This window comes from Salvelinus fontinalis, chromosome 15 (genome assembly GCF_029448725.1).
Source record: "Salvelinus fontinalis isolate EN_2023a chromosome 15, ASM2944872v1, whole genome shotgun sequence".
Taxonomy (NCBI): Eukaryota; Metazoa; Chordata; class Actinopteri; order Salmoniformes; family Salmonidae; genus Salvelinus; species Salvelinus fontinalis.
Window position 1 is genome coordinate 9,139,949 of NC_074679.1, and position 114,736 is coordinate 9,254,684.

Sequence of the window (114,736 nt, forward strand, 5' to 3'; positions counted from 1 at the left end):
AGAAACCGAAAGGTTGCAAGATCAAATCCCTGAGCTGAAAACTTAAAAGTCTGTCGTTCTGCCCCTGAACAAGGCTGTTAACCCACTGTTCCTAGGCCATCATTGAAAATAACAATTTGTTCTTAACTGATTTGCCTAATAAAATAAAATCAGTATTCATTTTCTTTAAAATACTTTGAGCCATTGACTTACCCTGGCTGGACTACCAGATGGGCGGAGTTTGCACTTATGAGACGATTCCATTGGCTCCGTTGCGCCACGCTAGCCTCAGGATCCTTTCGTGTATTTGAAAGAAAACTACAAATACTATTTGAACCCAGGTATGTTCCTTAATTGTAGTGTCTTTTGTTTGTTTCGGTCCAAGGCTCTCCTCGTCAAGTCTGTGAAATCTCTCTGGGAAATACTTCCCCTCCCACTACCAGTTTGGTCTTGTCAATATGATTTGATGTGCCTTAATACAGTATGTTATGTCTGAATGTTTGTCAATACACTATTTTATGTCTGAATGTTTGTTAATACACTATGTTATGTCTGAATGTTTGTCAATACACTATTTTATGTCTGAATGTTTGTTAATACACTATTTTATGTCTGAATGTTTGTTAATACAGTATGTTATGTCTGAATGTGTTCTAATACAGTATGTTATGTCTGAATGTTTGTTAATACAGTATGTTATGTCTGAATGTTTGTTATTACAGTATGTTATGTCTGAATGTGTTCTAATACAGTATGTTATGTCTGAATGTTTGTTATAACAGTATGTTATGTCTGAATGTTTGTTATTACAGTATGTTATGTCTGAATGTGTTCTAATACAGTATTTTATGTCTGAATGTTTGTTAATACACTATTTTATGTCTGAATGTTTGTTAATACAGTATGTTATGTCTGAATGTTTGTCAATACACTATTTTATGTCTGAATGTTTGTTAATACACTATTTTATGTCTGAATGTTTGTTAATACAGTATGTTATGTCTGAATGTTTGTTAATACACTATGTTATGTCTGAATATTTGTTAATACACTATTTTATGTCTGAATGTTTGTTAATACAGTATGTTATGTCTGAATGTTTGTTATTACAGTATGTTATGTCTGAATGTTTGTTATTACAGTATGTTATGTCTGAATGTTTGTTATTACAGTATGTTATGTCTGAAGGTTTGTTATTACAGTATGTTATGTCTGAATGTGTTCTAAAACAGTATGTTAACTTATCTCTGAACTAACTGTATCCTCCAGGCAGAGTGTGTTAGCCGTCATGCCTGCTGGGAGGAGCGACCCTGTGTGTGTGTGTGTCTGTGTGTCTGTGTGTCTCTGTGCCTGTGTGAGTGTGTGTGTGTGTGTGTGTCTGTGTGCCTGTGTCTGTGTGTGTGTGTGTCTGTGTGACTGTGTGTCTCTGTGCCTGTGTGTGTGTGTGTGTGTGTGTGCATGCTTGCGCGCGTGTGTGTGAGTGCTGGGAGGGGTAGTGACCCTGTTAGAGGAGGAGGGAGGGATTGTGGGATGTGTGGGGATCTGGTGAATGTCTCCTGCCTGCCGCAGTGAGAGAATTACCCTCACTTCTCTCTATTTCTCCCGGGAGTGACGTCGTTAGGCAGCACTTAGTGGCGGAGGAGCGGTGGTTTTGCCTGGGGGCCTCGACTATGATCAGATCAGATGAGCCCCTCTGAATCCTGTTGCACTCTGGCTTAGAGAAGACAGTGGAGAGAAGAAGAGGGAGTCAGAGTTCCATGTGGTAAGCTGACTAGATAAGCACGCTTATTCTGCGAGAGAGAAAGAGAGAGAAAATTTAAAAGTCATGCGAAAACTAATGCATGTATAGCTGTTATTTGGAGTGTGTGTGTGTGTGTGTGTGTGTGTGTGTGTGTCCTCTCTGTCTGTCTGTGTGTCCTGTCTGTCTGTGTCCTGTCTGTCTGTATGTCTGTCTGTGTGTCCTGTCTGTCTGTCTGTGTGTCTGTATGTCCTGTCTGTATGTCTGTCTGTCTGTGTGTCCTGTCTGTCTGTGTGTGTGTCCTGTCTGTCTTTCTGTGTGTCTGTGTGTCCTGTCTGTCTGTCTGTCTGAGTGTTTATGTGTGTTTTTGTATTTGATATGTGACAATAGGGATCCTCTGTCTCCATGTATTAAGGACCTGCTGCCATTAGGACTTTAGAGTTTTGCTGTTGTAATTGGCCGTTACGAAAAGTTGAACTGGAGAAAGTCAAAAACCGATTCAGGGACTATCAACTGCATTCCTTTTGGGAATGACGTGTTTTGCTGTTTTTTATATATATATGACATGGTTGGTAAGATTTCTGTTCGCTATACGGTAGTTTGAGCTGTGGACAAATTAATTTACCTGTACTAACACATTTGGAAATTAATTTACCTGTACTAACACATTTGGAAATTAATTTACCTGTACTAACACATTTGGAAATTAATTTACCTGTACTAACACATTTGGAAATTAATTTACCTGTACTAACACATTTGGAACTTAATTTACCTGTACTAACACATTTGGAAATTAATTTGGAACTGACGAAGCAAAAATCATCAGTCCTGCTTTTTCACAAAATTCTGCTTTAGAACATTTGCTGCTTTGATTAAATCAGTACGTCACCTGACTTGTCTGATAGTGAAATCCTTAAAAAAAATTCACGCATTAATTTAATACAAATATAATGGTGCTTCAAGCCAGGGACTTGCGTTTAAACGGACAGTGAGCTAGAAACTTAAAGCAAATTATTATAGGAAGAGGAGGAAGGGAAGCGCACTAAGGTACACAATAGTACATTTTGGTAGATAGAAGGTGCTCTTTGGTAAAAGGGGTCAATTGGTCATCAAAAAGAAAGGAGGACCAAGGTACTCTTCATATAATTCATTAAAATGCCTGATTTGTATGGCATGTTCAATAGAAACAAGGTTTTAAAAACCCGACGTGTTTCTGCAGGGAGTACTCCCTGACGAAGGCCATGCAGCCGAAACGCGTCGGATTTTTAAAACCTTGTTTCTATTGAACATGCCATACAAATAAAGGCATTTTAATTAATTATATGAAGAGTGCCTTGGTACTCCTTTCTTTTTGATGGCAAATTATTATAGATTCCACACAACACACGAGAAGCCTGAAAGTGCCAGAGGAATGAACTGAGCCCAGAGCTAAAGGGATAATCTCTCTCTCTGTGTGAAAACATTGGGGTTGATTGGATTCCCTGAAACGTGCTTCACTGAGGTGGATTGTAGTTCAACGTGCCAAGATGGCCCCTCAGGCAATCTGTTATTGTGTCAACTCCTTATTGTTTCTTTAACGTTGCAAAGGGTAAATACTATGAACTGTCTCGATCACTGGAGTCTAGCGGTGTCCTGAATTTATTGAGCAATTTGTGGTTAGCCCACTTTCGAAAAGGTTAGAGCTGCCCTAAACATCATGACTGTCACTGATAACGACTGAGGAACTGGCATCGTGTCCTATGATTGACAGCTTTAGAACATCACGCTCAACTGGAGGGTCTCTGTCGGTCTCCGTGTATCAACTAAAAACAGAGGTGAATTTTAAAAGGAGGGACGAGTGCAGGTAGACGTGTTACAGTAAGTCATTAGCAACATGGAGACATACAGAACGTATCCCTAAGATAGGGGAGAGGTACGGTGGGGAATTCCGTTTCCTAACATCGTGTTTTCACAGGAAATCTCTCTTCCTTCCCGTCCTGGGGAGCGTTCAGCAGGACACAACCTTTTGGAACGTTCAGGTAAGAATATGCTATGTGGAATAAACATGCCTGACATGTATGCACATCAAAGCATCCCGTTGGCTGTTTGTGGCATTTCTATCTGCAATGTTCGATAACGTTTGGCTACTGAATGTAGACCTGTGTCCTAATAGTGTTGCTTTAAAGGTCCAATACGGCCGTTTTTATCTCAATATCAAATCCTTTCTGGGTGACAATTAGGCACCTTACTGTTGTCATTTTCAATTAAAATAGTCAAAAAGACACAAAAATAGCTTCTTAGAAAAGGGCAATTTCTCACTCAAGAATTTAGCTAGGATTGTCTGGGAGTGGTCTGAGTGGGGAGGGGGAAAACTGAAAAGTATCTGTTATTGGCAGAGGGGTTTGGAACTTTCATTCTTATTGGTCTATTAAAGATGCACTCTAAACCCTTATTTTTATTTTTTGTTTCGTTTTTTTACCCCTTTTGTCTCCCCAATTTCGTGGTATCCAATTGGTAGTTACAGTCTTGTCTCATCGCTGCAACTCCCGTACGGACTCGGGAGAGGCGAAGGTCGAGAGCCACGCGTCCTCCGAAACACAACCCAACCAAGCCGCACTGCTTCTTGACACAATGCCCACTTAACCCGGAAGCCAGCCGCACCAATGTGTCAGAGGAAACACCGTGCACCTGGCAACTGTGTCAGCGTGCACTGTACCCGGCCTGCCACAGGAGTCGCTAGTGCGCGATGGGACAAGGACATCCCTGTCAGCCCAATCCTACCCTAACCCGGACAAGGCTGGGCTAATTGTGCGCCGCCCCATGGGTCTCCCGGTCACGGGACAGAGCCTTGATCCGAACCCAGAATCTCTAGTCGCACATTTAGCACTGCGATGCAGTTCCTTAGACCACTGCACCACTCAGAAGGCCTACACTCTTAAACTTTTGTGTAATTTCAGCCAGTGGTTTTGAAAGTGGCCAAAAGTAGTCCATGTTTTTTGTGTGTACTACGTCACGAATCCAATTCGTACTATATGTTACGAATTTATTGAGGTTGAGATCCTGGAGTGCATCTTTAACTAATTTTCTACCTGGTGATGTCATCACACAGGCCAAAACTCCATCCCACCAAAACAGGCTGAAATTTCAGGTAGGTCTTTTCAAACAGCTCTTTCACTAAAATGACATTATCACCATTTCACAGTATTATTCCAACATCATAGTGTGGAAATATAACACAAGAAAATCACACTTTTGTCTGCACTGGGCTTTTAAGAGTGTGCAGTGTCACCTCATTTCATGTGTGGTGCACCCTGTGAGAAGGCATACCCCTTTAGACAGAAACAGAAGGTGAGAGAAAGAAATTAAGGAAGTTATTTATACAAAATACTTAATGTTGTGAGACACAGGACACAGATTTTACATTTCAATCAACGTGCTACAGTGATAAAAATAGTGTGTGTGTGCGTGTTAGTGTGTACGCGTGTTAATGTGTGTGCGTGTGTGTGTGTGTGTGTGTGTGTGTGTGTGTGTGTGTGTGTGTGTGTGTGTGTGAGTGTGTGTGTATCCAGGCTGGGCATGCTCTCCAAGCCTATTGTCATCCACAATGACTTCCTTCCCTCGATGAACGGAGGCGATGGCCAAAACCCCACACCAGGAAGTGGTGTGTTACCCAGCAGCCCACAGGATATTTTGGGTCTGCTCGATTTTCCACTTCCTGTTTTTCTTATTCCTTGTTGTTGTCCCACCCCCTAAATGTTTCTTATTATGATGATTGGATGATTTATTTTTTTGAATCATTTCCAGAAGGTTTAAAATGATGGATCATACAATACTAAAGTCTCACCCTGTCCAGATAAGTCACACTCCTTTCAGACTTAGTTTTTGTCAGCCAGTTTGAATGATTAGACTAAGGCACTCCCCTCCTATCTTTAATCACAACATGTATTTGTTTTAGTTACAACTCAACTCATCATTCAAACGAGGCTCCAGTGTTATGATGCTTCATAACAGATTTCCAGATAGAAACTGTGATGTGAAAAATGTTATATCAATAGGACCCTGGATCCATCACTGACCCCTATTGTAATGCTGAATCCATTCCAAGCCAATCACTGACCCCTATTGTAATGCTGAATCCATTCCAAGCCAATCACTGACCCCTATTGTAATGCTGAATCCATTCCAAGCCAATCACTGACCCCTATTGTAATGCTGAATCCATTCCAAGCCAATCACTGACCCCTATTGTAATGCTGAATCCATTCCAAGCCAATCACTGACCCCTATTGTAATGCTGAATCCATTCCAAGCCAATCACTGACCCCTATTGTAATGCTGAATCCATTCCAAGCCCATCACTGACCCCTATTGTAATGCTGAATCCATTCCAAGCCCATCACTGACCCCTATTGTAATGCTGAATCCATTCCAAGCCAATCACTGACCCCTATTGTAATGCTGAATCCATTCCAAGCCAATCACTGACCCCTATTGTAATGCTGAATCCATTCCAAGCCCATCACTGACCCCTATTGTAATGCTGAATCCATTCCAAGCCAATCACTGACCCCTATCCTAATGGCCTCCCATTGACTCCTCCTTTGCAGATCTGAAATTGCTGCAAAGGAGGGTGCGTGCGTGCGTGTGCGCATGTGTTTGTGTATCCCAGGAAGTTAGAGATTGGTATCTTGTTCTCTTTCCTTATTCTTCCTTCCTGGTTATTAGATAGGAGGGAATGAGCAATAAGAGGGAATCCCCATGGAAGCCCATATTGCTGATATTAGTCTCATCCTTTCAGATCCTGAAAAGAAATGTCAAGGAATCAGTCTGGAGTCATTTAGTGTGTGTGTGTGTGTGTGTGTGTGTGTGTGTGTGTGTGTGTGTGTGTGTGTGTGTGTGTGTGTGTGTGTGTGTGTGTGTGTGCGTGCGTGCGTGCGTGCGTGCGTGCGTGCGTGCGTGCGTGCGTGCGTGCGTGCGTATCCCAGGAAGTTAGAGATTGGTATCTAGTTCTCCTTCTTTATTCTTCCTTCCTGGTTATTAGAGAAGAGTAGAGCAGGCACTCAGTAAAGGAGGGAATCGGGATTAGAGGAGGGGAAGGAAGAAAGCATTGCTAAATTGAATGTAATGTCATAAAGCATTACGAATAGTGAATGTAATGTCATAACGCATTATTATTAGTGAATGTAATGTCATAAAACATTACTAATAGTGAATGTAATGTCATAAAGCATTATTATTAGTGAATGTAATGTCATAAAGCATTACTAAATTGAATGAATGTCATAAAGCATTATTATTAGTGAATGTAATGTCAAAAAGCATTACGAATAGTGAATGTAATGTCATAACGCATTATTATTAGTGAATGTAATGTCATAAAACATTACTAATAGTGAATGTAATGTCATAAAGCATTATTATTAGTGAATGTAATGTCATAAAGCATTACTAAATTGAATGTAATGTCATAAAGCATTATTATTCGTGAATGTAATGTCAAAAAGCATTACGAATAGTGAATGTAATGTCATAACGCATTATTATTAGTGAATGTAATGTCCTAAAACATTACTAATAGTGAATGTAATGTCATAAAGCATTATTATTAGTGAATGTAATGTCATAAAGCATTACTAAATTGAATGTAATGTCATAAAGCATTGCTAAATTGAATGTAATGTCATAAAGCATTACAAATAGTGAATGTAATGTCATAGCGCATTATTATTAGTGAATGTAATGTCCTAAAACATTACTAATAGTGAATGTAATGTCATAAAGCATTATTATTAGTGAATGTAATGTCATAAAGCATTATTATTACTGAATGTCATGTCATAAAGCATTATTATTACTGAATGTCATGTCATAAAGCATTATTATTAGTGAATGTAATGTCATAAAGCATTTTTAATAGTGAATGCAATGTCAAAGTAATATAATTAGTCAATGTAATATAAAGTTATACAATTGTCAGGTTGAAGGTAAATCAGGAAGTAAATAATGTATACAACTTTTTCTGACAGGAACACAATCATTGAGCTAACCCTCGGTCACTGCAGATGTGGCCAGAGCATTGAGCTAACACTCGGTCACTGCAGATGTGGCCAGAGCATTGAGCAATGTGACTTTAAACGTCACAGTTTGAGTTGTATTTGGATTTATTATGGTTCCCCATTAACTGCTGCCAAGGCATCAGCTACTCTTCCTGGGGTGCAGCAAAATGAAGGCAGTTAGAATTTTTAAAAAACATTACAAGACATTCACAAGAGATTTCACAACATATTCAGTGTGTGCCCTCAGGCCTCTACTCTACTACCACATATTCACAACACTGTGTATAGTGCGTATGTTATCATGTTTGTGTATGCATGTGTCTGTGCCTATGTTTGTGTTGCTTTACAGTCCCCGCTGTTCCATAAGGCGTATTTGTATCTGTTTTTTAAATCAAATTTTACTGCTTGCATGAGTTACTTGATGTGGAATAGAGTTCCATGTATTCATGGCTCTATGTAGTACTGTGCGCCTCCCATAGTCTGTTCTGGACTTGGGGACTGTGAAGAGATCTCTTGTGGCATGTCTTGTGGGGTGTCCATGGGTGTCCGAGCTGTGTGCCAGTAGTTTAAACAGACAGCTCGGTGCTTTCAACATGTCAATACCTCTCACAAATAAAAGTAGTGATGAAGTCAATCTGTCCTCCACTCTGAGCCAGGAGAGATTAACATGCATATTATTAATGTTAGCTCTCTGTGTACATCCAAGGGCCAGCTATGCTGCCAATTGCAATTTTCCTAAGTCCCTCTTTGTGGTACCTGACCACACAACTGAACAGAAGTCGAGGTGTGACAAGACTAGGGCCTTTAGGACCTGCCTTGCTGATAGTGCTGTTAAGAATGCAGAGCAGCGCTTTATTTTGGACTTCTCCCCGTCCTAGCTACTGTCGTATCAATATGTTTTGACCATGACAGTTTACAATCCAGGTTACTCCAAACAGTTTAGTCTCCTCAACTTGCTCAATTACCACATTATTCATTACATGATTTAGTTAAGGTTTAGAATTTTGTGAATGATTTGTCCCAAATGCAATGCTTTTAGTTTTTGAAATATTTAGGACTAATTTATCCCTTGCCACCCATTCTGAAACTAATTGCAACTCTTTGTTAAGTGTTGCAGTCATTTCAGTTGCTGTGGTAGCTGTCGTAGTGTTGAGTCATCCGCATACAGAGACACACTGGCTTTACTCAGTGTGCCCCTGTGGCATGTCGTTAGTAAAGATTGCAAAAAGGTAAAAGGCCTAGACAGCTGCCCTGGGGAATTCCTGATTCTACCTAGATTATGTTAGAGGCTCCATTACAGGACACCCTCTGTGTTCTATTAGACAGATAACTCTTTATCCACAGTATAGCAGGGGGTGTAAAGCCATAACACATGTTTTTCCAGCAACAGACTATGATCGATTATGTCAAAAGCCGCACTAAAGTATAACTAAACAACCCTCACAATCTTTTTATCATCAATTTCTCTCATCCAATCATCAGTAATTTGTGTAAGTGCTCTGCTTGTTGAATGTCCTTCCCTGTACGTGTGCTGATAGTCTGTTGTCAATTTGTTTTCTGTAAAATTGCATTGTATCTGGTCAAACACAATTTTTTCAAAAAGTTTACAAAGGGCTGGTAACAGGCTGATTGGTTGGCTATTTGAGCCAGTTAAGGGGGCTTTACTATCCTTAGGTAGGGGGAAAACTTTTGCTTCCCTCCAGGCCTGAGGGAACACACTTTCTAGTAGGTTTAAATTGAAGATGTGGCAAATAGGAGTGGCAATATAATCTGATATTATCCTCAGTCATTTTCCATCCAAGTTGTCAGACACCGGTGCCATGTCGGTATTAATAGACAACAATCTTTTTTTCAACTCTTCCACACTTACTTTACGGGATTCAAAATTACAATGCTGGTCTTTCATAATTTGGTCAGATATGCTTGGATGTGTAGTGAAAACGTTTGTTGCTGGCATGTCATGCCTTAGTTTGCTAATCTTGCCAATGAAAAAAAATCATTAAAATAGTTGTCAATATCTGTGGATTTTGTGATGAATTTGATTAAATTAATGATGGAGCAGAGTTTGCCTTTTTGGCCAAAATTTCATTTAAGTTGCTCAAAGACTTTTTTCTATAATTTTTTTGTGTCATGTATCTTTGGGGCAGCAGGTAGCCTAGTGGTTAGAGCATTGGGCCAGTAACCGAAAGGTTGCTGGATCAAATCCCTGAGCTGACAAGGTCTTTCATTCTGCCCCTGAATAAGGCAGTTAACCCACTGTCCCCCGGTAGGCCATCCTTGTAAATAAGAATTTGTTCCTAACTGACTTGCCTAGTTAAATTAAAAACTATATATATATTGGTTTCATTGTGTAGTTTCTTCTTATTTTTATTCAGTTTAGTCACATGATTTCTCAATTTGCAGTACGTTTGCCAATCGGTTGTAAAGTCAGACCTATTTGCCATTTATTTTTTCTCATCCCTCTCAACCATACAGTTTTTCAATTCCTCATCAATACACAGGGATTTAACAATGTTTACAGTAATTTTCATAATGGATTCATACATATTAGTAACTGGGGTAAGCAATTTCATAAATGTGTCAAGTGCAGCGTCTGGTTGCTCCTCATTACACACCACTGACCAACAACATATGAACCGCTTCAAAACATCTTGTATGACCTCTTATACACTATATTAGGCCCAGCCTTAGGATATGGATCTGTGGTTTTCCTAGATACGGTTACTATATTGTGATCAATACATCCAATTGATTCGGATACTGCTTTCAAACAAATGTCTGCAGGGCCCGTAAAGATTTGATGAATACATGTTGGTTGATTTCATTCCTGTGCTGTTTGTAAATACCCTGATAGGCTGATTGTTAACCTGTACCAGGTTGCAGGCACTAGTTACAGTTGGTAGATGTATCTTGAGTGGGCAGCCTGATGATAGCCAGTCAATATTTAAATCTCCCAGAACATATACTTCTCTGTTGATATCACATACATTATCAAGCATTTCACACATGTTATCCAGATACTGACTGTTAGCACTTGGTGGTCTATAGCAGCTTCCCACCAGAATGGGCTTTAGGTGAGGCTGATGATATGTGATCCTGTAGCCATATTACTTCAACAGTATTTAACATTAGATCCTCTCTAAGCTTTACAGGAATGTGGTTCTGAATACAAACAGCCACATCTCCACCTTTGGCATTTCTGTCTTTTCTGTAGTTCTTATAACCATGTATTGCTACCGCTGTATCACGACTCAGGATATGACACAGATGAAGACTCAGGAGGCAGATTGTACAGTTCTCAGATTAAATTATTGTAAACACGGGCAGGCAAAGGGCAGTTCGAATACAGGCAGGGGTTTGTGATCAGGTCAGAGTCACGCAGCTACAGGACGGCAGGCGGGCTCGGGGTCAGGGCAGGCAGAATAGTCAGAACCGGGAAAAACTAGTAAATAGAACTTGATTTTAAAAAAGGAAGACGGAAAAGCATGCTGGTAAGACCTGACCAGACAAGATGACTGGCAACAGACAAACAAAGAACACAGGTATAAATACACAGGATAATGGGAAGATGGGCGACACCTGGAGGAGGGTGGAGACAAGCACAAAGACAGGTGAAACAGATCAGGGTGTGACAGCATCATCAAAGGTATTATCTAAGTGAGTTTCAGAGATAGTCAGAATATGAATGTTATCTGTTACAAGCAAGTTATTGACTTCATGAACCTTGTTTCTTAAGCTACATATGTTAACGTGGGCTAATTTTAAACCCTTTTCTAGGACTCTTGATAGTTTTACTTGCTTTACTGGGAAGCTTAGCAGAGGTAGACATGCTTGGGTTATTTATGTTAGTGCAGGGTGAGCTGCACACAGTGGACTTCCTGCTAGGGCACACCGCCTCAGTGCTAACAGTATAACTGGTTCATAGGAATATGATTGCTGCATACAAAAGCTGTAGGATCAGCAGAGCCATTCAGGGCAGTAAGAGGGACATAAATTAGGTTACTTACATTGTCTTCCAACGCCCCTGGGATAATGTACATTTGCTTAAGTATTATGCCAACTCAGTGACACAATGGTAGGGATTAGCTGAGCTGGGCTTCGGTCATTGATAAGTCATTGTCTCAACGCAGCCGTATAATGCTGTGAAAGGATCCAGGATCCCAAATAATTTGGGTGGATCCCATCCTCATTATAATTCCAGCATTGTTTCCAGATGGTATCAAAATTGTCAAATGTTACACCCACAGAGCTGCAATAGTCACGTAGCCAGTTATGGAGGGCTACAAGTCTAATGAAACGTTCAATGCCATGATTTAGGGAGGGCAGATATTATGTGGCGTTTGTTGGTGTCAAGTAGTGACCCAATCAGTTCTTTAAAATCCATCTTCAGCTGTTCTGGGCTGCCTTTCATAATGCCATTCGACCCCACATGAACCATGACAGTATCAGTCCCTGACACACAGCCTCGGGAAGCAACCTGGTGATATCCTGAACTTTTTCCCCAGGAAAACACAAAGTCTTTGCCCCAGGTTCGATGGTGAGGCATATATCTGTACCTATCACAATAGCCGGAATGATCTGGCATCTGCCGTGTCTCAAAGCAGATTGTGAGGCCAGAGCCAAAAAACTCACCTGAGAAGAGGGCTGTGTGCAGGCCTCAACAGCCAAAGGGACAGAGCTCTGATCCAGAGAGCACTGGCAGCGGTGGTCCAGGCTGTGCCCAGGCAATTTATTGACTAGGACAGGGAGAAGTAGCTGGAGGGACATCCACAGCCATGGAGGGAACAGCCAAGCCCCCGGCAGAAGACAGCTGCCACAGCCATGGAGGGAACATGGCTGTGGCATGTGATGGCTGTGGCCTGGGACTTAGATGCTCTCTCCATGGCCGCGGACACCCCCACCAGCGCCTCGCACAACTGTGTTGTTGTCTGTCTCGCATTGAATGTGAAGAGCGAGAGAGATGCACAGGGGGGCGGGTGATGGCTGGGTCAGTTGTCAGTTGCAGGTCGCTGGCTGTTTCTTGCTGGCACCGCTGCGTGTTAGCGTTTGTTGTAGCCTCTCAGAGCTTAGTCGGGCGTGTCTCCAGTGTCTGTAGTCGTGGGGGATACAAAACATACAGTTACAGCATGTACTGGCCAACAGTTGGAGTCACCCTCACACGCTGGAAATAAAGACTTTCCTCAGTAGGTAGCCTGGCTCGGTTGTTGGTATCCAAGTACTAAAGCTTGCTGGGTTGAAAGTTGAATGAAGAAAGTTGAGCGAGAAAAAAAACGAAGATGTTTTTAAATGTGTTAAATGCAGAGTTTTGGTTAAACGGTTATAAAAAATAAAAAAAAGTTTGTCAGGTAGCCAAGTCGCAACAAACAGCAACACGACAATGTTATGAAGAGAATATTTCAGAAACGTTACAATAGTGTGTTAACTTTGGTGTCCTCAATAAACCTGCACTTTCGAAAAGCACATTTCCCTGCATGGAGAAAAATACACTCAACAAAAATGTAAAACGCAACATATAAAGTGTTGGTCCCATGTTTCATGAGCTGAAATAAAAGATCCCCTACCTTTTCCATATGCACAAAAATATTATTAGCTCAAATTGTGTGCAGAAATGTGTTTCCATCCCTGTTAGTGAGCATTTCTTCTTTGCAAGATAATCCACCTGACAGGTGTGCTATATCAAGAAGCTGATTAAGCAGCATGGTCATTACATAGGTGCATCTTATGCTGGGGACAATAAAAGGCCACTCTAAAATATGCAACACAATGCCATAGATGTCTCAAGTTTTGAGGGAGTGTACAATTGGCATGCTGACTGCAGGAATGTCCAACAGAGCTGTTGCCAGAGAATGTAATGTTAATTTCTCTACCATAAGCCGCCTCCAATGTCGTCTTAGAGAATTTGCAGGACATGAAACCGTCCTCACAAACGGAGACCACATGTAGCCACGCCAGCCTAGGACCTCCAAATCCGGTTTCTTCACCTGCGGGATCGTCTGATACCAACCACCGAGACAGCTGATGAATCTGTGGGTTTGTACAACTGAAGAACTTCTGCACAAGCTGTCAGAAAGCGTCTTAGGGAAGCTCATCTGCGTGTTCGTCGTCCTCACCAGGGTCTTGACCTGACTGCAGTATGGCATCGTAACTGACTTCAGTGGGCAAATACTCACCTTCAATGGCCACTGGCACGCTGGAGAAGTTTGCTCTTCACGGATAAATCCCGGTTTCAATTGTACCAGGCAGATGGCAGACAGAGTGTACGGCGTCATGTGTGCAAGCGGTTTACTGATGTCAACATTGTGAACAGAGTGCCTCATGGTGGCGGTGAGGCTATGGTATGTGCAGGCATAAGCTACAGACAATGAACACATTTAATTTTATCGATGGCAATTTGAATGCACAGAAATACCGTGAGGAGATCTTGAGGCCAATTGTCATGCCTATAATCCGCCGCCATCACCTCGTGTTTCAGCATCATAATGCATGGCCCCATGATGCAAGGGTCTGTACACAATTCCTGGAGGCTGAAAATGTCCCAGTTCTTTCATGGTCTCCATACTCGCCAGACATGTTACCCATTGAGCATGTTTGGGATGCTCTGGATCGACGTGTACGACAGCATGTTCCAGTTCCCACCAATATCCAGCAACTTCGCACAGCCAACTCTATGCGAAGGAGATGAGGCAAATGGTGGTCACTCCAGATACTGACTGGGTTTCTGATCCACGCCCCTACCTTTTTTTAAGGCGTCTGAGACCAACCAATGCATATCTGTGTTCCCAGTCATGTGAAATCCATAGATTAGGGCCTTGTTTATTTATTTCAATTGATTGATGTCCTTTTATGAACTCAGTAAACATCTTTGAAATTGTTGCATGTTGCGTTTATATTTTTGTTCAGTGTACGTGCATACATATGAAATGCATAACAGTTGATCTGTCCCAAACCAGTTAGCTTAGTCCCAGTTATATGATCTGAAGCAAGTCTTCTCAAGGTGCAGACAGGAACATTGTTTTTTTTTGTGCAGTTTTGATTGAACTACTAAAACCTAGCCCTGGTTGAACAGACTGAACCCTGCGCTCACTATTGTTGTGAGGTGAAACAATACCTCTTCAGTTCAACATCTACTTTGATTTACATTTGATTGAGTTGTCAGCTAAAAATAATTCTACATGAAATCAACAAATAATTTAACCATGTCATTGGATTTAAAAAATAATAATTAAAAGGACACATTTCCCAAATTCCTTTTGATGACTTTTTGCAAATCCAATCAGTTTTCCACAACGTCATTGCATTTTTCTGTTGAAATGATGTGGAAACACATTGATTCAACCAGTTTGTGAATATGGGGTAGTGAGTGAAGCAGTCCTTAGAAAACCACCCAGGGAAGTCCCAGAAGGCCCAAAAGCAGATGCCCTGGCTTCCTGGCTCTGAGGGCATAGTGCCAGCTGTCGGACCATCACACAAAGGGCTCACTGGGACCCGAGCCAGGGGTGCCAAGCACCTGCCAACACAATACACAGCCAAGCCAGGGGGTGCCAAGCCAGGGGGTGCCAAGCACCTGCCAACACAATACACCTGCCAACACAATACACAGCCAAGCCAGGGGGTGCCAAGCACCTGCCAACACAATACACAGCCAAGCCTGGGGGTGCCAAGCACCTGCCAACACAATACACAACCAAGCCAGGGGGTGCCAAGCACCTGCCAACACAATACACAACCAAGCCAGGGGGTGCCAAGCACCTGCCAACACAATACACAACCAAGCCAGGGGGTGCCAAGCACCTGCCAACACAATACATAGCCAAGCCAGGGGGTGCCAAGCCAGGGGGTGACAAGCCAGGGGGTGCCAAGCCAGGGGGTGACAAGCCAGGGGGTGACAAGCCAGGGGGTAAGGAGGGAGCACATATTGTTGCACTATATTCGCATGGCAAATAGAATGATTGATTGATTGATTGATTGATTGATTGATTGATTGATTGAGTGGGGAGATCAGGGCTGATCAGGGCCTAGATTTGAAAAGTTAGAACAGGGCTGTTCAATGTCGGTCTTGGAGGGCAGAATCCCTTCTGGTTTACATCCTCGCCTTCTAATAAGGGACTGATTCAGACCTGGGACACTAGATGAGTGCAATTGTCTACCAGGTAGAAACAAAACGTTTTTCAACCCTTCAGAACCGTAATTGAACAGCCCTGGCTTGGAACAAGCAGCCCCAGGAGAGGGCATATTTTGGGCAGACAGGATGGATAACTGCCATAATGACAGTCACCCATAATGACAGTCACCCATAATGACAGTCACCCATAATGACAGTCACCCATAATGACAGACCCCCATAATGACAGTCACCCATAACGACAGACCCCCATAATGACAGTCATCCATAATGACAGTCACCCATAATGACAGTCACCCATAACGACAGTCACCCATAATGACAGTCATCCATAATGACAGTCATCCATAACGACAGTCATCCGACAGTCACCCATAATGACAGTCACCCATAATGACAGTCATCCATAATGACAGTCATCCATAATGACAGTCACCCATAACGGCAGTCACCCATAATGACAGTCATCCATAATGACAGTCATCCATAATGACAGTCACCCATAACGACAGTCACCCATAATGACAGTCACCTATAATGACAGACCCATAATGACAGTCACCCATAATGACAGTCATCCATAACAGCATTCCACATGACAAACATTTTTGGGGTTCAAATCAAAAGGGCTGCAGTCAATTGCATTCACATATAACAACACAGGGGACATATGTGGTCATCTGTGGCTCAGTTGATAAAGGAAGGCACTTGCTACTCCAGGGTTGTGGGTTCGATTCCTGCTGGGGCCACCCTTATGGAAAATGTATGCACACATGATTGAAAGATGCTTTCAAATAAAAGTGTCAGCTAATTGGCACAACAGCCTTCAAATAATCACATGTTGTTTCTATCTAACAACTGTGTGTCTGAGCTGACTAAAAAAGCAGCAGAAAATATGTTGTACTGTAGTCCTAGTAAGCAGTTTAGATTGGAATTGACTTGAGTGTCTGCTATAAAGATCTTTGAATTGACTAGCAGACCGAAGCATTCGACCCCTCCTATAGTCAATGACCATCCAGCACCACTTGGTGTGTGTGTGGCAGGGCTCTAATTGCCCTGATATGAGATTTCCACAGAGAACTACTGCAGTTTAACACATTCTACATGCTCCATCTACTCATATCAGGGCATTAGAGCCCCGGCGGGTCTCTCACACAGACACACGCGTGCACACACACACACCAAGGTTATTATAGTTTTGTGTTTATATCATACATGTATTTTGAATTCAGTTTAGTTTCTGTTAGTTTTTTAGACCTGATTTGCTATTTTTTGTTTAGTTGAAGTTGTATACAGATATTTCTATTTTGTTTTCATATTATTTAAGGCTCTATTCAATCCGTAGTCTGAAGATCCGCTTTATAGCACGATTGGCAATTAAATGTGGAGACTGCATTCACGTTAAACACTGCATATGTAGGCTCAATCGGAAATGACCTTTATATTTTAATGCGGATCTTCCACGATACTTCTGCGACACGGATTGAATCCAGACCCTTAGTTTCAGTTTTAGGCCGCTTTCACATATCCCCTTATGATTTGGATAATGGAGCGTTTGGATGTGTGTCCAAGATCCATGAGTAGTGGTTCAAAGATCCATGAGTAGTGGGTCAAAGATCCAGGCCCAGATTACCGGGTATTGTGACTCGGCGGTGCGAGTCGCGTGGAATTTTTTGTGCCCGTTGTAAACAATCTCACGAACGTCATGTAGAATGTGCGCCTTGCTATTCGCACCCTGAAACGGTTTATTCTGTAGGAATTCAGAATAAACAGTTCTGTAGAATTCTGTAGAATTCTCACAAACACTCCAGGAACTGAACCAGGGTAGTGAATTTCATATGTGAAAACGCCCTTAGTTTTAGTGTTAGGTTCAGAAGACATGTGTGGGACGCTAGGAGCCTTTTGTGTTGTATATTGATTTGATTCCCACCGGGGGACCAGTGTGGAAAAAAAGTCTGAAAATGTATGCACCCACTACTGTAAGTCGTTCTGAATAAGGGCGTCTGCTAAATTACTCAAATGTCAATGTAAAATGTATATGTTTTTGGGATGTCACTTTTTGCAACAGGGGGTTAGGAATACATAAGGAGATGGGTCAGGCCATAGGTTAGCCCTTATTATGACTCTATGCAAGTTGACGTTTATTGTCACAACTCTTGTCCTGGAGGCAGAACTGACCGATTTCCCCTTAGATAGGCCAGCTGCAAAGTTAAAACTGGCTAAATTGTAAAAAAAAGAAAAAGAAGTTTTGTTCCTAATTTAAGGTTAGGGTTAGGCATTAGGGTTAGCAATGTGATTAAGGTTAGGTTGAAAATCAGATTCACTCTGCAGAGCTGCCACCAGAACAAGACCCATGATGAAAAACTCTAACTTGCTCATTCCACATCCCTGTTGGTTAAAAATGCATCCTTGATTGAGATACGGTTTTGCAAACCTTGAACGCTAAACTCAAAAGTGATATCCCAAGTATAAAAACAGTATAGTAAACGCACTAAAGGGGAAAAAAAACAAACATGTTTAGACACAACTGCAAACTGGAAGGAGTAGGGCTTTCAATGAGTTGATCTGATGTGATGTCATCGGCCTCCATCTTGCTTGAAGAACAATAGAGAAGCAATAGAGGTCAAAAGAGAAAAGAACCCTCACACAGGAAAAATAGATATTGTGTAATAACACAATGCAGGTTTGCAGTTCATCATGTATTCTATAGTACCTTCCATCCTCCTGTAGTTCATCATGTCCTCTATGGTACTGTACCTTCCATCCTCCTGTAGTTCATCATGTCCTCTATAGTACTGTACCTTCCATCCTCCTGTAGTTCATCATGTCCTCTATGGTACTGTACCTTCCATCCTCCTGTAGTTCATCATGTCCTCTATGGTACTGTACCTTCCATCCTCCTGTAGTTCATCATGTCCTCTATGGTACTGTACCTTCCATACTCCTGTAGTTCATCATGTCCTCTATGGTACTGTACCTTCCATCCTCCTGTAGTTCATCATGTCCTCTATGGTACTGTACCTTCCATCCTCCTGTAGTTCATCATGTCCTCTATGGTACTGTACCTTCCATCCTCCTGTACTTCATCATGTCCTGTATAGTACCTTCCATCCTCCTGTAGTTCATCATGTCCTCTATGGTACCTTCCATCCTCCTGTAGTTCATCATGTCCTCTAAGGTACTGTACCTTCCATCCTCCTGTACTTCATCATGTCCTGTATAGTACCTTCCATCCTCCTGTATTTCATCATGTCCTCCATAGTACTGTACCTTCCATCCTCCTGTAGTTCATCATGTCCTCTATAGTACTGTACCTTCCATCCTCCTGTAGTTCACCATGTCCTCTATGGTACTGTACCTTCCATACTCCTGTAGTTCATCATGTCCTCTATGGTACTGTACCTTCCATCCTCCTGTAGTTCATCATGTCCTCTATGGTACTGTACCTTCCATCCTCCTGTACTTCATCATGTCCTGTATAGTACCTTCCATCCTCCTGTAGTTCATCATGTCCTCTATGGTACCTTCCATCCTCCTGTAGTTCATCATGTCCTCTAAGGTACTGTACCTTCCATCCTCCTGTACTTCATCATGTCCTGTATAGTACCTTCCATCCTCCTGTACTTCATCATGTATTCTATAGTACCTTCCATCCTCCTGTAGTTCATCATGTCCTCTAAGGTACTGTACCTTCCATCCTCCTGTAGTTCATCATGTCCTCTATGGTACTGTACCTTCCATCCTCCTGTACTTCATCATGTCCTGTATAGTACCTTCCATCCTCCTGTAGTTCATCATGTCCTCTATGGTACCTTCCATCCTCCTGTAGTTCATCATATCCTCTATGGTACCTTCCATCCTCCTGTAGTTCACCATGTCCTCTATGGTACTGTACCTTCCATCCTCCTGTATTTCATCATGTCCTCTATGGTACTGTACCTTCCATCCTCCTGTAGTTCATCATGTCCTCTATGGTACCTTCCATCCTCCTGTAGTTCATCATGTCCTCTATAGTACTGTACCTTCCATCCTCCTGTAGTTCATCATGTCCTCTATAGTACTGTACCTTCCATCCTCCTGTAGTTCATCATGTCCTCTATAGTACTGTACCTTCCATCCTCCTGTAGTTCATCATGTCCTCTATAGTACTGTACCTTCCATCCTCCTGTATTTCATCATGTCCTCTATGGTACTGTACCTTCCATCCTCCTGTAGTTCATCATGTCCTCTATGGTACCTTCCATCCTCCTGTAGTTCATAATGTCCTCTATGGTACCTTCCATCCTCCTGTAGTTCATCATGTCCTCTATGGTACCTTCCATCCTCCTGTAGTTCATCATGTCCTCTATGGTACCTTCCATCCTCCTGTAGTTCATAATGTCCTCTATGGTACCTTCCATCCTCCTGTAGTTCACCATGTCCTCTATGGTACTGTACCTTCCATCCTCCTGTAGTTCATCATGTCCTCTATGGTACTGTACCTTCCATCCTCCTGTAGTTCATCATGTCCTCTATGGTACTGTACCTTCCATCCTCCTGTAGTTCATCATGTCCTCTATGGTACTGTACCTTCCATCCTCCTGTAGTTCATCATGTCCTCTATAGTACTGTACCTTCCATCCTCCTGTAGTTCATCATGTCCTCTATGGTACTGTACCTTCCATCCTCCTGTAGTTCATCATGTCCTCTATGGTACTGTACCTTCCATCCTCCTGTAGTTCATCATGTCCTCTATGGTACTGTACCTTCCATCCTCCTGTAGTTCATCATGTCCTCTATGGTACTGTACCTTCCATCCTCCTGTAGTTCATCATGTCCTCTATAGTACTGTACCTTCCATCCTCCTGTAGTTCATCATGTCCTCTATGGTACTGTACCTTCCATCCTCCTGTAGTTCATCATGTCCTCTATGGTACTGTACCTTCCATCCTCCTGTAGTTCATCATGTCCTGTATAGTACCTTCCATCCTCCTGTAGTTCATCATGTCCTCTATGGTACTTTACCTTCCATCCTCCTGTAGTTCATCATGTCCTCTATGGTACCTTCCATCCTCCTGTAGTTCATCATGTCCTCTATAGTACTGTACCTTCCATCCTCCTGTAGTTCATCATGTCCTCCATAGTACTGTACCTTCCATCCTCCTGTAGTTCATCATGTCCTCTATGGTACTGTACCTTCCATCCTCCTGTAGTTCACCATGTCCTCTATGGTACTGTAACTTCCATCCTCCTGTAGTTCATCATGTCCTCTATGGTACTGTACCTTCCATCCTCCTGTAGTTCATCATGTCCTCCATAGTACTGTACCTTCCATCCTCCTGTAGTTCATCATGTCTTCTATGGTACCTTCCATCCTCCTGTAGTTCATCATGTCCTCCATAGTACTGTACCTTCCATCCTCCTGTAGTTCATCATGTCCTCCATAGTACTGTACCTTCCATCCTCCTGTAGTTCATCATGTCCTCTATAGTACTGTACCTTCCATCCTCCTGTAGTTCATCATGTCCTGTATAGTACCTTCCATCCTCCTGTAGTTCATCATGTCCTCTATAGTACTGTACCTTCCATCCTCCTGTAGTTCATCATGTCCTCTATGGTACCTTCCATCCTCCTGTAGTTCATCATGTCCTCTATGGTACCTTCCATCCTCCTGTAGTTCATCATGTCCTCTATAGTACTGTACCTTCCATCCTCCTGTAGTTCATCATGTCCTCTATAGTACTGTACCTTCCATCCTCCTGTAGTTCATCATGTCCTCTATGGTACTGTACCTTCCATCCTCCTGTAGTTCATCATGTCCTCTATGGTACTGTACCTTCCATCCTCCTGTAGTTCATCATGTCCTCTATGGTACTGTACCTTCCATCCTCCTGTAGTTCATAATGTCCTCTATGGTACTGTACCTTCCATCCTCCTGTACTTCATCATGTCCTCTAAGGTACTGTACCTTCCATCCTCCTGTAGTTCATCATGTCCTCTATGGTACCTTCCATCCTCCTGTAGTTCATCATGTCCTCTATGGTACCTTCCATCCTCCTGTATTTCATCTGAAACTAGCGTTTGTTCTCTAGCAGATGGTAATTGTTTCTTATTAATCGTAATGCAGTCTATATTTATTAATTGATTATCAGACACTGAAAAATAAAGGCATACACACGACTAATACACTCAGTGTGCATAGCTAAACTCACGACAATGGAAAATCACACATGTATTTGAAAAACCATTTAGACATAATTGTAAAACATTCTGATGATGTATACATTTTTCTTTAAGGTCAATAATGATGGCTAATGAATATGCGCTGCATGTTAAGTTTTCATCTCCTAATAGACAAATTAATTGGCACATTAGTCAGGATTTACCAGCTAATTTATATATTGTAGGTTTTCCATCAGATGCATAAAGCGATTTATCTAAAAAAATTCATTACGGACAGCTGGAGTTTCATATTTTGAGCTGCTCGTTGCCTTAGTACCCTCTTGTTTGTTTCATTTGAGAATGAGTACACTATGTTAAAGGGATAGTTCACTCAAAACTATATTTGTAAAAAAAAAAAATCATTAGTCCGTTGTTAATACAATCCCCCAAAAAGTGTGCAGTATGTCAGCAGTGAAGTTTTCAAGATATAAATCGACTCATTTCAGATTATACCATTATTGAAGACTGCAGTTTTTCTGTTTGGTTTTCATTGATTGAGAACTAGAATGAGTAATGGCTTTTGGCAGGGCTGTTGATCAATTAGACATGTATGACATTATAATTCATTCCTGCAGAGTTGGCCAGATGTTGTCATGCAGATGCAACCTCAGAGTTGGCCAGATGTTGTCTTGGGTTCTTTCTAAACAAACTGGATCCTAGCCTTCTTAAGGATAAAAAAAATATACCTAGTGTACATACCCCTATTACCAGGTTCTCTCTGTCTGTCCTCTCAATAGGCTATCTTCCATCAACCCCCCCTGCCTATTCCCCTCCAGGAAAAAGGAGTCAGTTGCAGAGTGGAGGAAAACACAAGACTGTGAAAGAAAACAAGAAAACGTCAAAAGACTCATCTTGAAGGAGGGAGAGAAACACCAAGTGGGCGAGAGGAGGGGCTGCCTCAGCCATGGGCAAACAGAACAGCAAGTTACGGCCGGAGGTGTTGAATGACCTGCGTGAGAACACAGAGTTCACTGACCACGAGCTCCAGGAGTGGTACAGAGGCTTCCTAAAAGACTGCCCCACGGGCCACCTGACTGTGGATGAGTTCAAGAAGATCTATGCCAACTTCTTCCCGTACGGGGACGCCTCCAAATTTTCCGAGCATGTCTTCCGCACGTTCGACACCAACGCAGACGGGACGATAGACTTCAGGGAGTTCATCATCGCGCTGAGCGTAACGTCACGAGGCAAGCTGGAGCAGAAGCTCAAGTGGGCCTTCAGCATGTACGACCTGGATGGGAACGGCTACATCAGCCGCGCGGAGATGCTGGAGATCGTACAGGTCAGTCTCAATCCCCTATCTTCCACCGGTGTATTGTAACATCCGGTCGTGATTGGGAGTCCCATAGGGCGGCGCACAATTGGCCCAGCGTCGTCCGGGTTTGGTCTGGGGTAGGCCGTCATTGTAAATACTAATTTAAAATTCGTTATAAAATCAATGGACCAATGGATTATAGAAATTAGTAAAGTTTGTGGAAGCTAATAGACTGAAGCGTCAAAACACATGCACATTTGTGGCTTGCTGGAGGTCATTTTGCAGGGCGCTGGCAGTGCACCTCCTTGCACAAAGGCGGAGGTAGCGGTCCTGCTGCTGGGTTGTTGCCCTCCTACGGCCTCCTCCACGTCTCCTGATGTACTGGCCTGTCTCCTGGTAGCGCCTCCATGCTCTGGACACTACGCTGACAGACACAGCAAACCTTTTTGCCACAGCTCGCATTGATGTGCCATCCTGGATGAACTGCACTACCTGAGCCACTTGTGTGGGTTGTAGACTCCGTCTCATGCTACCACTAGAGTGAGAGCACCGCCAGCATTCAAAAGTGACCAAAACATCAGCCAGGAAGCATAGGAACTGAGAAGTGGTCTGTGGTCACCACCTGCAGAATCACTCCTTTTTTGGGGGTGTCTTGCTAATTGCCTATAATTTCCACCTTTTGTCTATTCCATTTGCACAACAGCATGTGAAATTTATTGTCAATCAGTGTTGCTTCCTAAGTGGATAGTTTGATTTCACAGAAGTGTGATTGACTTGGAGTTACATTGTGTTGTTTAAGTGTTCCCTTTATTTTTTTGAGCAGTGTATATATATATTTTTTAATTAAGATTAGCAGAGCTACGCCTCACCCGGTTTAGGCAATCCCCCCACCAAATACACAGGCACAACCAGACGTGGATTGATTGGACAAAGCTTGTGTCAGTTACAGAACATTTCCTAGAATCTTCTGCCTGCAGCAACAGTAGTGGATAATGCTAGAAATACCGGTAAAAGCACAGTGCCTCAAAAAGTGCATCATAAACCACGGCTCCTACTCATGAGCTTAGTTCAACTGTCGTACCCCATCAGAACCCAAAATAGAATCTTGTTTTACTACCATGTTTGTAAACGATATAAATGTAAACAAACACTGTATAGCTTATAAAACATGGTTAAAACTATAGTTTTCGGTCAGTCCTGGCATCCGTAGCTCTATGAATTTTAGGGGTAATATGTATACATTCCTCAGCTTTTTAACAAAACAGAGGCGGGGTGGCTGCGTTGTTATTGTTTCAATTAAGGATTATAGCTTTAACTCTCTACTCCTATGGTCCTCTCTCTATTCATCTATGTGCCATCTCCCTAGGCCATCTACAAAATGGTGTCCTCTGTCATGAAGATGCCAGAAGACGAGTCCACACCTGAGAAGAGGACAGACAAGATCTTCAGACAGATGGACTCAAACAATGATGGTGAGGAACCCTGCTGGGGATTCGTCCCAAATGGCACCATATTCCACAAATACAGGGAATAGGGTGCCATTTCAGACTATAAATGGGGAATAGGGTGCCATTTCAGACTATAAATGGGGAATAGGGTGCCATTTCAGACTATATGGGGAATAGGGAGCCATTTGGGACTATATGGGGAATAGGGAGCCATTTCAGACTATAAATGGGGAATAGGGAGCCATTTGGGACTATATGGGGAATAGGGAGCCGTTTGGGACTATATAGGGAATAGGGAGCCGTTTGGGACTATATAGGGAATAGGGAGCCGTTTGGGACTATATGGGGAATAGGGAGCCGTTTGGGACTATATGGGGAATAGGGAGCCATTTGGGACTATTGGGGAATAGGGTGCCATTTGGGACTATATGGGGAATAGGGAGCCATTTGGGACATATCCAACCCAGGACTTTTTAGTGCAGGCCGTCACTATTAAGTGGTTTCTTCTGTAGGGCTATTCAACTACCGGCCCATAAAGGGGTTAGGATAATAAAAATAAAAAAACTTACTGCTGGTTTTCTTTTCTCCCTGATAATTTGATAGTTTGATAGCTTGATAGTCTGAAAGTTTTATAGTTCGATAGTCTGATAGTTCAACAGTTTGATAGCAATGATTGAAAGAGAGAATCAAAACCACAAGTGTTTCTGCACATAATTTAATGGCCTGCTTTATTAGGTGAATCTCAAGTCTAAAAGTGGATAAGTGGCGCCCTCTATCTTTATGTGAAGGCATAAGAAACATGGACTCCCGACAATAGCGACCTTAACCCAACATCTAGCGACCCTGTCAAAGGGTTCGGATCTCTTGGCGTAACAGCCATGTTGGGTTGATAGTCATTGGACTGTAATTTGAGTATGTGTGATCCCTGAGGGAATTGAACCCATGACCTTCCAACTGAGCCACACAGGCTAAGTGATAGCATCCAACTGAGCCACACAGGCTAAGTGATAGCATCCAACTGAGCCACACAGGTAGCATAGTGGTTAGAGCGTTGGGCCCGTAACTGTAAGTGTTGCTGGATCAAATCCCTGAGCTGACAAGGTAAAAAAAATCTGCCATTCTGCACCTGAGCAAGGCAGTTAACCCACTGTTCCCTGGGTGCCAAAGATGTGGATGTTGATTATGGCAGCCCCCTGTACCTCTCTGAATCAGAGGGGTTGGGTTAAATGCAGAAGATGCATTCAGTTGTACAACTGACTAGGTCTCCCCCTTCTCTTTCCCCACAGGCTAAGTGATAGCTTTGAACTGAGCCACACAATAGTCCAGTTGTCTGCAGTAGTTATAACATTTTTTTTTTTTTTTAAACCTTTACTTAACTAGGCAAGTCAGTTAAGAACAAATTCTTATTTTCAATGACAGCCTAGGAACAGTGGGTTAACTGCCTGTTCAGGGGCAGAACTACAGATTTGTACCTTGTCAGCTCGGGATTCAAACTTGCAACCTTTTGGTTTCTAGTCCAACGCTCTAACCACTAGGCTACGCTGCCGCCCCAGCAGTGCAGAAGAGGGAAATCAGTGTATGAGAGGTAGCCACTTTAGACTACTGGGATGCAACCCTTTCTCTGCCTCCACCCCATTAGCTCTTACTTTAACCTTTGATGAATAATGAAGTTCCTCATCCAATCCCGTGGCTTATTATTGCAGGTAGGCTGTCCCTGGAGGAATTCATCAAAGGTGCCAAGAGTGACCCGTCAATAGTCCGCCTGTTACAGTGTGACCCCAGCAGTGCCAATCAGTTCTGAACACACACACTACTTTTAAGCCCACTGTCACATGACTATGGAAATTATATAAATATTGTAATTATCATCACTGTTGTTTTGAAGATCGTTTGATTTGTACTGTTACAGTTTCATTTCAATCCATAGGAGGATAATGTTTATAAAATGTAATCATTTTCATATTGTATTTTACTGTAAATGTAATATGTGTCCATAAGTATGTTTTAGTATTCTGATAGTGTTTGTTGTGCAACAATGACATCCGGAATGAACTGAAGTATTGCATATACAGTATCAAGCCCCTGAGAAAGAACCAAGGCCCAATGAGAAAGAACCAAGGCCCAATGAGAAAGAACCAAGGCCCAATGAGAAAGAACCAAGGCCCAATGAGAAAGAACCAAGGCCCAATGAGAAAGAACCAAGGCCCAATGAGAAAGAACCAAGGCCCAATGAGAAAGACACAAGTGAGAAAGAACCAAGGCCCCTGAGAAAGACACAAGGCCCCTGAGAAAGACACAAGGCCCCTGAGAAAGACACAAGGCCCCTGAGAAAGACACAAGGCCCCTGAGAAAGACACAAGGCCCCTGAGAAAGACACAAGGCCCCTGAGAAAGACACAAGGCCCCTGAGAAAGACACAAGGCCCCTGAGAAAGACACAAGGCCCCTGAGAAAGACACAAGGCCCCTGAGAAAGACACAAGGCCCCTGAGAAAGACACAAGGCCCCTGAGAAAGACACAAGGCCCCTGAGAAAGACACAAGGCCCCTGAGAAAGACACAAGGCCCCTGAGAAAGACACAAGGCCCCTGAGAAAGACACAAGGCCCCTGAGAAAGACACAAGGCCCCTGAGAAAGACACAAGGCCCCTGAGAAAAAGACACAAGGCCCCTGAGAAAAAGACACAAGGCCCCTGAGAAAAAGACACAAGGCCCCTGAGAAAGAACCAAGGCCCCTGAGAAAGAACCAAGGCCCCTGAGAAAGAACCAAGGCCCCTGAGAAAGAACCAAGGCCCCTGAGAAAGAACCAAGGCCCAATGAGAAAGAACCAAGGCCCAATGAGAAAGAACCAAGGCCCAATGAGAAAGAACCAAGGCCCAATGAGAAAGAACCAAGGCCCCTGAGAAAGACTTACAAGACTCTTTGTTGCCAGATAACGACAAATGTTATATTTATTCTGTTTTATTGCAAGAACATTTTGTTAAAATCACCATAAGTTAGGTTTTATGCCCTGTGCCTTTGAATGTGTGGCTAACTGATCCAACCCACTTCCGCTAGCATTGCTAGAATTAAAAAAAATGCTAGCCAGGAGAATCTGGACATTGCTTAATAAACAGCTAACAATGGTTGGGAGGAAACAACAATAGGGAAAGATGAGAATAAAACTTCTAAATAATTACTTTAACCTCCAAAACACAGGGGTTTGGCTTGAACTGTGTCTGTAAAAACTAATAGTACCTCTAATGCTGTTTTGCTGAGTGTTGAGTTTTGTGACGTGACAAAACGTTCCTATACCTACTGCCAAGTTTGTGTTTGTAGAATTTTAAATAAAGTATACTGTTATGTCAAAAACCCTCCATCTACAGTGCACGTTATTCTTCACTCTTTCTTTGTCACTATTTCGTCATATCCGTGGACACCACACTTCCTGCCTGCCACCTGGCAACCGAACGTGAGAGCTTCCTGTACTCCTCCTCCTACCAGGGGAGAGGGAGACAATAGATGTTTGTTTGCATTCTGGGTGTAGAAAATACAAATATCACCTTACCATTTGACTATGTGTAAAAAAAAAATAACTAATATAATCTCACCATTTGACAGGGTGTAGATCACTGAAGCATTGAAAGTGTCGCCTGCTCCGAGCGTGTCCACAACGGCCTCCGGTGGAAAGGCATCTGAGTGGACCACTATGCCATCAGGACCCATCGCATCGGCCCCTTTCTCTGCCCAGGCACATATGAGGACAGCCCTGGAACACAGGAAGCCTACTTTCAGGTGTTGAGACTACAATGGAAAACTGGATCAGAATATGAAGAGTTAACAGTGGCATAAAGTTTTAGACTGTACCTCCCCCCACATCCTCGCCCTTTTTCCCCAATCCGTCTGTCTGTCAGTCAGTCACTCTTTCCAGCCATCTTTCCGTCCATCTGTCTCTCTACCTACCTACCTGCATGTCCCTCGCTCTCTTCCTTCATCTGTGTGTCCACTCACCCTTTCTTCACTCTGTGGTAGAGGCCCTTCAGAGCACTGGCAGCAGAGTGGAAGCCAAAGTGCATGGCCACATCCTTACTGACAAACACCTGGAGAGGAAACGTTGTTTCAGGTCAGGTATGACAGTGTTATGACCAGGTTTTGGTAATGCCCTCTTTAATGCCAGCAATGACATAATCAGGATAAATAGTAAACTATCATTCTATAAATATTATATAAATCATATGATGCATGCACTGTTATTGCTTACATAGTACCTCAGTGAAACCACTCCACTTTTAAAATGCAAACTATGAATCGTGTCTTATAAGGCCATGTGGACTGGGCATCCTTATAAGGCCATGTGGACTGGGCATCCTTATAAGGCCATGTGGACCGGGCATCCTTATAAGGCCCTGTGGACTGGGCATCCTTATAAGGCCCTGTGGACTGGGCATCCTTATAAGGCCATGTGGGCTGGGCATCCTTATAAGGCCCTGTGGACTGGGCATCCATATAAGGCCATGTGGGCTGGGCATCCTTATAAGGCCATGTGGACTGGGCATCCTTATAAGGCCATGTGGACTGGGCATCCTTATAAGGCCCTGTGGACTGGGCATCCTTATAAGGCCATGTGGACTGGGCATCCTGAAGACGCAAGACACTCTCATAATAAAAATGTGTCAAAATCTATCTCCAAACCTGTAGAGAACGCTGAACATGTTTTTGATACAACATTCCTAAAGAGCATTGTCTGTCTAGATGTTGTCGGGGGGCATTGTTCCAGAGTGTTATGGGTGATACTCATGCTATCAGTGAGGGCGTCGTACCACATCGCCATGGTGGAAGAGCTGGTACAGAGGCTCCCTGGTCTTCTCTATCTCCACGGATACGGTGATCCTGTGTTGCTGTGGCAACTTGTTGTTAGACAGCTCCACCTGCTGGATCATCTTCACCTGCTCCTCAGCATTACGGCCCTGTCATGTGTCAAACATGTGTCAAACATGTGTCAAACATGTGTCAAACATGTGTCAAACATGTGTCAAACATGTGTCAAACATGTGTCAAACATGACCAGAACGTTTCACTCTTGGTCATGTTTATAACATGTTTGTATTTTAAGTGTTATAAACAGTACATGATACAAAAATGGTTGAATCGTGATTAAATATAGAGCTCTATGAAATAAATGTTAAAGGGGCAATCTACAGTTCAAATAACAGCAAAAGTGGACACCCAAGACACCTTTTTAGGTAAACAGTTTAGGGATGGGTCTGGAGAAATGTAACCACTCACAAATTCAGAGACAGGGCTATGGGTGAAAAGGACTGATCATCCATGACATTAAAATGATTGTTTTAACCATGTGTTTTACAGTTACATTGTTCACAAACAATGGCGTAAAACAAGCTTATACTTTGGGTTATGGGGTTACGCAGCTGAACGAAGCTTATGAGGCATATATAAGTTATGTTCTTTAATGATATATAGCCATTGATTATTGATTTCAAAGTCCAAGCAATCGATTGCCCCTTTAGCCTCTGAGTAGAGTATCCGGATGACTGTGTGATCACGCTCTCCGTACCCGATGTGAGCAAGACCTTTAAACAGGTCAACATTCACAAAGCCGCGGGGCCAGACGGATTACCAAGGACGTGTACTCAGAGCATGCGCTGACCAACTGCCAAGAGTCTTCACTGACATTTTTAAACTCTCCCTGACCAAGTCTGTAATACCTACATGTTTTAAGTAGACCACCATAGTCCCTGTTCCCAAGAAAGCGAAAGTAACCTGCCAAATGACTACCGCCCCGTAGCACACACGTCAGTAGCCATTAAGTGCATTGAAAGGCTGGTCATGGCTAACAACAGCATCATCCCGGAAACCCTAGACCCACTCCAATTCGCATAACGCACCAACAGACCCACAGATGAGAATGCTGTTCCTTGACAACAGCTCAGCGTTCAACATCATAGTGCCCACAAAGCTCATCCCTAAGCTCAGGACCCTGGGACTAAACACCTCCCTCTGCAACTGGATCCTGGACTTCCTGACAGGCCACCCCCAGGTGGTAAGGGTAGGCAGCAACACATCTGCCACGCTGATCCTCAACACAGGGGCCCCTCAGGGGAGCGTGCTTAGTCCCCTCCTGTACTCCCTGTTCACCCACGATTGCGTGGCCAAGCACGACTTCAACACCATCATTAAGTTCGCTGACGACACAACAGTGGTAGGCCTGATCACCGACAACGATGAGACAGCCTATAGGGAGGAGGTCAGAGACCTGGCAGTGTGGTGCCAGGACAACAACCACAACGTGAGCAAAACAAACGAGATGATCGTGGACTACAGGAAAAGGAGGCCTGAACACGCCCCCATTAACATCACTAGGGCTGTAGTGGAGCGGGTCGAGAGTTTCAAGTTCCTTGGTGTCCACATCACCAACAAACTATCATGGTCCAAACACACCAAAAAAGTTGTGAATAGGGCACGACAATGCCCTTTTCCCCCTCAGGAGACTGAAAAGATTTGGCATGGGTCCTCAGATCCTCAAAAAAGTTATACAGCTGCACCATCGAGAGCATCCTGACTGGTTGCATCACCACCTGGTCTGGCAACTGCTCGGCATAAGGCGCTACAGAGAGTAGTGCATGCAGCCCAGTATATCACTGGGGCCAAGCTTCCTGCCCTCCAGAACCTATATACTAGGCGGTGTCAGATGAAGGCCCAATACATTGTCAAAGACTCCAGTCACCCAAGTAATAGGCGGTTATCTCTGCTACCGCACGGCAAGCGGTACCAGAATGCCAAGTCTAGGACCAAAAGGCTCCTTAACAGCTTCTACCTCCAAGCCATAAGACTGCTGAACAATTAATCAAATGGCCACCGGACTATTTACATGGATCCACCCCTTTGTTTTTACACTGCTGCAACTCGCTGTTTATTATCAATTCATAGTCACTTTACCCCGACCAACATGTACAAATTACCTCGACTAACCTGTACCCCCACACATCGACTCGGTACCAGTACCCTCTGTATAAAGCCTCATTATTGTGATTTTATTAATTATTATTTTCTTAAAACTGCATTGTTGGTTAAGGTCTTGTAAGCAAGTATTTCACTGTAAGGTCTACACATGTTGTATTTGGTGAATGTGACAAATGACATTTGATTTGATCAATAAGGTCAAAGTTGAACCTAAATCTAGAGTAGAGTGTTCTATAACCTCTGTGAGCTCACCTCCCAGTGGATCCATTTGTACTGACTGAGATCTACCTCAGAGAAGTCTGCTGCTGACACATCAGGCAGGTTTCTGAGAGAGAGGGGGGGGGGGGGGAAAGAGAGGGAGAGGGGGAAGAGGGGAAAGAGAAGGGGGAAGAGAGGAAGATGGGGGAGAAAGAGAGGGAGAAGAGGGGAAAGAGAGGGAGAGGGGGGAAGAGAGAGGGGAGAGTTGGAGAGAGGGAGAAGAGAGGGAGAGGGGAGAGTTGGAGAGAGGGAGAGGGGTTGGAGAGAGGGGGAAGAGAGAGAAAGAGAGGGGATAAGAGAGGGGGAAGAGACAGGGGGTGGAGGGGGAAAGAGATAATCAAAGATTTCCTTTTGTAAACAAAATTATTATTAACCTTATTGGATAAGCAACCTGGACTCAGGAGTAGATGTAACATAGTAAATGTTATTCCGGGACATAATTAGTATGATTAGTATGCCAGGTCACAGTTGTAAATGAGAACTTGTTCTCAACTGGCCTACCAGATTAAATAATGGTGAAATAAAAATGATATATGTTTCGTATGGTATGTATAAATTTGTGGATGTCCATTATCCATTTCGTATGATATGTTATGAACTGCAATTTGTACAATATGCTACGAATTTGCAAAATGTATAATATGTTACGAATTCCAATTTGTTGTAGCTAACATTAGCTAGGTTGCTAATGTTTCCTAGGCTATGGGTTAGGGTTGAGGAGTCATGTTAAAAGGGTTAAGATTAGTGGAAGGTTTAGCTAAGTAGTTACAAAGTAGCAAGTAGCGGCAAAGTAGCTAGTTAGCAAAAATGTTACATTTGTCCATGATGAAATTCTAACACGCAACCTTTGGGTTGCTAGACATTTGCTTTATATGCCTGCTCATCCAACCACCCTACTTTAGTTTTTGCCTTAAGTAGCCTTCTGTCTTTCGTAAACATACCAAACGTAACATATCATATGAATTTGAGTGTCCCCGGATTTACATTTATATGTTACGTCTAGTCTATGAGACCAGGCTGGGATAGGAAATCAAGCCAGCTTAATAGATATAGAATAGATTAGGCTACTGAGTTCATAATCAAAAACTGGGAGGAGGAGGGCGTCAATCTCAAATCCGATTGGTTGTCATGTTAAACCATAGAGCCCTAGAAATGCACCCTACCAAGTTTGACAGAAAACTCATCTTGAAACGAGGGAACGTTCATACTCCCACCCTACTAGCTGATTGGCTGCTTTTTAGGCAATTGAGAAATAAATGGACCGGAAGAATAAAAAAGGAAAAATCTAGGTATTTTCTTGATGCTATGACAGAGTCTGCTAGTGATCCCTCTAAATTCTGGAAAACTGTTAACTCACTTAAACGAGGAAACTCATTGACTTTCCCTGCCAAAGCAAATTACATCGGAATCTAGGATCGTCAGTGACCAAACTTAAATTTGTGATGTTTTTAATAAGCACTTCATTTCTGCTGGTTTTCTTTTTGAAAGAAAAAAAATTGCCAATATCATCCTGACAGGTCTATTGTTTCAGCCCCTCGGCCCCCAGCTGATGTGGAAAACAGTAAGCCGGTTTTTAATTTCCAAAAAATCACAGAAGATGAGGTCTTATCTGCACTATCTGCTATAGATTCTAAGAAATCGTTAGGCGCTGACAATCTGGATCCATATTTACTCAGGTGTGCGGCACCTATTATTGTTAGTGCAGTGACGCATATCTTTAATCAAACATTAGTGATAGGAAAGATTCCTAAAGCTTGGAAAACAGCTTTTGTTTTAACACTCCTCAAGGGAGGTGATGGTAGTGAATTGGTTAATTATCGGACCATCTCTAAGCTCTCCTGTTTGGCAAAAATTCTAGAGTAATTCTTGAATAGGCAAGTACAATCATTTTTAACAATACTATTTCTAGCAATCAATCTGGCTTCAGACCTAAACACAGTGTTGTAAATTATATTACTAATGCCCTAGATAATAGAAAGTACTGTGCCGCCTTGTTCATAGTTTTGTCTAAAGCTTTTGACACTGTAGACCATGCAATACCTTTGGGTAAGCTGTCGTTAATAGGACTAAGGATAGAAGTCAGGCTGTTAGAGTTGACGGCATCCAGTCGGAGCCATTGGAGTTGGTTAAAGGGGTCCCACAAGGTTCTATACTTGGTCCATTACTGTTCACGCTCTACATAAACAATATCGGTGATGAGGTAAAAAAAAAAGTGTAAAATTCATCTATATGCTGATGACACTCATGTACTCTATTGCTACAACGGTTGACCAAGCATTATCGCAGCTGGAGACAGATTTTAAGATATTACATGGGTCTTTTTTACAGTTAAAACTTGTTTTAAATGCAAAGGAAAAAAAACAACATTTTGCGATATTTAATAGGTTCAAAAAATTGGTTGAAAATACACTTGCACTTACGAGCTCAGATGGCTCTCGAATTAATCAGGTCTCTGCATATAAATACTTAGTGATATGGTTGGATGATAAACTGCTTTTTAAAATGCATGTTGACGAACTTTGTAAACCGCAAAAAATCAAGCTAGGCTTCCTCTATAGAAACAGGACATTTTTGTCCTCTACAAATAGAAGACACATTGTGCAAGCTACTTTTATGTGTTATAGATTATGGGGATATTATTTACATGCATGCTACGGCATCAACACTTAAATCACTGGGTGCTACTTATCATTGCACACTTAGGTTTATTATGGAATCAGAGCTTTTCCGGGATTTTCATGTGCTGGAATCTCTTCAATACCCCTATGCACGTGTCACATGTCTATGCGTAATAGGCTACGTAAAACTCAAATGAATGTATTAGTGATATATAGTTGTTACAGGTGCTAGCTACAGAACTCACCACTGTGTTTTATATCAAAATGTGGGTTGGACTTCGCTGTCCGTGAGACGAGAACAACATGCTCTCGTGTTTGTCTATAAAGCACTTCTGAATAAACTACCTTCTTATTTATCATCACTCATCAACATTAGAATTATAATTCCTTAAACCAGGTCTCAACATGGATTACACTTGAGGCCCATGTGATTTCCACAGAGTTGGGTATGGCTGCCTTTTCCTGTTACGCTCCTTGCCTATGGAATAGCCTGCAGACTAAACTTAAACTTGAGACACTTGTCCCCCTTGCCCATTTTAAACATTTTTTGCAGGATTTTTATATTGCTTGTAACTGCTTCAGGTAATGCAGGTTCTTGTGCTGTTAGGGGGATAACCTGTGTGTAAATGTAACAATCTGCCGCTGTATTTTTTTGTTATCTGTGATCGTTTTGTTTGTCTTGTGTAGTTTCTTAATCATTGTACCTAAACTGTATGTGTAAACATGTATACGCAGGGCCCAGCTGTAAAAGAGACCTTGGTCTCAGTCTGTGTTCCTTGTTGAAATAAAAGGTAGAATACTACTTCTCTATGGAAATCACATCGCATGATAGTGTTATCAATGGATGAAATGGCATTGTAACAAGACATTTAGCATGCAGTGATCGAATTGGTAGAATTAGAGACGATCCCCAGAATTAACCCACGCAGCGCCACTGCAGTCTAGCCCTACGTTTACAGGACATACTGCTACAAACTGTAAAGCTGATGATACATTGGCAATATTGCCACAAAAATTTGCTAGTGTATCATGGCCTTAACTGACTTGGCTTCTGAGTAACATCCATCTATACTGTAATGAATATCTCACTCACTAATTATTAACTCACTGACAAATGATTAACTCACTCACTTGGCTCAAGAAGTTTGACTAAGAATGACAATCTTACAACACCCTTTGAGCTGATATTGTGAGGCAGTTATCTGGCTACAGCGTTGTGTGACGCTCCATTCTGACTCTATTCTGACTCTATTCTGACTCTATTCTGACTCTATTCTGACTCTATTCTGACTCTATTCTGACTCTATTCTGACTCTATTCTGACTCTATTCTGACTCTATTCTGACTCTATTCTACTGCAGTGGAGCAGCATATCCCGTATTAGACCCAAACACAGCATTACAGGATCCAGCGCCGGATCGTCCGCCACGTGCGTGTCTTACGTGTCGAAGAGCACGACCGTGCGCGAGCCGCTGGGGGGACACACCACGCAACACGCACATGGGGTCTCCCCCTCCCGCTGCCAGGCAACGGACGAAATGTCCACCCCACGGCGAGAGAAATCGCCCACGATGAAGCTGACAGAGCAGGGAGACAGACAGACACACACAAACACGCAACCCTCAATGAACCCAATGATAATGATACTCCATACATCGTTGTTATATCATGACATCATTATTGTAATAAATAATGATGATAATAATAACACGTGTTTCCTCTGGCCTGAAGGGACGGAGCGGGGGGGGGGGAACATTGGCTGCAGACTGGGAGACGAGGGCATAACCTATGACCTCTGAGAAGCATACCTGGGACATGGGGTAGAGCAGGGGGTTAGTGGGGGCAGGTTTCCACCTAGTGGTAGAGACAGGGATAGCAGCACAGGAGAGCCCAAGTGGAGAAGTGAGCAAGTGAGTGTGAGTGAGGAATTTTGGGAGAGGATCTGAATTGAACGTACACACACACACCTACCTAAACACAGACACACACCTAAACACAGACACACACAAACCTGTTCATGTGTAGGATGGTGCGAGTGCCCGTGGTCACATTGCTTATGATCATAGAGGTAGGGAAGGAGCTGTGAGGGTGTTCTGATAGGAGAGAGATGTCAATCTGGTACTTCTGAAAGTCATCTAGTACGAAGCTGTGGGATATAGTCACTGTATAAGAAAGAGAGACGTCTAGACAGACAGTTATTGTTGTTGAGATCCATAACTGTTCTCGATCACAGCACCACCACCTCAGGAAAAACTGGAATAAATGATGGCAGATTTGGAAGATGTCTTTGTAACACCAAAAGGACATGAAATAAACAAAAAACAGCCTGTCTTAAGTGATTCTAAACACATGAAATAAATCCCCAAAAGTAGACCTAAGAATTGATTCTACCAAAACACATTAAATAAATCCCCCAAAGTAGACCTAAGAATTGATTCTACCAAAACATATGAAATAAATCCCCCAAAGTAGACCTAAGAATTGATTCTACCAAAACATATTAAATAAATCCCCCAAAGTAGACCTAAGAATTGATTCTACCAAAACACATGAAATAAATCCCCAAAAGTAGACCTAAGATGAGAGAATAAAATACATGTTATTATTTTTATAATAATCCATGAGTTTGTCAGATGTAAAATCTTTATAAACTGGGTGGTTTGAGCCCTGAATGCTGATTGGCTGACAGCCATGGTATAACAGACCGTATACCACGGGTTATGACAAAATATTTATTTTTACTGCTCTAATTGCGTTGGCAACCAGTTTATAATAGCAATAGGGCACCTCGGGGAATTGTGATATATGGCCAATATACCACGGCTAAGGGCTGTGTCCAGGCACACCGCGATCCGCGATGCGTCGGGCTTAAGAACAGCCCTTAGCCGTTGTATATTTGCTATATACCACACCTCCTCGGGCCTTATTGCTTTAAATTGACAACAGGCTACTTACTCTGCAACATGCCCAGGAGCTAGGGACCCCATGAACGCACAGGGAGCGCCAAGGAGTGACAGCACAGTGCACGAGTTGGACGCGTTCCCACCACGCTGCCATCGTTGAGACAAACACCTGTGCGCACATGCAGAGGCATGGGTGAATAACAGACAGCTGTAATATCTTGTTTTGGTGGTAACCATGACTGCCCTCCTTCAAGTCATTCATTTGCTGTTGTGAATTTACTGACTAGTGTAGCAATATTGAAACAACGGCTTTCATGTTTCTTTTCGGGCTAGTCTAGTGCAAGTAGGATATATCTTAGTAGGTCTAGGCGTGAGAACGTGAGATCGAAGTTAACGTAAAACTCATTTCATTACGATTTTTGCAAGCTAGTGGTACAGCGAAGTGTGTAGTTCGTTTACAAGTGGATCTGTCACAGCCCCTAGCCATAACATTTACGCCTACCCTTACTCTAACCTTAACCAACCCTAACCCTTAACCATTTTAAATGTCAACTTCAAATGGGGTAGGGACGTACCAGGGATCCCGCATCGCAATGAGCTAAGTAGCAGAGTATTGCGCAGGCGCAGAGCTTTATTCGCTCCGCTCCGTAATCATAAAAAGGGTGTGAGTGTTTTTAGGACTGTAGCTATGTAATTGAAACGGTAAATGCACCAGAGATGATGAGTGCATTCAGTATGAAACATCACTTACCTGGTGTCAGTGTCCTCTTCCGGGTATTTGTCCACCACATTGATAATATCCAGACATACCAGCCCGATGCACAGTATCTTTTTGTCACCCATGTTCCCCGCGTGAAATAACGGGACTTTGAACTTCGGATACAATGTTGCTCATATCACACTTGTGTGGTCTTTGAACCCCAGATAGGTGACCACCAATAGGGCGAGACGAGCACGGTCTGGCTCTGCTTTGCTGAGCGTGTGCGCCTGCGCCGCTTATCCTTCATCTTTACAGAAACATGTTTCTTCCCTGAAAGTTCCCGAGTGTAACCGAAAGATGGTGCTGTTTAAAACTCATACAGTATGCTACAGGTATTCTATTCTACCTGGTAGTTAATTGCGTTCACCTGATAGTTCATTGGATTCATCTGGTGTCCCAGCTCTAAATCAGTCCCTGATTTGAGTGATATAATTAAAACCAGCAGTACTCGGGTCTCCAGGCTCGGAGTTGAGAACCACTGAGCTAGCGTATCAGAAATGATTTGGTTATGGCTTGAATAAAGTGTTGGAAAGTTTCAAGTGATTATTTATTTGCGCACATTTTCTAAATGTATAAATAGGTCAGAGTGACTTGACATGAAAGCCTACTTACATATACCATTTACATTGAAATAAAGTTTTACAATAGTAACATGATATTCCTGGCCTGCGGCGTTTAGAATGCAGACCCGTTCTACCAGCTCAGAATGTGATCTCACAGTGCGCGGTTGCTCCGGCGACCAGAGAAATCCCAGACGGAGAAGTTCTGCTTCCGAACAATATGTCCTGTCACTAGTGATTTGTTACGAGTTAGGTACAGTGGTCCACAGCGCAGTGTCACCATGTTGCTGAATAGAATGGTGGTATTTGGACTCTTTTGTCTGGGGATACTGTAGAGAGGCAGTGATTCGAAGGCACTGAATTTGACAGGGTAAGTTATGGGGCCTGAAATATGCTATCGGGTAGCCCGAGAATATTGTTGGTATCTCAGATTGTTCTGGCAAGTCTCACATAGAAACCTCATTGGGAGGAAGGATGTTTGAAACGCTTTTTACATTTGTATCCAAAACAATGTTTTAGAATATTACGAAAGTGTCCATTTGATGCTCTTTGTAGACCTATACATAGCATGTCTAGTTCTAAAAAGACCCTATGATGCAGACATATTATGATACAGACATCTTGTTGTCATTATACTCCTCATAGTGTGCTCTAACATATGCAGTGTCTTGATGAAATGTTTTTTAAAAATCACATTCATTTATTATTTAACAAAACAAAATTGTAATATCTAAAAAAAGTACTATTTTTTATTTATTTTTTAGAAATAATGTTGGAACATTATATTCTTCAAATACATCACATTTCCAGAGTGGGCTACCTGGTACTTTTGAAGATATGACATTATTGACGTTATAGGTAATTAACCAATCACAGCAGTCCTTTACAATTGCATATTCAGTAAATCACCAGCAGAGGGAGTTCTTTTTTAATGCATTTTCCCATTCACTGTGTTGGAGGTGCTCATTAAATGTATCATCCATTAAAAATGAGCAGAGCCAACTCTGGAAATATGATCTATTTGTAGAGCGGTGGTCATCAACCCGGGCGATCGACTGGTCGATCTCCAAGGAATTCCTAGTCGATCACCAAACATTTCTGTTTAAAAAAACAAAAACAATGATAAAGCCTATTTTTTGGGGGGTGGTTGTGCTGTTGGTGGTAGGTGCACTTGATTCAGCAGCCCTAGCGCCGGGAAGGCAAAGTATTTCCTTTTTGAACAATTTCCTGTGTCTGAAGTAGAACTCTGCCTACCCGGCAGGCCCAGAGAGCAAATCAAGTACACCTATAGGCCTACCGCAGGCCAATCAGATAGCTCAGATCACCATGTCTGCACTGTTTCCTCGAGCCATAGACAGTTAAAAAAAGCCTCAAACATACAGACAAGTCAATACTGTGAGATTTCTAAAATGTTAGAACCATAGAGACTCAATGAATACAGCAAAGAGCTGCTGTTTTTATGAGTGAGTTCATGTTTAAGTTGTTATTCAGCATTGTCAACACTTTGTTCAACACTTTCATGAGCCATAAAATGTGTGTTCTCTCTACTTCCACTCAGGCTACAACCAGCACTGCAGCCGCACTGAAGGAGTATAGCAAAGTGTTCTCATAAGATTGCGTTGTTATATTAGTGTCTTGTGTCTTTTTTAATATCGAGGAATATTTCACTTTCTCTGGTTATAGGAGTAACAACATGAATTGGTGCATGAGGCCTTACAGGAGGCATGTGAAGGTCTATAAAGATGCCTTACAGGAGGCATGTGAAGGTCTATAAAGAGGCCTTACAGGAGGCATGTGAAGATCTATAAAGAGGCCTTATAGGAGGCATGTGAAGGTCTATAAAGAGGCCTTACAGGAGGCATGTGAAGGTCTATAAAGAGGCCTTACAGGAGGCATGTGAAGGTCTATAAAGAGGCCTTACAGGAGGCATGTGAAGGTCTATAAAGAGGCCTTACAGGAGGCATGTGAAGGTCTATAAAGAGGCCTTACAGGAGGCATGTGAAGGTCTATAAAGAGGCCTTACAGGAGGCATGTGAAGGTCTATAAAGATGCCTTACAGGAGGCATGTGAAGGTCTATAAAGAGGCCTTACAGGAGGCATGTGAAGGTCTATAAAGAGGCCTTACAGGAGGCATTTGAAGGTCTATAAAGAGCCTAAAATGTCCACATATGATTTTCATTGAAATAGTTTGTGGTAAAAATGTAAAAAGCATTTCAAACATCCTTCCTCCCAAAGAAGTTTCAATGTGAGAATTGGCAGAACAATCTGAGATTCCCAAAATATTTTCTGGCTTTTTTCCCAGCGTGGAATCGTCCAGATAAATACAGTAAGCGTTATTAGTAGTATTGGTAGAAAATACAATTTGAGAAAAATCTAATGTAACCCTTGCCTATACCTCCTCCCCTACTCACCCTATATACACCCACTCTCTTCTCCCCTCCTCTCTCGTATCTACACTCACTCTCTTCTTCTCTCCCCTGCCCATCGTCTCTCCATCTCCTCTCCCTCCCCAGGCTGCAAACATGACCCAGAGTGGAGATGTGAACGTACACAGCGCGGTGGCCGAGGATCGTCTGGAGGTGCTGCAGGTGTACCGTCTGCTGCAGTGCGTACGCGAGGGAGACACGCCCGCGATAGAGAAGATGGTGCGCCTGGGCGTGCCCAACCTCATCAACCTGACAGAGCCCAGCGAGGGAAACGCCGCCATGCACCTGGCCTGCGTGGCCAACGACACCGACATGGTGCGCTTCCTGATCTCACAGGTAGGCCCGGTGTCCAGTCTACCAATCACCATTTAGCGTTATCAGGCCCAGTGTCCAGTCTACCAATCACCATTTAGCGCTATCAGGCCCATTGTCCAGTCTACCAATCACCATTTAGCGCTATCAGGCCCATTGTCCAGTCTACCAATCCCCATTTAGCGCTATCAGGCCCGGTGTCCAGTCTACCAATCATCATTTAGCGTTATCAGGCCCGGTGTCCAGTCTACCAATCATCATTTAGCGTTATCAGGCCCGGTGTCCAGTCTACCAATCATCATTTAGCGTTATCAGGCCCGGTGTCCAGTCTACCAATCATCATTTAGCGTTATCAGGCCCGGTGTCCAGTCTACCAATCATCATTTAGCGTTATCAGGCCCGGTGTCCAGTCTACCAATCATCATTTAGCGTTGTCAGGCCCGGTGTCCAGTCTACCAATCATCATTTAGCGTTATCAGGCCCATTGTCCAGTCTACCAATCATCATTTAGCGTTATCAGGCCCGGTGTCCAGTCTACCAATCATCATTTAGCGTTATCAGGCCCGGTGTCCAGTCTACCAATCATCATTTAGCGCTATCAGGCCCGGTGTCCAGTCTACCAATCATCATTTAGCGCCATCAGGCCCGGTGTCCAGTCTACCAATCATCATTTAGCGTTATCAGGCCCATTGTCCAGTCTACCAATCATCATTTAGCGTTATCAGGCCCGGTGTCCAGTCTACCAATCATCATTTAGCGTTATCAGGCCCGGTGTCCAGTCTACCAATCATCATTTGGCGCTATCGGGCCCGGTGTCCAGTCTACCAATCATCATTTAGCGTTATCAGGCCCGGTGTCCAGTCTACCAATCATCATTTAGCGCTATCAGGCCCGGTGTCCAGTCTACCAATCATCATTTAGCGCTATCAGGCCCGGTGTCCAGTCTACCAATCATCATTTATCGCTATCAGGCCCGGTGTTCAGTCTACCAATCATCATTTAGCGCTATCAGGCCCGGTGTCCAGTCTACCAATCATCATTTAGCGTTATCAGGCCCGGTGTCCAGTCTACCAATCATCATTTAGCGTTATCAGGCCCGGTGTCCAGTCTACCAATCATCATTTAGCGCTATCAGGCCCGGTGTCCAGTCTACCAATCATCATTTAGCGTTATCAGGCCCGGTGTCCAGTCTACCAATCATCATTTAGCGTTATCAGGCCCGGTGTCCAGTCTACCAATCATCATTTAGCGCTATCAGGCCCGGTGTCCAGTCTACCAATCATTATTTAGCGTTATCAGGCCCGGTATCCAGTCTACCAATCATCATTTAGCGTTATCAAAACCGTCGCCTTCATCCTAAACAGGGTTCGCTGTCACTTTAAATCCTGATACTAGTGTAGGTCCCCTATTTGTGATTACAGTACAACATCTACCAAGAGGTCTGGACCTTTGTGCCGTAGGTGGGAGTGCAGCCATACAGTCTCTGGTTCAATCCCTGTTCTAGCTCATTCCCTGAACCGTTACAGTATCCATCGTCATATTTCCTGCTTGTTCTTTGGGCGGTTTAGACCAGGTTTTACTGTTAAGCACTTTTTCACAAATGTATTTGATAAAACCTTTAGCTCTATTGATGTTCCCCACTGTTTCCTCCCAGGGTGCACACCCTAACATCCAGGACAAGAAGGGGCGTACGCCCGTCATCCTGGCCGCTCAGCTGGGCCATGACAACATGGTCGCCCTGCTGGCCAAGAATCACGCCAACATGGACGTGGTCGACACCGAGGGAAAAGGTAGGTAGGGAGAGGTTCTCTACCCTGCTCCCAGATGTGTTTGCACTGTCTTGCCGACTCCTATGGTCGTTGTCTGTGGCAGTGACTCCTATGGTCGTTGTCTGTGACAGTGACTCCTATGGTCGTTGTCTGTGACAGTGACTCCTATGGTCGTTGTCTGTGACAGTGACTCCTATGGTTGTTGTCTGTGACAGTGACTCCTATGGTCGTTGTCTGTGATAGTGACTCCTATGGTTGTTGTCTGTGACAGTGACTCCTATGGTTGTTGTCTGTGACAGTGACTCCTATGGTTGTTGTCTGTGATAGTGACTCCTATGGTCGTTGTCTGTGACAGTGACTCCTATGGTTGTTGTCTGTGACAGTGACTCCTATGGTCGTTGTCTGTGACAGTGACTCCTATGGTCGTTGTCTGTGACAGTGACTCCTATGGTTGTGGTCTGTGATAGTGACTCCTATGGTCGTTGTCTGTGGCAGTGACTCCTATGGTCGTTGTCTGTGACAGTGACTCCTATGGTCGTTGTCTGTGACAGTGACTCCTATGGTCGTTGTCTGTGACAGTGACTCCTATGGTCGTTGTCTGTGACAGTGACTCCTATGGTTGTTGTCTGTGACAGTGACTCCTATGGTCGTTGTCTGTGACAGTGACTCCTATGGTCGTTGTCTGTGATAGTGACTCCTATGGTTGTTGTCTGTGGCAGTGACTCCTATGGTCGTTGTCTGTGATAGTGACTCCTATGGTTGTTGTCTGTGGCAGTGACTCCTATGGTCGTTGTCTGTGGCAGTGACTCCTATGGTCGTTGTCTATGACAGTGACTCCTATGGTCGTTGTCTATGACAGTGACTCCTATGGTCGTTGTCTGTGACAGTGACTCCTATGGTCGTTGTCTGTGATAGTGACTCCTATGGTCGTTGTCTGTGACAGTGACTCCTATGGTCGTTGTCTGTGACAGTGACTCCTATGGTCGTTGTCTGTGGCAGTGACTCCTATGGTCGTTGTCTGTGACAGTGACTCCTATGGTCAAGCCAGAACAAACAGATGTGGGAGCAGGCTAAGGGACGTTGAAAATGATGGGCCAAACATCACCAGAGCCATATACTTTAGAGAGTTGGGACAACTTTTAGGTTGTAAAATATCGTTCTAATTCTAGACATTCAGTGACATGGCGTTGTTTAAATATTCCGCATGTCATGTTAATGGGGAGATAACATGGCTGCCATAGAATGTTGTAGTGTCATGTAAATGCATCATAATGCAGAAACCTCAATGTCCCATCTCTCTAAATACATGGCTCTGAACAACACCAACTGTAACCCTAACCCTAACCTTAACCCTAACCTAACCCTAACCCTAACCTTAACCCCCCAACCCTAACCCACCTAACCCTAACCACCTAACCTTAACCTCCCAACCCTAACCCCCTAACCCTAACCACCTAACCCTAACCACCTAACCTTAACCCCCCAACCCTAAACACCTAACCTTAACCCCCCAACCCTAACCCCCTACCCCCTAACCCTAACCTTAACCCCCCAACCCTAACCCACCTAACCCTAACCACCTAACCTTAACCCCCCAACCCTAACCCCCTACCCCCTAACCCTAACCTTAACCCCCAACCCTAACCCACCTAACCCTAACCACCTAACCTTAACTCCCCAACCCTAACCACCTAACCCTAACCACCTACCCCCTAACCCTAACCTCTTAACCCTAACAGACAAGACGTTTCTCTCCAGGCACACTGTTCTACTGCATCTCTCCCACCAAGCGTCACATGCGCTGCCTGCAGGTGGCGCTCAACAGCAAGGCCAACGTCAACAACGTGTCCACAGCCGGGACGCCCGTCTTTCTGCTGGCCTGCGAGCGCGCCTACGACTGTGAGAACATGTGCATCAGCATCCTGGAGAGAGGGGCTGACCCCAACGCCACCAACGAGGTAATCACAAGACAACCTTGCCGAAAAGGACGCAGTTGGCTATGACATCATCAGACATCAAATCACATGTTATTTATGTGATTTGTGCCAAATACTCTGTAAATGAGGCGTTTGGTCTTGATAAAATGAAGAGTTTGCTTTCTGTACTTTACTTCAATCCTTTCTTGTATGATTTCAAATAGTGACAACCGAGATCTCCGCTCTCTTCCTACTACTCCGCCCTTCATTGCCTTCATCTCCTTTACTTTGTCATTACCGTATTAACGTTAGCCTGTTGCTGGCTCTCCTGTTCCCCCTCCAGGCGTCTGGTCGTTCGGCCCTGATGGCGGCAGCCAGGGCGGGAGCTGTAGAACTGGTCAGGGCCATTCTCCAGAAAGGGGGAAACCCCAACGCTGTGGACAAGAAGAGGATAAACGCTGCCCACCTCGCTGCAGAGGGGGGCTTCTTTGAGGTACTACAGAGGTGCTGGTTAACAAAAGGATACCTTAGTAATCAGGTTTAAAACCAGGTTCTTCAACATACAGTGCATTCGGAAAGTATTCAGACCCCTTGTTATGTTAGAGCCTTATTCTAAAATGGATTACATCGTTTTTCCTCCCTCGTCAATCTACACACAATACCCCATAATGACAAAGCAAAAAAGTTTTCAGACCCTTTACTCAGTACTCTGTTGACGCACCTTTGGCAGCGATTACAGCCTTGACTCTTCTTGGCATTGACGCTACAAGCTTAGCACACCTGTATTTGGGGAGTTTCTCCCATTCTTCTCTGTAGATCCTCTCAAGCTCTGTCAGGTTGGATGGGGAGTGTCCCTGCACAGCTATTTTCAGGTCTCTCCAGAGATATTAGATCGGATTCAAGTCTAGGCTCTGGCTGGGCCACTCAAGGACCTTCAGAGACTTGTCCCGAACCTACTCCTGCGTGTGCTTAGGGTCATTGTTCTGTTGGAAGGTGAACCTTCGCCCCAGTCTGTGGTCCTGAGCAGGTTTTCATCAAGGATCTCTCTGTACTTTGCTCCGTTCATCTTTCCCTCGATGCTGACTAGTCTCCCAGTCCCTGCCGCTGAAAACCATCCCCACAGCATGATGCTGCCACCACCATGCTTCATCGTAGGGATGGTGCCAAGTTTTCTCCAGACATGACGCTTGGCATTCAGGCCAAAGAGTTCAATCTTGGTTTCATCAGACCAGAGAATCTTGTTTCTCATGGTCTGAGAGTTCTTTAGGTGCCTTTTTATGATTTAAAAAAAATGAATTTTGGTTACTACATAATTCTATATGTGTTATTTAATAGTTTTAATGTGTTCACTATTATTCTACAATGTAGAAAATAGTAAAAATAAAGAAAAACCTTTGAATGAGTAGGTTTGTCCAAACTTTTGACTGGTACTGTATACAAAAATGAATGCTATATAGGGATATATATGTTTTTAAGTTATTCAAGTTTAAATTACCAACGTTAGCATACATTGCCATAGATTACCTGTTAATTACCGTAACTTTGGTAAATTACTGCTAGCTTTGCAACCCTAAAAATAAATCAAATCAAATTTATATATTAGGTCTAATTCTCTTTTCCCTTCCAGGTGATAGTCGTGCTGTCTGCTTACTCTGCAGACTTGAGTGTGACTGCCATGGACGGGAACACCCCCTTGCACTTGGCTGCAGCTGGAGGCTTCACTGAGTGCTGCAGGTTCCTGGCTCAGAGAGGTGGGGAACCTGATTGACTGGGCAGAGAGCCCACCGGTTGTGCAGGCTTTGGTTCCAGCCCAGCACTGCTAGCACATTGAATTCAATAAATCAGTCAACTTCTCATGAAGACATTGATTGGCAGAATCGGGTGTTTTAGTGATGGGACGGAACAAAAAGCCTGCACACCCTGTATCTCTCTAGGACCACGGGTGTTGACCTCCGATGTTGACCTCTCTTTCATCCACAGAAGATTAGAAAGTCTAACCCCAGCACCATATATACTGTAGCTAAAGCTAATCAACTCTAACCCCAGCACCATATATACTGTAGCTAAAGCCAGCCAACTCTTACCTGTAGATTACATCTTAAAATTCAATATGCCTCCTGTGTCAACCCCAGGCTGCAACGCCAAGCTGAAGAACACCGAGGGTTTGATCCCCAGTCAGATTGCCAAGAACAACAACCAGAAGCCAGCCATGAAGGAGCTGAAGAAGGCAGAGCGTCTGGAGGTGAAGTTCTCCAAACCGGGCGCCGTCAATCCCAATGAGTTGTGGGCGCTCACCCTGCACGACTGGTCCTGCGAGCACGAGGCGTCGCTTCGCACCGCCATGGAGATCGCTGAGGAGGCTGTGGGTCCCGTGGAGACGGTTACCCGGGAGACGTTTGTGGCGGTGCTGCAGGATCACCGGGCCCCAGTGGATGACGAGAACCTCCAAAAGGTCATTCTAGAACTGATAGTCATTCTGGAATGTATAGAGCTGATGTTTAACTGTATGTGTTTGATATCTGATCTGTGGGACGTTGGGTTGTGTTCTTGTTTATGGCTTTATTGGACAACCCTCATGGGCAATGCAGTACATTTTCGACACAGTAACTCTGGTCTACAGTAGTTCATTAGAAAGGCGAATAGGGTGTCATTTGAGAAGCAGACTTTTTGTATAGTGTTTAACATTGTGCTCTTATTCTGCTGTATGTCCTGAACTATAGCCCCATGAGTGCCAGAAGAAAAACACTTGAATTAAAATGAATTGCTGTGATTATTTCTATCCAGGTGATTCTGGAGCACGACAAGAAGCGCGAGGGACTGATCAACGTGACTGATTTCTTCAAAGGGGTGCGCTACCTCCAAAAAGCCTTTACCCTTCCCTCCTACGAGCCCAAGAAGAAGAAAGCCGGGAAAGGGGGGAAGGGGAAAAAGAAAGGTAAGTTCGTCCTCCCCATGCCCATTTGCATTGTCCCTCCGGAGCTCATCTTCCGACGCGAGGATGGCGGGCCGCCACACTTCATGGTGGAGAGCTACCAGCAGTTCACCGACACCAAGCGGTTCGACCGCGACCACCCGCCGGGCCACCCCATCGAAGACGACTCGGCGTGGTACGTGGACGAGCCGGAAAAAATCTACATCAACATCAACTACTGTGTGAAGACGGGGGACCTGGAGTCTCTGAGCCTGGCCTTCAGTCAGGGGGTCCCTGTGGATGTGAAGGACTGCTACTATAAGACTCCCCTGATGACCGCCTGCGGGAGCGGGAACTACGAGGTGGCCAAGTTCCTCATCAGCCTGGGGTGAGCAATGAGCGTTATACCAGGGTTGTGGTCAATTCAATTTCAATTCCAGTCAATTCAGAAAGTTAACCAAATACCAATTCCAAATGTCACTAATTGAAAAGCATGAAAAAAATATTGGGGAATTGCAATTTGAATTGAAAATGGAATTGACCTCAATCCTGGTGAGCAATGAGCATTATACAGCCCTGTAGTATTGCTGTTCCTCATTTTCAGTGCTGATGCTGGTTTATTCAGTAGTGATCAGGTCTCAGCGCTGATGCTGGTTTATTCAGTAGTGATCAGGTCTCGTTGCTGATGCTGGTTTATTCAGTAGTGATCAGATCTCAGTGCTGATGCTGGTTTATTCAGTAGTGATCAGGTCTCAGTGCTGATGCTGGTTTATTCAGTAGTGATCAGGTCTCAGTGCTGATGCTGGTTTATTCAGTAGTGATCAGGTCTCGTTGCTGATGCTGGTTTATTCAGTAGTGATCAGGTCTCAGTGCTGTTGCTGGTTAATTCAGTAGTGATCAGGTCTCCGTGCTGATGCTGGTTTATTCAGTAGTGACCAGGTTTTTTATTGATCATTAGTCAATGAGCCATCTCTGGACCACAAGGGGCTTTCACTAATCAAGTCTATTGATTCCTTATTTTGAGTGAATCTTATTCGATACCTGCCGATACATCTTACTGCTTTGGCGGGTGGTTAATAGGTCAGTGATCAGGTTATTGGCCATTAATCAGGTGTATGGATCTGCTACAGTGCTGATGTGACCGCGTGCGACCAGTTCAGTTGGACACCGCTGCACCACGCCTCCCATGCAGGCCAGGTGGACATCGTGGACCTCCTGGTGCATTCTGGGTCAGTGGTGGACGCCGTGGCCATGAATGGGGCCACGCCCCTCATGAGGGCAATCGAGAGCTGCAGACCGTGCTGTGTGGACTACCTCATCAAGGCCGGGGCCCAGGTGCAGGCAGAGAACAAGAAAGGTACTACTACTCATACTCTGTACACAAAAAAAAAAAACGGATGACTCTTTTAAACGCTCGGTAAGACTGGTAGTCAAAAGGTAGTAGACAAAACATTAAGAACATCTGCTCTTTCCATGACATAGACTGACCAGGTGAATCCAGGTGAAAGCTATGATCCCTTATTGATGTCACTTGTTAAATCCTCTTCAATCAGTGTAGATGAAGGGGAGGAGACTGGTTAAAGAAGGATTTTAATAGCCCTTTTGAGACCATGGAGACATGGATTGTGTATATGTGCCATTCAGAGGGTGAATGGGCAAGACAAAATATTTAAGTGCCTTTGAACGGGGTCTGGTAGTAGGTGCCAGGCGCACCGGTTTGAGTGTGTCAAGAACTGCAACGCTGCTGGGTTTTTCATGATCAACAGTTTCCTGTTTGCATCAAGAATGGTCCAGCACCCAAAGGACATCCAGCCAATTTGACATAACTGTGGGAATCATTGGAGTCAACATGGACCAGCATCCATGTGGAACGCTTTTGACACCTTGTAGTCCATGACCCGACGAATTGAGGCTGTTCTGAGGGCAAAAGGGGGGTGCAACTCAATATTCGAAAGGTGTTCCTAATGTTTTGTACATTCAGTGTATCGGGAATAGGGTGCCATGTTCATGTTATCAATAGTCCAGCAGATGTCCCTGTTTCCCTTGATGTGATGTATTCCTCCAACCCCCTCCTCCCCCCACCCCCCTCCAGCCCTTCCACCCCCCCCCCCACCCCCTCTAGCCCTTCCACCCCTTCCACCTCCTCCCCCCCAACCTCCTCCAGCCCAGCTCACAGTCTCTGGCTCCTCACTCATGCGTGAAATTAAAACGTGATACGATAACAGGTCTATCATCCCCAAATCCCTGTAGCAACTGTGGACAGGTGGAAAGGTGCAGGGTAGAGGACTACTGTTATGTATGAAAGGTGCAGGGTAGAGGACTACTGTTATGTATGAAAGGTGCAGGGTAGAGGACTACTGTTATGTATGAAAGGTGCAGGGTAGAGGACTACTGTTATGTATGAAAGGTGCAGGGTAGAGGACTACTGTTATTATGAAAGGTGCAGGGTAGAGGACTACTGTTATGTATGAAAGGTGCAGGGTAGAGGACTACTGTTATTATGAAAGGTGCAGGGTAGAGGACTACTGTTATGTATGAAAGGTGCAGGGTAGAGGACTACTGTTATTATGAAAGGTGCAGGGTAGAGAACTACTGTTATGTATGAAAGGTGCAGGGTAGAGGACTACTGTTATGTATGAAAGGTGCAGGGTAGAGAACTACTGTTATGTATGAAAGGTGCAGGGTAGAGGACTACTGTTATGTATGAAAGGTGCAGGGTAGAGAACTACTGTTATGTATGAAAGGTGCAGGGTAGAGAACTACTGTTATGTATGAAAGGTGCAGGGTAGAGAACTACTGTTATGTATGCTATTTCTTGTCCCCATTTAGATTTCCAAATATTTCCTCGATGTGTATCTGCGTATCAGTGTTTACTCCTCAGTATTTAATTTACGCTACCGTTCAAAAGTTTGGGGTCACTTTGAAAAGTCCTTGTTTTTGAAAGAAAAACACTTTTTTGTCCATTAAAATAACATCAAATTGATCAGAAATACAGTGTAGACATTGTTAATGTTGTAAATAACTATTGTAACTGGAAACAGCTGATTTTTTATGGAATATCTACATAGGCGCACAGAGGCCCATTATCAGCAACCATCACTCCTGTGTTCCAATGGCACGTTGTGTTAGCTAATACAAGTTTATCATTTTAAAAGGCTAATTGATCATTAGGTAACTCTTTTGCAATTATGTTAGCACAGCTGAAAACTGTTCTGATATAAAGAATCAATAAAACTGGCCTTTAGACTAGTTGAGTATGCGAAGCATCAGCATTTGTGGGTTCGATTACAGGCTCAAAATGACCAGAAACAAAGGACTTTCTTCTGAAACTTGTCAGTCTATTCTTGTTCTGAGAAATGAAGGCTACTCCATGCGAGAAATTGCCAAGGAACTGTGTACTACGCTGTGTATTACTCCCTTCACAGAACAGTGCAAAATGGCTCTAACCAGATTATCATTTGCCAAGATTATCCATCCACCTGATAGGTGTGGCTTATCAATAAACTAATTAAACAGCATGATCATTACACAGGTGCACCTTGTGCTAGGGACAATAAAAGGCTGCTCTAAAATGTGCAGTTTTGTTACCCAACACAATGACTGAGCGTGCAATTGGCATGCTGACTGCAGGAATGTCCACCAGAGCTGTTGCCAGTGATACGTTGTGAATGTTCATTTCTCTACCATAAGCCACCTCCAACATTGTTTTAAAGAATTTGGCAGTACGTCCAACCGGACTCACAGCCTCAGGCCACGTGTAGCCACGCCAGCCAAGGACCTCCACATCCGGCTTCTTTATCTGCGGGATTGTCTGAGACCAGCCACCCGGACAGCTGAAGAAACTGAGGAGTATTTCTGTCTCTAAAAAGGCCCTTTTCTGGAGAAAAACTCAGTCTGATTGGCTGGGCCAGGCTCTCAAGTGGGTAGGCCTATGCCCGCCCAGACCCACCCATGGCTGCGGCCCTGCCCAGTCATGTGAAATAGATTAGGGCCTAATGAATGTATTTCAATTGAACGAACTGTAACTTTGCAAAATCTTATAAATTGTTGCATGTTACATTCATATCTTTGTTCAATATAATAATATAGGCCATTTAGCCGATGCTTTTATCATAATTGACTTCGTCATGTGGGAATAAACATTTTTATTTTACGCATGGGTGGTCCCGGGAATTGAACTCACTGTCCTGGCGTTGCAAGCGCCACTCTCTGTCAAATGAGCTACGTAAGACCACTGTGTACCTACAGTATGTATAACAGCTTTAGCTATTGTTATGTACAGAATATGGTTCCAATTAAAACGCTATGGTCTCATTTCAGAGCAGAATTGCCTGGACATTGCCAGAGCATATGGAGACATCAGGATAACTGATCTGATCCAGGCTAAGTTTGACAGCCTCCCCAAGTCCAAGGAGGGGAAGGGGAAGGGAGGAGGCAAACCTGCGGCCAAGCCAGCCAGTCTAACTGCTCCTAAGGTAAATAACTACCTGCTTGTGGGATTACGTTATTTCCTTATTATGGTTAGAAACGTACACATACTGCAGACTAGTTTTATGTGTCTTGTAAATACACTGAGTGGACAAAACATTAAAAACATCTGCTCTTTCAATGACATAGACTGACCAGGTGAATCCAGGTGAAAGCTATGATCCCTTATTGATGTCACTTGTTAAATCCACTGCAGTCAGTGTAGATGAAGGGGAGGAGACAGGTTCAAGCAGGATTTTTGAGCCTTGACACAATTGAGACATGAATTGTGTATGTGTGCCATTCAGAGGGTGAATGGGCAAGACAAGAGATTTATGTGCTTTCGAATGAGGTACGGTAGTAGGTGCCAGGCGCACCGGTTTGAGTGTGTCAAGAACTGCAACGCTGCTGGGTTTTTCATGCTCAACAGTTTCCCCGTGTGTATCAATGATGGTCCAGCACCCAAAGGACATCCAGCCAACTGGACACAACTGTGGGGAAAGATTGGAGTCAACATGGACCAGCATCCCTGTGGAACGCTTTTAGACATCTTGTGGAGTCCATGCCCCCGATGACTTGAGGCTGTTCTGAGGAAAGGGAGGGGGGGCGGGGTGCATGCAACTCAATATTAGGATGATGTTCCTTATGTTTGGTATACTCAGTGTGTTTTATAAAATGTATGACATATGCTTCAATATGTATGTTATTAATGATGTGTAGTGTTTGATGTGATGTGTGGATCTGCCTGTGCACGTGTGTCTTTGTGTGTAACGTTTGTGTGTGTGTATGCGGGTGTCCTTCTATCCGTCTCCATCCAGTCTGACTCTGTGTCGGCGACCTCCTCTGAGACGGCGATGAGGAAGGTTTCTCTGAAGGACAACATCATCTTACTCAACACCCAGATCACCAGCGGAGCCACCAACAGACTCGACATCAGCTTTGTGCCAAAAACAGTAGGTTCCCACTTCTCCGCTTCCTCCGTGACAGAAGGCACCTGATCCAGCCAATGACCTCATCCTCTGATTAGCCTGTTGTTTTGTTCTCAACTTGTTAGGTGGCTATTACATAACGTCAATTTCTTTCTTCCTCCTCACCATTGTCTCGCTCTGCTGCCCCTCCTCCCCATTGTCTCACTCTGCTGCCCCTCTCCCCCTCTTTGTCTCGCTCTGCTGTCCCTCTCCCCCTCTTTGTCTCGCTCTGCTGCCCCTCTCCTCCCCTCTTTGTCTCGCTCTGCTGTCCCTCTCCCCCCCTCTTTGTCTCGCTCTGCTGTCCCTCTCCCCCCCTCTTTGTTTCGCTCTGCTGTCCCTCTCCCCCCCTCTTTGTCTCGCTCTGCTGCCCCTCTCCCCCCCTCTTTGTCTCGCTCTGCTGTCCCTCTCCCCCCCTCTTTGTCTCGCTCTGCTGTCCCTCTCCCCCCCTCTTTGTCTCGCTCTGCTGTCCCCCCCCCCCCGTTGTCTCGCTCTGCTGTCCCTCTCCCCCCTTCTTTGTCTCGCTCTGCTGTCCCTCTCCCACCCTCCCTTCTTTGTCTCGCTCTGCTGTCCCTCTCCCCCTCTTTGTTTCGCTCTGCTGTCCCTCTCCCACCCTCCCTTCTTTGTCTCGCTCTGCTGTCCCTCTCCCCCTCTTTGTTTCGCTCTGCTGTCCCTCTCCCCCTCTTTGTCTCGCTCTGCTGCCCCTCTCCCCCCCTCTTTGTCTCGCTCTGCTGCCCCTCTCCCCCCCTCTTTGTCTCGCTCTGCTGCCCCTCTCCCCCCCTCTTTGTCTCGCTCTGCTGCCCCTCCCCCCTCTTTGGCTCGCTCTGCTGCCCCTCCCCCCTCTTTGGCTCGCTCTGCTGCCCCTCCCCCCTCTTTGTCTCACTCTGCTGCCCCTCCCCCCTCTTTGTCTCGCTCTGCTGCCCCTCTCCCCCTCTGTCTCCCTCGCTCTGCTGCCCCTCCCCACCTCTGTCTCCCTCGCTCTGCCGCCCCTCCCCCCTCTTTGTCTCGCTCTGCTGTCCCTCTCCCCCTCTTTGTCTCGCCCTGCTGTCCCTCTCCCCCTCTTTGTCTCGCTCGCTCTCCCCTTCTCTAATTCTCTCTCGCTCTCTCTTTCCCTCCTCTCCACCTTGTCATCTTTCCTCTCTTTCTCCCCTTCTCTAATTCTCTCTCTCTCGCTCTCTCTTTCCCTCCTCTCCACCTTGTCATCTTTCCTTCTCTCTTTCTCCCCTTCTCTAATTCTCTCTCTCTCTCTCTCTTTCCCTCCTCTCCACCTTCTCATCTTTCCTTCTTTCTTTCTCCCCTTCTCTAATTCTCTCTCGCTCGCTCTCTCTTTCCCTCCTCTCCACCTTCTCATCTTTCCTCTCTTTCTCCCCTTCTCTAATTCTCTCTCTCTCGCTCTCTCTTTCCCTCCTCTCCACCTTGTCAGGTGTGGGGTAAGCAGCTGACCAGCAGCCAGCTGATTGAGAGGAAGGAGGAGAGGAGGGACCGTCTGTCCTACGAGGTGGACTTTGAGGACTTCATGATGCCTTTCAACCAGAACATCAGGCAGAAGGCCCAGGAATTGGGAGGCCTCGACAACTGACACAGACAGAGGGAGTGTCCCAAATGGAACCCTTTTCCTATTATATAGTGCACTACTTTTGACCAGGGCCCATAGGGCACAAACATAGTGCAGTAAATGGGGAATAGGGTGCCATTTCAGATGCACACAAAAAGAGACAAAAATAAACCATATGTCCAGTCAGTTTTGATTCAACTAGCAGTTTTTGTAATGCCAGCATGCTATCATATTGTTACTGATGTAACGGATGTGAAATGGCTAGCTAGTTAGCGGTGGTGCGAGCTAGCAGCCTTTCAGTCGGTAACGTCACTTGCTCTGAGACATTGAAGTAGTGGTTCCCCTTGCACTGCAAGGGCCGCGGCTTTTGTGGAGCGATGGGTAACGACGCTTCGTGGGTGATTGTTGTTGATGTGTGCAGAGGGTCCCTGCTTCGCGCGAGGGGACGGACTAAAGTTATACTGTTACACTGACATACAGGTCACATATGCCATATTGTAGCATTGTAACATAACGATAGACACCATAGTTCTCAGTACATCACAGGAGGTTGGTGGCACCTTCATTGGGGAGGACGGGCTTGTGGTAATGACTGGAGCGGAATCAAGTGGAATGAATGGTGTAGTGGCTTCCTTTCCTCTTTACCATAGCCACTGCCCAAGCCTGAAGCGGGGTTGTTTCGGACGCATACAGTCCACACTCAACGTTTCCAAACGGCCAAACATTCAATGAGATCCAGGGATATGGTGCAACAAAAAATGTTTATTCTTCTTATCTAACAAAAAGGTATTCTCCAATCAACTAAAAGCAGAGATTACTTGAAATGCAAATACATAATATAATATGACCTGTCTGTCTTTCTGTATGTATGTCTATATGTCTGTATGTCTGTATGGTCAAAAAACTATACCGCTCCCGCATCTAGCAAGGACTCCTCCCCCCGAAGGCCCAACTTCCTGCCTTTATACTCACACAATTAACACAGTACAATGAATGGGCAAGAGGGGGGGACAAAAACTGAGTTACACTAATAACAAATGAATATATCTCAATAAGATAAATAAATCATAAAGGTACGTACCTAATATTTCATCATATACATTAATATTTAATATATTTACACAAATGTACATGGAGCTCAGTATGTTCAGTCTTTTATACAAAATATGCCCAAATCGGCTCTAACATACCGGCCCCTAATTGTTGACTGCACTGAATGCACAACAATTACTTAATATTCAAACATAGAGCCAATACAAAAACATTCTATACCAGAGCACCATTACAGTTCATAGCTATATACAAATATACAAGGTGCCATGTAGGAAAATAGTCCATAGATCTCAGTCTGAGTTGAAGTGTAAAGGTGTTCAACTTCCAAAAAATGTCAAGAGTTTGACGTCCAAAAAATGTATGACATCAAAGAATGTAAGAGTACGACATCAACGAATCAGAGGTGCACGTGATTCAAAGATGGAGCACTGTGTGTGTGTGTGTGTGTGTCTCACTTCGTCTCAAGGAGCAGACAGAGTTTATTGATAGGTCTCTGTAAGATATTGGTCTTAGTCTTAACCATGACGCTCCGGACAAGACCTTTGGCCCCTGGCAAAGCCTTCACCACACGCCCCATTAGCCAAGAGTTCCTTGGGGCGGTGTCATCGACGATGACCACAAGGTCACCAGGACTGAAGTTTCTCTTAGTTTTGTTCCACTTGTTCCGCTCCTGCATAAGTGGAAGATACTCCCTGATCCATCTCTTCCAGAAGAGGTCAGTGATATATTGTACTTGCTTCCATCTCCTTCGTGAGTACAGGTCACTTCTCTGGAATAGTCCTGGTGGCAGGACTGGCTTTGCTTTCAGATGAAGCAGCTGGTTCGGAGTCAGGGGTTCTAGATCGTTAGGGTCATTTGTTACAGTAGTGATTGGTCTGTCGTTCATAATCGCCTCAACTTCACACAAGGCTGTCTGCAAAGCCTCATCATCCAGTACTTGCTCTTTAAGGACTGAATAGAGGATCTTTTTCACCAGTCGGATCAACCTCTCCCATACCCCCCCATGGTGGGCTCCAGAGGGAGGGTTGAATGACCATGTCACTCCTTCCTTCAGTAATTTATTTTGAATCTTGTTGTGATCCAGCTCTTTCAGAGCTTCTCCTAGCTCTGTGTGTTCCAGCAAAGTTGGTGCCATTGTCTGTTCTGATACTTGTTACTGGGCCCCTTCGACAGATGAACCTGCGCAGGGCATTGATGCAGGAATCGGTATCCAGATAACTAGCAACTTCTAGATGGACAGCTCGACTCACAAGGCAAGTAAAGATCACACCATACCGCTTCACATGAACGCGGCCTCGCTTCACCTCTATGGGGCCAAAGTAATCTATGCCCACATGGGTGAAAGGCGGCAAATCAGGTGCTACCCGATCTTGTGGAAGGTCAGCCATCTTCTGTTCCCCAGCTCTAGCTTGCATCCGCCTGCAGAAGACACAGCTCTTAAGGATCTTCCTTGCTAAGGAGTTGGCACAGGGTATCCAATATCGCTGGCGAAGTCTAGAAAGCATGTGACCTCTCCCAGAGTGGCCAACCTGCTCATGGATGTGGAGTAAGATCAGTCTGGAGATGTAGGAGTCTTTGGGCAGGATCATAGGATTCTTTAGTTCCGTAGGCATAGCAGCTTTGCTTAACCTTCCTCCTACTCTCAGAATGCCATTGTCAACTATTGGATCAAGCTTACAGATTGACCCGCTTCTCTTGGCACATTGTTTTCCTTTTACAACTAGTGCAATTTCTTGTTTAAAGTGCTGTCGTTGCTCAAATCGAATGATGACCTTTTCTGCTTCATCTAGGTCATCTACAGACAGACTTTCTTTTCCAAACGTCAGTTTGAACTTGTCAATTTGTTCCTTCAGTGAGTTTGTCAGACTCTGATCTGATCCTGGATCAGTTTGGGTGAGAACTTTCCTTTTCTGGCTTAACTGTAGTAGAAGTCTCTTCAGTTTCAGCATCCAGGCAACTGCTTTCTTCAAGCTGTTCCATGTTGAATAGTACTCAATCAGTTTGCTGGTCGGACTCTTTTCTTCCACACATGTACTGTTTACGATGACATCTTTTCTCACCTCTGGATCATCTGGAGGGATGGAGCCAATCTCCTCGGGGACTTTCGGCCATTGTGTTTCGGTTTTCTCAAGGAATTCTGGTCCTTTGCGCCATCTCTTTGAGTTCAGGAAAGTTTCAACATGTAATCCTCTTGAGGCATCATCGGCTGGGTTGTGTTTGGAGTTCAAATACCTCCACTGTTTTGCTTTCGATAGGTCACGGATCATAGCAACCCTATTAGCCACAAAAGTATGGAATCTCTTGGTATCGTTGCGGATGTATTTTAGCACCGACTGGCTGTCTATCCAGAAAGTTGACTCCTCAAGTTCAATCTGGAGCTCCAACCTTAACATCCTGTCCACTCGTCTTGCCAATATTGCTGCATCAAGTTCCAGTCTGGGGATTGTCATCTGCTTGAGTGGAGTCACCCTTGATTTCCCCAGTATGAATGCGATGTGGACCTTTTCCATAACGTTTGTGAACCTAAGGTAGCTTGCCGTGCCATAACCTTGTTCACTTGCATCACCGAAGTGATGCAGCTGTGCGGTCTTGATTTGACCAAAGTTCTCAGGCATCATACACCTGTTGATCTGGAATCTGGAGAGCTGGTCCAGCTCTGAGAGCCATCTCTTCCATGAAATAGAGTGTTCTTCAGGGATGACTTCATCCCATCCACACTTTAGCTTGCAGAGCACTTGAAGAATTTGCTTTGCCTTTAATACGAATGGGGCGAGGAAACCTAATGGATCATAAATAGAGCTGACAGTTGAGTGAATACCTCTTCTTGTAAGGGGTCTGTTCTTGACAGTGACCTGGAAGGTAAACACATCCCTTTCAATGTTCCATCGGATTCCAAGTGCTCTTTCAACAGGCAGCTTTTCTCTGTCCAGGTCCAGTTCTTTTATCTGCTTGGCTTTGTGTTCATCAGGGATAGAAGCTAGTACAGTGCGGCTGTTGCTGACCCACTTGGTCAATTTGAACCCACGAGAGCACACATCCCTGAGGTTTCTTGTGAGAGCTATGGCTTGTTCTTCTGTGGCCACTGTCTTGAGGCAGTCATCAACATAGAAGTTGGACTTGACTGTTTCAATCACCTCTTCATCGTACCTCTCACAGTTGTCTTCTGCAGTCTTTCGCAGTGCAAAGTTTGCACAACTTGGAGAGGATATAGCACCGAAAAGATGTACTGTCATTCTGTACTCCTCCAATCTTTTGTTAGTATCACCATCCGGCCACCATAGGAATCGCAGGAAGTCTAAGTCATCTTCATGGACACGTACTTGATGGAACATTCCGTCGATGTCTGCCATCATGGCAATGTGCTCTTGCCGAAATCTTAGCAAGACTCCTATAAGCGTGTTTGCCAGGTCAGGGCCTTGAAGGAGTTCACTGTTAAGAGATGTACCTTTATAGGATGATGAACAGTCAAACACCACTCGCATCGTTCCTTAACGCTTATGGTGAACGCCATGGTGTGGTATGTACCATACCTTGCCTTTCTCTCTGAGGAGCTGTTCTTGTGGTACCTTCTCGGCGTAACCTTTTGTTATCATCTCTTCCATGAAGCCTTTGTACTCTGCAGCGTAACCTTTGTCCTTCTTGAACTTCCTGATAATATTTAGAGCCCGCTGCTTTGCCATGTCACGGTTGTTTGGCAGGAGTACATCTTTGTTGCGAAAGGGCAACAGTAAGTAGTAGTGATGGTCTTTGAGGGTTATGGAGCTTGATACAATCTCCATAAACCTACGATCCTCAGCTGACATCTCACTTTTTCTCTTCATACTCTCTCTCAGGGAAGTCATGGTTGTACTGATTTACAAGAAGAACCCCCAGGTCGGCCATTGAGATACGATTGGCCATCACCGTAGGACGCCCAGATTCTTCTGCCATGGTACAACTGTTGCGAGGACCATTCATCACCCATCCAAAGAGGGTTTTCACTGCATACGGTCCGTTGCCTTGGCTATTTATGATTTGCCAGGGTTCCATTGCCTTTGGAGCATTTACGCCAATCAGAAGTTTGACGTCGGCATCAATCTCCTTCAACTGAACCTCTTTCAGGTATGGCCACCTTTTGAGATCTTTCTGAGTGGGAATGTTCTCTCTTGTCACTGGGATCTTATGTTGGGTGTAGACCTTTGGTAATGCAAGAAATGTGTCGCCTTCCACATTGCCAATCTCTAATCCAGATATCTCAAAGCTCTTGGTAGGACTCTCCTGCCCCATTGTGCGTAGCAGAATTTCAGTCGCACTGCCTTTAGCTTGTAACTGTCTCATGAGTCTCTCCGTACAAAATGTTGCTGAGCTACCAGAATCGAGAAACGCATAGGTTAACACAGACTTGCTTCCATTTGCCACCTTTACTTGAACTGGCACAATTGCAAGTGCACAATCTGTACCGGCCGCGGTATCTTCACCAGCTTCCAGTGAAACAAGAGCACTGCTGACAGTCTCCTCCCGCTTTACTGCTACACCACTCATATCTGCCTTTTGAGATCTAAATCTCTCTCTTCCTTCAATGTGCAGGATAGTGGGGTGCTTTCTTTGACAGCTCTGACAGGTCATCCTTCTTTTACATTCTCTGCTTAAGTGTCCTCTCATCAAACAGCCAAAACAAAGGCCTTTTGATCTCAGAATGCAGATATGAGTGGTGTTGCTCCCCCCGAAGGCCCAACTTCCTGCCTTTATACTCACACAATTAACACAGTACAATGAATGGGCAAGAGGGGGGGACAAAAACTGAGTTACACTAATAACAAATGAATATATCTCAATCAGATAAATAAATCATAAAGGTACGTACCTAATATTTCATCATATACATTAATATTTAATATATTTACACAAATGTACATGGAGCTCAGTATGTTCAGTCTTTTATACAAAATATGCCCAAATCGGCTCTAACAAATGGGATCAAATACATCAAAACACGTGGTTTCATTCCAGACATTATTATGAGCCGTCCTCCCCTCAGCAGCCTCCTGTGCTCTACATGTTTTAATAAAAGTTAATAGGAGTTGATAGGATAGGACTTACTAGTATAGGAGTTGATAGGAGTTGACAGGAGTTAATAGTATAGGAGTTAATAGTATAGGAGTTGATAGTATAGGAGTTGACAGGAGTTAATAGTATAGAAGTTAATAGGAGTTGATAGTAGCTAATAGTATAGTAGTTGATAGGAGTTGATAGTATAGTAGTTGATAGGAGTTGATAGTATAGTAGTTGATAATAGCTAATAGTATAGTAGTTGATAGTAGTTGATAGGAGTTGATAGTATAGGAGTTGATAGGAGTTGATAGTATATGAGTTAATAGGAGTAGATAGTATAGGAGTTAATAGTATAGTAGTTGATAGGACTTGATAGTATAGTAGTTGATAGGAGTTGAAAGTATAGTAGTTGATAGTAGTTGATAGTATAAGAGTTGATAGGAGTTGATAGAATAGGAGTTGATAGGAGTTGATAGTATAGGAGTTGATAGGAGCTAATAGTATAGTAGTTGATAGGAGCTAATAGTATAGTAGTTGATATGAGTTGATAATATAGGACTTGATAGTATAGGAGTTGACAGGAGTTAACAGTATAGGAGTTAATAGTATAGGAGTTGATAGTATAGTAGTTGACAGGAGTTGGTAGTATAGGAGTTAATAGTATAGGAGTTGATAGGAGTTGGTAGTATAGGAGTTGACAGGAGTTGACAGGCGTTAATAGTATAGGAGTTGACAGGAGTTGACAGGCGTTAATAGTATAGTAGTTGATAGTAGTTGCTAGTATAAGTTGATAGGAGTTGATAGTATAGGAGTTGATAGTATAGGAGTTGATAGTATAGGAGTTGATAGTATAGGAGTTGATAAGAGTTAGTGGTATAGGAGTTGATAGTATAGGAGTTGATAGGAGTTAGTGGTATAGGAGTTAGTGGTATAGGAGTTAGTGGTATAGGAGTTAGTGGTATAGGAGTTAGTGGTATAGGAGTTAGTGGTATAGGAGTTGATAGTATAGGAGTTGAAAGTAGTTGATAGGAGTTGATAGTATAGTAGTTAATAGGAGTTAATAGTATTGTAGTTAATTATATAATAGTTGATAGGAGTTAATAGTATAGGAGTTGATAGGAGTTAGTGGTATAGGAGTTAATAGGAGTTGATATGAGTTGATAGCTGTTTTATTCAGATATCCTGCAGATGAAAGCAAGAGGGTTTAATCTTTCCTATTCCTTTACAACCACTTCTTTATTGCATTCAGGTCACAGTAATTATGTGTGTATACCTGACACTGTAAATGTCCATCGTTTGTTTACATAGTAAACAGAAAGACTAACAAGCTAAATGAACACATCTCCAGGCCCGGGGTTCATTGGCAACATATCTACTTCCTCACCCCACCCTCATGTGCTTATACAACCTGTCCTCTCGCTGTGAGCACCACCTGTCACACACACACACACACACACACACACACACACACACACACACACACACACACACACACACACACACACACACACACACTCTCCTTCCAGTATCCCTCTCTCTCTCCAAGCCGGTAGTCTGTGCTTCAGTCTTTCACTAGCCTGCTGATGGGGAAGAGAGAACTAGAGTAGCCTTTGTTGTCACCCATCCTGTGTTTTCGGTATGTGCTGATGAAGGAGAGGAGACCTGGGACAGTATGTGTCAAGCCCCATGGGTCCTGGTCCAAAGTAGTGCACTATATATGGAATAGGGTGCGATTTGGGACACAAATGAAATGGCAGTGCCACCAAGAAGGCAGAGAAAACAATGGGAGCCAACTCTTCTCAGCGTGTGAAAGGGCACTGTTAGTAGGTAGACTACTCTTCCCATTGGAGCCTAATGTTGAGCTGGTTTGCTGTGAAACAACATGATGTGTACACGGTTTGTACCTCTGGAGTCACTGTGTTGAATGGGTTCAAACCAGTAAAGGGATCTGAGAGAAAGAAAGAGAGAAGAGAGAGAGAAGGGTAGAGTGAAACATGCTGTTGAGGTGATAGACATGACTCTCAGATGGAGGGAGAGATACGGAGGGATGGAACGTGGGAGGGTGAGAAAGATGGGGGATGGATTTGAGGGTGAGACATTAAAGGAGGAGATATTCATGGGCAGGGAGATGGTTGGAGGGCTGAGAGAGCGAGAGAACTAGGATGAGGGTGCACTCTTAGAAAAATGGGTTATCCGGCTGTCCCCATAGGAGAACCCTTTTTGGTTCCAGGTAGAATCCTTTTTGGTTGCATGTAGAACCCTTTGTGGAAAGGGTTCTACAACCCAAAATAGTTCTATCTGGAACCAAAATGGGTCTACATAGTACCACAAATGGTTCTACAACAAGTTCTGCTATGGGGACAGCCGAAGAACCATTTTAGGTTCTAAACAGAACCTTTTTTTTACTAAGAGTGTAGTGGGGGAGGTCAGGGGCCAGAGGGATGGACTGGTAGAGGATGAGTGATACTGTTAATAAGGGGATGGAACAGAGGAATAAAGAGAGATGGAGTTAGAGGGAGATATTGAACAGAGGGATAGAGAGAAAGAGGTGGAGGAAAGGAGATAAGAGGAGAGTGAGTCAGGGATAATGGTGAGAGTAGAGGGGGGGGGGGGGGGGGGGGGGGACAAGGACCGGCTCCATTATTTAAATCAATAGTATGGAACATGGACAGGGGCCGGCCGGCTCCATTATTTAAATCAATAGTATGGAACATGGACAGGGGCCGGCCGGCTCCATTATTTAAATCAATAGTATGTAGAAGGGACAGGGGCCGACTTCATTACTTAAATCAATAGTATGTAGAAGGGACAGGGGCCGGCTCCATTACTTAAATCAATAGTATGTAGAAGGGACAGGGGCCGGCACCATTACTTAAATCAATAGTATGTAGAAGGGACAGGGGACGGCTCCATTATTTAAATCAATAGTATGTAGAAGGGACAGGGGCCGACTCCATTACTTAAATCAATAGTATGTAGAAGGGACAGGGGCCGGCTCCATTACTTAAATCAATAGTATGTAGAAGGGACAGGGGCCGGCACCATTACTTAAATCAATAGTATGTAGAAGGGACAGGGGCCGGCTCCATTACTTAAATCAATACTATGTAGAAGGGACAGGGACCGGCACCATTATTTAAATCAATAGTATGTAGAAGGGACAGGGGCCGGCTCCATTACTTAAATCAATAGTATGTAGAAGGGACAGGGGCCGGCTCCATTACTTAAATCAATAGTATGTAGAAGGGACATGGGCCGGCTCCATTACTTAAATCAATAGTATGTAGAAGGGACAGGGGACGGCTCCATTACTTAAATCAATAGTATGTAGAAGGGACAGGGGCCGGCACCATTACTTAAATCAACAGTATGTAGAAGGGACAGGGGCCGGCTCCATTACTTAAATCAACAGTATGTAGAAGGGACAGGGGCCGGCTCCATTACTTAAATCAATAGTATGTAGAAGGGACAGGGGCCGGCTCCATTATTTAAATCAATAGTATGTAGAAGGGACAGGGGCCGGCACCATTACTTAAATCAATAGTATGTAGAAGGGACAGGGGACGGCTCCATTACTTAAATCAATAGTATGTAGAAGGGACAGGGGCCTGCGCCATTACTTAAATCAATAGTATGTAGAAGGGAAGGGGCCGGCTCCATTACTTAAATCAATAGTATGTAGAAGGGACAGGGGCCGGCTCCATTACTTAAATCAATAGTATGTAGAAGGGACAGGGGCCGGCTCCATTACTTAAATCAATAGTATGTAGAAGGGACAGGGGCCGGCTCCATTATTTAAATCAATAGTATGTAGAAGGGACAGGGGCCGGCGCCATTACTTAAATCAATAGTATGTAGAAGGGACAGGGGACGGCTCCATTACTTAAATCAATAGTATGTAGAAGGGACAGGGGCCTGCGCCATTACTTAAATCAATAGTATGTAGAAGGGACAGGGGCCGGCTCCATTACTTAAATCAATAGTATGTAGAAGGGACAAGGGCCTGCGCCATTACTTAAATCAATAGTATGTAGAAGGGACAGGGGCCTGCGCCATTACTTAAATCAATAGTATGTAGAAGGGACAGGGGCCGGCTCCATTACTTAAATCAATAGTATGTAGAAGGGACAGGGGCCGGCTCCATTACTTAAATCAATAGTATGTAGAAGGGACAGGGGCCTGCGCCATTACTTAAATCAATAGTATGTAGAAGGGACAGGGGCCGGCTCCATTACTTAAATCAATAGTATGTAGAAGGGACAGGGGCCGGCTCCATTACTTAAATCAATAGTATGTAGAAGGGACAGGGGCCGGCTCCATTACTTAAATCAATAGTATGTAGAAGGGACAGGGGCCGGCTCCATTACTTAAATCAATAGTATGTAGAAGGGACAGGGGCCGGCCGGCTCCATTACTTAAATCAATAGTATGTAGCAGGGACGGATTTTACTGGGTATTTTTCCATAAATCCCTTTTGGACCTAGACTTGGCGCTCTGGTACCCCTTGCAATGCAGTAGCAGAGAGAAAAGTCTATGACTTGGGTGACTGGAGTCTTTGACAATTTTTTGGGCCTTCCTCTGACACCGCCTAGTGTATGGGTCCTGGATAGCAGGAAGCTTGGCCCCAGTGATGTACTCAGCTGTACAATCAATCAAGTTTATTTTATATAGCCCTTCGTATATCAGCTAATATCTCAAAGTGCTGTACAGAAACCCAGCCTAAAACCCCAAACAGCAAGCAATGCAGATGTAGAAGCATGGTGGCTAGGAAAAACTCCCTAGAAAGGCCAAAACCTAGGAAGAAACCTAGAGAGGAACCAGGCTATGAGGGGTGGCCAGTCCTCTTCTGGCTGTGCCGGGTGGAGATTATAACAGAACATGGCCAAGATGTTCAAAATGTTCATAAATGACAAGCATGGTCAAATAATAATCAGGAATAAATGTCAGTTGGCTTTTCATAGCCGATAATTAAGAGTTGAAAACAGCAGGTCTAGGACAGGTAGGGGTTCCATAACCGCAGGCAGGACAGTTGAAACTGGGACAGCAGCAAGGCCAGGTGGACTGGGGACAGCAAGGAGTCATCATGCCCGGTAGTCCTGACGTATGGTCCTAGGGCTCAGTTCCTCCGAGAGAGAGAAAGAAAGAGAGAAGGAGAGAATTAGAGGGAGCCAAGATGTTCAAAATGTTCATAAATGACAAGCATGGTCAAATAATAATCAGGAATAAATGTCAGTTGGCTTTTCATAGCCGATCATTAAGAGTTGAAAACAGCAGGTCTGGGACAGGTAGGGGTTCCATAATCTGCAGGCAGAACAGTTGAAACTGGAACAGCAGCAAGGCCAGGTGGACTGGGGACAGCAAGGAGTCATCATGCCCAGTAGTCCTGACGTATGGTCCTAGGGCTCAGGTTCTCCGAGAGAGAGAAAGAAAGAGAGAAGGAGAGAATTAGAGAGAGCATACTTAAATTCACACAGGACACTGGATAAGACAGGAGAAGTACTCCAGATATAACCAACTGGCCCTAGCCCCCCGACACAAACTACTGCAGCATAAATACTGGAGGCTGAGACAGGAGGGGTCAGGAGACACTGTGGCCCCATCCGATGATACCCCCGGACAGAGCCAAACAGGAAGGATATAACCCCACCCACTTTGCCAAAGCACAGCCCCCGCACTACTAGAGGGATATCTTCAGCCACCAACTTACAGTCCTGAGACAAGGCCGAGTATAGCCCGCAAAGATCTCCACCACAGCACAAACCAAGGGGGGGTGCCAACCCAGACAGGAAGATCACGTCAGTAACTCAACCCACTCAAGTGACGCGCCCCTCCTAGGGACGGCATGAAAGAGCACCAGTAAGCCAGTGACTCAGCCCCTGTAATAGGGTTAGAGGTAGAGAATCCCAGTGGAGGGGAACCGGCCAGGCAGAGACAGCAAGGGCGGTTCGTTGCTCCAGAGCCTTTCCGTTCACCTTCACACTCCTGGGCCAGACTACACTCAATCATATGACCTACTGAAGAGATAAGTCTTCAGTAAAGACTTAAAGGTTGAGACCGAGTCTGCGTCTCTCACATGGGTAGGCAGACCATTCCATAAAAATGGAGATCTATAGGAGAAAGCCCTGACTCCAGCTGTTTGCTTTGAAATTCTAGGGACAATTAGGAGGCCTGCGTCTTGTGACCGTAGCGTACGTGTAGGTATGTACGGCAGGAACAACTCGGAAAGATAGGTAGGAGCAAGCCCATGTAGCGCTTTATAGGTTAACAGTAAAACCTTGAAATCAGCCCTTGCCTTAACAGGAAGCCAGTGTAGGGAAGCTAGCACTGGAGTAATATGATCAAATTTCTTGGTTCTAGTCAGGATTCTAGCAGCCGTATTTAGCACTAACTGAAGTTTATTTAGTGCCGGAAAGTAGAGCATTGCAGTAGTCTAGCCTAGAAGTAACAAATGCATGGATACATTTTTCTGTGTCATTTTTGGACAGAAAATTTCTGATTTTTGCAATGTTACGTAGATGGAAAAAAGCTGTCCTTGAAACAGTCTTGATATGTTCGTCAAAAGAGAGATCAGGGTCAAGAGTAACGCCGAGGTCCTTCACAGTTTTATTTGAGACGACTTTACAACCATCAAGATTAATTATCAGATTTAACAGAAGATCTCTTTGTTTCTTGGGACCTAGAACAAGCATCTCTGTTTTGTCCGAGTTTAAAAGTAGAACGTTTTCAGCCATCCACTTCCTTATGTCTGAAACACAGGCTTCTAGCGAGAGCAATTTTGGGGCTTCACCATGTTTCATTGAAATGTACAGCTGTGTGTCATCCGCATAGCAGTGAAAGTTAACATTATGTTTTCGAATAACATCCCCAAGAGGTAAAATATATAGTGAAAACAATAGTGGTCCTAAAACGGAACCTTGAGGAACACCGAAATGTACAGTTGATTTGTCAGAGGACAAACCATTCACAGAGACAAACTGATATCTTTCCGACAGATAAGATCTAAACCAGGCCAGAACTTGTCCGTGTAGACCAATTTGGGTTTCCAGTCTCTCCAAAAGAATGTGGTGATCGATGGTGTCAAAGGCAGCACTAAGGTCTAGTAGCATGAGGACAGATGCAGAGCCTCAGTCTGACAACATTAAAAGGTAATTTACCACCATCACAAGTGCAGTCTCAGTGCTATGATGGGGTCTAAAACCAGACTGAAGCATTTCGTAAACATTGTTTGTCTTCAGGAAGGCAGTGAGTTGCTGCGCAACAGCTTTTTCTAACATTTTTGAGAGGAATGGAAGATTCGATATAGGCCGATAGTTTTTTATATTTTGTGTCAAGCCAAACCTTGACCCGGAACTACCCTCTACACACTACCCTCTGTAGGGCCTTAAGGTCGGATGCCAAGCAGTTGCCATACCAGGTGCTGATGCTGTTGGTCAATTTCTTCAACAAATGATCTGGTCTATATAATTATCAAACATACATTAGTAATGGAAAGGAAACACAGACTCTTTGTTTAAGTATTAACATATTCCTTTAGTAATACAATTGTAGGCAGAAGTTGGTACAGAGTACAGTATAACAATATATGATAGTTCTGCCCAAGTTCTGCAAAAATGTCTGAGACATCCTGTAATATCCTGTAACATCATGTAGCATCCTGTAGCATCCTGTAACATCCTGTAACATCCTGTAACATATATAGCATCTCCCAGTCCTCCGTGCGTGAGTTTCCCTGGCAACAACATTTTAATAAATCTAACCTCCCCCTGACAGCATTAACCATCTTATCAGCAATTTAAAAGCTCAGAAGTGGATTTGACCGAAACTTGACCTTTCATCACAAGTATAGAGTCATAACAGTGTGAACGAGTGTAAGCATCTTCTGACAGCTGGCTGGTTTCGTCAGGTCTGTGGCAGCCTTGTGTTCTCGGATAACCAGACAACCACGGTGGGATCCAGACAGGAGGAGTCTGAACGTAGACGCCTTCTGATAGTGTCTGAAGGTCAGAACACTCAAAAACAGGTTTTAACACACACAGAGGTCTCCTGAAGAGGAGACCTTACAGTTTATCATAGTATCATGTATTAACCCTTTAAAAGGTATAAGGCCTTGGTTTAATCCTCTTCAATGTAACCAGTCAGGATGCTCTCGATGGTGCAGCTGTAGAACCTTTTGAGGATCTGGGGACCCATGCCAAATCTTTTCAATCTCCTGAGGGGTAAAAGGCGTTGTCGTGCCCTCTTCACAACTTTCTTGGTGTGTTTGGACCATAATAGTTTGTTGTTGATGTGCACACCAAGGAACCTGAAACTCTCGACCCGCTCCACTACAGACCCTTCGATGTGAATGGGGGCGTGTTCGGCCCTCCTTTTCCTGTAGTCCACGATCATCTCCATTGTCTTGATCACGTTGAGGGAGAGCTTGTTGTCCTGGCACCACACGGCCAGGTCTCTGACCTCCTCCCTATAGGCTGTTTCATCATTGTCGGTGATCAGGCCTTCCTCTGTTGTGTCGTCAGCAACTAAATGATGGTGTTGGAGTCGTGCTTGGCCACGCAGTCTTGTGTGAGCAGGGAGAACAGGAGGGGACTAAGCACGCACCCCTGTGGGGCCCCTGTGTTGAGGATCAGCGTGGCAGATGTGTTGTTGCCTACCCTTACTACCTGGGGGTGGACCGTCAGGAAGTCTAGGACCCAGTTGCAGAGGGAGGTGTTTAGTCCCAGGGTCCTTACCTTACGGGTGATATGTGGATCTGTTGGGGTGGTATGAGAATTGCAGTGGGTCTAGGGTTTCTGGGATGATGGTGTAGATGTGACTCACGACCATTCTTTCAAAGCACTTCATGGCTACCGACGTGAGTGATACGGGGCGGTAGTCATTAAGACAGGTTACCTTCGCATTCTTGGGCACAGGGACTATGGTGGTCTGCTCTAAACATTTTGGTATTACAGACTCAGTCAGGAAAAGGTTGAAAATGTCAGTGAAGACACTTGCCAGTTGGTTCACGCATGCTCTGAGTACACGTCCTGGTAATCCGTCTGGCCCTGCGGCCTTTTTGAATGTTGACCTGTTTAAAGGTCTTGCTCTCATCGTTTCCGGCGAGCGTGATCACACAGTTGTCCAGTTTCCACCTCATTTTGTGGGCAGTGTGCACATAGCCTGTCTTCTCTTGAGAGCCAGGTCTGCCTTCAGCGACTTTTCTCAATAGCAAGGCTATGCTCACTGAGTCTGTACATAGTCAAAGCTTGGGTCAGTCACAGTGGTCAGGTATTCTGCCACTGTGTACTCTCTGTTTAGGGCCAAATAGCATTCTAGATTGCTCTGTTATGTTGTTAATTCTTTCTAATGTGTCAAGTAATGATCTTTTTGTTTTCTCATGATTTGGTTGGGTCTAATTGTGTTGCTGTCCTGGGGCTCTGTGGGGTCAGTTTGTGAACAGAGCCCCATAACCAGTTTGATTAGGGGTCTCTTCTCCAGGTTCATTTCTCTGTAGGTGATGGCTTTGTTTGGAAGGTTTTGGGATCGCTTCCTTTTAGGTGGTTGTAGAATTTAACAATTATTTTCTGGATTCCAATAATTGTGTTGTGTTTGTGAACAGAGCCCCAGGACCAGCTTGCTAAGGGGACTCTTCTCCAGGTTCATCTCTCTGTAGCTGATGGCTTTGTTATGGAAGGTTTGGGAATCGCTTCCTTTTACGTGGTTGTAGAATTTAATGGCTCTTTTCTGGATTTTGATAATTAGCGGGTATCGTCCTAATTCTGCTCTGCATGCATTATTTGGTGTTTTACGTTACACAAGGAGGACATTTTTGCAGAATTCTGCATGCAGAGTCTGAATTTTTGGTTGGTGAGTGGACCCCAGACCTCACAACCATAAAGTGCAATGGGTTCTATAACCGATTTCAAGTATTTTTAGCCAGATCCTAATTGGTATGTCAAATTTTATGTTCCTTTTGATGGCATCAAAGATCTTGCCTCTCAGATCGTTCATAGCTTTTTGGAGTTACCTGTGGCGCTGATGTTTAGGCTGAGGTATGTATAGTTTTTTGTGTGCTCTAGGGCAGCGGTGTCTAGATGGAAATTGTATTTGTGGTCCTGGCAACAGGTCTGACAGAATCTGTGCAGAATGTCTAGGTGCTGCTGTAGGCCCTCCTTGGTTGGGGACAGAAGCACCAGATCATCAGCAAACAGTAGACATTTGACTTCAGATTCTAGTAGGGGTGAGGCCGGGTGCTGCACTGCTCTAGTACCCTTACCAATTTTTTGATATACATGTTGAAGAGGGTTAAACTGCATCTCTGTCTCACCCCACGGCCCCGTGAAAAGAAATGTGTGTTTTTTTTGCCAATTTTAATTCACACTTGTTGTTTGTGTACATATACTATATTTTATAATGTTGTTTGTTTTTCCCTCAACACCATTTTCCATGCCAAATCGAGTCAAAAGCTTTTTTTAAGTCAACAAAGCATGAGAATACTTTGTTTTGAATTGTTTGTTTGTGAATTAGGGTGTGCAGGGTGAATATGTGGTCTGTTATTTGGTAAACAAGATGATTTGAAATTTGCTCAGTACATTGTTTTTATAGAGTAAATGTACAAGTCTGATGTTAATGATAATGCAGAGTATTTTCCCAAGGTTGCTGTTGACGCATATCCCACTGTAGTTATTGGGGTCAAACTTGTCTCCACTTTTGTGGATTGGGGTTATCAGTCCTTGGTTCCAAATATTGGGGAAGATGTCAGAGCTGAGGATGATGTTAAAGTATAGACAATTGTAGTCTGTATATTTTGTGGTCTGTATATTTGTGGTCTGTATATTTTATCATTTCATGTAGGATACCATCAACACCACATGCCTTTTTTGGGTTGGAGGGTTTGTATTTTGTCCTGTTGTTCATTCAATGTAATTGGAGAATACAATGGATTCTGGTAGTCTTTAACTTCTACTTCATCACAATCATCTTTAATAGATGATTCTAAGATTTGTAATTGATCATGTATATGTTTTTGTTGTTTGATCTTTGTTATAGAGACAAAAATATTGGAGAAGTGGTTTGTCCATACATCTCCGTTTTGGATGGATAACTCTTCATGTTTTTTTTTTGTATAGTGTGTTCCAATTTTCCCAGAAGTGGTTAGATTCTATCTATTCTTCAATTACATTGAGCTGATTTCTGACGTGCTGTTCCTTCTTTTTCCGTAGTGTATTTCTGTATTGTTTTAGTGATTCACCATAGTGAAGGCATAGGCTCAAGTTTTCTGGGTCTCTATGTTTTTGGTTGGACAGGTTTCTCAATTTCTTTCTTAGGTTATTGCATTCTTCATCAAACCATTTGTCATTGTTGTTAATTTTCTTAGGTTGTCTGCTTGAAATGTTTTGATTTAATAGGGAAGCTGAGAGGTCAAATACACTGTTTAGGTTTTCTACTGCCAAGTTTACACCTTTACTATTACAGTGAAATGTAATGTCCAGGAAGTTGTCTAAAAGGGATTGAATTGTTATCTATTAGTTGTTTTTGGTAGGTTTCTACACTACATTCCTTCCATCTACAGCATTTCTTAATATTGTGCAGTTCCTTTGGCTTTGATTCCTCATGATTGAGTTTTGCTCTGTTCAGGTAGACTGTGATTTTGCTGTGATCTGATAGGGGTGTTACTGGGCTGACTGAACGCTCTGAGAGACTCAGGGTTGAGGTCAGTGATAAAGTCATCTACAGTACTACTGCCAAGGGATGAGCTATAGGTGTACCTACCATAGGAGTCTCCTCAAAGCCTACCATTGACTATCTGCAGACTCGGCATGTGACAGAGCTGCAGGAGTTGTGACCTGTTTTTGTTGATTGTTTTGTCATAGTTGTGGCATATTTGGGAGGGAATACTGTCATCGTACAAGTATGGGGATTTTATTGGGGGGATATAGGTAGCACACACAAGGACATTTTTCTCTGTTGAGATCATTTCCTTATTAATTTATTTATTTCTCTTTCTCTCGCTCTCTCGTCTCTCCATCCCCCATCTTTCTCTTTCTCTCCACCCACTCTCTTCACACTGAAACCCCCCTTGGGATGTGATGTATTTATCTCTCCCTGCTCATGTTGCCAGTGTGTTGGTGTTCTTAATGTATGGGCATGTCGCTATGTAATAACTGCATGAATTAGTATGCTACTGTCTTATACAATAACGATTATGTATTACCTAACCTACATACTGAAGATCAGAGACAGAACTATGAATGTGGATAAAGTTGGCCCTATCAATAATCTGACTGGGGAGCTGCACTATAGAATGACAATCTGAGTGAATTCTACATTCTACATTAGAATCGGAGTGAATTCTACATTCTACATTAGAATCGGAGTGCATTCTACATTCTATATTAGAATCAGAGTGAATTCTACATTCTACATTAGAATCGGAGTGAATTTCACATTATACATTAGAATCTGAGTGGATTCCACATTAGAATCTAAGTGGATTCTACATTAGAATGTGAGTGGATTCTACATTCTACATTAGAATCTGAGGGAATTCTACATTCTACATTAGAATCTGAGGGAATTTTACATTCTACATTAGAATCTGAGAGAATTCTAACTAGATTTCTAAATTCTAAGTTCTGTATTCCCCACAGTCTGGCAGAGCAGCATGTGGACAATCATTCCCAACGTCCCTGTTCTCCTGTATGTATGGATCTGACATGATCCTCAATGTGTACTGTGTGTGTGTGTGTGTGTGTGTGTGTGTGTGTATGTGTGTGTGTATGTGTGTGTGTGTGTGTGTGTGTCTGTGGGCATTCCCACTGGGATTGGATGCCCCTAACGCTTGAGGAGGAGAGCAGTCTCAGTGTAACAGATTCACACCTAAATAAAGGGGTCATGAGTTCAGCTGCTAGCAGGATATGTTGACATGGTGATTACCTGCTGTGCAGTAGTAGTACCTCTCTGTTACTGTGTTTCACCCCAGGGTATAGATGTGCTGGGATTTCACAAGAGATATACTGTATGTTTGACCATTGGCCGCATGGACAATCGTATAGCTGTATAGATTGACCCATTTAGGTTAAGTGTATTATCTGATTGACACATCTGTTTGAAATGTAAATTCTATTATGCTAGTGTCAGTAGCCATTACTGACAACAACCTATAATCATGATTGTAACACAAATGCTAATTAATATTCCACCATTTTTCAGTTGCAGATAACTGCTTCCTCCAGCTCTTTTGTTTCTAGATTAGGATTGGTTCACCAGCCACGTGACGCTGCAGTCTAACTGGGTGGAGGTTTATACACTACAGCCCTCCAGTCTAACAGGGTGGAGGTTTATACACTACAGCCCTCCAGTCTAACTGGGTGGAGGTTTATACACTACAGCCCTCTAGTCTAACTGGGTGGAGGTTTATACACTACAGCCCTCCAGTCTAACTGGGTGGAGGTTTATACACTACAGCCCTCTAGTTTAACTGGGTGGAGGTTTATACACTACAGCCCTCTAGTCTAACTGGATGGAGGTTTATACACTACAGCCCTCCAGTCTAACTGGGTGGAGGTTTATACACTACAGCCCTCCAGTCTAACTGGGTGGAGGTTTATACACTACAGCCCCCCAGTCTAACAGGGTGGAGGTTGATACACTACAGCCCTCTAGTCTAACAGGGTGGAGGTTTATACACTACAGCCCCCCAGTCTAGTGAATTAAGAAACTGCTCTATAGCATGCAGAGCCTCTCTGAATACACAGCGACACTCAATAGTTCAGGAAGCAATTACATTTACATTTACATTTAAGTCATTTAGCAGACGCTCTTATCCAGAGCGACTTACAAATTGGTGCATTCACCTTATGACATCCAGTGGAACAGCCACTTTACAATAGTGCATCTAAATCTTTTAAGGGGGGGGGGGGGGGGGGGGCAGAAGGATTGCTTTATCCTATCCTAGGTATTCCTTGAAGAGGTGGGGTTTCAGGTGTCTCCGGAAGGTGGTGATTGACTTCGCTGTCCTGGCGTCGTGAGGGAGTTTGTTCCACCATTGGGGGGCCAGAGCAGCGAACAGTTTTGACTGGGCTGAGCGGGAACTGTACTTCCTCAGTGGTAGGGAGGCGAGTAGGCCAGAGGTGGATGAACGCAGTGCCCTTGTTTGGGTGTAGGGCCTGATCAGAGCCTGAAGGTACTGAGGTGCCGTTCCCCTCACAGCTCCGTAGGCAAGCACCATGGTCTTGTAGCGGATGCGAGCTTCAACTGGAAGCCAGTGGAGAGAGCGGAGGAGCGGGGTGACGTGAGAGAACTTGGGAAGGTTGAACACCAGACGGGCTGCGGCGTTCTGGATGAGTTGTAGGGGTTTAATGGCACAGGCAGGGAGCCCAGCCAACAGCGAGTTGCAGTAATCCAGACGGGAGATGACAAGTGCCTGGATTAGGACCTGCGCCGCTTCCTGTGTGAGGCAGGGTCGTACTCTGCGGATGTTGTAGAGCATGAACCTACAGGAACGGGCCACCGCCTTGATGTTAGTTGAGAACGACAGGGTGTTGTCCAGGATCACGCCAAGGTTCTTAGCGCTCTGGGAGGAGGACACAATGGAGTTGTCAACCGTGATGGCGAGATCATGGAACGGGCAGTCCTTCCCCGGGAGGAAGAGCATTGCAATTAGGAAACCGGATGCAATTAGACTGCGTTCAGACAGCCAGACCAATTCTAATCTTATTTTTCTCCATAAATTGGTCTTTTGGCCAATCAGATCAGCTCTGATCAGATCTGATGTGAAAAGATCTGATGGGATTGGTCGAAAGACCAATTAGTTGAGAAAAGATCAGAATTGGGTCGGCTGTCTGAATGTAGCCTTAGTCTCATACCAAACCAATGGCAGCAGCAGACTCTCTTCCTGTAATCAGCGGGCCTCTGCTTTCTCCATTACCCTCCTAATGAACCAGGTCCTGCATGTACTGGGTCATGTGTTGTATAGTATATCACTTAGAATAGCTCTATAGGGGATGTTATGGTCTCATTAAGACAAAGGTAACTCTCACATAGACTGAAAACAGATCAGCAACTCAGCCAAGGCTTGAACAGTCCATTCTAATGCATACATGACATGCTCTATCACGGTCAGATAGTATTGTTGTAAACGAGAATGTGTTGTCAATGACTTAGCTTATTTAAATAAAGGAAACTAAAAGGTTTATTGACCCCAGCTAGCGGATATTAAAGTAGGTTTCTATTGGCTCGTATTTACAAGGCATGTCACATGTCTATTAAAGACAACATAAAATGTGACATAGCAGCTTAATATTTATTGTACATTCACTGCTTGGTTAAACCCTTTGAACGATAGGGCTCTGGACAAAAGTAGTGCACTATGTAGGGAATAGGGTGGTACAGAGCCCTGGACTGTGTTAGTGATCTATGCTTTAGTATGTGTTCAGCAATACACTGTGGAATCATCACGGAGAAACGCCTTGCCTCCCGTACCTAATACTGCTTGTAAATCATGACAATCCACCATTGAGTTAGGTGTCCGTGATCAATAAATACCTGTTTTGTTTTGGAACATCAGAGTCATCAATGGAACATATATACAGCGATCAATAGAATGTGCTTTTCCCGATCCGGACAGAGTAATGAGAACCAGACTTGAGTAGATAAGAGGTATTCGGTTCAGGTGAAATGGCAAGGCATTTTAATTATTTCATCTAGCTCTACTACATGCACGGATTAGTCCATTGTAATACCTGTATCTCTGACTCAACCGTGCACCATCAGTATTCTGAACACTAGCCTGGTTCTAACACACACACACACACACACACACACACACACACACACTGGTGCAACTATGATATCCAATGAGGGTTATATGGCAGATAGAGGAGAATAGTGTAATTAGAATTTACGTTTTGACACTTTTCTCACACTCAAAGCTCTCTTGTAATTGGTGGAACTCATCCCCCAACCAATAGCATCCACCTCCACCGCACATACAGATGAGACAATGACTGAGTCCATCAGGATACATGAGCTAAATTGAAAACTTCGTTCAGATCAGATGGATAACCTGTGTGTATCTCTGAGTGAAGGTCGTTCAGATCAGATGGATAACCTGTGTGTACCTCTGAGTGAAGGTCGTTCAGATCAGATGGATAACCTGTGTGTACCTCTGAGTGAAGGTCGTTCAGATCAGATGGATAACCTGTGTGTACCTCTGAGTGAAGGTCGTTCAGATCAGATGGATAACCTGTGTGTACCTCTGAGTGAAAGTCGTTCAGATCAGATGGATAACCTGTGTGTACCTCTGAGTGAAGGTCGTTCAGATCAGATGGATAACCTGTGTGTATCTCTGAGTGAAGGTCAATCAGATCAGATGGATAACCTGTGTGTACCTCCTGAGTGAAGGTCGTTCAGATCAGATGGATAACCTGTGTGTACCTCCTGAGTGAAGGTCAGAGAACACAGCTACTGTATTAGTAATCAGTGGGTCACCCAGGATCACTAAGTAAACAGGCAGATGTGTTTGTTTATGTAGATAGGACCAGCAAACACTGAAACACAGAGTATTTATCACTGCCATGTGTGTACTCAGCCATGTCACATCGTTTCTCTCTGTTGTAGAAACACCCTGAGACACACGCTACGACTCTTACTCGGCTAAAAAACACACTCTTACTCACTCAGAACGCCACTGAAATGCATACAGTACTTGTGTGTGTACACACACACACACACACACACACACACACACACACACACACACACACACACACACACACACACACACACACACACACATCTGCTCGTCACACTGTGGTACCCTCGTCCTTTGTCCTCCTCCCCAGGCTACCATTTCCTCACTCCCTTTCTCTCCTAGATAACCCTGCTCTATCCAGTGGTGACTGACTCACTCCCTTTCTCTCCTAGATAAACCCGCTCTATCCAGTGGTGACTGACTCACTCCCTTTCTCTCCTAGATAACCCTGTGTCTGCTCTATCCAGTGGTGACTGACTCACTCCCTTTCTCTCCTAGATAAACCTGCTCTATCCAGTGGTGACTGACTCACTCCCTTTCTCTCCTAGATAAACCTGCTCTATCCAGTGGTGACTGACTCACTCCCTTTCTCTCCTAGATAAACCTGTGTCCGCTCTATCCAGTGTTAAGTGACTCACAGCACAGATAAGGAGCCTAAATCAATCAATCACAGAAGACACATCTCACAACACACTGGTTGCCACATATAAAGGTCATGGCTAGATAGAACACAGCTTATGTCAAATTGACATCAAAAGTAGATTTTCTTTTTTTCTTCGTATTTTAGCTATTCCTAACCCCAACCCTTTTCCTAATATTAACCAAATACTCCTAACCTGTTACGTTAATTATCCAAACCTGCTAACCTGTTACGTTAATTATCCAAACCTGCTAACCTGTTACGTTAATTATCCAAACCTGCTCGGTAAGTTCTCCTAACCTGCTATGAAAAGTCCATTCTGGTCAATTCTGACACAAGCTGTAAACTATTTAGTCAAAACCCTGAGAACCATATGATCTAAACGACTCAAAAACTGGACGGTCAGAAAAAAAATAAATGAAAAGACAGTTAAAGTAAGATAATAAAAGATTGAGAGAAAAAGAGAGATCCACAGATAGAGACGGAGAGAGAGAGTGGGGGGGAGAAAGAGAGAGATCCATAGATAGAGACGGAGAGAGAGAGAGATCCACAGATAGAGAGGGAGAGAGAGAGAGGGGAGAGAGAGATCCATAGATAGAGGAGGGAGAGAGAGAGGGGGTGAGAGATCCACAGATAGTGAGAGAGATCCACAGATAGAGGGGGAGAGAGAGAGAGCACAGTGGAGGTCATGATCAGATGAGCTCCTGCATTTTTCATAATTTTCTTTAAAAAAATATAGATTTAGAGTTAGATAAACTTGGATTTTTTTGTCAGGAACATATACGGGATGCTACCCTCTACAACATAACCTTCACTCCAAATCAAAACTCAAAACCTACAACCTGATTTTGGATGGAATTACAGAATCACCTGGGAGGTTTACAACTAACAAGGATTATTATTAATAAAATCAAATTTGATTTGTCACATACACCTGGTTAGCAGATGTTAATGGTCACATACACCTGGTTAGCAGATGTTAATGGTCACATACACATGGTAAGCAGATGTTAATGGTCACATACACATGGTTAGCAGATGTTAATGGCCACATACACATGGTTAGCGGATGTTAATGGTCACATACACATGGTTAGCAGATGTTAATGGTCACATACACATGGTTAGCAGATGTTAATGGTCACATACACCTGGTTAGCAGATGTTAATGGTCACATACACATGGTTAGCAGATGTTAATGGTCACATACACCTGGTTAGCAGATGTTAATGGTCACATACACCTGGTTAGCAGATGTTAATGGTCACATACACCTGGTTAGCAGATGTTAATGGTCACATACACCTGGTTAGCAGATGTTAATGGTCACATACACCTGATTAGCAGATGTTAATGGTCACATACACCTGGTTAGCAGATGTTAATGGTCACATACACACGGTTAGCAGATGTTAATGGTCACATACACCTGGTTGGCAGATGTTAATGGTCACATACACATGGTTAGCAGATGTTAATGGTCACATACACATGGTTAGCAGATGTTAATGGTCACATACACCTGGTTAGCAGATGTTAATGGTCACATACACCTGGTTAGCAGATGTTAATGGTCACATACACATGGTTAGCAGATGTTAATGGTCACATACACCTGGTTAGCAGATGTTAATGGTCACATACACCTGGTTAGCAGATGTTAATGGTCACATACACCTGGTTAGCAGATGTTAATGGTCACATACACCTGGTTAGCAGATGTTAATGGTCACATACACCTGGTTAGCAGATGTTAATGGTCACATACACCTGGTTAGCAGATGTTAATGGTCACATACACATGGTTAGCAGATGTTAATGGTCACATACACCTGGTTAGCAGATGTTAATGGTCACATACACATAGTTAGCAGATGTTAATGGTCACATACACATGGTTAGCAGATGTTAATGGTCACATACACATGGTTAGCAGATGTCAATGGTCACATACACATGGTTAGCAGATGTTAATGGTCACATACACCTGGTTAGCAGATGTTAATGGTCACATACACCTGGTTAGCAGATGTTAATGGTCACATACACATGGTTAGCAGATGTTAATGGTCACATACACCTGGTTAGCAGATGTTAATGGTCACATACACCTGGTTAGCAGATGTTAATGGTCACATACACATGGTTAGCAGATGTTAATGGTCACATACACATGGTTAGCAGATGTTAATGGTCACATACACATGGTTAGCAGATTTTAATGGTCACATACACCTGGTTAGCAGATGTTAATGGTCACATACACATGGTTAGCAGATGTTAATGGTCACATACACCTGGTTAGCAGATGTTAATGGTCACATACACATGGTTAGCAGATGTTAATGGTCACATACACATGGTTAGCAGATGTTAATGGTCACATACACATGGTTAGCAGATGTTAATGGTCACATACACCTGGTTAGCAGATGTTAATGGTCACATACACATGGTTAGCAGATGTTAATGGTAACATACACATGGTTAGCAGGTGTTAATGGTCACATACACATGGTTAGCGGATGTTAATGGTCACATACACATGTTTAACAGATGTTAATGGTCACATGGTTAGCAGATGTTATTGGTCACATACACATGGTTAGCAGATGTTAATGGTCACATACACATGGTTAGCAGGTGTTAATGGTCACATACACCTGGTTAGCAGATGTTAATGGTCACATACACATGGTTAGCAGATGTTAATGGTCACATACACCTGGTTAGCAGATGTTAATGGTCACATACACATGGTTAGCAGATGTTAATGGTCACATACACATGGTTAGCAGATGTTAATGGCCACATACACATGGTTAGCGGATGTTAATGGCCACATACACATGGTTAGCGGATGTTAATGGTCACATACACATGGTTAGCAGATGTTAATGGTCACATACACATGGTTAGCAGATGTTAATGGTCACATACACATGGTTAGCAGATGTTAATGGCCACATACACATGGTTAGCGGATGTTAATGGTCACATACACATGGTTAGCAGATGTTAATGGTCACATACACATGGTTAGCAGATGTTAATGGTCACATACACATGGTTAGCAGATGTTAATGGTCACATACACATGGTTAGCAGATGTTAATGGTCACATACACATGGTTAGCAGATGTTAATGGTCACATACACATGGTTAGCAGATGTTAATGGTCACATACACATGGTTAGCAGATGTTAATGGTCACATACACATGGTTAGCAGATGTTAATGGTCACATACACATGGTTAGCAGATGTTAATGGTCACATGGTTAGCAGATGTTAATGGTCACATCCACATGGTTAGCAGATGTTAATGCGAGTGTAGCAAAATGCTTGTGCTTCTAGTTCCGACAATGCAGTAATAACCAACGAGTAATCGAACCTAACAATTTCACAACAACTACGTTATACACACAAGTGTAAAGGGATGAACAATATGTACATAAAGATATATGAATGAGTGATGGTACAGAACGGCATTGGCAAGATGCAGTAGATGGTATCGAGTACAGTATATACATATGAGATGAGTAATGTAGGGTATGTAAACATTATATTAAGTGGCATTGTTTAAAGTGGCTAGTGATACATGTATTAAATAAAGATGGCAATATGCAGTAGGTGGTATAGAGTACAGTATACAGGTCTCGTACTGGTCTCGAGCTTGATGACGAGTTTGGAGGGTACTATGGTGTTAAATGCTGAGCTGTAGTCGATGAACAGCATTCTCACATAGGTATTCCTCTTGTCCATATGGGTTAGGGCAGTGTGCAGTGTGGTTGCGATTGCGTCGTCTTGACCTATTGGGGCGGTAAGCAAAAAGTCTGGAACAGTAATGGTACAGGGCAACCCCAAACAGTTTCAGCTGGACTTTCACCTAATCAAATAATTAGCCCAGCAGGAGAAGCTCTCCCTTGAGAAAGATAGCCCCACCACGAGCGGGTCAGACCAGACCTCTTCATTATATAACCCCACAGACAAGCAACCCCACAGACGAGCAACCCCAAGCGGAAAGTCAACCTCCCAGCACAGAGTACTACCCCCTCATTGAAATGAGGGACACATTTACCAAGTTGGAGGTAAGGAAGGGGGAGCTGGAAGAGCAGGTGATTACACTCCAGTCAGCACAGACCCAGACAACAGTCCAGCACAACAACACCCCCTTAACCAGACCCGGAGTGCTGGAGGTGGAGAGAGACATACTGTATCTGCACTCTGGACTGTGGTGAGACAACTTCAACAATATAAAAAGCAAGAGCAGGAGAAGAACAGAGCACTAGAGGAGAGGATCAGACTGCTGGAGGAGAGGGTGCCACAACTGGGCAGTAGTCCAGGTGCAACACAACTAGGGCCTGTAGGACTTGTCTGGTTGATTCAGATGTCAAGAAAGCACCGCGTTATAATGAACAGACCTGTTCCCGTTTTAGCAACCATTGAATCTATATGTTTTGACCATGAAAGATTGCTATCTAGGGTTACACCCAGGAGTTTAGTCTCCTCAACTTGCTCAATCGGTACATTATTCAGCAATAGCCAGCAGACCAGCCCACCTCAGTTCCCGACAAGAGTCTCGACACCACAGCAGAACAGTCCACACCAGACCCTGACCATAGCGTCAACATCACAGCAGAACAGACAAATGAAGAACCCCAAGCCCAGGGGCTCTCACCCCCTCTGAGAACCCCCCCCTGTCAGCCACCCTGATAGCCCTCCTGACAACCCCCCCACACCCACTGAGGACATACACAAGACACAGATTGTACTCCTTATGGACTCAAATGGGAAATATATACAAGAAAAAAAACGTTTTCCCAAACAAAGTGTGTCTAAACTCTGGTGTCCAAACACCCAGGGCGCCCTAGACCTTCTCTCTGAGGACCAACTAGGTTCACCCAGCCACATAATAATACACACAGGCACAAACCACCTGAGAACACAGCAGGAAAGGGTGTCCAAACACCCAGGGCGCCCTAGACCTTCTCTCTGAGGACCAACTAGGTTCACCCAGCCACATAATAATACACACAGGCACAAACCACCTGAGAACACAGCAGGAAAGGGTGGCCACAGCACTGAAGGGGGTGATTGAAAAAGCTTTGCCTACATTCCCCAATGCACAAGTGGTTATCTCCACCCTGATATCACGAAAAGACTTCCACCCTGCTACCACGAAAAGACTTCCACCCTGCTACCACAAAAAGACATCCACCCTGCTACCATACAGCGGGTAAACGCAATTATTTCCCGTGACTGTGCCTCAAAACCAAATGTTTTCCTGGCAAACCACCACTACACCCTGGACTTGAACAGCCTCTATGACCAGGTCTACCTATACAAGGCAGCAGTGCCCACCTTCGCCCGGACTCTAAAGGACATCGCTCTCAGACGTAGCCCCAACACTTCACACAGGAGCAACAGATCAATAGACACCCCGCCCAGACCAGCGAGACACTCTCCCAGACCTGTGCGACCCCCCCTGGACCTACACATAGAGGACCCACGCCGAGAGGACATACATCCAGACCACAGCACCACCAGCCACATACACACCCCCACCCCATCCAATCAACAACCCCCCCAAGTCAACCATGCCCACACCCCATTTAGGCCCTCTCAGATCAGACCTATGACCTCACTCCATTAAATTAATCAAAGCAGGAACATTTTACATTTGGCTCGAAATTCAAAAAGAAATGATCTTAACAGAGAAAAATGTCCTCCTGTGTGCTACCTATATTCCCCCACTAGAATCCCCATACTTTAATGAAGACAGCTTCTCCATCCTGGAGGGGGAAATCAATCATTTCCAGGCCCAGGGACACGTACTAGTCTGTGGCGACCTAAATGCCAGAACCGGACAAGAACCTGACACCCTCAGCACACAAGGGAACAAACACATGCCTGGAGGTGACAGCATTCCCTCCCCCATATGCCCCCCTAGGCACAACTATGACAACATAACCACAAAAACGGGTCACAACTTCTGCAGCTCTGTCGCACACTGGTTATGCACATAGTCAATGGTAGGCTTCGAAGGAACTCCTATGATAGGTACACCTATAGCTCAGAAGAGGGGCATTTATAAAGTGTCATGGTATAACCAAATGTGAGGTATAAAAGGCTATGTGCATTGTATGATTTTCAGAGCTCTCTGAATAAAGAACTGATCCATTGCAAGCTGAGACTTTGTCTGTTTCTTTGAACTGGAGATTTACAACCTTCAGGATACAGACAGAGTTTGAGTAGTAGTTGAGTTCAACCATTGAGATAGCAAATTCTCGTGACAATGCGTCAACAGCAACCTTGGGAAAATCCTCTGTATTATCATTAACAGCAGACTCGTACATTTCTTCAGTGAAAACAATATACTGAGCAAACGTCGAATTGGCTTTTTACCAAATTACCATAGACAGACCACGTATTCACCCTGCACACCCTAATTGACAAACATACAAACCAAAACAAAGGCAAAGTCTTCTCATGCTTTGTTGATTTCAAAAAAGCCTTCGACTCAATTTGGCATGATGGTCTGCTATACAAATTTGATGGAAAGTGGTGTTGGGGTAAAAAACATACGACATTATAAAATCCATGTACACAAACAACAAGTGCGCAGTTAAAATAGGCAAAAAACACACACATTTCTTGGGGTGGGGTGAGACAGGGATGCAGCTTAAGCCCCACCCTCTTCAACATATATATCAACGAATTGGCACAGGCACTAGAAAAGTCTGCAGCACCTGGCATCACCCTAATAGAATCTGAAGTCAAATGTCTACTGTTTGCTGATGATCTGGTGCTTCTGTCACCAACCAATGAGGGCCTACAGCAGCACCTAGGTATTCTGCACAGATTCTGTCAAACCTGGTCCCTTACAGTAAATCTCAGTAAGACCAAAATAATGGTGTTCCAAAAAAAGGTCCAGTCGCCAGGACCACAAGTACAAATTCCATCTAGACATCATTGCCCTAGAGCACACAAAAAACTATACATACCTTGGCTTAAACATCAGCTCCACAGGTAACTCCAAAAAGCTGTGAACGATCTGAGAGACAAGGCAAGAAGGGCATTCTATGCCATCAAAAGGAACATAAAATTCAACATACCAATTAGGATCTGGCTAAAAATACTTGAATCAGTTATAGAACCCATTGCCCTTTATGATTGTGAAGTCTGGGGTCCGCTCACCAACCAAGAATTCACAAAATGGGACAAACACCAAATTGAGACTCTGCATGCAGAATTCTGAAAAAATGTTCTCTGTGTACAACGTAGAACACCAAATAATGCATGACGAGCAGAATTAGGTCGATACCCGCTAATTATCAAAATCCAGAAAAGAGCCATTAAATTCTACAACCACGTAAAAGGAAGCGATTCCCAAACCTTCCATAACAAAGCCATCAGCTACAGAGAGATGAACCTGGAGAAGAGTCCCCTTAGCAAGCTGGTCCTGGGGCTCTGTTCACAAACACAAACACACTCCACAGAGCCCTAGGACATCAACACAATTAGACCCAACCAAATCATGAGAAAACTAAAAGATAATTACTTGAAACATTGGAAAGAATGAACAAAAAAACAGAGCAAACTAGAATGCTATTTGGCCCTAAACAGAGAGTACACAGTGGCAGAATACCTGACCACTGTGACTGACCCAAACTTAAGGAAAGCTTTGACTATGTACAGACTCAGTGAGCATAGCCTTGTTATTGAGAAAGGCTGCCGTAGGCAGACCTGGCTCTCAAGAGAAGACAGGCTATGTGCACACTGCCCACAAAATGAGGTGGAAACTGAGCTGCACTTTCTAACCTCCTGCCCAATGTATGACCATATTAGAGACACATATTTCCCTCAGATTACACTGATCCACAAAGAATTTGAAAACAAACTCGATTTTGATAAACTCCCATATCTACTGGGTGCTGTGTGCCATCACAGCAGCAAGATTTGTGACCTGTTGCCACAAGAAAATGTCAACCAGTGAATAACAAACACCATTGTAAATACAACACATATTTATGCTTATTTATTTTCCTTTTTGTACTTTAACCATTTGTACATCGTTACAACACTGTATATATACATAATTTGTAATTTGGCATTTGTAATGTCTTTATTCTTTTGGAACGTCTGTAAGTGGAATGTTTACTGCTCATATTTATTGTTTATTTCACTTTTGTATATTATCTACCTCACTTGCTTTGGCAATGTTAACATATGTCTCAGATGCCAATAAAGCCCCTTGAATTTAATTGAGAGAGAGAGATCCACAGATAGAGAAGGAGAGAGATCCACAGATAGAGAGAGAGGGAGAGAGATCCACAGATAGAGGGAGAGAGAGGGGGGGAGAGAGAGAGATCCACAGATAAAGAGGGAGAGAGAGAGAGATCCACAGATAGAGGGAGAGAGAGATCCACATATCGAGAAGGAGAGAGATCCACAGATAGAGAGAGAGGGAGAGAGATCCACAGATAGAGGGAGAGAGAGAGGGGGGGGAGAGAGAGAGATCCACAGATAAAGAGGGAGAGAGAGAGAGATCCACAGATAGAGGGAGAGAGAGAGGGGGGGAGAGAGAGAGATCCACAGATAGAGGGAGAGAGAGAGAGATCCACAGATAGAGGGAGAGAGAGATCCACAGATAGAGAAGGGAGGGAGAGAGAGATCCACAGATAGAGAAGGGAGGAAGAGAGAGAGAGAGGGAAAGAGAGATCCACAGATAGAGAAAAAGAGAGAGGGAGAGACAGATCCACAGATAGAGGGAGAGAGAGGGAGAGGGAGTGAGAGATCCATAGATAGAGAAAAAGAGAGGGAGAGAGAGGGAGAGAGAGATCCACAGATAGAGGGAGAGAGAGGGAGAGGGAGAGGGAGTGAGATAGAGGGAGTGCGAGAGAGAGAAAGAGACTAATTTGAGAGAGAGAGCGAGAGAGAGAGAGAGAGAGAGAGAGAGAGAGAGAGAGAGAGAGAGAGAGAGAGAGATTAATTATTTGCTGGGTGTAGGGTACATTTATGTTCCCGCTGTGAGTGTGACGCAGTGAGCCTCTGAAATGGATGAGTAGACTCATCAGACAGACACAGGGGTTCACCATATTAGGGCACAGTAGAACAGGTGGTATATAAGTTGTTTAGGCTGTTGATTCATATTGGTTATTGGCATGGACGCTCACTCTCTCTATATAAACGTCTGTCTCAACCTAGCTAGATAAAGGGTTGTGTCTCATTATTGTTTATAGCGTTTCCTTTCCTCGTCTCCTGTTAGTGTCCTCCCTTTTAGCGTTTCCTTTCGTCTAAGCTCTTAGTGTCTCCCATGCCCCATCCCTAGACTAGAATATATGCTCTCTACAATTAAAGCCTGATTGATAGGATGGAAACACAGCACATCATCAACATTACAAGTCTTTTACACACTCTAACGCACAACATAGTCGACCTAGAAAGAGAGAGAGAGAGAGAGAGAGAGAGAGAGAGAGAGAGAAAGAAAGAAAGAAATAAAGAGATCGATAGAGAACTAGAGGGAGGTAGGGAGGGAGAGTAGCCTATCCATCTCTCCATCTCTTTACTCTCTAACTAACTCTCCAGCATTATGCCGCAGAGACCTAGTTCTCTTCATGGAGACCTATAACACCTTGCTAGAGGACGACAGCACCACCGAGCCAGTCCCCAGTGGGTGGTCAACATGATGTGACGCAATGTAAGCAAGGACAGTTTTGAACCAGGTTCAGTTAACATTTCCACACAGATGTAGTAGCATTGTCATTGCTGACACTCCACCCTACAGGTCAAAGGTCAATCAAGCAGCTCCAAATCATATTTTATTGTGAGCAGTGTGTATTATTTAGTAACTGTTACAACTTCTAAACAACCCTACTAGTCGGACTATCAAAGCTGCTCCCCGTGATAAACCAGTCATCTCCCATTCCTCTTTTCGCCTGGTTATCGGTAACCACTAACAACGGACTAAAACTCACTCTATTGCCGCGTTCAAGACAACTGGGAACTCTGAAAAAAACGAGCTCCGACTGGGAAAAATAATTTTGAACAGTCATCCAACTTGAAATTCCAAGTCGTAACTCTGGCCTCTTTCTAGAGCTCAGACTTTCCAACCCGAAGATCACTGACGTCATGATTTGACCTCGTTTTGTCCAGAGTTCCCAGTTGTCCTACACTGCGTTCAAGTGCTAGTCAGAACTTGGAAACTCTGACATTTCTGACTTACTAACCAGTTGTAGCTATACATGTGCTGCGTTCAACCAGTTAGCAAGTCAAACATTTCTGAGTTTCCCAGTTCCGACTAGAACGTGAATGCGGAAAAAAAAAAGCACCACATGAGCCTCTCCTTCAATAAAGGTCTTGTGATGTCATAGGGCGTGGCCATCTTGGATGAGGGCGGAAGGGTTATGGAATCCAGCTTTTGCCAAATGAATGTCAGATTTGACTTTTCGTAGCAGGTTAGGAGAATTTAATCAGCAGGTTAGGAGAATTAACGCAGCAAGTTTGGAGAATTAGGTTAAGGTTATTTGGGTGCAGGAATGTCACATTTGTATTTACACGTTATGTTAATTATCATTGAAGTTGGTGGTTACTAAGCCTGATGAATTTACTGTGTTAAATGAGGCCCCACCTCCTGGTTACACTAGTGACCATATCCCCCGCGCCTCCCGCAAAGGCAGAGGTGTTGCTAACTTTCACATCAGCAAATTTCAAGCCCCCCCCCCCAAAAAAAATCGATTGCGTTTTCGTATTTTGAGCTTCTAGTCATGAAATCTATGCAGCCTACTCAATCACTTTTTATAGCTACTGTTTACAGGCATCCTGGGCCATATACAGCGTTCTTCACTGAGTTCCCTGAATTCCTATCGGACCTTGTAGTCATAGCAGATAATATTCTACTTTCTGGTGATTTTAATATTCACATGGAAAAGTCCACAGACCCAGTCCAAAAGGCTTTCGGAGCCATCATCGACTCAGTGGGTTTTGTCCAACATGTCTCTGGACCTACTCACTGCCACAGTCATACTCTGGACCTAGTTTTGTCCCGTGGAATAAATGTTGTGGATCTTAATGTTTTTCCTCATAATCCTGAACTATCGGACCACCATTTTATTACGTTTGCAATCGCAACAAATAATTTGTTCAGACCACAACCAAATATCATCAAAAGCAGTGCTATAAATTCTCGGACAACCCAAAGATTCCTAGATGCCCTTCCAGACTCCCTCCACAAAACTGGAACAGAAATGGCGCCACACCAAACTGGAAGTCTTCCGACTAGCTTGGAAAGACAGTACCGTGCAGTATCGAAGAGCCCTCACTGCTGCTCGATCATCCTATTTTTCCAACTTAATTGAGGAAAATAAGAACAATCCAAATGTATTTTTGATACCGTTGCAAAGCTAACTAAACAGCAGCATTTCCCAAGTGACGATGGCTTTCACTTCAGCAGTGATAAATTCATGAACTTCTTTGACGAAAAGATCATGATCATTAGAAAGCAAATTACGGAATCATCTTTAAATCTGCGTATTCCTCCAAACCTCAGTTGTCCTGAGTCTGCACAACACTGCAGGACACTGCCAGCCAAACCTTGACCCAGAAAATATATTAAAAACTATCGGCCTATATGGAATCTTCCATTCCTCTCAAAATGTTTTGAAAAAGCTGTTGCACAACAACTCACTGCCTTCCTGAAGACAAACAATGTATACGAAATGTTTCAGTCTGGTTTTAGACCCCGTCATAGCACTGAGACGACACTTGTGAAGGTGGTAAATTACTTTTTAATGGCGTCAGACCGAGGCTCTGTATCTGTCCTCGTGCTACTAGATCTTAGTGCTGCTTTTGATACCATCGATCACCACATGCTTTTGGAGAGATTGGAAACCCAAATTGGTCTACACGGACAAGTTCTAGCCTGGTTTAGATCTTATCTGTCGGAAAGATATCAGTTTGTCTCTGTAGATGATTTGTCCTCTGACAAATCAACTGTAAATGTCAGTGTTCCTCAAGGCTCCGTTTTAGGACCAGTATTGTTTTCACTGTATATTTTACCTCTTGGTGATGTCATTCGGAAGCATAATGTTAACTTTCACAGCTATGCGAACGACACACAGCTGTACATTTCGATGAAACATGGTGAAGCTCCAAAATTGCCCTCCCTGAAGCCTGTGTTTCAGACATAAGGAAGTGGATGGAGGCAAATGTTCTACTTTTAAACTCGGACAAAACAGAGATGCTTGTTCTAGGTCCCAAGAAACAAAGAGATCTTCTGTTGGATCTGACAATTCATCTTGATGGTTGTACAGTCGTCTCAAATAAAACTGTGAAGGACCTCTGCGTTACTCTTGACCCTGATCTCTCTTTTGACGAACGTATCAAGACTGTTTCAAGGACAGCTTTTTCCATCTACGTAACATTTCAAAAATAAGAAACTTTCTGTCCAAAAATTATGCAGAAAAATGTATATATATTTTTTGTCACATCTAGGTTAGACTACTGCAATGCTCTACTTTCCGGCTACCTGGATAAAGCACTAAATAAACTTCAGTTAGCTGCTAAAATCTTGACTAGAACCAAAAAATGTGATCATATTACTCCAGTGCTAGCCTGCTAACCTACAAAGTATTACATGGGCTTGCTCTTACCTACAGTTGAAGTTGGAAGTTTACATACACCTTAGCTAAATACATTTAAACTCATTTTTTCACAATTCCTGACATTTAATCCTAGTAAACATTCCCTGTCTTAGGTCAGTTAGGATCACCACTTTATTTTAAGAATGTGAAATGTCAGAATAATAGTAGAGAGAATTATTTATTTCAGCTTTTATTTCTTTCATCACATTCCCAATGGATCAGAAGTTTACATACACTCAATTAGTACTTGGTAGCATTGCCTTTAAATTGTTTAACTTGGGTCAAACATTTTGGGTAGCCCTCCACAAGCTTCCCAAAATAAGTTGGGTGAATTTTGGCCCAATCCTCCTGACAGAGCTGGTGTAACTGAGTCAGGTTTGTAGGCCTCCTTGCTCGCACATGCTTTTTCAGTTCTGCTCACAAAGTTTCTATAGGATTCAGGTCAGGGCTATGTGTTGGCCACTCCAATACCTTGACTTTATTGTCTATAAGCCATTTTGCCACAACTTTGGAAGTATGCTTGCGGTCATTGTCCATTTGGAAGACCCATTTGCAACCAAGCTTTAACTTCCTGACTGATTTCTTCAGATGTTGCTTCAATATATCCACATAATTTTCCTCACTCATGATGCCATCTATTTTATGAAGTGCACCAGTCCTTCCTACAGCAAAGCACCCCCACAACATGATGCTGGCACCCCCGTGCTTCACGGTTGGGATCGTGTTCTTCGGCTTGCAAGCCTCCCCCTTTTTCCACCAAACATAAAGATGGTCATTATGGCCAAACAGTTCTATTTTCGTTTCATCAGACCAGAGGACATTTCTCCAAAAAGTACAATCTTTGTCCCCATGTGCAGTTGCAAACCGTAGTCTGGCTTATTTATGGCGGTTTTGGAGCAATGGCTTCTTCCTTGCTGAGTGGCCTTTGAGGTTATATCGATATTGGATTTGTTTACCTGTGGATATAGATATTTTGGACCTGTTTCCTCCAGGTGCTTTGCCATTGTTCTGGGATTGATTTGCACTTTTCACACCAAAGTACGTTCATCTCTAGGAGACAGAACGTGTCTCCTTCCTGAGCGGTATGACGGCTGCATAGTCCCATGGTGTTTATACTTGCGTGCAATTGTTTTTACAGATGAACGTGGTACCTTCAGGCGTTTGGAAATTGCTCCCAAGGATGAACCAGACTTGTGGAGGTCAACAATTTTTTTGTGAGGTCTTGGCTGATTTCTTTTGATTTTCCCAGGATGTCAAGCAAAGAGGCGCTGAGTTTGAAGGTAGGCCTTGAAATGCATCCACAGGTACACCTCCAATTGACTCAAACTATGTCAATTAGCCTATCAGAAGCTTCTAAAGCCATGACATAATTTTCGGTAATTTTCCAATCTGTTTAAAGGCACAGTCAACTTAGTGTATGTAAACTTCTGACCCACTGGAATTGTGATACAGTGAATTGTAAGTGAAATAATGTGTCTGTAAACAATTGTTGGAAAAATTACTTGTGCACAAAGTAGTTGTCCTAACTGACTTGCCGAAACTATAGTTTGTTAAACTGCTGCCTTGCTTCTGAAGCTAAGCTTAAGCAAATATCCCAATGCCCCAGGGCAGTGATTGAGGACACTGCCCTGTGTAGGGTGCTGTCTTTCGGATGGGATGTTAAACGGGTGTCCTGACTCTCTGAGGTCATTAAAGATCCCATGGCACTTATTGTAAGAGTAGGCGTGTTAACCCTAGGGTCCTGGCTAAATTCCCAATCTGGCCCTCAAACCATCACGGTCACCTAATAATCCCCAGTTTACAATTGGCTCATTCATCCCCCTCCTCTCCCCTGTAACTATTCCCCAGGTCTTGCTGTAAATGAGAATGTGTTCTCAGTCAACTTACCTGGTAAAATAACGGATAAATAAAAATAAAAATAAAATAATAATAAACAAGACATTTGTGGAGTGGTACCTAAGTGTATGTAAACTTCTGACTTCAACTGTATCTTTCCGATTTGGTCCTGCCGTACATACTTACACGTACGCCACGGTCACTAGACACAGGACTCCTTACTGTCCATAGAATTTCTAAGCTAACAGCTTGAGGCAGGGCTTTCTCCTATAGAGCTCCCTTTTTATGGAATGGTCTGCCTACCCATGTGAGAGACGCAGACTCGGTCTCGACCTTTAAGTCTTTATTGAAGACTCATCTCTTCAGTAGGTCCGATGATTGAGTGTAGTCTGGCCCAGGAGTGTGAAGGTGAACGGAAAGGCACTGGAGCAACGAACCGCCCTTGCTGTCCCTGCCTGGCCGGTTCCCCTCTCTCCACTGGGATTCTCTTCCTCTAACCCTATTACAGGGGCTGAGTCACTGGCTTACTGGTGCTCTTCCATGCCGTCCCTAGGAGGGGTGCATCACTTGAGTGGGTTGAGTCACTGACGTGATCTTCCTGTCCGGTTTGGCGCCCACCCTTGGGTTAGTGCCGTGGGGGAGATCTTCGTGGGCTATACTCGGCCTTGTCTCAGGATAGTAAGTTGGTGGTTGAAGATATCCCTCTAGTGGTGTGGGGGCTGTGCTTTGGCAAAGGGGGTGGGGTTATATCCTGCCTGGTTGGCCCTGTCCAGCGGTACCGTCGGACGGGGCCACAGTGTCTCCCAACCCCTCCTGTCTCAGCCTCCAGTATTTATGCTGCAATAGTTCAGGTGTCGGGGGGCTAGGGTCAGTCTGTTATATCTGGAGTATTTATCCTGTCTTATCCAGTGTCTTGTGTGAATTTAACTATGCTCTCTCTCTCTCTACCTGGCCTGATGACTTCTTGCTGTCCCCAGTCCACCTGGCCGTGCTGCTGCTCCAGTTTCAACTGTTCTGCCTGCGGCTATGGAACCCTGACCTGTTCACCGGACGTGCTACCTTGTCCCAGACCTGCTGTTTTCAACTCTCTAGAGATAGCAGGAGCGGTAGAGATACTCTGAATGATCGGCTATGAAAAGCCAAATTACATTTACTCCTGAGGTGCTGACCTGTTGCACCCTCTACAACCACTGTGATTATTATTATCTGACCCTGCTGGTCATTTATGAACATTTGAACATCTTGGCCATGTTCTGTTATAATCTCCACCCGGCACAGCCAGAAGAGGACCAGCCACCCCTCGTAGCCTGGTTCCTCAACAGGTTTCTTCCTAGGTTCTAGGTTTTTCTTAGCCACCGTGCTTCTACACCTGCATTGCTTGCTGTTTGGATTTTAGGCTAGTTTCTGTACAGCACTTTCTAACATCAGCTGATGTAAGAAGGGCTTTATAAATAAAGTTGATTGGTTGATGCTACTGGTCCAATTTGTAAGTCGCTCTGGATAAGAGCGTCTGCTAAATGACTTAAATGTAAATGTAATGTAAATGTCTCAGATCCGACGGTTTCCACTAGTTACCACAGTCACAAAGTCAAAATTGTCTATATCATAAAGATTCATGAAGAAAAAAGAGCACGTTTTTCTTTATTTAATGTTATGCATACGGTTAGCAGTGTGGTTAAGGTTGGGGTTAGGTTGAAAAATCACAATTTAAGAAGATAAATTGTACAAATAGGCCTGGTTTATGACTTTCTGGCTGTGGTATCTACTGACGACCAGCTCCGAGGCGAGAGAAATTGACCGCCACGTTTGGTGTTTAGGTAAGGGCTAAGAGGGACGTCACGCACCCAACATCCCTCAGCCAATCACCCAACGGAAATTAATGACATTTGGTGCGTTCAAGACAACTTGGAATTCTGAAAAATATGAGGTCAAGTCATGACTTCTGGGATATTCAGGTCGGAAAGACGGAGCTCTAGAAAGAGACCCGAGATCGCGAGTTGGAATTCCGAGTTGGATGACAGTTCAAAACGAGTTTTCTCAGTCAGGGATAGTTTTTCCCCCCGAGTTCCCAGTGTCTTGAACGGCAAGAAGTCGGAATTCTGAGATTTCCGAGTTTCCAGTTGTTCTGAACGTGGCATTTGCCTCCGGGTATTCGACGGAAAAACATTTCGCGTCTAAAATTGGATCCTTGGGACGTCCCAACTCTAACGCCACCCCATTGAAGTTGACATTTAAAATGGTACAGGTAAGGGTTAAGGTTAGGGTTATGTAAGGGTTGTGGTTAGGCTTATGGTAGGGGTTAAGGTTAGAGTTAGGGTTTAGGGTAGTGACGTCCCAGGGATCCCTTATAGCATTAACTGTTGGGGCGTGGCTGTGGGATTCCTCAGAGGGCAGTCCGTTTGAAGCGAGGCAACAGTAAGAGCTGATATTATCCAGTCCTGAACCGACGACGGTCCTCTAAAAACAACTTCAGGTAGGTTGCTGAACGATTTAATTCAGCTTAGATGAATACTATGTTATTCAATTAATTAAAATAAGTGTTTATGTCTGATGACCGAGCCGAGTTTCGGATGAAAATATTAAACAATGTGGTTGTAAATATAGGTTTGTAAAATCTATCTTAATCCTTTTCAATGCAATATTCTGTAGTTTGGTCAACATAAATTCACTTTTACGTCGGTATCAATTCACGTTATATTGTTTTTAAGGCAGAGTAAATATTTAGCTTCGGGAAACGTCCCGTTTTAACTCAGTGATAAAGCCGCTTACCGACCTTGTTACCTGTTCTAATGAGCGCGCGTTACGTGTGGTCGGTTTCAGAACCCTGGACATCGCTCGAGCGCTCATTCTACAAACAGGCAACATCCTGACGAAACAACACAGAAACATTAAGAGATTTTAAAGTTTGTTTGTAAAAACGCTGTAAATGAGTTCAACCGTGTAATTTGTTTTGAAAAAAAAAATACATGGTTTGTATTAAGAGGTCAACATTGAAAGAGTAAGAGAGATGTTCTCCAATTGTGACATTCGCAAGCTACACTTCATCGTTTGTCACAGAAATGGGTCATTCAGTAGCCTAGACAAGGCAGTACAGTAGCTCTTAAGGTATTTCTCGGGAAAACAAATGTCAAGACGCTGTTTAAACGTAATTGGTAAGATGGTGCGATATTGCCATTGACCTTTTTGGGGGAAATAATTTAGGTTCAAATGTTAGGTTATATGAAGCGAAAGGTTAAGACAGTTTTGTTTGAGACACGTGGCTGTGTTATGTCAAGTATTTCTCAAGCTAAAGCGACTATGGCGATGTAACATGCTATTCGTGCCCACCTACGGCCTCTGCCAAAAGCACATTCGCGTCGCTGGATGTGAACATGTGTCTCTTTCTTCGGTTCAAAGAGGTGTAGCTTAAACCACACATTAAAGTAGTCACAGTTCCGTCAGCCAACACAGGGATAAGACGTGATTATGATATAGCCTAGCTAATACACTATGTGTAGGCAGAGTTCCCGGTGGGAGAGGAGCTGTGAGGGGGGTTGCCAGATTCGCTGCCAAGGGGATATCCCTCCTTCACACTTCTTAATAGCTTACATTGAGCCTCAAGGCCCAGTGCAAGGCCCGGTTGGTCTGTGTATTTAGATCTGTATAAATGTGTCAGGGGAGACAACCTGCTCAACCTGAGGTAGAGGTATCCACATTGAGGTAGAATACAAAACAATATTTGCTTTATTGGTCCATTTGCATGGATATGCTTTATTTATTGCTGTCATAGTACCCAACCTGACACACTGCCGAGCAACGCCCCTGGAGCAAAGTGCCGTGCTCAAGGGTACAATGGCGGTCGGCGGTATATGGGATAAATAGGTAGGCAGATCAAAATGTATTTGTTTCTGTATCCGTGACTGTGTGGTCACCAATTGGCCTGTATAGTGCTGCTGCTTTAATACGCAGGATTCTATGTTATTCTCCAGGGTTTTTTGACCCATGAAGAGGAAGCCTGCACTCTTTGACCCAGTCAGACAAACAGTTGGGGAAGGAAAGCTGCTCAAGGAGAGCCTCAGAGACTCACCCAGGTCACTTCTATTCAATGGGCTAAGTTAGGATCATAATATTGAAGCACTTGACTATCTTTGCACTATAGATCAAGTTTATTTGGAAGCAGGGGTTTGGCAGACTAACTGACGTTTAGACTGGTCCCTCATGTCTTCCTGGGGTACAGTGTGCAGGCAGAACTTCAGTAGCCTGACATACAAACTGATTTCCCAGTTGATTCGCTTCAATGATGAGTGTCTACAACTTCACCAACTCATCCCTGATCTCTCCCGTCCACTGTTCTAACTCAGGATAATGAGACAGGAGCACTAGATTATCTCTGCTCTAGTTTTAATGGAAGCAGGGAATGTCTGACAGACACATTCTTGAGATGCTGTGTAGACTACATGGCAGTATGTTGAAGTTGTTCACATGAGTGTGTATTTACACGTGGAGTGTTGGTATTTTCCTTGTTGTTCCCTGGCTTTGATAAGGGTTAGGGAGCCTGGGTTCCACCAAGCAGGGTGACAACAGAATAGAACAGTAGGTGGCTGAGTTGGGCTATAAGGATCACTCACTAACAAACAGAATGGAGGGGTTTTCCAAAGTGGTAGCCTATTGGCTGGCTCCGTGTAAAATATGGCCTTATGAACAGATCTAGGATCAGCTTAGTGTCCCCAAATTCTAACCTTAACCATTGGTTGTCTTCCAACAACATGTGGGAGGAAACCGCACTATAGCCACTCTAACTGCAATGTGAATAATCTATATTCAGTAGTCTATATCCCCGATAGGACTATAACCCCTTCTCCCCTAACCATGAATAGTCTATATTCAGTAGTCTACATCCCCGATAGGACTATAACCCCTTCTCCCCTAACCATGAATAGTCTATATTCAGTAGTCTATATCCCCGATAGGACTATAACTCCTTCTCCCCTAACCATGAATAGTCTATATTCAGTAGTCTATATCCCCGATAGGACTATAACCCCTTCTCCCCTAACCATGAATAGTCTATATTCAGTAGCCTATATCCCCGATAGGACTATAACCCCTTCTCCCCTAACCATGAATAGTCTATATTCAGTAGCCTATATCCCCGATAGGACTATAACCCCTTCTCCCCTAACCATGAATAGTCGATATTCAGTAGCCTATATCCCCGATAGGACAATAACCCCTTCTCCCCTAACCATGAATAGCTCGTGATTTTCCTCACATACCTCGTGCATTTCATCACATACCTCGTGCATTTCATCACATCCTCTTCAGTCAAACAACCAGTAATATTGTGCGCCTCTGGTTCTTTTCCTGTGTTTGGTCCGGACCTCGTTCTCACCTACAGCGAACTGCACCACGGGACAAATTGAAACCGCGGTGTGTTGTTTAGTGTGCGCATCTGAGTATGAATAATGTTCACACCAGTCCAGACGAACCGAACTAAGGGGAGAAACGCACCAGAGTTCGGGGGTGGGTGGGTGGGTGGGGGGGGACAAACCCTCTAAACCAATTTGGTGTGAAAGGTCTGTGGGGGGTGTAGTTCAGGGGGAAGAGTCATCCATGAATTACAGTACATGGCAGAAGATAGATGTTGTTGACTTCCAACTGCATGAAAACTGATGACTAACAGTATATCAGAGTCAGGAGAATTATATCTATCTGTTCGACTGTACTGATCATGTCTTCATAGCTCTCAAACTCAACTCTGGACCTGGAAGCCAGTTCCACTGCTTTTTTTCAATTGTTCCCCTCTAAATCAGGGACTGACTTAGACCAAGGACACCAGATGGATGCCATAAATGATCAAGTAGAACAGAAAAGCAGCAGTAGTCCGGACTTCGTAGGGTGAGATTTGAAAACCTCTGCATAGGCTGTTGGGCTGTGGGCAGGTAGCTTAGCGGGTTAGAGCATTGGCCCAGTAACTAAAAGGTCAGTGGTTCGAATACCTGAGCAGACAAGGAGAAAAATCTGTCAATGTGCCCTTGAGTAAGGCACTTCACCCTAATTTGCTCTATGGGTGCCATACTACTATAACTGACCCTGTAAAACAACACATTTCACTGAACCTATCCAGTGTATGTGGCAATAAAACATTTTGGTATTGTTTTATTCAGTAAGAAATAGGTCAGAATAAATTCACATCCAAATGGCTTTGTGCAGACCAGTATGAAAGTATGAAAAACACAGTATGTTCATCTGAATCTATATTTTGACTAATGATTTTTCATTTAGAAAATAGATGAACGGGGAAAACGTCCAGAATCTTGGGTTTCACCAGTCATCATATTAAGAGGCATCATTCCCAATACTGGTCTATAAGGCATCATCTAACTATGGTGATGCATTTACATTTACATTTAAGTCATTTAGCAGACGCTCTTATCCAGAGCGACTTACAAGTACATACATTCATACTTTTTTTGTACTGGCCCCCCGTGGGAAATGAACCCACAACCCTGGCGTTGCAAGCGCCATGCTCTACCAACTGAGCTACACGGGGCCGTGATGCGAAGTTAGTTCACTTCGATACGTTGCATTATGATGAATGTCCTGAAGCAGATACCATGCCGTTATTACTCTTCTATGACACTGTATACATAGCTGTTCTTTTCCTCCGGCTTCTGTTCCCCGCGACAGATCGTTTCTGAAACCTCTTTGGAATCTGAACTGGGACTGCCTAATTGATCTGAATGAGAGTGCATATTTGCAGTAACCCGAACCTCCACCCCCCCCCGGCATGCACAGATGCATGCACACACAAACACACACTCGGAAGTCACCTCAAAGCAAGGGCAAGCTGGGCATGGTGATACTGTCATCCATCAGAACTGTGGAGCCTGTCGGACTAGCTAACTAACTAACTAACATAGACACAACTGCCCCAGACTAGACAATGTTCCTAATGAATCCACCATCTGTGTGGGTGGGACTTATGGTTAATGCGTCAGCATGCTAGCAGAACTCAGTGTGCTCGCATACACCCTTAAAAGATCTTCACTTGAAAAACGAGAAAAAAGCGGCGACTAGTACTGTTTGTCCATTTTGAGATGCTGTAGCCAGTATACACTTCCTCAAAATAGGCAGAATGAATCTAAGATAACTCAATAAATCTGTCATTCATTTTGATGTTTTTGCTAAGGAGATCTTAGTCCCGCAATTTCTAACTAATATGTTTTTTTAATGAAAAACTAGTTGTCTCTCGTTGAATGACACCAAATACTTTATTGAAGAATCCCTACTGTTGACCAATTATCGCCGAAGGTAGAGGAGACTTCGGCTCCGAACTTCGCCTAACCTCCAGAAAAATTGTTGTGTGCCTGAACAGCTGGAAAAACCAAAACATCCCAAAATGTCATCATCATAGATGCACAAACTCTTCAGAACTGTTTCGGCTGGGACACTTTCTGACGCCTTTACAGTAGAGCAGATGCACGTGGCACATCTGGGCACAGGAGTGCAGCCCTGTCACTTTGAAGTCACCACAGTGCAAGGTATGTTTACAGCTCTGTGGAGGATGTGTACGAACATACAGCTCTGTGGAGGACGGGTATGTTTACAGCTCTGTGAAGGATGTGTATGTTTACAGCTCTGTGGAGGACGGGTATGTTTACAGCTCTGTGGAGGATGTGTACGAACATACAGCTCTGTGGAGGACGGGTGTGTTTACAGCTCTGTGGAGGACGGGTGTGTTTACAGCTCTGTGGAGGACGGGTGTGTTTACAGCTCTGTGGAGGATGTGTATGTTTACAGGTCTGTGGAGGATGTGTATGTTTACAGCTTTGTGGAGGATATGTATGTGTAACATGGAATGACGCTGGAGAGATGAAGCAGGTACGGGGAGTCAAACATTTCATAAGGAACGGACATGGAACGAGACAGGAACTGTGTCAGAAAATGAGTAGCACTAACAAAAACACAATCAATGCAGCAGCAGGGAACTGACAAATATAGGGGAGGAAATAAACAGGTGATGACTGAGTCCAGGTGAGTCCAATATCGCTGATGCGCGTGACGAGGGAAGGAAGGTATGCGTAATAGATCGCAGGAGTGCGTGATGCAGGGCAGCCTTGCGCCCTCAAGCGCCTAGGGGGGAGCTGGAGCAGACGTGACAGTACCCACCCTCTAGGGGCGCCACCCGCCGTCCCACCTGGGCGAACCGGCCGAGACATGGGCGCTGGGCAAGCCGGTTGGGGCGTGGAAGCCCAACGAACCGGCAGGAGCATGGGAGTCTGGCGGGCCGGCTGAGGCAAGACGCCTGTCGATCCTGCTGCAGAGAGGGAGCCCGAAGATTCAGTGGAGTGTGACGTGAAATGAAAACCTGCCGAGCCAACCGAGGCGAGGAAACCTCTCGAGCCAGCCAGGGCATGGAAACCCGACAGGCTGGCTTAGGCACCCCCGGTTCCATCGGCGGTGGAATCCACCCCGACGTCACTAACAAAACAAATAAACTCCTGGACCGGCTGGGCGAACAAAAACTGACGATCCAGGCTGAGGCCCGGCGTGGGATGGGCGCCATCCGAGCCAACCGGGGCAAGGAAACCTCAAGCCAGCTAGGGCGTGGAAGCCCGACAAGCTGGCTAGGCACCCCCGGTTCCATCGGCGGCAACCCAGAGCCGATGTCACTACTAACCGGAACGCCAGTACTCCCCGACGCTTCGTATGTTGGCTGCTGCATTCTGTCACATGGAATGACGCTGGAGAGACGAAGCAGGTACGGGGAGTTAAACATTTAATAAGGAACTGACATGGAACGAGACAGGAACTGTGTCAGAAAATAAGTAGCACTAAAAAAAAACTATTAATGCAGCAGCAGGGAACAGAGCAGGGAACTGACAAATATAGGGGAGGAAATAAACAGGTGATGACTGAGTCCAGGTGAGTCCAATATCGCTGATGCGCGTGATGAAGGAAGGCAGGTGTGCATAATAGATAGCAGGAGTGAGTGATGCAGGGCAGCCTGGCGCCCTCAAGCGCCCGGGGGGGGGGGGGGGTTGGAGCAGACATGACAGTATGTTTACAGCACTGTGGAGGACGGGTATGAACAACACACAGCTCTGTGGAGGATGGGTATGTTTACAGCTCTGTGGAGGATGGGTATGAACAACACACAGCTCTGTGGAGGATGTGTATGTTTACAGCTCTGTGGAGGATGGGTATGTTTACAGCTCTGTGGAGGATGGGTATGTTTACAGCTCTGTGGAGGATGGGTATGTTTACAGCTCTGTGGAGGATGGGTATGTTTACAGCTCTGTGGAGGATGGGTATGTTTACAGCTCTGTGGAGGATGGGTATGTTTACAGCTCTGTGGAGGATGTGTATGTTTACAGCTCTGTGGAGGATGGGTATGTTTACAGCTCTGTGGAGGATGTGTACAGTGGCAAGAAAAAGTATGTGAACCCTTTGGAATTACCTGGATTTCTGCATAAATCAAATGTGATCTCATCTTCATCTAAGTCACAACAATAGACAAACAAAGTGTGCTTAAACTAATAACACACACATTATTGTATTTTTCTTGTCTATATTGAATATATCATTTAAACATTCACAGTGTAGGTTGAGAAAACTATGAACCCCTAGGCTAATGACTTCTCCAAAAGCTAATTGGAGTCAGGAGTCAGCTAACCTGGAGTCCAATCAATGAGACGAGATTGGAGATGTTGGTTAGAGCTAAGCTGCCCTATAAAAAACACTCACAAAATTTGAGTTTGCTAATCACAAGAAGCATTGCCTAATGTGAACCATGCCTCGAACAAAAGCGATCTCAGAAGACCTAAGATTAAGAATAGTTAACTTGCATAAAGCTGGAAAGGGTTACAAAAGTATCTCTAAAAGTCTTGATGTTCATCAGTCCACGATAAGACAAATTGTCTATAAATGGAGAAAGTTCAGCACTGTTGCTATTTTCCCTAGGAGTGGATGAGTGGTCATCTCCCAAGATGACTGCAAGAGCACAGCACAGAAAGCTCAATGAGGTTAAGAATAATCCTAGAGTGTCAGCTAAAGACTTTCAGAAATCTCTGGAACATGGTAACATCTCTGTTGACAAGTCTACAATACATAAAACACTAAACAAGAATGGTGTTCATGGGAGGACACCACAGAAGAAGCCACTGCTGTCCAAAAAAAACATTGCTGCACATCTGAAGTTTGCAAAAGTGCACCTGGATGTTCCACAGAGCTACTGGCAAAATATTCTGTGGACAGATGAAACTACAGTTGAGTTGTTTGGAAAGATCACACAACACTATGTGTGGAGAGAAAAAAAGGCACAGCACACCATCATCAAAACCTCATCCCAACTGTAAAGTATGTTGGAGGGAGCATCATGGTTTGCTGCCTCAGGGCCTGGACAGCTTTCAATCATCGACGGGAAAATGAATTCCAAAGTTTATCAAGACATTTTGCAGGAGAATGTTAGGCTATCTGTCCGCCAATTGAAGCTCAACAGAAGTTGGTTGATGCAATAGGACAACGACCCAAAACACAGAAGTAAATCAACAGAACGGCTTCAACAGAAGAAAATACGCCTTCTGGAGTGGCCCAGTCAGAGTCCTGACCTCAACCCAATTGAGATGCTGTGGCATGACCTCAAGAGAGCACTTCACACCAGTCATCCCAAGAATATTGCTGAACTGAAACAGTTTTGTAAAGAGGAATGGTCCAAAATTCCTCCTGACCGTTGCACAGGTCTGATCCGCAACTACAGAAAACATTTGGTTGAGGTTATTGCTGCCAAAGGAGGGTCAACCAGTTATTAAATCCAATAAAGACATGAAAACATATAATTGTTTGTGTGTTATTAGTTTAAGCAGACTGTGTTTGTCTATTGTTGTGACCTAGATGAAGATAAGATCACATTTTATGACCAATTTATGCAGAAATCCAGGTATTTCCAAAGGGTTCACATACTTTTTCTTGCCACTGTATGTTTACAGCTCCGTGGAGGGTGGCTATGAACAGCATAGAGCTCTGTGGAGGGTGGCTATGAACAGCATAGAGCTCTGTGGAGGGTGGCTATGAACAGCATAGAGCTCTGTGGAGGGTGGCTATGAACAGCATAGAGCTCTGTGGAGGACGGATATGAACAGCATAAATCAAATCAAATTTTATTTGTCACATACACATGGTTAGCAGATGTTAATGCGAGTGTAGCAAAATGCTTGTGCTTCTAGTTCCGACAATGCAGTAATAACCAACAAGTAATCTAACCTAACAATTCCACAACTACTACCTTATACACACAAGTGTAAAGGGATAAAGAATATGTACATAAAGATATATGAATGAGTGATGGTACAGAACGGCATAGGCAAGATGCAGTAGATGGTATAGAGTACAGTATATACATATGAGATGAGTAATGTAGGGTATGTAAACATAAAGTGGCATAGTTTAAAGTGGCTAGTGATACATGTATTACATAAAGATGGCAAGATGCAGTAGATGATATAGAGTACAGTATATACATATACATATGAGATGAGTAATGTAGGGTATGTAAACATTATATTAAGTGGCATTGTTTAAAGTGGCTAGTGGTATATTTTTACATAATTTCCATCAATTCCCATTATTAAAGTGGCTGGAGTTGAGTCAGTATGTTTATAGCGGCCACTAAATGTTAGTGGTGGCTGTTTAACAGTCTGATGGCCTTGAGATAGAAGCTGTTTTTCAGTCTCTCGGTCCCTGCTTTGATGCACCTGTACTGACCTCGCCTTCTGGATGATAGCGGGGTGAACAGGCAGTGGCTTGGGTGGTTGTTGTCCTTGATGATCTTTATGGCCTTCCTGTGACATCGGGTGGTGTAGGTGTCCTGGAGGGCAGGTAGTTTGCCCCCGGTGATGCGTTGTGCAGACCTCACTACCCTCTGGATCAACCCTCCGCATAGAGCTCTGTGGAGGGTAGGTATGAACAACATAGAGCTCTGTGGAGGATGTGTATTTATTTATTTTTTATTTCACCTTTATATAACCAGGTAGGCTAGTTGAGAACAAGTTCTCATTTACAACAGCGACCTGGCCAAGATAAAGCACAGCAGTTCGACACATACAACAACACAGAGTTAAACATGGAATAAACAAACATACAGTCAATAATACAGTGAAAAAGTCTATATACAGTGTGTGCAAATGAGGTAAGATAAGGGAGGTAAGGCAATAAATAGGCAATGGTGGCAAAGTAATTACAATATAGCAATGAATCACTTGAATGGTAGATGTGCAGAAGATGAATGTGCAAGTAGAGATACTGGAGTGCAAAGGAGCAAGATAAATAAATAAAAACAGTATGGGGATGAGGTAGTTGGATGGGCTATTTACAGATGGGCTATGTACAGGTGCAATGATCTGTCAGCTGCTCTGACAGCTGGCGCTTAAAGCTAGTGAGGGAGATACGTGTCTCCAGCTTCAGGGATTTTTGCTGTTCGTTCCAGTCATTGGCAGCAGAGAACTGGAAGGAAAGGCGGCCAAACGAGGAATTGGCTTTGGGGGTGAACAGAGAGATACACCTGCTGGAGCGCGTGCTACGGGTGGGTGCTGCTATGGTGACCAGTGAGCTGAGATAAGGCGGGGCTTTACCTAGCAGAGACTTGTTGATGACCTGGAGCCAGTGGGTTTGGCGACGAGTATGAAGCGAGTGCCAGCCAACGAGAGCGTACAGGTCGCAGTGGTGGGTAGTATATGAGGCTTTGGTGACAAAACGGATGGCACTGTGATAGACTGCATCCAATTTGTTGAGTAGATTGTTGGAGGCTATTTTGTAAATGACATCGCCGAAGTCGAGGATCTGTAGGATGGTCAGTTTTACGAGGGTATGTTTGGCAGCATGAGTGAAGGATGCTTTATTGCGAAATAGGAAGCCTTAGCTAGATGTAATTTTGGATTGGAGATGCTTAATGTGAGTCTGGAAGGAGAGTTTACAGTCTAACCAGATACCTAGGTATTTGTAGTTGTCCACATATTCTAAGTCAGAACCGTCCAGAGTAGTGATGCTGGACGGGCGGGAAGGTGCGGGCAGTGATCAGTTGAAGAGCATGCATTTAGTTTTACTTGTATTTAAGAGCAATTGCAGGCCACGGAAGGAGAGTTGTATGGCATTGAAGCTCGTCTGGAGGGTTGTTAACATAGTGTCCGAAGAAGGGCCAGAAGTATACAGAATGGTGTCGTCTGCGTAGAGGTGGATCAGAGAATCACCAGCAGCAAGAGCGACATCATTGATGTATACAGAAACGAGAGTCGGACCGAGAATTGAACCCTGTGGCACCCCCATAGAGACTGCCAGAGGTCCGGACAACAGGCCCTCCGATTTGACACACTGAACTCTATCAAAGAAGTAGTTGGTGAACCAGGCGAGGCAATCATTTGAGAAACCAAGGCTGTTGAGTCTGTCGATAAGAATAAGGTGATTGATAGTCGAAAGCCTTGGCCAGGTCAATGAATACAGCTGCACAGTATTGTCTTTTATTGATGGCGGTTATGATGTCGTTTAGGACTTTGAGCGTGGCAGATGTGCACCCATGACCAGCTCGGAAACCAGATTGCATAGCGGAGAAGGTATGGTGGGATTCGAAATGGTCAGTAATCTGTTTGTTGACTTGGCTTTCGAAGACCTTAGAAAGGCAGGGTAGGATAGATATAGGTCTGTAGCAGTTTGGGTCTAGAGTGTCTCCCCCTTTGAAGAGGGGGATGACCGCGGCTGCTTTCCAATCTTAGGGAATCTCAGATGATACGAAAGAGAGTTTGAACGGGCTAATTATAGGGGTTGCAAAAATTTCTACAGATAATTTTAGAAAGAGAGGGTCCAGATTGTCTAGCCCGGCTGATTTGTAGGGGTCCAGAGTTTGCAGCTCTTTCAGAATATCAGCTATCTGGATTTGGGTGAAGGAGAAATGGGGAAGGCTTGGGCGAGTTGCTGTGGGGGGTGCAGGGCTGTTGACCGGAGTAGGGGTAGCCAGGTGGAAAGCATGGCCAGCCATAGAAAAATGCTTATTTAAATTCTCAATTATAGTGGATTTATCGATGGTGACAGTGTTTCCTAGCCTCAGTGCAGTGGGCAACTGGGAGCAGGTGGACTTTACAGTGTCCCAGAACTTTTTTGAGTTTGTGCTACAGGATGCAAATTTTTGCTTGAAAAAGATAGCCTTAGCTTTCCTAACTGCCTGTGTATTTTGGTTCCTAACTTCCTTGAAAAGTTGCATATCACGGGGGCTATTCGATGCTAATGCAGAACGCCACAGGATGTTTTTGTGCTGGTCAAGGGCAGTCAGGTCAGGGTTGAACCAAGGGCTATATCTGTATGAACAGTATGAGCAGAATAATGGCTAACGGCTTGTGTCAGGTTGTATACATACATCTGGGAGGGAGGGAGATGAGAGTGTGCGTCTCTGAGGGCAGACGTGCATGTGCACACGCATATTTTTGCGTGTGTGTGTGTGTGTGTGTGTGTGTGTGTGTGTGTGTGTGTGTGTGTGTGTGTGTGTGTGTGTACGTACAGTACTTCGAGAGGGGGAATTAAAGGGAAGTGAGAGGGAGGAGGGAGTCGGGGGTTAAGAGACAAAGAGAGAGAGAACGTGAAAGAGGGACTGTGTGTTATGCAAGTGTATGAGATGGGTGTTCTGCCTGGTATCTGCCTGGTAATGGTGTGGAGGCGTGGGGGTTGGTGGAGGGTGGGGGTGGGTGGGTGGGTGCTCTGCTTGGTAATGGTAAAGAGGCATGGGGGTGGAGGGAGGGAGAGGAGGGGGGAGGGGCTGTGAACAGGCCTACTCCACTAGATTAATACTGTAGGTTTTATCCTCTCCGGATGGGAGAGGATAATCCTCTCTGGGAAAGATGATTGCTTCGAATCTCCTGAATACTGCATTGCCATCATAGGCCTTACCACTACCCACATGCATGTACACACACAATCACATGCGCATGCACACACACTAACAGTTGTATAATGAGGAAAGTGGCGTCACCGTGCTTAACATGTTTGAAGGCTGATTATATTCAGAAATTGCCTCTGTGTCAGTTACTAATACAGACTCTTCGGTGTCTCAACAAGGATCCGTAATATTCCATGATGCCGTATTGTCACAGTATGTCAGCACTAGCAGTGGGTTACAGTGTGTTAGCACTAGCAGTGGGTTACAGTGTGTTAGCACTAGCAGTGGGTTACAGTGTGTTAGCACTAGCAGTGGGTTACAGTATGTTAGCACTAGCAGTGGGTTACAGTATGTTAGCACTAGCAGTGGGTTACAGTATGTTAGCACTAGCAGTGGGTTACAGTGTGTTAGCACTAGCAGTGGGTTACAGTGTGTTAGCACTAGCAGTGGGTTACAGTGTGTTAGCACTAACAGTGGGTTACAGTGTGTTAGCACTAGCAGTGGGTTACAGTGTGTTAGCACTAGCAGTGGGTTACAGTGTGTTAGCACTAGCAGTGGGTTACAGTGTGTTAGCACTAGCAGTGGGTCACAGTGTGTTAGCACTAGCAGTGGGTCACAGTGTGTTAGCACTAGCAGTGGGTCACAGGGTGTTAGCACTAGCAGTGGGTTACAGTGTGTTAGCACTAGCAGTGGGTTACAGTGTGTTAGCACTAGCAGTGGGTTACAGTGTGTTAGCACTAGCAGTGGGTTACAGTGTGTTAGCACTAGCAGTGGGTTACAGTGTGTTAGCACTAGCAGTGGGTTACAGTGTGTTAGCACTAGCAGTGGGTTACAGTGTGTTAGCACTAGCAGTGGGTTACAGTGTGTTAGCACTAGCAGTGGGTTACAGTGTGTTAGCACTAGCAGTGGGTTACAGTGTGTTAGCACTAGCAGTGGGTTACAGTGTGTTAGCACTAGCAGTGGGTTACAGTGTGTTAGCACTAGCAGTGGGTTACAGTGTGTTAGCACTAGCAGTGGGTTACAGTGTGTTAGCACTAGCAGTGGGTTACAGTGTGTTAGCACTAGCAGTGGGTTACAGTGTGTTAGCACTAACAGTGGGTTACAGTGTGTTAGCACTAGCAGTGGGTTACAGTGTGTTAGCACTAGCAGTGGGTTACAGTGTGTTAGCACTAGCAGTGGGTTACAGTGTGTTAGCACTAGCAGTGGGTTACAGTGTGTTAGCACTAGCAGTGGGTTACAGTGTGTTAGCACTAGCAGTGGGTTACAGTGTGTTAGCACTAGCAGTGGGTTACAGTGTGTTAGCACTAGCAGTGGGTTACAGTGTGTTAGCACTAGCAGTGGGTTACAGTGTGTTAGCACTAGCAGTGAGTTACAGTGTGTTAGCACTAGCAGTGGGTTACAGTGTGTTAGCACTAGCAGTGGGTTACAGTGTGTTAGCACTAGCAGTGGGTTACAGTGTGTTAGCACTAGCAGTGAGTTACAGTGTGTTAGCACTAGCAGTGGGTTACAGTGTGTTAGCACTAGCAGTGGGTTACAGTGTGTTAGCACTAGCAGTGGGTTACAGTGTGTTAGCACTAGCAGTGGGTTACAGTGTGTTAGCACTAGCAGTGGGTTACAGTGTGTTAGCACTAGCAGTGGGTTACAGTGTGTTAGCACTAGCAGTGGGTTACAGTGTCAGCACTAGCAGTGGGTTACAGTGTCAGCACTAGCAGTGGGTTACAGTGTGTTAGCACTAGCAGTGGGTTACAGTGTGTTAGCACTAGCAGTGGGTTACAGTGTGTTAGCACTAGCAGTGGGTCACAGTATGTTAGCACTAGCAGTGGGTTACAGGATGTTAGCACTAGCAGTGGGTTACAGGGTGTTAGCACTAGCAGTGGGTTACAGGGTGTTAGCACTAGCAGTGGGTTACAGTGTGTTAGCACTAGCAGTGGGTTACAGTGTGTTAGCACTAGCAGTGGGTTACAGTATGTTAGCACTAGCAGTGGGTTACAGTATGTTAGCACTAGCAGTGGGTTACAGTATGTCAGCACTAGCAGTGGGTTACAGTGTGTCAGCACTAGCAGTGGGTTACAGTGTGTCAGCACTAGCAGTGGGCTACAGTGTGTCAGCACTAGCAGTGGGCTACAGTGTGTCAGCACTAGCAGTGGGTTACAGTGTGTCAGCACTAGCAGTGGGTCACAGTGTGTTAGCACTAGCAGTGGGTCACAGTGTGTTAGCACTAGCAGTGGGTCACAGTGTGTTAGCACTAGCAGTGGGTCACAGTGTGTTAGCACTAGCAGTGGGTCACAGTGTGTTAGCACTAGCAGTGGGTCACAGGGTGTTAGCACTAGCAGTGGGTTACAGGGTGTTAGCACTAGCAGTGGGTTACAGTGTGTTAGCACTAGCAGTGGGTTACAGTATGTTAGCACTAGCAGTGGGTTACAGTATGTTAGCACTAGCAGTGGGTTACAGTATGTTAGCACTAGCAGTGGGTTACAGTATGTTAGCACTAGCAGTGGGTTACAGTGTTTTAGCACTAGCAGTAGGTTACAGTGTGTTAGCACTAGCAGTGGGTTACAGTATGTTAGCACTAGCAGTGGGTTACAGTATGTTAGCACTAGCAGTGGGTCACAGTATGTTAGCACTAGCAGTGGGTCACAGTTTGTTAGCACTAGCAGTGGGTTACAGTGTGTTAGCACTAGCAGTGGGTTACAGTATGTTAGCACTAGCAGTGGGTCACAGTATGTCAGCACTAGCAGTGGGTTACAGTATGTTAGCACTAGCAGTGGGTTACAGTATATTAGCACTAGCAGTGGGTTACAGTATGTCAGCACTAGCAGTGGGTTACAGTATGTCAGCACTAGCAGTGGGTTACAGGATGTTAGCACTAGCAGTGGGTTACAGTGTGTTAGCACTAGCAGTGGGTTACAGTATGTTAGCACTAGCAGTGGGTTACAGGATGTTAGCACTAGCAGTGGGTTACAGGATGTTAGCACTAGCAGTGGGTTACAGGATGTTAGCACTAGCAGTGGGTTACAGGATGTTAGCACTAGCACTATCAAATCAAATTGTATTTGTCACATGCGCCGAATACAACAGGTGTAGATCTTACTGTGAAATACTTATTTACAAGCCCTCAACAAGCCCTCAACAATGGTTGAGGGCTTGCCAGGAATCAATTACCCACCATTAAAGATATTCTCCGGTACCTTTGTGTACTTTTTAGCCAGTAGTTTTGAAAGTAGCGCTCACGAGCCAAAAGAGGTCCCCAAAAATAACATACTACGCATTGGCTAGAACTCAAATTTCTAGTTGGGTGGTCCACGTGGGAGAAAATGTAGGGACAATGGCACAGCACAGCTGCCAGATTTCATGGCTAATTGAGAGGGAAACAGTAGTTTTACTCATATATCATGAATACATGAACTACACATTGACACGTCCAGCCCAAAGCTGGAGGGAATTTGTAATGTCATCAGCCTCCATCTTGCTTGAGGAGCAATAGAGAATAAAAGAGGAAAGGTCCCTCCCACTTGTGCTATGTCATGACTTACCGGAACTACTTATTGAGATGTGCCTTTTGTTAAGTAAATCAGGTGTTAACTAATGTGAAAAGGAGACTTGAGGGCCACTTTAAGTAGTCCAGGCTTCAGCCTTTTCACCAGCAACAGATCAATCTACAGCCAAAATCACAGCCGATCCACTCTATTCAATACGCATCACAAAGTTCAGATTTACAGAGTGGGTGAAATTTAAAGGTAATGTTCCATCGTTAGCAGAGACAGCGTTCACGGTAAATGCTGCACATGTCGGCTCAATCAGTAATTACCTTTAAATTTCTGTCACTTCACAGACTGAATAGATCCTCTAATGAGTTTACCATCACACCACCTCACCACGTCAGCCTTAGATTCATAAACATGTTTAATCAATGATCAGAGTGTCTGTTAAATTACTAAAAGTCTCTAACCTGTGTGTGTGTGGTTACTGCCACCTGACAGTAACCACACACGAGAGAGAGAGAGAGAATTATGTTTTATCTGCTTGCCGCCATAGTGTGGAAGCTGTCAGCACCTATTTCACGCTCTTAGAGCCTCGAATGGATTTCTGCACTCCATCTTTGTCAGATCAAATATTTAGCAGTGGGGTCGGCTGGTTCAGAGAGGGGTAGGGCTGGGGCGGGTAGGGCTAGGGCGGGTAGGGCTGGGGCGGGTAGGGCTGGGGCGGGTAGGGCTGGAGCGGGTAGGGCTGGGGCGGGTAGGTCTGGGGCGGGTAGGTCTGGGGGGGGCGGTTAGGCCTGGGGCGGGTAGGGCTGGGGCGGGGCGGTTAGGCCTGGGGCGGTTAGGCCTGGGGCGGTTAGGCCTGGGGCGGGTAGGGCTGGAGCGGGTAGGGCTGGAGCGGGCAGGGTTAGCGGCAGAGCTGGATAGCATTGTGTTCGTGTTCTCTCTCTCATCTTAAGTGTCTGGAGGCCCAGAAACAAGACTGTCTCGGGGAGAGGGGCAAAATCAAACATTGGAAGGCATCAGAGTCACAGAGTAACAAGGCTTGGTGGCCTAAATACAGTGGCCTACATACAGTGGAATACAGTAGAAGTCAATGCTCCCAGTTTTTTGTATAAGTAATATGGCACAGACAGACATGGCAGCTCTGTTTCTAGCTCGTAAGCAACTTTGCAGTATTTCGTTTTTTTGTGTGTTATTTCTTACATTATTAGCCCAGAACGTTTTTTATGTTATTACATACAGTACAGCCGGAAATAACTTTAGGATATCAGAGCGGCGGTAACTCACCAGCATTACTACCAGGAATACAACTTTTCCGAATTGGATCTTTTTGTTGGTACCCCCCAGGGAAATTTAACAGAAACTCAAACAGGAAGTACCCGCGCTAAGGGGTGAAATCAGTACCCGTGCTAAGTGCCCGTGCTAAGGGGTGGAATCGATGCTTCAAGATTGTTTTGATCACACGGAATGGGATATGTCCCGGGTAGCCTCTGAGAATAACATTGATGAATACACAGATACGGTGACTGAGTTCATCAGGAAGTGTGTAGGGGATGTTGGTCCCACTGTGACTATTAAAACCTACCCAAACCAGAAACCATGGATAGATGGCAGCATTTGTGAAAACCATCGCATTTAACCATGGCAAGATGACTGGGTACATGGCCAAATTCAAACAGTGGCCACGCACGTCTCCAACTCAATCATCAAGTTTGCAGACTACACAACAGTAGTAGGCCTGATTACCAACCATGATGAGACAGCCTACAGGGAAGAGGTGAGGGCCCTGGCTGAGTGGTACCAGGAAAATAACCTCTCCCTCAACATCAACAAAATGAAGGAGCTGATCGTGGACTTCAGGAAACAGCAGAGAGAGCACCCATATCCACATCAACAGGACCGTAGTGGAGAAGGTAGAAAGCTTCAAGTTCCTCTGCGTACACATCACTGACAATCTGAATTGGTCCACCCACACAGACAGTGTGGTGAAGAAGGCGCAGCAGCGCAACAGCACCTCTTCAACCTCAGGAGGCTGAAGAAATTTGTCTTGACCCCTAAGTCCTTCACAAACTTAGCACTCCGTGGGTTGATCACCGCCTGGTATGGCAACTGCACCACCCACAAGCGCAGGGCTCTCTAGAGGGTGGTACAGTCTGCCCAAAGCATCACCAGGGGCAAACTACCTGACTTCCAGGACACCTACAGCACCCGATGTCACAGTGTAACAGTTTTAACTTTACGTCGTCCCCTCGCCCCGACACGGGCGCGAACCAGGGACCCTCTGCACACATCAACAACAGTTAACCACGAAGCGTCGTTACCCATCGCTCCACAAAAGCCACGGCCCTTGCAGGGCAAGGGGCAACACTACTTAAGTCTCAGAGCAAGTGACGTTAATGGTTGAAATGCTACTAGCGCGTACCCGCTAACTAGCTAGCCATTTCACATCCGTTACACTCACCCCCCTTTCAACCTCCTCCTTTTCCGCAGCAACCAGTGATCCGGGTCAACAGCATCAATGTCACAGTATAACTTTACGTCGTCCCCTCGCCCCGACACGGGCGCGAACCAGGGACCCTCTGCACACATCAACAACAGTCAACCACGAAGCGTCGTTACCCATCGCTCCACAAAAGCCGCGGCCCTTGCAGGGCAAGGGGCAACACTACTTAAGTCTCAGAGCAAGTGACGTAACTGGTTGAAATGCTACTAGCGCGTACCCGCTAACTAGCTAGCCATTTCACATCCGTTACACTCACCCCCCTTTCAACCTCCTCCTTTTCCGCAGCAACCAGTGATCCGGGTCAACAGCATCAATGTCACAGTATAACTTTACGTCGTCCCCTCGCCCCGACACGGGCGCGAACCAGGGACCCTCTGCACACATCAACAACAGTCAACCACGAAGCGTCGTTACCCATCGCTCCACAAAAGCCGCGGCCCTTGCAGGGCAAGGGGCAACACTACTTAAGTCTCAGAGCAAGTGACGTAACTGGTTGAAATGCTACTAGCGCGTACCTGCTAACTAGCTAGCCATTTCACATCCGTTACAACAGGAAAGCCAAAAAGATTATCAAAGACATCAACCACCCGAGCCATGGCCTGTTCACCCCGCTATCATCCAGAAGGCGAGGGCAGTACAGGTGCATCAAAGCTGGGACCGAGAGACTGAAAAACAGATTCTATCTCAAGGCCATCAGATTTGTTAAATAGCCATTACTAGCCGGCTACCACCTGGCTAGTCAACCTTGAACCTTAGAGGCTGCTGCCCTATATACCTAGACATGGAATCACTGGTCACTTTAATAAGGCAACACTTTTGGGATCGGTGTCCCTTCCACGGGACGGTTGAGCTAACGTAGGCTAATGCGTTTAGCATGAGGTTTTAAGTAACAAGAAAATTTCCCAGGACATAGACATATCTGATATTTGCAGAAAGCTTAAATTCTTGTTAATCTAACTGCACTGTCCAATTTAAAGTAGC

At 44.3% G+C, this 114,736-nt stretch overlaps 4 protein-coding genes across 12 annotated transcripts in view; 3 read left to right on the forward strand and 1 right to left on the reverse strand.

The window, feature by feature from the left end:
* The first annotated feature begins 1,510 nt into the window (after positions 1 to 1,510).
* LOC129811385 (hippocalcin-like protein 1) lies at positions 1,511 to 27,597 on the forward strand. Of its 3 annotated transcripts, none has more exons than XM_055862643.1 (4): positions 1,511 to 1,741; positions 22,816 to 23,360; positions 24,700 to 24,805; positions 26,485 to 27,597. In XM_055862643.1, exons 2-4 carry the CDS (start codon positions 22,983 to 22,985, stop codon positions 26,580 to 26,582), a joined length of 582 nt encoding a protein of 193 aa, XP_055718618.1. In that variant the 5' UTR covers positions 1,511 to 1,741; positions 22,816 to 22,982; the 3' UTR covers positions 26,583 to 27,597. The 3 variants fall into 3 exon arrangements, with proteins under 3 accessions (XP_055718618.1, XP_055718620.1, XP_055718619.1); XM_055862645.1 differs by having other exon boundaries at positions 26,489 to 27,597; XM_055862644.1 differs by having other exon boundaries at positions 22,855 to 23,360.
* Positions 27,598 to 27,697: 100 nt separating this feature from the next.
* khk (ketohexokinase) lies at positions 27,698 to 38,516 on the reverse strand. Of its 5 annotated transcripts, XM_055862638.1 has the most exons (9): positions 38,267 to 38,513; positions 37,568 to 37,684; positions 36,624 to 36,758; positions 36,055 to 36,189; positions 31,989 to 32,061; positions 29,576 to 29,722; positions 28,767 to 28,855; positions 28,367 to 28,524; positions 27,698 to 28,252 (listed from the first exon to the last, which is right to left on the reverse strand). In XM_055862638.1, the coding sequence occupies exons 1-9, from the start codon at positions 38,356 to 38,358 to the stop codon at positions 28,155 to 28,157; spliced, it is 1,044 nt and encodes a 347-aa protein (XP_055718613.1). In that variant the 5' UTR covers positions 38,359 to 38,513; the 3' UTR covers positions 27,698 to 28,154. The 5 variants fall into 5 exon arrangements, with proteins under 5 accessions (XP_055718613.1, XP_055718614.1, XP_055718616.1 ...); XM_055862639.1 differs by lacking the exon at positions 37,568 to 37,684 and having other exon boundaries at positions 38,267 to 38,516; XM_055862641.1 differs by lacking the exon at positions 36,624 to 36,758.
* Positions 38,517 to 40,883: 2,367 nt separating this feature from the next.
* Positions 40,884 to 55,370, forward strand: LOC129811225 (ankyrin repeat and EF-hand domain-containing protein 1-like). The gene is made up of 12 exons (XM_055862384.1): positions 40,884 to 40,931; positions 41,349 to 41,597; positions 43,228 to 43,363; positions 45,101 to 45,300; positions 45,602 to 45,751; positions 46,886 to 47,009; positions 47,391 to 47,710; positions 48,043 to 48,557; positions 49,300 to 49,526; positions 52,490 to 52,644; positions 53,455 to 53,589; positions 55,025 to 55,370. Exons 1-12 carry the CDS (start codon positions 40,884 to 40,886, stop codon positions 55,178 to 55,180), a joined length of 2,415 nt encoding a protein of 804 aa, XP_055718359.1. The 3' UTR covers positions 55,181 to 55,370.
* A 39,851-nt stretch (positions 55,371 to 95,221) lies between these two features.
* Positions 95,222 to 114,736, forward strand: part of LOC129811386 (synaptosomal-associated protein 25-B-like) — an 83,457-nt gene continuing 63,942 nt past the window's right edge. For all 3 annotated transcript variants that reach the window (XR_008752872.1, XR_008752873.1, XM_055862646.1), the window contains exon 1: positions 95,222 to 95,344. The gene's annotated coding sequence lies outside the window, so the exon portion shown is untranslated. The remainder of the gene's footprint in view (positions 95,345 to 114,736) is intronic.

Coding starts and splice junctions, on each gene's coding strand:
- LOC129811225 (XM_055862384.1), top strand. CDS start 40,884: ATGCCTTACAGGAGGCATGTGAAGGTCTATAAAGAGGCCTTACAGGAG. Junction 43,364..45,100: donor GGTCGACACCGAGGGAAAAG/GTAGGTAGGGAG, acceptor GTTTCTCTCCAG/GCACACTGTTCTACTGCATC. Junction 47,010..47,390: donor CAGGTTCCTGGCTCAGAGAG/GTGGGGAACCTG, acceptor TGTCAACCCCAG/GCTGCAACGCCAAGCTGAAG.
- LOC129811385 (XM_055862643.1), top strand. CDS start 22,983: ATGGGCAAACAGAACAGCAAGTTACGGCCGGAGGTGTTGAATGACCTG. Junction 23,361..24,699: donor AGATGCTGGAGATCGTACAG/GTCAGTCTCAAT, acceptor CCATCTCCCTAG/GCCATCTACAAAATGGTGTC. Junction 24,806..26,484: donor GATGGACTCAAACAATGATG/GTGAGGAACCCT, acceptor TTATTATTGCAG/GTAGGCTGTCCCTGGAGGAA.
- khk (XM_055862638.1), bottom strand. CDS start 38,358: ATGGGTGACAAAAAGATACTGTGCATCGGGCTGGTATGTCTGGATATT. Junction 32,062..36,054: donor ACGGTCGTGCTCTTCGACAC/GTAAGACACGCA, acceptor CCTCTCTCTCAG/AAACCTGCCTGATGTGTCAG. Junction 28,856..29,575: donor TCTTCCACCATGGCGATGTG/GTACGACGCCCT, acceptor TTTCCTCTCCAG/GTGTTTGTCAGTAAGGATGT.